This window comes from Peromyscus californicus, unplaced genomic scaffold (assembly GCF_007827085.1).
Source record: "Peromyscus californicus insignis strain IS unplaced genomic scaffold, ASM782708v3 Scaffold_23__1_contigs__length_62951481, whole genome shotgun sequence".
In the NCBI taxonomy this organism is placed as follows: Eukaryota; Metazoa; Chordata; class Mammalia; order Rodentia; family Cricetidae; genus Peromyscus; species Peromyscus californicus.
This window is the reverse complement of record NW_026294534.1, coordinates 61,383,296-61,519,246: the sequence shown is the minus strand read 5'-3', so window position 1 is coordinate 61,519,246 and position 135,951 is coordinate 61,383,296. Positions and strand designations below refer to the sequence as shown.

Below are 135,951 nucleotides of genomic sequence, written 5' to 3'. Positions count from 1 at the left end.
CAGGCTTGGGTCCCCCACACTTGACCACAGGTTCTGACCCCATTGCTGATGCTACCTGGGATTTAACTGATCTGCCTAGACTGGGTGTGCTTGAGGATGAGCAGATGTCAGAAGGGACCTCAGGCTGGGCCAGCGGGTGTGACTGGAGAGCTTCGAGGAGCCTGGGGGGGCTGAGGGATGAGGTGATGGACATGGCTTGACGGGCCTGAAGCCTGCCTTCGTCACAGTGAGGGTGTCTTTCTCCCCCATCTCTCTCTCTTTTTTTTTTTCAGTGCTGGGGACAGACCTGGGGGCCCACAGCGCTCAGCAAACGCTCTGTGGCTACGCTGTGCCCTGTGTTTTCTGCCTCTTGCTGGATTCATGTCTTTCCTTGTGACTTACAGAAGAAGCAATGGTAGATGGGAAAGGACTTCCCTCTCAGAGTGCAGGACGTGGGTCCTTCCACATCACAGAACCCCACTGAGGCTCCTGAGAGGGCATGAGACTTTCATGTGTACCCCATTTAAGGAGACCCACAGGTTTCAGAATAGCCTGGACTGTTCCCCGCCCCCCCCCCCCCCCCCCATGCAGACAGGGTCTTTAACTTGCAGCCTTGGGTGCCTGCCAGCAACCCTTCCCCCCAGGATGAGTTTTTTAACCAGTAGAGGCTCCCTGGGACCCAGTGACCTGTCACACACAGGCCCTCTCTCAGCACCTGGGCCTCAAATTCAAGGGAGGCGATTTCCCTGGCTCTGGTGTCTACGGCTCTGTCAGGCCTGGCGTGGCTTTGCTGTACCTAGCCTCACAGAACCCACACTTCTATCTCTTCAAGACAAGAGTTGTGTCGGGGCCTAACTGCCACGTGGGAGCCCAGGACCGGGGCCACAGGCTCAGCTAGAGGGCTGTGTGCATGGCAGCAGGGGAGGAGCTTGCCCCAAACGGCGAAGGAGATGGCCCTTTTCTCACACAGGGTTACCTAGCTGGGCCCAAGGGAGGGGTGAAGATGGTTCTGGGCAGTAGAGCTGGAGGTCCTGGATCAAGTGGTACCTGAAGCTAGCTAGTCTATCCTCCACTACTGTGTGGGCTCATAGACGTTCTCTGTATGTGCTTGCCAACTGGCCCAGAATACAGCCAGTGTTTATCGCCCAGGGATGGTTCTACCTACAAAAACATATGCCAACTCCAGCACTCCCCCCACCACCCCGTCCCTGGGCAAGACTCCTTGAGAATATTTGTTCTACTGATTCTTTCTCTAAATATTAGTCCACCACAGTCTGGTGACCTCACGGGACATGGGGGCCACCCGAGGCTGGGTTGCCTGGGTCCCTGACATACCTCTCTTCTGGTGTGCATCCTGGGACCCGCCTGTGAAGGATTCTGCCTGGGTGGGTGTCATTGTGCTCTGGTGCAGGGCGGAGTCAGAGTTGGTCCTGGGGACAGAGAGATGGTGACACTCAGGCTCAGCCTTGATCTATCCAAGTTAGATACAGCTTTAGTTCCTACAAGGGTCCAGGACCTGCCCATGGGCAGCCTGTGTGGGCCATTCCATCGCTAGCTGTGTGGTCCCAGGTTAGTGCTCTGACCTCTCTGTGATCAATTTTATTATGGATAAAATGGAATGAAAATAGCCTAGACTTTTCTACAGGGTCTCATGTAGCCCAGGCTGGCCTCAACTCACTGTATAGCGGAACTGGAACCTCTGATGGTTCTGTCTCTCCCTCCAGAGCGCTGTGATAACATGCACATGGTGTGACATGCATGTGGAAGTCAAAAGACAGTCTTGTGGAAGCTCTCCTTTTCTGCCTTCTGTGACACAGGGTCTTTCCTTGTTCACAGATGAGCATGCCAGGCTGCCCCACACCCTATCTCACTGCATTGTGTGCTAGGATTACAGATGTGTGCTGCTGTGTCTGACTCCATGTGGGTCACAGGATGTGAACTCAGGGCCGTGTGTTTGGCACAGTTTTCCAAAGAACCTGCCACTCAGCTTTCCATGCCTTTTTTTTCTTTCTAAAGAATTGTCATTTTTGTTTTTGTTTTTTGAGATAGGGTTTCTTTGTGTTGTTTTAGTGCCTGCCCTGGATCTCACTCTGTAGACCAGGCTGGCCTCGAACTCACAGAGATCTGCCTGGCTCTGCCTCCCAAGTGCTGGAATTAAAGGTGTGTGCCACCGCCACCCAGCAAGAATTGTGATATTTTTTAAGATTTATTTATTTATTTTTTGTGTATGGGTGTTCTGCCTGCATGTATGCCTGTGCACCACGTGAGTGCCTGGTGTCCATGGAGGACAGAAGAGGGTGTCAGATCCCCAGAAACTGTAGTTATAGATGGCTGTGAACCACCATGTAGGTGCTGGGAATCGACCTGGGCCCTCTGGAAGAACCTTCTGTGCTCTTACCTACGGAACCGTCTCTCCAGCGCAGTTTTACATGGAGCTGAGGATGGAACCCAGACTTTGTGCATGCTAAGTGAATACTCTACCAACTGAGCACCAAGCACTCACTCTACGGCCCTGTCCCAGCTTGGTTTGTTTTAACTGAGTGTTAGCCAGGGATGGTAATCCCTACGCGTGGTCCCAGCAACAGTGAGAACAGAAGGATTGCTTGAGCCCAGGAGTGTAGGCCTGCCTGAGGAGCACAGTGAGAAACCATGTTTGAAAAGACTGGGCCAGCGAGAAGAGAACGGAAGACAGAAGTGCTTGCTGCCGAGTCTGCTGTCCTAAGTGTCAGCCCTGGACCACGTGGTAGAGGAGAGCTGCACAAGGTGACCTCTGACCTCCACCTATGGCACACATCTCTCCCCCGCCAAGCCAGGTGTGATAGCGCACACCTTTAATTCTAGCACTCAGAGGCTGAGGCAGGAGGATCTCTGTGAGTTCCAGGCCAGTCTGGTCTACAGAGTGAGTTCCAGGACAGCCAGGGCTACACAGCGAGAATCTGTCTCAAAACAAAACAGAAAAGGACCTGGGCCATAATTCGGTGGCCGAGTGTTCCCCTGGTACCCATGAGGCCTTGGGTTTCATCCCTGGCACCACATACACCATGTGTGGTGACAAAGACCTGTCATTTCAGTGGCTGAGGCTGGAGGCAGGTGTTAAAGGTCAGTCCCAGCTACACTGCAAGTCTGGGGTTGGCCTGAGTCCATGAGATCCTGCCTCAGAGGAAGAAAGAGCAGCTGCAGAATATGTTATTAAGTATCACCATTATCTACAGACCGTGTCCTTCCTTGGGAATCCACAGGGCACGGAGGCTGGGTGACTCAAACCCAACAGGCACCCTCTGGTACAACGTGCAGTGTTGGCACAGAACCTTCACACTCCCCAGATGTCCGTCGCCTCCTGGTGACAGGGCACTGGATGCTCACACTGCATGCAGTTATTATATTGTTTTTTCCCAAGATTTATTTTATTTATATGCATGTGTGCGTGCATGTAGTTCCTTTTGAGGCCAGAAGAGGGTGTCAGATCCCCTGGAGCTGTAGTTACAGGTGCTTGTGAGCCAGCGTGTGGTGCTGGGACCCAAATCCGAGTCCGTGGAAGAGCAGCCGGTGTGCTCAGCTGCTGAGCTGTCTCTGCAGCCTCTAGTTCTGAGACAGGGTCTCAATGTGCAGTCCTGAATGGCCTGGGGCTCTGCCTGCCTCTGCCTTCTGTGGGACCACCACATCCAGCAAATACCGATAAGCAGCATTTCCCACAGCTTCCTTTTTGTGGTGCTGGGGATAGAAGCAGGGTCCTCACGCGCAGCCACAGATCTGCATCTCAGTTACCAAAGACCGTTGAGAAATGTGTCTGAAATGCCGCTTCCATGGAGCAGAATGCCAGGCTCGGTAGTGCACAGGAGGGCAAGGACCACTTGAACCCGGTAATTTGCAGCCAGTCTGGGCCACAGAGTGGGAGGCTGTCTCATTAAGAGAACAAAACAAAACGAAACAGGCAAGACACACCACTGAAGATTCAATTCTAAAAAGAAATAAGAAATGTGAACCAGGTTGTGGTGGTTCACTCCTTTAATCCCACAACTTGGGGAGGCGGAGGCAGGCAGATCTCCGAGTTTGAGACCAGTCTGGTCTACAGAGTGAGTTCCAGAACAGCCAGAGCTACACAGGGAGACACTGTCTCAAAAAAACCAACAAACAAAAAGAAATATGGAAAAAGAGAAAGAGAGGGAAGAAAGGAGGAGGGGAGAGGGACAGCAGGGAAGGAAACGAGGCTTGGGAGGCTCCTGAAGTCATGTTCTCCATATTTCAGAGACAGTTCACTTCTGGAACCCTTTAGAAGCACCTGGCTCACTTGGTCACTTTCCAGTGACTGTGCCCTGCATCTCCACACAACTGTAACAAACATCTACTGTGTCCTCCCAGAGGCAGGTGGCCCTGGCACTGACCTCCGCCAGCTGGTGTCCGCAGGAGGCGAGAGGTACACAGTGCTGTAGGGGCAGCTGTCGGCGTGCGCGGGTTAAGGGAATCTCGATGTCATGGCCACAGCACAGGAGGCCTATGCACAGGCTGTGGGGCCAGGCTGCTGGGAGCTGCTGGGAGTGGCCTGGGCTCCCTGCTTGTGGCTGGCCTGCAGACAGCTGGCCAGGAGGGCAAGGGGTGTTTCCTGTCTGGCTGGAAGCAGCTGCTGGTGCAGGGGCTCCCCAGGGGGCCAGACCCATTCACCTACAACTCAGCACCACCCTCCAAATCATTCCAAGAGGAGGCCTGGGCCTCACACTGGGGCCCAGATGCCTCAGGGAAGCCAAATTCAAGTGACCTCTTCCATTGAGGCGGCTCCCAGCACCAAAGGCTCAGAAGCAAGGAGCAGGGAGCAGACAGCTCCATCTTGCAGAGTTGGGGGTGGGGCCGAGAGTGACCTAAAACCACTCTGTGATGGGGATCTCACCGAGGCAGCCAAGTGAGGAGGAGGACCCTGGCATGTGTCCACCCTCCAAACAACAGTCCGACAGTGTGTGGGGTCACTGTTGTGTCCATCTGGGCCTGGCTGTGGCCTCACTAGAAGACTCTCTACTTCCTGCAGCCCTTGAAAGCCGCACTCCTGATCACTCCTTGCGGCCCTGTCCGCTGCGGTCTGGGGTCACTCTCCTTAACTCTTTTCTTTGTCCCACTGACCCCACCTCTGACTCCAGCACACTGGCTCTCTCCAGGCTGCCCCCCAGATTTCCCCGATTTGGCGTCCACAGGCAACAGTGTGGACCTGTTTCCCTGTTCCCTCCATATCCCCACACACATCCTCTGCAAAAAGGATATCTGTCGCCCATGCTTGTCAACTGACAAGGGTCGGCGGTGCGGGGAGCCAAGTCTACCCCGCTCACGATACACTCTGTCCACAAGCCCATGATGTCGTGTAGTCCGACTCGTGTCCAGGCCTGAGGACTGAAATGGTGTCTGGAGAGAAGGATGGGCCAGGAAAGGGAGTTCAGAAAGGGTAGGGAAGACACAAACCCAGGTTACTGGTTGAGGCCTGAGGTTCCCCGAGCTCTACCCTTGGGGACCCCTGATCTATGGACACACTCCACAGACTTCTCTGGCAGCCCAAGCTCCAGCTGAACCATGGGCTAGGGTGCAAAAGCTGGCCGGGTGTCCCAGGAAGGGCAGGAGGCATGCAGTGCAGGCTGCATGTTAGGGCCAGACAGGGCGGTACGAGCTCCGCCTGGGTGCCAAGGATAGCTCTCCCCAGCTGGCCAGGTGCAGACAGGCCTCCACCCTTTCTTCCAGGCCTGGCCGGCCTCCTGTCCCCACTACGTCATCTCTGGAGGGGCCTGCCAAGAGAGGCCCCCAGGGCTTCAAGCCCAGAGCTGCTGCGGGCCCACCTGGCCCAGCACTTGCTCCCAAGAGGATCGAGGCAGAGCCCAGAACTGCTCTGGATTGAGCAGTGGCCTCTCTCCTACCCCCTCTCCTGCTCCCACCCCCAGCATCTCAGCCAGGCGCCACTAGGAGCCAAGTACAGGCGCCTTCCGGGGCCGTGGCCTGGCTGGCTGGGGCTGCTTACCCACACCTGGGCTGGCACAAGACTCCAGGCAAGCCTCGGAGTCCCCAAGGCTGCCAGAAGCCTGTCACCATGTTAGGGTGAACTCAGATACCTGTGCCAGCCCAGGACATGTCTTGCCCCCATGTCTGCCTGGTTACCTGGGCCCTTCTATCCCCAGGCAGAAAGCAAAAGCCACTCTGATATTGAAACAGGCTTCCTGTCAGTGTGGCTGGAACGGACTGGCCACTTCTTTCTCCGTGTCTGCCTTCAGGGCTGGCTGGGCAGCCACTGCCAACTCTCTTTGTGACTCAGAAAAAGTCCTTGGTGGTTTGGGACTTTTCTATACCTTTCCCCATGGAAAGGCAGTGAGCCCCAAAGATGGCCATGAACCTCACCACCAGTGCCTGGGGAAAGAAGGGGCCAGTCATCTCTCTGAGACATCTACAAGCCCCGAGGGGAAACTGAGGCAGCTGGTGCCCATCTCTCTAGGCCAAGAATGCCCCCACACATCAGGCCCCTCCCAGCTCTCTGCCCCCTTTAGCAACCAAGACACACAGGCCACAGGCCACTAGCCCTCTAGACCCCACCCAGCCTTCCAATCCCCATCCACTTCTCCAGGCCCCTCCTGGCTCTACAGCCCCATTTGGGATCCAGCACTTGGGCATGTGCATGCTTTGGGGCTTGGACCATGCAGCTTGGGTCACATGCTTGGACTTTGCTGCAACAGAACCCAGGATATGTGCATGTGGCATCTGCCCAAGAAGGACCCAAGAGTCCTGGGAGACTTGAGCGGCACCCGTACACACTTCCCAAGATGGGGGCACTGAGCAGATTCACTTCGGGTAGGTGGACGGAGGGGGCACCTCCCTGAGAGCCACAGGGACAGTTGTGGGGCACCCAATGCCCACATATGGGTCAAGGTCTTTTTTTTTTTCTCTGAGACAGGGTTTCTCCATGCAGTTTTGGTGCCTGTCCTGGATCTCGCTCTGTAGACCAGGCTGGCCTCGAATTCACAGAGATCAGCCTGGCTCTGCCTCCCGAGTGCTGGGATTAAAGGTGTGTGTGCACCACTGCCGCCTGGCATGGGTCAAGGTCTTACAGACTGGTGCTGGGCAAGGAAATGCAAAGAATCAGCACCCTGGACTGTCCAGTGGGCATGTGCGCCTCAGGCCAATGTGGGTCCAGTAGGGCCCCTTGTGCCCTCGGCCTGAGAAGTCCGCGGTGGTGACCATGCAGGGTTAGGTGAAGGGGCTGGGTGGAGGGCGGAGGACCTGGAGGGAAGATAAACGGAGGTCACCGCCCCAGAGAGTGGTGACTTCAGTACACCTAGCCCCAGAACTCCACAGAGTGAGGTCCCTCAGGACACAGGCTGCCTACCCCAGCAGCCTCACTGCCACGCGGTAAGGGAGGAGCCTGCCAGCTCCTGGGGACTTGGTTGCTCTCAGACCCTTGGTAGCACTGTGTTTGCTGCCTGGAGGGCCCTGTCTGCACCCCCTCCTTGCACTTCTGAAGACTGGGGTCTGGGGAGAAGACGCTAGCCCTTATCTACATTATTCTGACAGCAGCCGTGGCCTGAGGGAGCCATGAGGGGTGTGCGACTCTGCCAAGAACTGTCTGCAGACAAGTGGGGTCAGGCGGCAGGGCTTCCTTCTGAGAACTGCAGATCAGTGAGGCGGCTGCAGCCAAGCCCCCAAGGCCCTGAGCTCTTCCCAAGGCCTCAAAGCCTGCTGGCAGGTGCAGCGGCTGCTGAGTGCTGTGAGCAGCCGTGTGGGGGTGGGGGGGGGGGGCTGCCTCCAGGAGTCTGTGGAGCTCAGGGAACCTGGCTAGGCCGCCCCACCTCCACCAAGCCCTGGGATATAAGAGAAGTGGGAGGAAAAGCGCTCAGCCTGTGGGCCGCTCAGCTGTCCCTGGAGTATGTGGCTGACGTGGGGCCCAGAATGGGACAAAGTTGAGACAGGAAGACTTGGAGTGTTACCTAGGGAGAGGAAGCGCCAGGAGGACGGGGGCTCACCTGGAAGGAGAGATCCATGCTGCCACTTCCAATCTGGTTCACGTTGGGCAGGGACCCGCCATAGTACTGGCCGCGGCTGGGGCCCAGCTGCAGGTACTGGGACTTCTGCAGTTGAAGCTGGAGAAGCAAGGCCACCAGCTGTCACCATGCAGGAGGGGACATGTTCTAAGAGAGCCCCTACAGAGTACCCAGACATCCACGGTGGGGTTGCGGGACTAAGATTCTGGAAGGGGCAGAGCCTGCCCTGCATGGCCCGCCGAGTGGGACAGCGCACCCTGCAGAAGCTCCTGACCACGAACTTATGGAGCTGGCTGCCTGGTTCACTCTGCCGGGAGACCTAGGGAAGCCTGGCCAGAAACCATAAATATGCTGCTGGCCCTTGAGAAGCCTCTTTCAGCAGTGGGAAACTGGTTACTGAGGTGTTCCAATTCCCACAGGACCGTGGGGCTGTCTGAGCACTGCGGATCCTGCCTAAGCCCCCCAGCTCCTCGGGGCCCTGAGGAGACAAGCACAACCACTCACCGAGTGGAATGGCTGCTGGTCTCCAGCCCTGCTTAGGAGTGGGAAGATGTTCTCTGGGATTGTAGGGGACAGTGGCAGATGTTTAACCGAGGGGGCATGGCCCACCTTCCTCAGTGACCAGGGTCCTCAGTGTCTGAACGCAGTGGCCAGGCACACAGGAAAGCACCATTAGCTCTGGCTGGGCCTGTGGTTGCTAGGGTCCCACACTGTGTACACAACAGGGGCCAGTTCTCAGTTCTCCCACAAAACGACTGGCGGCCCAACTTCCCGCCCCTCTCCCACGCCAGCCCTTGCTTCCTGGGGAGGCCTGGGCCATTGGAGGGGAAGCAGAACTCCAACCGGCTGCACGCCAATGGCCAAGCACCTCGCCCAGGTAAACAGCTGCTTCCTGTGGGCCTCAGTGGAGGCCAGAGGAGGATGAACGGGCCTGGTTCTTAGGTGCCTCTGCTGGGTCTGTACTGGGAGGTCCCTGTGTTCTCGGTGGATGCCAGCCGGTCCCACCCACAGCTCCCCACCGAGTCCCTCCCAGCAGCTATGCAATATGGAAAGGGGCAGGCAAGCTGGCTAGGCAAGAAAAGGTGTCTGCTGCTAAGCCTGACAACTTGAGTTCAATCCTCGAGTCCCGGGGAGAGCGGACTCCCACAAGTTGTCCTCTGACCTCCATCCACACAAGCAAGATTAATTAAAAATATGAAACAAGCCAGAATAGGTGTACTTCCTGGGGAGACACCAATGTAGCTCCTATCGCCCACCTTGTCCAGGGCTGTGTCTCTCCAGATCTCCTGGGTCACACTCCTTAGGTCCCATCTGTCTGAGCCTCAGTTTCCCACCTCCTAGTATGAATCCCACAGATGGGTCTGTGCTCAACCCGCCCCTGTGGTGACAGAAATGGTACTGCGCAGTACATGTGTGTCCACAGATGCTTCTCCAGGGCTGGACAGAGCCACTTCAGGACCACTGTGTTTACAGCTATGTCTGGGAACAAAGGAAGCCTGGCATTTGGGGATGAACCTCAGAACTGGGTCTGACCTGTAGGATACTCAGGGCTCCCGACCCACCCTCACAAGCCTTGCTCTCCTGTGATGCCGGAGTCCACCCACAGGCCTTGCAGCAGCTGCTCTATCTAGGCTGGTGTGGTGGGGACTTCACCACTCCTAGGGCAGTCACACACACACACACACACACACACACACACACACACACACACACACACACAAGCTGCACAGGAAACAGAGGTCTAGCCTGTGTCCCTTGTCCCCAGGTGACCTGGAGGCCTCCAGCACATTCTCCCTGACAGAGTACCACTGTGGCATGGTATAGGATACGTACCTGTTATTCCAGCACTCAGGAGGCTGGAAGGACAGGAGATCAAAAATTATGACCAAAAAGCAAGCTGGGGAGGAAAGGGTTTATTTGGCTTACACTTCCACAGCATTGTTCATCATGGAAGTCAGGACGGGAACTCACACAGGGCAGGCACCTCCAGGCAGGAGCTGATGCAGAGGCCATGGAGGGGTGCTGCTTACTGGCTGGCTCCCCATGGCTCGCTCAGCTGCTTTATATAGAACCCAGGACCACCAGCCCAGGGACGGCACCTCTCATCAATCACTAATTAAGAAAATGCCCCATAGGCTTACCTACAGCCCAATCTTATGGAGGCATTTTATCAACCGAAGTTCCCGCCTCTCAGATGACTCCAGCTTGTGTCCAGCTAACTAAAACCAGCCAGGACAGACAGTCTCAACTTCATGGGACCCTAACACGGTTATCTGAAGCAGAAAACTTGAAGGTGACTCAACAGAGCAGCGGGGCATTTCTTTGTTGGTTTAAACTCCATGGGGAAAGCCTGGAAGTGCGAATGTGAACAGCGGGTGAAGGCTGAGGCTTGTCCTTGGCAATGGGAAGCCCCCACAGCTCCCCTTCAGAGCACAGCCTGACAGCACTGTGCTGAGCTACCTAGGAGCTTGAGAATGACCACAAACGGGTCAGTCATGCAGCAAAGACCTCGAAACCCAGGAGTCATGGCAGAACGCAGATGACGCGCCCTCTGAGTCCTATCAGGATTGGATATCAACCGCTGTTCATCTAGTTCTACAACGACACTCATGATTGAGTCTCCGTCTGTGAGACAAGGATGCAAATGAGTGCACCCTACAGTTAGCCACACAAGCTCTGAATTCCCAGAATGCACTTCTGTTGGAAGGATTTGATGCTAGGTTTTTATGTTGAAGACAAGTACTCAAATATAGTCAGGAGGTGGATTGAGTTTCCATCAGCCACTGGCTAAGAAGACCTGTTTTAAAAAGCAAAAGAGAGGGGCTGAGCGGCCATGCCAGCAAGACGGCTTGGCAGGTACGGACGGCTCAGCACCAAGTCTGACCAAGTCTAACGACCTGAATTTGATCCCCACGATTCACATGGTGAAGGAAGGAGCCGACTCCACTAGTTGGCCTCTGACCACCACATGTATGCCATGGCATGCTCTCACACACAACAGATAGATAGATGGATGGACGGACAGACAGGGTTTTTTTTTTTGGGGGGGGGGGGGTTGAGACAGAGTTTCTCTGTATAGCCTTGGCTGTCCTGGAACTCGCTCTGTAGACCAGGCTGGCCGTGAACTCACAGAAATCTAGCTGCTTCTGCCTCCCGAGTGCTGGGATTAAAGGTGTGTAACACCACCGCCCTAAACAGCATCTAAGGAGTATCACCATGCACCTGGGCTTCAAGACTGCCTGTCATCAGCCTCACCAGCCAGACGCTGGACATTGAAGTCAGCCATGCTCGTGGCCACTCAGTCCGCAAGATTGACCTCCAAGAAGAGCCCAGATGCTCTGGCAGTACAGCTGTGCTGGCACACACTGGTGCAGGCAGGATGACCATGCCCATGGGCTATGGGGATGAGACAACTGAAAGGCCTGCTCCATGTCTCCTGGGCCGTCCACTCTGTACTTTCTGGTTTAAATCCTGTCCTTGGGCTAGAATAAGCTACAACTATAAGTCAGAGAGCTTCCAGAGAGTTCTGAGTCTTTTTAGTACACTGTCATGACAGAGCGTGTGGCCCGTAAGCCCCCTTCAACTGCTGCTGTAGCCTTTTCCTACAGCCAAACCACACACCCTATCCCGGCCACACTGCTTCCTGAGGACACAGAGCTTGTCTACAGAGCCATGCCAGCCTAGTATCTGCTGATGAGCCACAAACACAAGGATGATGAGCATGTGAATGAATGAATGAGTTCATGAATGAATGACCGTGAGTGAGTGAGTGGGCACACGGATGAATGAATGAGAATGAGGAATGAAAGGTGCACACATGAACAGAAGAATGACTGAATGAGTCCGCCGCTCTCCCTGGGGCTGCCCACACAGGACAGTCCATCTGCCCCTCTGAAGCCACACTGCATCTACATCAGTGGTTCTCAACCTGTGGGTCACATATCAGATATCCTGCGCGTCAGGTATTTACAGTACAGTTCGTAACAGCAGCAAAATTACAGTTATGAAGTAGCAACACACTACTTTTATGGCTGAGGGTCACTGTATTAAAGGGCTGTGGCATTAGGAAGGCTGAGACCCACCAATCTAAAGTTAGACCACTTGTCCCTGACCCCAGGCTAAGCTGGTCACCGTGACAAGCAGGTGCATGTGGACACTGGTCCTTGAGGGACCTCCCAGGAGATACAGTAACTCCCACTGCCCTGGGCAGAGCTCAGGGCTCAGGCCTGCCGGATGCCTCCCTTTCCCACCCTCACGGCTGCTGGCAGGGGTCGCACCACAGCATTCCTACTCAGGTCCCGTGGGTCAGGCCCAGGGCCTAAGTCTACAAACAGCCCTCCCCAAGATTCTGAGAGCCCACCTTGATGGAGGGTAGGCAGGCACCCACACATTCGCTTGAGCCTTCTGAGTGCTGACATCACAGGTGTGTGTACCACAGGAAAAACAGAAGACACAGTTGGAGGCCCAAGTGCCACTCTCCGCTGGGAACCATCCAAAGTGCAGAAAGGGCCTCGGCACTGGCCTGGTCACAGCCCCGCCTGCAGCCGCGTGGCCCGGCCACCCTCGGCCACGAGCTGGTCTGTTCTCCTGGATCTTGAACCTGCCACAGTGAGTTTCTGAGAACTGCTGGCTGCTGTATTCAGAACCAGACTGTGAACAGAGCCTGCAAGTGGAGTCTCACTTCCTGTCTGCTGGCTGCAGCCTGGGATCCTTCTAGAATGCCAGTCTCTGTTCATGCTGACCCTTCCAAGCAGTGCCTAACCATGGGAGTCAGGGTGGTAGGTGTCCTTACGATACCTTTTGCTGCGGTTCTGAGATTAAGGGGACAGGCTGGCCCCACACAGTTGACGGGTAGAGGAGCACCCTGTCTCACACGGCAGTCATGCTGGACGTGTCTCCACAGACATGGCATCTGGAGGGGTGAGAGCTAGATAGGGCACCTCTGGGTGTTCCCTAAGCCCCTCCACCCCAGGGCAAATCCCAGGCGAACATGATAAGGCTATGTTAGAATTCTAGAGCTGTCCACCTGCCACAAGCTGTGTGGCTGAAAGCCATGGGCATCCCTTGCCTCCCTTCCCCTGCCTCATCCATCTCCTACACATTCTAGGCAGCCTGGGACTTGGGCTCATAGCTCCAGTATCTACACATCCTTCTGTGGCATGCTGTGGCCTTCTATGTCCCAGCCTCAGGCCATGCCTGCCTCTCTTCCACTCACACAGCACAGCCCTCAGCATCTGTGGGTCTCACATTCAAAAGGCCCCAGACAAAAAGATCACTGCATCTTTCCCACAGACTCTTAGGATTCCCTAAATGCCACTGTGGCAATTCCCACAACTTGGTGGAGTCAGGTGTTCCAACTCCTGTGGAGAAGTTTCCAGAAAGATTAGCAGAGACTTCAACACTACCTCAGTGACCTGAGTACTCCTGGAATATCTGTGTCCATGGAGCCCCTGGCATCCCCACAGATACCAAGGAATGATTTGGATTTGACTCTCACCTTAAGGGTGAGCTCACCTCGAGACTCTTTTTAAAAACATGTATTTTGGGCTGGAGAGATGGCTCAGAGGTCCTGAGTTCAATTCCCAGCAACCACATGGTGGCTCACAACCATCTGTAATGAGGTCTGGCTCCTTCTGGCCTGAAGGGATACATGCAAGCAGAACACTGTATACATAATAAACAAATAAATCTTAAAAAAAAAAAAGATTACTGAATTAGGAGTACCCTGTTAACTACTATAAACACACACACACACACACACACACACACACACACACACACACACACACACACACACGTATTTTAGCTGGGTAGTGGTGTCGCACGCCTTTAATCCCAGCACTCGGGAGGCAGAGGCAGGCGGATCTCTGAGTTCGAGGTCAGCCTGGTCTACAGAGTGAGTTCCAGAACAACCGAGGGTGCCCAGAGAAACCCTGTTAACAAAACCAAAAACGAGTATTTTATTTTTAATTACATTCACTTGTGCACATGTTCAGATGTCAGAAGGGGACACTGGATCCCCTGGAGCCTGAAGGAACTCTAGTTCTCTGCAAGAACAGCACTCACACTCCTAACTCCTGAGCCATCTCTCTGGCCCCTCCGGACTTTATTTTCACAGCCCCTGGCTCCAGAGCATGAGTTGGGGAGACACACTGTCGGGACAGCTCTCTACTCCTCTGATGGACAAGTCAAGCCTGGGAGAAAGACAGGGCCTGCCTAGCTAGGAGGTGGCCAAGCAGGAGAGGGCTGTCCTGTAGACTGGGGTCCAGGCCCCTCCAGGAACCAGGGGCTGACATCCCTCCCACTGCAGATGGAGCATCTCCCCAGGTGGATGGCTCAATGGAGGTCCCCGCTGGTCTCTCCTGGGGTGGGCTGGCCAGGGCATCATAGAAAAGCCACACCTTGTGTGGAGCCGCTATGGGCACCTCCTGGGATGGGAAAGGACCTTGGCAGTTTCCCTGAAAGACCTGTGCAACCCCCACAACCACTAGCCCCTCCCAGCCTCACTGTTCAGAAGGAGCGGCCTTGGGCAGGACAGGACTGCCTGTAGTCACCATGGCAACAGGCTGGCCTTGTAAGGAGATTAAGGGGAACAGGTCACCTGACGCTGGGGCTCTGTTCTGTGCAGGCACTATGGTGCAAAGGAGCAGGGAGGGGGAGAAGGGGAGGGATGCATGCTCTGTGTATGCCTCAGTTTCCCCCCTCACTTGTCTGACCCTCTGCTCTCCCCAACCTCGTAGCCCCTCTACCAGACAAGCCAGTTCCAGCTGCCTCAGGGCCTTTGCACGGCCACCAGGGAGGGAACCAGCCGCTGCCGGAACTCCACGGGGTCCTTCCTCTCTTAGCTCGCCATCTGAACCGCCTCTACCAGGCTCTGTCTTCTGACATACTGCCACCTCCACGGTGACCAGGAGCAGAGCCTGGAAGAGAAGCAGGGCTTGGACATGCCACAAGCAGCTAGAAACATGCTTGCAGGACGGACCAGAAGGGCAGCTTCCCTCTACTCATGGCAGAAATGAGGAAAGAGGCTCAGAGACTAACCATGGCCTTCCCAGTGCTCAGGCAACAAGCACCCCAGTGGAGGCCGAGAGTGAGCACACAAAGGCCCAGGGTCCACACGTGGGCCCTGCAGCCTGGTAGCACAGTTACAGAAGGCCAAGGGCGGGGACCCTGGAAGAGGGCCACTGTCCCAGTGTTCTCTAAGAGGGAGAGCTGGCTTCCCTGGATTCTGCAAGCACCCCAGGAGCCAGCAAGCTCAGGAAAGGCCTCGAGGAGCTACCAAAGAGCAGGAAGGAAGAACAGGTTCAGAGGCCCCGGGCGGGGGCCTCGGAGAGCACCAGCCACCATGTCGGGAACAGAACCCACACAGTGCCACTCAGCACCGACAGAGCCTGGGGCTCCTCCCTACCACACAGGACACCTTGCTGCCTCCCCTGCCCACACTGCCCCAGCCCAGTCAACCACCCACAGCTCCAAGCTCTCCCTAGGAGGAGCCATCTGCTCCCTGCAGCTAAGTCCTCAGATTCTAAAGGGTAGACGGTTGTGCCATCATGGTCCCCCACAGAGATCCCAGCTCACCCCAGCCCTGATGGAGTAGAACCAGCCCCCAGGCAATGCGCTCAGGCGGAGGACTGGCTAGCTCCAAATAAACCTCTAGCAGTGGAAAGGGAGCACTCCAGGGCAAGAAGATGGGGACAAGAGCTGTAACCTTTCACCAACCCACTCCCCCAAATTCCCCTCCGAGTCCTGTCAGAAGGTGGAGAGAAGGTCTGTGCTCCCTAAGCTACAGAAACAAGAATTTGGAGTACCTCAGCCCCTAGCTCCCCCCTCTGTGCTGGGATGGGAGCCAGACCCCAAGCACGGCACTGAAGACAGGGGCCAACCTGTCATGCTCAGCCCCACATGTGCTGGGCAAGCGCTCTACCTCTGAGCTGCACCCCAGCCTCCCACAAGCTCTACTCCCTTGAGGGTCTAAAGGAAAGTATCCCAGACCCCAAGTACCAGTATGTATTTTTCTTACATGCCCCACACTCCTTGACAGACCCTCACCTTAGCACAGTCCAGGGATCTAGGTCTCTAGAGGCTTAACTGTGGCAGTGATGGAAGACTGGGAGGGAGTGCCACACCTGCAGGGGACAGCCTGGTGCAATTGGGGGACAATGTGTGAGGGACTCTGGGATGGCCGATCCTGGGTGGGGGCACTGTGTCTCAGCCCACCTGCACTGAGGCCAGTCCCTCCCCACCCTGGTATCCCCAACTCTGTTTCCCATCTCTCAAGATGTTCTGGACATTTCTCAGCCCCACAGCTATGCAAGATGTGGCCTTTCACGTCTGGCTTCTGTCATGTGCCGTCTGTCTGAGATCCATCTGGCCCACTGCATGCCCCTGGATGGGCACACCACATCGCTGTTTATTTATTCCTCAGATGATTGACACGCGGCATATTTTTCCATCTTTCGGTGGTTGGGAATAATCTGTGAACACAGTGTGCAAGTGTGCAATGGAGCCCTGGCCTTCAAATCCCGGTGCACACCTGGGGGGCGGTGGGCGTGGGGCTGCTGGCAGCTCTGGGCTTCACGGGCTGTGGTGTCTCCCCGACAGCTGCGAGTGTCACACCCCCACAAGCTCGAAGCTTCCAGCCTCACCTCCTCCCCAGCACTTGTTCCTTTTTGGGTCTCTTTGTTTTTGCAGTGCTGGGGGTGGAACCCAAGACCAGAAGCTCACTATGCAAGTGCTCTGCCCCTGACAGGATCTCAAACTCAGAGCAATCCTCCAGCTGCAGTCTTGAACACTGGGGTTACAAGGGTGCACCACCATGATCAACTTTAATTTTTATGATTTTTATTTTAAAAATTTTAAAAAATGTGTGGGTGTGGGTTTGTGCACATACATAGAGGAGCCCCCGGGGCAGAGGTTTCGGATCCCCTGAGACAGGGTCTCATGTAGCCCAGACTGGTTCTGAGGGCTGGAGTGACAGGAGCATCACTACCCAGCTGATGTGCATACTTCTGATTCTGAAGGAACCAAAGGTTCTAACTCTTTATTTGGGCTCTCTTTTTATGTTTTCTAAAATTATTTTATTTTTGAGACAGGGTCTCACTATGTAGCCCTGGCTGTCCTGGATCTCGCTCTGTAGACCAGGCTGGCCTTGAACTCACAGAGACCCGCCTGCCTCTGCCTCCCCAGTGCTGGGATTAAAGGTGTGCGCCACCATGCCCAGTACATTTGGGTTCATGTCTGTCCCCTGCTGTGATGCTGCCAGGGTCCTGCTGGGTCACCGAGCTGACCTGGTACACCGACAGCCTTCTGCCGACAGGAGGGAAGGATGCCCAGGTTGAGGGACTGGCTGGAGGAGGACACGGGCGTGTGTGGAGATTCCAGGCTGAGTCACCTTGGCCCCGGGTGGGCCTCCAGCCTCCCCATCCCCAGCCCACTGTAAACACAGACTCAGTACACAGCACGGTGGAGCCTCGGAATGCCTTTAATCAGGCTCCGAAGCCGCTGCCAAATTTCCAGACCCGGGAATGAGCGGGGCTGTGGCGGGCGGCGCCGGCTGTCTCTCCAGACGGTGGTGGAGGTCGGACACAGGCACTTGGGCCCAGAGCTGTGACGGGTCCCTTGGGGTCTGTGCAGCACAGCTGGTCCTGTGGCCCCCCTTCCACAGGGTACCCAGGCCTCCCCACTGGCCCAGCGCCCATTCCTGAGTGAGGCCTCACAAAGGAAGAGACACTGCTGAGTTCCCAGTTTGCAAGTGGGGAAACTGAGGCACCAAGAAGCCACAGGTTGACTGAGGTCAGAAAGGGGCCTCTGTTACAAGCCAGGCTGTCTCATGGGTCAATGGGGGTGTCAATGGGATAGAGCACTGTATCTCGGTGGATAGAGCGCTGTATCTCGGTGGATAGAGCGCTGTATCTCGGCGGATAGAGCGCTGTATCTCGGCGGGTAGCTTGCCAAGCATGCACAAAGTCCTGGGTTCTACTCCCAGCACCACATAAACCAGGTGTGGTGGAACAAGCTTGTAAGTCAGGAGATGGAGGCAGAAGGGCCAGAAGCTGAGGTCAGCCAGGGCTATGTGAGACGCTTTCTCACACAACAAAAAATTGGGAAGTCTGAATACCCACACTCCTCACGTCTGAGGATGCAGCACCCCGGCCTGTCTGGAGTACCCACACTCCTCACGTCTGAGGATGCAGCACCCCGGCCTGTCTGGAGTACCCACACTCCTCACGTCTGAGGATGCAGCACCCCGGCCTGTCTGGAGTATCCACACACCTCACGTCTGAGGATGCAGCACCCCGGCCTGCCAAGATCAGGTGGAGCCTTGAGGTGTATGGCTGACCAGCTGCCACCTCCTCCCCAGGTGGCTTGGCTGGGACATGCCAGGCTGGTAACTATGGAAGCTTTCTGGGTTTAGGTACCATGCTTGAGTCACACCCACCTACTGTGAGAGCCAGCAGGAGGCCTGCGGTGGGAGGGGGGTCACACAGGGTTTAGGTCTGGGCAGCCCACGGTGAGTGGCCTGCACTACACAAGAACTGTGCCCTGCCAACAAAATCAGCTGCATTAAAAACTAGATTCTCAGGCCGGGCGGTGGTGGCGCACGCCTTTAATCCCAGCACTCGGGAGGCAGAGCCAGGCGGATCTCTGTGAGTTCGAGGCCAGCCTGGTCTCCAAAGCGAGTTCCAGGAAAGGCGCAAAGCTACACAGAGAAACCCTGTCTCGAAAAACCAAAAAAAAAAAAAAAAACTAGATTCTCTGCAGAGTCGTTAAAGATCTGAAAAATGAGACCTTGACTCATTTTTTTGAGGACAGGGATGTGCCAGAAGCCAAGGGATGGCAGGATGGCCGGAGCCAAAGGAAGCCACAGCAAGTCCTGGCCTGCCCTCCCAAGTCCACACTCCTGTGACACTGAGCCTCTGATGTGGGGCTCAGCAGAGGCTCAGAGCACAGCCGGGGAGGCCGCCAGCACCCGGAGTCTGGGCCACAGGCAGCAGAGGACTCTCAAAGTGGCCTTTGGGAACGACAGGCGATCATGGCTATAGGGGATCACATGCCAAGCGCAGAGCTAAGTGAGAGGAGACCAAGCGAGGGAAGAGGCCGTCACAGGAGGACAGGGCACGGGGACCCTGGGGGACGCACTAGGAAGAGGGGAGGGCAGCAAGAGCAGAGCAGAGGGTGAGGCACCTGGAGGGAGGGGCGTTGGCCTAGCCAGGCCAGCTCCCATGGGTGGCCAGCACAGAGGGGCCGGGATCGTGGTGCTAGAGCCCAGACCACAACAGTACCAGGGGTGGCGAGGGCCTGAAGGCCAAACATAGCGGATCCCCCAGTCTGTGGACCAGGGAGCTGCAACACGCCAAACCTAGGGAGCCGAGGCTCCCCAACTACAGGCTTCACCCAGCTTTGGTTTCTCTCTCTCTCTCTCTCTCTCTCTCTCTCTCTCTCTCTCTCTGTATGTGTGTGTGTGTGTGGTGTATAGGTTAGAGGTCACCTTGAGTTTAATTCCTCAAGAGACATTCACCTTATTTTGGGAAAAGCATTTCTCACAGGCCTGGAATGGCCATGGAGGTGAGGCTGGCCAGCTGGTGACCCTGGAGAGCCTCAGGTCTCTGCTTCCCTGCCCTGGGACTACAAGCACGTACCACTACACCCAGGCTTTCTTTGGGGGATGTTTTCCTTTTTGTTTACTTGATGTATACACACACACTGAGCATGCCTCGGTGCACACGGGGTCAGGGGATAACTGGCAGGGACCAGTTGTTCCCTTGCCCACACAGTTCTCAGGGACTAAACTCAGGTCGCCAGGCTTTACCTGCCAGCCTCCTCACTGGCCTGCACCAGCTCGTCTCCTTGGTTCTAAGCATCAAACTCAGGTCCCCATGTTTGTGGGGCAAGCACTTCACTTAATGAGCTGCACCCCCCCCACACACACCCCGCATTTGAGGCAGGGTCTTATGTAGTCCAGGCTGGCCTGGAACCCTCTTAAATCTATATCCCATGTGCTGAGATCTGGCATTTGTCATGGTATCTGGCAAGGTAGCTGCTTTGGGAAGCAACTTGGTTCTAGGGCCTGAGACCGTGGATATTTTAAACCCTCAGGGACACTGTGGTGTCTCTGTACTGCAAGGCATGGCTGCTAACTGAGCTGTGGAAGAATCAGCTTTCAGATAAGATTGAAACAGTTCTCTGCCTCAGAGAATAGCAAGTGTAGGGCTCTAGGGTACCCATGCTAGTATCCCGCCCCCCCCCCAAAATGAAAAACTGCAGTCAGGCATGGTAAGGCACACCTGTCACCCCAGTACTCAGGAGGTGGAGGCAGGAGAATTAAGAGTTCAAGGTCAGTTTGGGCTACATGAGATCTTGTTTCAAAAATTACTAAATTACTGTCTCGTGTTAGACATGAACTTCTGGTAGACCTGGAACCTCCACACCAGTATCACATCCCAGGTCACCTGCAGCCCTTCTGTAACAATTGTCCCCAAGTGGCAACAGTCAAGATTCATACCACAGCCACACTGCCTGCCACCCAAGGGTCCCTGGTGGTAGCCACAACCCTCAGGTCTCAGTTTCCTGTCCCTCTGCCTCAGCACATGGGACGTGCTCTGGGTCCGCGGGAAGCCATCCTGGGAACTAGACCCACTGCAGGCTCACAAGGGGGCCTGCATCACCCCTGGGCACACCCGAAACTCAGGAACACAGAGGAGGTGGGTCAGAGGATGTGGCTGAGAGGAAGTGGGTGGGCAGCCAGCCACTCTGGAGATGCAGACTTTTCTAAAAGGTCTCTGTGGAGGTTGATGGACACGGAGGGTCTAGCTATGGCCAGGCTGAGCAGGAGGCAGCTGGGCATCAGCTGGGGATGGGACAACAGACTTGTTTGTGTCCAGGAAAATGGCAGCCACGTCTTCACGGCTGAGCCTCCTCCCTGATGGGCTTTGCCTCTAGAACCTGCTGCCAAGGGGACCAAGGACAGAGCTGCTGCTGACCCAAACAAGCCTTTCTGTGGACATGTGTGGACTCATGCTAGCACAGTGTGGGCACAGGTCTACATTATGTGTAGTTTCTTGTAGTAACTTATCCCCCGGGTCAGTTTTGAGCATGAGGCAGTGTCACAGGGTCACACATCTTCCTCTGTCCATTCTCACATTTTTATACATTATTTTTCATTTATTTATTTGTTTAATGGGGTGCATGTGCCAAGAACCATGTGGAGGCCACAGGAAAGCATGGAGGAGTCAGCTCTCTCCATGTGGGTCCTGGGGACCAAATTCAGGCTGCCGGTCTTGGTGGCAAGGTCCTTTCCTGGCGGAGCCATCTTGCTAACCCTCCTACCCTGTTTTGTGAGACAGGGCCTCTCACACCGGCCTGAGATTCCCTACTGAGACTAAGTGGGCTGGCCAGCAAGCTCCAGGGACCCTGTCGTCCCCACCTCCCCAGTGCTGGGATCACACACGTGTGCCATCTTGCTTGGCTCTGACCTGGTGCCATGGACAACAGCCAGGTCCTCACGCCTGCACTGTGAGCACTCTGCCAACAGAGCCATGTCCTGGCTCCCACCACGTACCTTTTTCTTCTTGAAACAGAGCCTCACTATGCAGCTCAGATGCCTTGGCCTCCTGAGTGCTGACAGGGCAGGCACACACATGTCCAGCCTCTCTGACAATCTGGGGCACATAATGTGAGGCTCCAATCCCAAACAAATGGTCAGTTGGTAGGAAATGCCTCACAGACGCCTGTCTCACCTTCCAGAGTTCCAGCCAAGACACGAAACTGCCCACAGGACCCAGAGACAGGCTGTATTGCACCCTCCAAGGTCCAGTGCCCTGGAGTTCTGGCACCCAGGGCCCTGTGCGTGTTTGCATGGGAATCATCAGGCTGGGCTGGGAGGATGTGTGCATGAAGGAGATGGGTGGTATGGGGGGCCAGGACTGAAGCCAGGGCTGCTGGGGCCTTGGCAGCATGCCTGTGGGTCAGTGTGTTCTAGAAATAGTATGTTCAAGTTGGGAGAGGTGGCACATCTGTCACCCCGTACTTGGGAGGTGGAGGAAAGGACCTGGAGTTTAAGTTCATATTCTTGGCTACAGGGTAAGTTCAAAGCCAGCCTGGGCTACATGAGACTGTCTCCAAAACAAACAATAAGGGGGAAAAAAAACAGAATACAAACAAGAGTTAAAACTGTGGGCACAGTTAGGTGTGGTGGCGCTCGCCTTTTATCTCAGCACTCAGGCAGAGGCAGGGGATCTTTGTGAGTTCCCAGCCAGTCTGGTCTACACAGTGAGAGCCTGTCTAACAAAACAAAAACCAAAACTCTGGCACCCTCACCTGCATGAGCAGAGTGTGATGAGGAGAGAGGGGGACCTTTGAACATGAGAAAGATGGAGGGCGGCAGGCAGTGCCACAGTGCAGACGGAGAGGAACGCAGCCCTGCCAGCCCAGGGCAAACAAGGCCACTGGCCCATGCTAAAGGACTTGTCCCGTGGGTCTCAGTCCCCAGGTTAGCTTCCAAAGCCTCAGGAGGACTGCAAGTCTATTTGAACACATGCATGTGAGTGTGAGTGTGTGTGAGTGTGTGTGTGTGTGCATCTGAATGTGTAGAAACATGTGCTTGCATGTGAGAGCACGCACACGTGGATGTGTATGAGTGTGCACACGTGTTATACTGAGTGAAGGCAGAACAAATGCCAACTGCACTGCTCTGTGCTGCAGTTCCTTGTGTCCCTGCGCCTCAGGGAGCCACACCCATTAGCAGTTCAACTTCAAATCCCACCTCAAAAGAACAGCATGAACCACCAATGGGGCAGGGGCTGCCTCAAGCTGGACCACCTCGGGCAGACCAGGCTGGTCTCAAACTCCTGCTTCTGCCTCCACAGGCTGGGATGAAGATGTGCACCACCACGCCCAGATGCAGGTGGAGAAGTGATGGCCGTCTCCAATCCTGGCAACACAAAGCACTGCTTTGGAAAGTGGTCCCCATGCTGCCATGCCACCTTGCTGGGGTCATGGCTAAAACTGGCCTGCTGCTCCCCAGGGCTTCCCTGAGGGGCAATGGGGCCACAGGGAGATAAAGCAAAGTTGAGGTGGCCTCATTACCATGGCCCAAAATAACTAGAATGTTCCACATTTCAGGATGCTTAGCCATTATGTAAGAACTCAGGGTTAGGGGCGGGGCTGCGACCCAGGCCCGCCCAGGCCCATCTAGCACCCCATAGGAACCTCACACTCAGACTTCCACAAGCCCTGGGCATCTGTGTGCTCCAGATCTCAGGACCTGACTGGGTGGGATCTCATTTGCCTTCCCTCAACAGCACACCCAAGCCAGCAGCCCTGGGCTGCTCAAAGGAGGAAGGTGGAACCAGCGTCCACACTGGGCAGAGGCAAGCAAAAGCGCCCACACCTGAGCCTACCCACACCCGAGCCTACCCACACCTGAGCTTTCTTTGAGCTCCCAAGGTGATTTAAGTATTTGGTCCTAGCCTGTGACATCTTTGCATCCAGCTGTCTACACAACCTTTTGCTAGGCCTGCCCTGGGCAGACCATCCTGTACTGTCCCCTCTGCAGCGGCCTGCTCCACCACTGCTGGGCACACCGCCCCACACCGTCCCCTCTGCAGCGGCCTGCTCCACTGCGTCGCACAGCTCAAACGTCCTTGCTCTTTTTTTTTTTTTTAACCACACCAGTAGGTTTCTGTTCTATTTAAAATAAAGTCAACTTGCTTAGAACTCCACATATAAAATACAAAACCACAGTATGACCCAGCACTCCATTCACAGGGACAGGCCCCAGTGAGAGGGAGAAGACATGCAAACACATATTCGTGGTAGCAAGGCAAACAGGGGCAAAGAGAAAAAACCCAGTTTCCAGCAGCAATGTGTGACTAGGAACAGACTGGGGTGTGGGAATATTGCTCAGTCCTGAAAAGGGATGAGGCTCTAACACACCACAAGGACTGACCTTGAAAACATGCCACTGCGTGTCAGAAGACAAAGAATAAGACCACATCATGTGTGAGCCCAAGGATGCAAAACATGGACTCAAACCCACAGAGCAGGGCAGCAGGCCAGGGGCTGCCATGGGCGGGAGGGGGACCGGGCTAATGGTGAAAAGCTCTCCTTTTAGAGGCATGGATGGTTCTAGAACTAGGTGTAAGTGAAGTTACACTGCAGGATAAATGCATTCAATGCCACAGAAACAGGCTAGGGAGGCTTTATCGAAATTAGGAAATAGGAAAGTGGGATTCAAACCCAGCCCTGCCCCGGGGCTGATGAAACCAAATGTCTACTACAATGAGAGCTGGAGGTACGACTCATATGGGCGGTGAGGGGCTGGGGGCGTGGTCAGGGTGGAGCCCCGCCTAGAATCCCCAGTGAGGGGCTGGGGGCGTGGCTCAGGGGTGGAGCCCCGCCTAGAATCCCCAGTGAGGGGCTGGGGGCGTGGCTCAGGGTGGAGCCCCGCCTAGAATCCCCAGTGAGGGGCTGGGGGCGTGGTCAGGGTGGAGCCCCGCCTAGAATCCCCAGTGAGGGGCTGGGGGCGTGGCTCAAGGTGGAGCCCCGCCTAGAATCCCCAGTGAGGGGCTGGGGGCGTGGTCAGGGTGGAGCCCCCCCCCCCCCCCCCCCCCCCCCCCCCGCCTAGAATCCCCAGTGAGGGCCTGGGGGCGTGGCTCAAGGTGGAGCCCCGCCTAGAATCCCCCAGTGAGGGGCTGGGGGCGTGGCTCAGGGGTGGAGCCCCCCCCAGGGTCCCCAGTGAGGGGCTGGGGGCGTGGCTCAGGGTGGAGCCCCGCCTAGAATCCCCAGTGAGGGGCTGGGGGCGTGGCTCAGGGTGGAGCCCCGCCTAGAATCCCCAGTGAGGGGCTGGGGGCGTGGCTCAGGGGTGGCGCCCCGCCTAGAATCCCCAGTGAGGGGCTGGGGGCGTGGTCAGGGGTGGAGCCCCGCCTAGAATCCCCAGTGAGGGGCTGGGGGCGTGGCTCAGGGGTGGAGCCCTGCCTAGAATCCCCAGTGAGGGGCTGGGGGCGTGGTCAGGGGTGGAGCCCCGCCTAGAATCCCCAGTGAGGGCCTGGGGGCGTGGCTCAGGGTGGAGCCCTGCCTAGAATCCCCCAGTGAGGGCCTGGGGGCGTGGCTCAGGGTGGAGCCCCGCCTAGAATCTCCCAGTGAGGGGCTGGGGGCGTGGCTCAGGGGTGGAGCCCCGCCTAGAATCCCCAGTGAGGGGCTGGGGGCGTGGCTCAGGGGTGGAGCCCCCCGCCTAGAATCCCCAGTGAAGGGCTGGGGGCGTGGCTCAGGGGTGGAGCCCCTGCCTAGAATCCCCAGTGAGGGGCTGGGGGCGTGGCTCAGGGGTGGAGCCACGCCTAGAATCCCCAGTGAGGGGCTGGGGGCGTGGCTCAGGGGTGGAGCCCCTGCCTAGAATCCCCCAGTGAGGGACTGGGGGCGTGGCTCAGGGGTGGAGCCCCGTCTAGAATCCCCAGTGAGGGGCTGGGGGCGTGGCTCAGGGGTGGAGCCCCGCCTAGAATCCCCAGTGAGGGGCTGGGGGCGTGGCTCAGGGGTGGAGCCACGCCTAGAATCCCCAGTGAGGGGCTGGGGGCGTGGCTCAGGGGTGGAGCCCCGCCTAGAATCCCCAGTGAGGGGCTGGGGGCGTGGTCAGGGTGGAGCCCCGCCTAGAATCCCCAGTGAGGGGCTGGGGGCGTGGCTCAGGGGTGGAGCCCCTGCCTAAAATGTCTGAGGCCCTCTTAAGTAGGTCCTGATGTTGTGAGGGTGACCAGGGGAGCCTGACTTGCCTACCCCAGCACCATTTAACTGGAAAGCCACCACAGTCCCATGTCTCACGGAAGAGGGCCATGTACTGGTGACAGGGTCACTTAGCCACCAAACGTTTCCTCCAGGTGATTGAGAATTTCTGGAATTTTCTAGCCCACTTCCAAAGAGTCATGATGGAAACATCCCCTTAGTCCAGGGTGTGATGGGCCCACCTAGGCACCGCAGTCTGCCAGGAGAAGCAAAGTGAGGGGTGCTCCCCAGATTTACAAACTGGGATCCCACTTGTTACATTTTTTAATATTTATTGATGTGTATGTGTGTGCTTGCATCCATGTGACATGGCATGTATGTGGTGGCCAGAGGACAACCCGTGGGTCACTTCTCTCCTCCACCATGTGGGTCCTGGGGATCAAACTCATGTCATGGTCTTCTGGGAATGGAAGCGATGGTCTCCCTGTGCCCTGGGCTGTCACAGCTGAGGTGACCCAGCAGTGGCAGGCTCAGATCAGCTCTAGCCAGAGCCAAGGCCCAGAGGGATACAACCCCCACCCAGAGACATCTCTAGCTCTGCCTCACGGGCTGGCCATTTGGGACAGGACGGCAAGAGTGAGGGCTAGCATGTGGGGCAGGGGTCACCCCAGCAGCAAGGGCCAAGGAGATGGCACCCGCAGAGGCTCTGGGGAGGGTCCAGGTCAGAGCCAGGCCTGACCAAGGGATTTTTCAGGAGCTGGGGATGCCTGCCACCAAACTGTCACCAATCTCTGGAACCAAAGGTAGAGAACTGACTCCACCTGACCACCACAGCACAGTGCCTCCTGCACGGACTGAAGTCAGCGTGGCAGGGCCGTGGGCCTGTCAGCGTGGCAGGGCCGTGGGCCTGTCTGGAGCCCCATGGAGGGAGCAGTTTGCATGTCCGGGGTCTCCTGTGCGCCCTGCAGCAGCCTCCTTCATTCTTCAGGCCAGTCAGGGAGTGGAGGAACACAGAGCCCCCAGCAGGGAACAGAGCAAGCTGCAACGGGCAGTGCAGGGCAGTGGGCAGTGCAGGGCAGTGGGCAGGGCAGGGCAGGGCAGCGGGCAGGGCAGGGCAGGGCAGCAGGCAGGGCAGGGCAGTGCAGGGCAGCAGGCAGTGCAGGGCAGCGGGCAGGGCAGGGCAGTGGGCAGGGCAGCGGGCAGGGCAGTGCAGGGCAGCAGGCAGTACAGGGCAGCGGGCAGGGCAGCGGGCAGTGCAGGGCAGCGGGCAGGGCAGGGCAGCAGGCAGTGCAGGGCAGTGGGCAGGGCAGCGGGCAGGGCAGTGCAGGGCAGCAGGCAGGGCAGCAGGCAGGGCAGGGCAGGGCAGAGGGCAGGGCAGGGCAGGGCAGGGCAGAGGGCAGGGCAGGGCAGCGGGCAGGGCAGCGGGCAGAGCAGCGGGCAGGGCAGGGCAGCAGGCAGTACAGGGCAGTGGGCAGGGCAGCGGGCAGTGCAGGGCAGCGGGCAGGGCAGGGCAGCGGGCAGTACAGGGCAGTGGGCAGGGCAGCGGGCAGGGCAGTGCAGGGCAGCGGGCAGGGCAGGGCAGCAGGCAGTGCAGGTGGAAGACTGCTCCTAAGGAGCTAAAGAGAGACACACAGGAAACAGCCTGAGCAAATGGCCTGGGGTCACAAGGCCAGTGTGCTGGTGGGGGGCCAGGCCACTGTGAGCAAGGAGGGGGTGGCAGTCTGTGCCGGACCTCCGAGCCATAGAGGCTCACCAGGAAGCCTTGGCCAGGCCTCGGCAGGGACAGAGTCGGTAAAATGTGGACAAATGCGAGGTTCCCAGGCACGAGGATGCCTGCCCAGGGTAGAAGGGTATGGGGACCCATCTTTCCCAGGGAAGCAGGCTCCATGTGCCCCAGTCCCTCTCAGTCCCTCTCACCCCACACAGGAAAACCTCCCTGTCCACACCCAGGCCCTAAGCTGGGCCCGAAGGCCCTGGACTACCCTGTTCTGCCCTGCCTGTTCTCTGCCCAGCAGACCGAACCTGTGACGCCTGGCCATCCCCACAGCCTGAGGAGTGAGTGTCAGCACGGCTGGTGGTACATCTCTTTATGTTTTAAGTGTCACAGACAACTGATTCCCACTTACCCTCGGAGCTCTACATGTGTGGCCTGACCCTGTTTGTAGAATATTATTCCAAGGTGTGTTACTTTGTTTATGTTCTGGAACATTTGTTTAATGATGCAAAGATGTGTTTGATGAAATAAAAGTCACCTGCGGTCAGGAGGCTGCGTCAGCATAGCTGACAGGAAGTGGTGGGGAGGAGCCAGGTGGAACGGGTTTTTAAGGAGGGGTGAGGAGAAGTTGGGGGGGGGGGGCGCGGTACACAGCCAGCTACATAGTAAGAGTAAGATTTACAAAAGTAAGAGAGCAGGAAAAGCCCACAGGCAAAAGGTAGACGGGATAAATTAAGTAAAGCTGGCTAGAAATAAGCCAAGCTAAGGCCAGGCGTTCATAATTAAGAATAAGCCTCCATATGCGATTTATTTGGGAGCTGGGGGTGGTCCCCCAAAAAGAACAGAAACAACATGACCCCAGCAAATAAACATTTAAAAAAAATTAAGGGCATGGTGGTGTGAATCTTTAATTCCAGTACTTGGGAGGCAGAGGCAGGCAGATCTGAGTTTGAGACCATATGGTCTACACAGACCAGCGGTTCTCAACCTTCCTGATGCTGTGACCCTTTAATACAGTTCCTCATGTTGTGGTGACCCCCAACCATAAAGTTATTTTTGTTGCTACTTCATAACTGTAATTTTGCTACTGTTACAAATCATAAATGTCTGTGTTCTGACAGTCTTAGGTGACCCCCTGTAAAAGGGTTGTTCGACCCCAAAGGGGTCACAACTCACATGTTGAGAACTACTGACGGGGTTCCAGGCCAGCCAAAGTTACACAGGGAGGCCACGTATTAAAAAAATAAAATAAAAACCAGTCAATGTTGAACCAACAGGATAGAATACTCCAGAAACCAGCCCTTGTGGGAACGGTCACATGACTACTGACACTGGTACCAAGACATTGGGTGGGAAAGTGCAGCCTCTGTACAAAGGGCTCTGGGAAAACCACATTTTCACAGAGACAGGAATCTGGACAGCTCAGAATCCACACTCAAAGACCCGAGGTAGAAGCCGGAACCAAGCCCAGCTCTGTCTCAGAAACCACAGACCTATGAGGCAGGCGGCCTGGAACGCAGGAGCCATGCAGGCTTGGCGGCCATTTCTTGGATACGACGCCAGGCCCAAGCAGAGGACGGGAACAAACAAAACAACAACCAAGAGCTAAAACATCCAGGCACCAACAGGCGCCGTGGACAGGTGAGAGGCATGCTCCTACAGAACCGCCTGCAGAGGTCCTCTGATTAGAATTAACCCACAGAGCCACGGGTGCCTTGGGCAAGCAGGGGGAGCAGGGAGGACCTGGGACCCTCTCAAACTCGTGGTGCGAGAGTGCCACAGCAGACCATCTCAGCACGGGATGTGCTGGAGCAGGCCAGTGACGTGGGCTGAAGCAAGAGGATTGTCCCAAGTTCCAGGCCAGCCTGGGCTACAGAGCTGAGACCCTGTCTCACGGAGCTGACTCCAGCAGCTAAGACACTCCGGGGTCTAAGGTCAGCATTGGCTACACAGACCCTGCCTCAAAACAAACAAAAACCGGACTGGAGAGGTTAAGAGCACTGGCTGCTCTTCCAGAGGTCCTGAGTTCAATTCCCAGCAACCACATGGTGGCTCACAACCATCTGTAATGAGATCTGGTGCCCTCTTCTGGCCTGCAGGGACACATGCAAACAGAACACTGTATACAGAAAATAAATAAATCTTAAAAAAAAAAAAAAAAAAAAAAAAAAAAAAACTGAACTGCGGGGTCTGCTCAGTGGACAGGGCCCTAACCTCTGCAAGAAGTGCAGCTTCTGTGTCCATTTCCAGCCCTTCACAGAGAGGAAACTGAGGCCCAGATGGGAATGAGACCTCCCCGTCCAGTGGGGCTGGAGGACTACTTAGTAGGCTATATGCCTGGGGTGGGGTGGTGGCAGAACTGAGTGTGCCCGTCAGGCCGTTCCACAGTATGCATCTATTTGCAAGGTTACCACTTGGCCTAGAAGTCATCCAAGTCACCACGGGCCACCTCTACTGCTTGTCACCACAGCCACCTACCACAACCCTGAGAACAGCTCAGGTGTCCCTGAGCTACAGACCTCCAACCATGGGTGACAGGACCTCTCTCACTAGAAAAGCCCGAATCTGTACCCAACAGGAAACACTCTTTCAGGGTTACCAGCAGCCCCTAGTGAATACACACTGCATATCCACTGCGCGCCTGCTGAATACACCACACACCTGCTGAATTTCGTCTGGATACCGTGCACCTGCTGAGTGTCCCCAGATGCCTGCCAGCAGCACAGTGTGTCGCAGCCAGCTGCTGAGATGCACTGGCACTGAACTCTTCTCCCCTCATGATGGTGGACAGAGGCCATGCAACCCAGTCTGACCTCTCCAAAGAGGGTGCAGAGCTGAACAGCGCAGAAGGCAGTCCACCAAGCCTACAGCTAATGCTGCACACACCCTCTTCCCAGGAGGACCAGGCTGGCCACACCTCATTTCCTCTTAGCAATCCTACTGTTGACTCTGCATCTGTGGCCCATAAGGCTCACAGTGGCTTCCTCATTTGTCCAGCAAGGGCCACAGGGCCACACCTGGCTGGCACCCATCCAGCAAGGGATACACAGTCAGAGCTGGCTGAGACAGGCACCTAAACAGGCTGCGCTAGATGGGCAGTACAAGAGGAGTGACCGGCAGCTGTCCCCAGCCACAGCTGTCCATAAGCTCCAGGACAGACCCCACACACAGAGCTGCCGGGAACCCACTGACCCATCACTGCCATGGCACCCTTTCCTGCTACTAGGGAACACCCGGGAAAGACATCCCCTGAGAAGTGTCCTAGAGAGCTTCACATCCAGCATGGATGGAGGCAGATGTGAGGATGTGTAGGTTCTAAACACCATGGCTCACAACAAATGAGTATGTGATGGGGGCAATGTCCTATGTTGGAAGGCCAGGAACACTAGCATGAGGCTCAGGTTAGAAGCCACACGACACCTCACCTGAGCAACACAGTTGTGTGCAGGGTTCCTCCCTGGGGGCTACCATCAACACAGGAGCACCTGAAACTCCACGCCAGCCACCCTCACACTGCCTTTTTTCTGCAGTCTTCCGTGGCTCCTGTTACCTAACCCCTGCCTACTTCCCCCCCAGTCACTCTCAGCAGTCCCTACTCCGAAAGCCATTTCCTCTGGACATGGGTTCTGGCACACTGGCCCACCTTGCTGCAGCCTGATGGCTGGCATGCTCCCAAACTGCATGATATGATAGAAATCACTTGGGCTACTGACTGGATCAGCCTGGCTTGCCCAACTCATGCTCTGCGACATGAGCTCTTGGGGTCTCATTCTCCCCTCTCGACTCGGGTGTTATCGGCAGCCCAGCACTGGCTGTGACATGCGTCTGGGTCTCATGTAGTCATAGCCTCTGCCCACCCTGTAGACACACACCCCAGACACTCAGGGCCAGACCTTCTCTCTCCAGTTGTGACTGCATAACACCTTTGAGGCAGGCTTAGCTTTGGGTGAGCTCTCCCTGGAATAGCCAGTGGGGGTCTGCCATGCTGCCAAGGCTAGCCTGGAACCCACAATCCCCCTGCCTCAGCCTCAATAATGAGTTGGGCAGGGGTGCACTGATGGTTGCTTGGTTAGTCTCAATATGTAACCAAAGCTGAGCTCAAAGTTGCATCAATCTTCTGGCCTCTACTTCCTGCATGCTGGGATTGCAGCTATGAATCACTACACTTGGTGCTGGGTTTGGTCTGTGTGCTGCATACATGTATGTTCATCGGCACATGGAGGCCACAGGTCGATGCCCAGTGTTTCCTCAATTGCTCCCATCTTGTTTCTCTTGAGATGAACTCCCAGTAAACCACAGCTCACTGGCTGGGCAGCACCAGGGATCCTCCCATCTCTGCCACCCTGTGCTGGGGTCACAGATGTTCGGCATGGACCCAGCTTCCTCTGCGGATTCTGTGATCAATCTTGGGTCTTTAATCTTACACGCTAGCACTTCACCAATGAAACCACCTCCCCAGCTCTCGGTCTCCCACAGTCTGGGCCGACTCAGACTTCATAAGGAGCCAGGATGGACGTCTTGATCTCCCTGCCTCCCCTTCCCAAGGGCAGGGATGGCAGTGTGCCCTCCGAGTGACTGGCGGCTGTGGCACTTCCTCAGCAGGCACCAGGTCTCTCTATCTCCCTGGCTGCACCCCACCTCTATGTCCACATGAGATCAAGCTGAAACCAGAAAGCCACTGGCACAGATAGTAACTCACCCAGCATAACCCGGTTAAGTCCAACGAGCCCCAGACAAGGGATCAGAGGGACCATGATTGGGAACCATGAGATGCCAAGGCAGGAGTCAAGGTATGTACTGCACCTTGACCCTGGGGAGTTAGGATAGGGAAAGACACTACCCCTGGCCCCCAGAGCTGACACAGAGAGTCCTTGCCTGGTGCATTGCAACTGTCCCAGGGCCACCAGCCAGTTGCTCCCCAGCAGAGGGTTCAACTCCCTTTTCCACTTGGGTGAGCCGGGCCCAGGTCTCGTGTCAGTGCCCACACCACTGCATGCCCCACCTCCAAACACCCACAGCTGGTCACAGCGCCCACACCACTGCATGCCCCACCTCCAAACACCCACAGCTGGTCACAGCGCCCACACCACTGCATGCCCCACCTCCAAACACCGACAGCTGGTCACAGCGCCCACACCACTGCATGCCCCACCTCCAAACACCCACAGCTGGTCACAGCGCCCACACCACTGCATGCCCCACCTCCAAACACCCACAGCTGGTCACAGCGCCCACACCACCACATGCCCCACAAAACAGAAACGCAGGGGTGGTGGTGTGGCTCCATTGCAGAGCCCTGCAGCACACAGGGGCCCCATGTTCCATCACCAGCACTGCCTGCAGGACCACCCAGTGTCACCTGCTGACTGCGGCATGAACCAGGGTCATGAACCCTGGACCAGGGTCAGCCCTCTGAGAGCCTCCTGCGCTGGGCCACCTGCTGGACTAACCCAGGCACACATTCTGTGCAACCAACAGAGGACATGGTCTGTGGAAATATGAGGTGCAGGCCAAGCTCCATGTCATGGTGTCATGGCCAGCACCAGAACTGAGACAAGGAATGAATGGCTGCAAACGCAGGCTCTGCCGCCTGGGACAGGAGCAACACAGACCTGGATTTGGAAACCAAGTCAACAGAAGAAATTGCCCTGCTGAACCACCCTTAGCCTCTCATTAGGGGATCCTAGGCAGGGCTCCACCCTGACCACGCCCCCAGCCCCTCACTGGGGATTCTAGGCAGAGGCTCCACCCCTGACCACGCCCCCAGCCCCTCACTGGGGATCCTAGGCAGGGCTCCACCCCTGACCACGCCCCCAGCCCCTCACTGGGGATTCTAGGCAGGGCTCCACCCATGAGCCACGCCCCCAGCCCCTCACTGGGGATTCTAGACAAGGGCTCCACCCCTGAGCCACGCCCCCAGCCCCTCACTGGGGATTCTAGGCGGGGCTCCACCCCTGAGCCACGCCCCCAGCCCCTCACTGGGGATTCTAGACAAGGGCTCCACCCCTGAGCCACGCCCCCAGCCCCTCACTGGGGATTCTAGGCGGGGCTCCACCCTGAGCCACGCCCCCAGCCCCTCACTGGGGATTCTAGGCGGGGCTCCACCCTGAGCCACGCCCCCAGCCCCTCACTGGGGATTCTAGGCGGGGCTCCACCCTGAGCCACGCCCCCAGCCCCTCACTGGGGATTCTAGGCGGGGCTCCACCCTGACCACGCCCCCAGCCCCTCACTGGGGACTCTGAGCCAAGCTACCTTTTGCTTGTTTGCTTTGACACATGGTCTGGCCACAGTCCATAACCAGCTTTACTTTTTTCTGTTTATTTCTTTGTGCTGTATGTTTGGGGAGGGGTGTGTGAATGCCATTGTGTGTGTGTGTGTGTGTGTGTGTGTGTGTGTGTGTGTGTGTGTAAGGGAAAGAAACAACTTGCAGGAGTTCGTGTTTTCTTTCTACCATGTGCTGGCTATAATTTCTATCAACCAACGGAAACCAGAGTCATTTTGGAAAAGGGAACCTCAACTGAGAAAATGACCCACTAGATTCAGCCTGTGGTGCGTTTTCTTGATTGATGATTGATGTGGCAGGGCCCAGCTCGCTGTGCACAGCGCCACCCCTGGGCAGGTGGTCCTGGGTGCTGTGTGAAAACAGGCTGAACAAGCCATGAACAAGCCAGTAAGCAGCACTCCCCCATGGCCTCTGCATCAGCTCCTGCCCCCAGGTTCCTGCCCCCTCTCCTTTAATGGGGGGGGTGAGTTTTAAAATGGAATAATTCCCTGCCTCCCCAAGTTGATTTTGGTTGTGGTGTCTTACTACAATAGAAACCCTAAGACATGAGCCAGAGAGAAGGCTCAGAGGTTAAGAGCACTGGCTGCTCTTCCAGAGGTCCTGAGTTCAATTCCCAGCAACCACATGGTGGCTCACAACCATCTGTAATGAGATCTGGTGCCCTCTTCTGGCCTGCAGGGACACATGCAGGCAGAACACTGTATACATAATAAACAAATAAATCTTTAAAAAGAAAGGAAGGAAGGAAGGAAGGAAGGAAGGAAGGAAGGAAGGAAGGAAGGAAGGAAACCCTAAGACACAACAGGTCGGTCGCAGTACCAAACTCAGGTCATCAGACTTGGCAGCACTTTCCCCACTGGAACATATCACATCACCACCCTCACATTGTCTTTAAATTCCGAGGTCTAGGGCTGGAGAGATGGCTCAGTGGTAAGAGCATTTGCTGTTCTTACAGCACCCACATGGAGGTTCACAACTATCCATAACTCAAGTTCCAAGTGATCTGATTCTGTCTTCTGTCCACTTGGGAGCTAAGCATTCACATGGCGCATATACACACGTAGGCAAACACTGATATACATAAAATTAAATAAATAATAAATAAGTATTTTTTAAGTGACCAAGGGGCCGGGTGTTGTGGCGCACACCTTTAATCCCAGTACTGGGGAGACAGAGGCAGGTGGATCTCTGATGAGTCTGAGGCCAGCCTGGACTACAGAGCGAGTTCTATGCCAGCCAGGGATACGTAGTGAGACCCTGTCTCAAAAACACAAAACACAAAACAAAAGTGAGCAAAGTAGCTTGGAAGATTGGTCAGCGGTAACAGCACTTGCTGAGCGAGCACGAGGCTGAGGTTCAATCCTTGGCCCTCACATAAAAAGCTGGGTACCCCAGCACTTGAGGCAGAGGCAGGCAGATCTCAGAGTTCAAGGCCAGCCTGGTCTACAGAGTGAGTTCCAGGACAGCCAGGGCTACACAGAGAAACCCTGTCTCAAAAAAAAAAAAAAAAAAAGACAAACCAAGCAAACACTGGTCGTACATTCCTGTAACCCCAGAACTTCAGGGAGGGTGGGTGGCTGGGGCTTGCTGCCCAACAGCCAAGTTCTAGGACCAACACCAACAAGAGAGCCAGAGTGAACGGAATGAGACCAAGTGGTGGAGCAGCACACGGATGCCCTGCTCCACCCTGTGCCCACACGCATACACGTACGTGCACACATACGCTATGAAATAATCTTTTTGTACACTGTTAAGATGTGTCTTTGCCAAGGTACCTTCCGATTGGTTTAATAAAAGGCCAATAACCAGGCAGAGGTTAGGTGGGAGGGCCAAACTGAGAGGATGCTGGGAAGAAGGGCGGAGTCACAAGGAGTCGCCAGGAGATTCAGGTTGAAAAAAATACCACCACGTAGTAGATCATAGATAAGAAATATGAATTAATTTAAGTTGTGAGAGCTAGTTAGTAACAAGCCTAAGTTATCAGCAGAGCATTTATAATTAATAATAAGTCTCTGTGTGGTTATTTGAGAGCTGGCTGACAGGACAGAAAAGTCAGCCTACACACACACACACACACACACACACACACACACACACCACCTGATGTCCTGCTCTAACCTGTACCCACATGTACAGGTGTGCACACACACATACACACAAACCCATGGAAGCCTGGACTGCAGCTGACGCTTACTGTCACAGGATTCTGAGGGCAGCCTGGCTATAGAGTGAGACTGTCTCAAAAACTGAAACAAAGGCCAGGTGGTGGCGGTGGTGGCGCACGCCTTTAATCCCAGCACTCGGGAGGAAGAGGCAGGCGGATCTCTGTGAGTTCAAGGCCAGCCTGGTCTACAGAGTGAGTTCCAGGACAGCCAAGGCTACACAGAGAAACTGTGTCTCAAAAAACAAAAACAAAAAAACAAAAAAACAAAAAACAAAACTAAGAAAGTAACAGAGCTGTAAATGACAGGGATGGCTGTCTTCCAGATCCTGGGGGACAAAAGTCTGCCACCACAGTGTCACAGAACCAGTGCCTGCTGGATGCTCCAGGCGGGCGTTCTCCAGGAGGCTGCTGACCACTGCCCTCTCCCTCCCCCTCTCCTCGTTTTCACAGGGCTGCATCTCCACAGCCTGTTTCCTGCAGAGTCTATCTTCTCTATTTTACTTAGACTTTTTGGAGACAGGGTCTCATGTATCTGAGGCTGGCCTTGAACTCCTGACCCTTCCACCTCGGCCTCCTGAGTGCTGGATGAGAAGTGCATGCGACCATACCCAGCCACCTCCTGTTTTTAGAAGGTGCCAGTGACCTCACCAATCCCATCCACAGAGCCCTTTCACCAAGAAAGGTCTCCCTGCCAGGTCCTGGAGCTGAGCAGAGACAGACAGATGGCTTTCACAGGCCACCATCCAGATGCTATGGGGGTGCACCCCACTCCCTGGAGGAGCTTCTAGAGAGGGGGGCAGTAATGAGGGAGTCACTCCTATCCTGACAGCAGTGGGGTATTTCCTCTGCAAAGGTCACAGATGGTAGCCCTGGTAGCTGGCAGCAAAGGAGAAAGTGCCAAAGGGCCAGCGAGATGGCTCAGCAGGTAGGAAGGTGATTGCTGCCAAGCCTGATGAACTAGGTTCAATCTCCAGGACTCACATGACAGAAGGCAAGAACCAATTCCAGCAAGCGGTCCACTGCTCTCTGATCTCCACACGTGTGCCGTGGCACACGCGCACACACACACACACACACACACACACACACACAGTGAATAACAAATGTTCCAGGCCCTATTCTCAGCAAAGCCACCCCTGTCACACATAAAGGCCAGGAAACCCCCACTCAGCCCAGGCAGGCCATCCCGTATTACTGTTTCTGTGGAGACGGGGCCTGGCTGTGCGGTCCAGCTGGCCTCAATACTGGTCTCTAGGCTCCTCATGATTCAGCCTCCACAGCATCTGGGACAACATACGCGTACCACCACACCTAGCTGACAAAGGACATTCTGTGGCCCATGGCCTGTGGCCTAAGATACTCAGTTACACCAGGAACCCAGTGTCCCAAGCCAATGGCTAGCAAGCGGCACCCCACCCCACCCGCCCTCGCCAGCTGCCCGCCTCCTTGCCCGGGCCACCAGCCCCTCTCTGCACGTTCCACACTGGCAGTCTGCAGTGCTCCGCCATCTTCCTAGGTCACAGAGATCAGGACGTGGCACGGATACCTGGGTCCAGGGTGCAGTCCCCAAGGGGCCGAGAGGTGAGGATCCCCACATGTCTAGGACAACAGACAGAGTACTCCAGCACCACCCCACAGAGCACGGGGTAGCAAAGGTGCAGGTACAAGCTGGTGGCCCCAGACGGACAGGAACTACTAAAGGAGCCGGTGAGGCAGGCCAGCAGGCGAAGGAGCTTGCCGCCAAGCCTAACGACCGACTGGGACCCTGGGACCCACGTGGTGGTGGAGAGAAGCAGCTCCCACAAGCTGTGGTCTGACCTCACAGCCATAACTCTCAAAATAAATCAAAATGCAGTTGGTTTTTTTTTTCAAACAATGTTAAATGGGTAAGTTCTGACTTTATGTCTTTTTTCGTGTGTGGATGTGGCTGTGTGTACACGTGTGTACAGACTACAGGCCAGCCTCAGGCAAACTGTTCATCTTTCTTTTTCCTTTTCTTTTTTTTTCAGAGCTGAGGACCGAACCCAGGGCCTTGCGCTTGCTAAGCGAGCGCTCTACCACTGAGCTAAATCCCCAACACCTCGTTTTTCAAGACAGGGTTTCTCTGTGTAGCCCTGGCTGTCCTGGAACTCTCTCGGTAGACCGGGCCGGCTGGTGGGCCCTGACATCGCCTAACTGCCTCCATAGGCTGCCAGTGTGGGCACATGCTTCTGACAGACTGCCGGGGGTCAAAATGCAGTCCTCACACTTCTCTAAGCCACATCCTTAGCACCTTTACCTTTCCTTTAAGATCTGTTCTGCTGTATAGCCTAGGCTGTCTTTGAAAGGTCTCAACGTCACGGCGATCCTCCTGCCTCAACCCCCAGACTGCGGAGAGACAGGCGTGTGCTATCACACCCCACCTGCTGGGTGTATTTTGAACTCGGGCCACTTACGGACATCGCACGCGTAGAGGTCAGAGGACAAGTCTGAGGTCGGTTCTCCCTCAGGCTTGGCGGAAAGCGCCTTTCCCCACCGTGTTAGCTCAAGGAGGGACGAAGCACGGTTCGTGCTGCGTGATGACTGTGAGAACTGGGCGTGGAGGCCAGACGTACAGGTGAAGGCATGTGCTGCCGGAACAAGCGTGACCACAGGGAGGCAAAGCGGCCGAGCTGCGGATGGGGCAGACGCCTGCGGCACGGTGAAACTGCTCGGCAAGATGGTGTGTGGCCGCAGGACTCAACCAGCAAACCATAAGCCAGGGAGTGCCGCAGGTCCCACCAACCACACTTCTCCACTCCACTCCAACCAAGCAAGCTCTTAAACCCTTTCCGGATAGGCATGGTGGCACACAGGGAGTGGAGGCAGGAGCATCAAGCCTTCATCCTCAGCAACTCAGTGAGTTCAGGGCTAGCCTTTGCTACAGAAGACCCTGCCTCAACAGTCTTTTCCATAATCATTCATTCCCAATTCCTGGAAGAAACCAGACTTCCATCGAAACGTCGGCCATGGAACGCTCTGTTCTGTTTACACTGCAAACATTTGACACCAACTGTATGCAGACACCTACTATATGCTGGGAACCAGAAGAGCCTCAGCTGCCCTGAACTGTGAGTGACACAGGGGTGACACACTTTTTATTGGTTCATTCATTCGCCAACCATGACTCTCTCTATGTGCTGAGGGAGAACATGAGTGCCCGCATCACACAGGGGACTGGGTCTTCTCAGAGTGAGAAAAGGGCACATCCCAACACACACTTATCTGTGAGGCCAGTCTCGCAGAAACGAGAAACTGGTTATAAAGTCACCAAAGGCTCCAGCTGACCTGTGTCCCTGGCAGGTCACCTGGGAAGCAGGAAGTGGGTCTCAGAAACCAGGAACATGGGCGTCTGCAACCTAGGCCCAAGAGTGCGCAGAACATGCCACACGGCGAGGTCCCTGCCGCCCACACTAAGCATCATCATGTCCTTGACCCTGGAGGACCGTCCAACACCACACACCTGACGTGGAAGGGTCAGGCACCAGGCCACTCCACTGTGGCCAGGAACCCAGCAGGACCAGCCACCTGAGGCAGTCACACCTTCCATCCTGTCTCAGGGCCAGCTGTTCCCTGTCATGAATGTTCCCCATCACCTGGTCCCCAGCACAGAGGCTGCACAGGAACCAAGCAGCTGCCTCCATGCTGATTCCAAACCTCTGGGGACCCCATGGAGGGCCACTTAGCTATCCAAGAGGAACAACCTCTGCCTCATGGCAGAAGTAGGAATACCCAAGGCGGCCGAGGTGACAAGTTACAGCACCCCCTCCTCAGGTAGCAATGATGAGGTGACCTATCCACTCAGGTAGCACAAAGGGTGACAACTACCTCCTCAGGTAGCAACAGTGGGACCCCTTACTCCCACAAGTAAGCATGAAGGGTAACAACTGTCCCCTCAGGCAGCAATGATGGGGCCACCTGTCCCCGCAGGTAGCAATAAAGGATGACACCTGACCCCTCAGGTAGCAACGATGAAGACGTACGTCCCCCGAGGTAGCAATGATGGAGTCCCTGTCCCATCAGGCAGCAATCAGGGGGGTGACACGTGTCCATTCTGGTAGCTATGAAGAGGCGCACGTCCCCTCAGGTAGCAATGATGGATGACACCTGTCCCCTCAGGTAGCTGCGACGGGACCACCTGTCCAGTCCAAAGAGCAATCTCGCGAGCAGCCGCTCGGCACCGGCTGGCGGCGTGGGGACACCTGCGGCGGCCGCAGCCCCGCCCCCGCGTCTCTCCCTCCTCCCCTCCCTCCTCCCCTCCCCTCCCCCGCGCTCTCACCCGTGCGGCCCGCGTCAGGCTCAGGTCCTTCATGACCTCCTCGAAGGCCGCCGTCTCCTCCGCTTGCTTCTGGTTGTGCAGTGCGATCTTCTCGCTAAATTTCCGCGGATTGTTCGAAGTCGCCATCTTCTCGCCGCCGCCTCCTCCTCCTCCTCCTCCTCCACCTCTTCACCCCCCCCCCACTCGCGGGCGCCACTGCGCAGGCGCCGGCCGGGCCCACGGCTTCAGAGCAATGCGCAGATGCAAACGCGGCCCGGAGCATGGCGCAGGCGCACTGGAGCGGCGCGCGGCGCGGGGGTGAGACGCATGCGCGCACCTAGGCAGCGCGTTGGGAAGCCGGGAGGGACGTGGCTACGCACGCGCACTGAGGCGCGCGCGGTCCGCTGGACGGTAGTCGCCTGGTTGTGGGTCCTGTTCCTCCCCCGAGTGACTTGAGCGGCGGAGGGAGCGGCACGGACACGGGCAGCACTGGTGCATGCATTCACTGGACTCCAGCTGCCACTGAGCAGTTATGGAGCTCCCGCTGTATACCAGGGCACCGGCGTGAACCCGCCGCCGTGGTCCCTGGGCTACTGGGGTACACGGCCGGGCACGGGAGCAGGAGGCCCGAGGTGCAGCTTCTGGGCATAGCCTGGCTCGGCACACAGAAGCCGGGGTCGGTCCCCAGCAACACACACACGCAATTATCATAATAAGGTTTCAGATCTAGAGAAATGTGCCGCACCTTCTAAGAACACCGACACTGCTGGGTGGGATGGCGCAGAATGCTGGAGCCAGGGGATCCGGAGTTCAAACCATCCTTAGCTGCAGAGTGAGTTCGGTCAGCCCGTGACACAGGAGACTCAGAGGTTAAGGGCACCTGCTGCCCTAGTGAAGAACCCGGCTTTGGATCCCAGCACACAGGTGGAGCAGCTCACAAGCCCTTGGTTGGAGAGGGTGGAATATTCCAGATGTCCTGTCCTGGTCTCTACATGCTCGTAAATAGATGCAAAACACTTGCATGGATGCAACACACACACACTCCGGTTCTAGAGCATCCAACGCCCTCTTCTGCCCTCGGCGAGCGCGCGCGCACGTGCACACACACACACACACACACACACACGATGCATAAGTAAAGTTTACTTTTTTTGTTTTGTTTTGTTTTTCGAGACAGGGTTTCTCTGTGTAGCTTTGCGCCTTTCCTGGAACTCACTTGGTAGCCCAGGCTGGCCTCGAACTCACAGAGATCCGCCTGGCTCTGCCTCCCGAGTGCTGGGATTAAAGGCGTGCGCCACCACCGCCCGGCTAAAGTTTACTTTTAACTTAGAAATATTAGAGCTATGCTCCTCTCTGAATGGAGGAGGTGTGGATGGGGGTGGGTAGACAAGAGGTGGGGGGAGGGAACAGGAGGAGAGGAGAGAGGGGATACTGTTCGGTATCTAAAATAAATGAAAAGTTTTAATAAAAAAAAAATTAGATCTAGGGAGATGGCTCCATGGGTACAAGCATGGGAACCTGAGTCTGAATCTCCAGCATACAAATAACAACCAGGCATGGCCATGTGACCTCGGTGTTAGGGAGGTGAACTCAAGTCATTGTAGCTGATAGATGAGATCCATGTTCAGTGGGAGACCCTGCCTCAAAGGAATAGGTAGAGGGGAATGGAGAAAGACATCCAACACCTTCCTCTGGCATATACACAGCAGTAAGTCATGGAAGCTGGGCATAGGGATACACATGTCATCAGAACACATAGGAGGCTGAGGCAGGAGGATCAGGAGTTCAAAGTCATCCTTGGCTACAATAGAGAATTCAAGGCCAGCCTGAGAGACTGTCTCGAAAGACAAAAGAAGTAAAAAGAAAAAGAGCAGGGCAGTGGTGCACGCCTTTAATCCCAGCACTCAGGAGGCAGAGGCAGGCAGATCTCTGTGAGTTCGAGGCCAGCCTGGTCTACAGAGTAAGTTCCAGGACAGGCTCCAAAGCTACACAGAGAAACCCTGTCTCGAAGAAGAAAAAAAAAAAAAGAGAGAAGAAAGAAAGGAAGAAAAGAAAAAGAGATCAATGATCAGACAGATCCAAAAGCAGTACTGTGGGGAAAGCTTGCTGCCTCCACCAGTGCTAGGGAGTTGCAGGCTTTTGTGAGGCTCACTCCATGCCCCAGAGCACGAACCCCCGGGTCATCTTTAGTGCCATTCCGTTCTCACTCCATATTGCAGGTCCCCTCATCCAGACACTTCATCGGGTGGCCTGGAGTCTGCAGCGCCTCTGACTCCTTGCTGTGTGTGTCCAGCCTAGTCTTGTCAAAGCTGTCTGCTTTTCCATGAATGCTCACAGGAGGGCCAGAAACCCAACCTTGGTCAGGAATAAAAGGGGGAACTGAGTCTCCCCAGTGGCAGAGGTGGCCAGGAAGCAGTCAAGCTGGGAGCAACAGCTAGCTGTCTCCAGTCACACAGAGGGGTCCTAGTCACCAATGTGGAGTTCACACCCCAGGGTTGGCAGCAAGATGGAATGGGGAAGCAGAAGGCTAGGACCTCCTCTTTGGCGAGAGTGACACTAGAGGACACACCCACATTTGTCAGACTTTCCAGAGGGGCAGCAAGTACCCACATAATATAACAGGTGGGTGGAGAGGACGGATGCACAGGAGGATGGTAGTTACAGGACAGGAAGGGAGAGGACAGACTGTGGGAGGCGTTCTGGTTTTTGAGACAGGGTATCGTGCAGCCCAGGCTGGCCTTGAATCTGTGGAAAATTTCCTGTGTATCTTCTTGAGTGCTTGGATGACAGCGCTAAACCACCACACCCAGTCTTTCTTCTCCCTGATAGGGTCTCATGTAGCCCAGGCTAGCCTCAAACTCCCTATATAGCTGAAAATGACTTTAAACTTCTGATCCTCCTGCCTCAGACTTTCAAGCCCATGGGTCACCACAGTTTTGAGCACTTTCTGAGGGGTGTGTGTGTGTGTGTGTGTGTGTGTGTGTGTGCGCGCACACGCTCAGACGCCCACGCATGGGAAGGAAGGCACATGCATCTATAGAGGTCTGAGATTCAATTCTGAAACTTAGTTACTGTAGGAAATGGAACACACACACTCCCATGAACTCAGGGTCTTCCTTGGTCACTCCCACCTTCATTTTTGTGTCACGGCCTCTCACTGGGCCCAGAGATTGCTGACTGGCCAGCAAGTCCCAAGAATCCTCCAGTCTCCACCTCCCTTGTGCTGGGATTACAGATGCTTCCTGCCATGACAGACATTTCCTGTGAATACTGGGGATTGGAACTCGGGTCAGGCTTGCAAGGCTGACCCTTCATGGGGTACCAGCACCGAGGAGCCTGAGGCATGATGACAGAAGCCAACCTGGGCTGCAGAGCAAGACCCTCCTCAAAAATGAAAATCAGGGGCTGGAGAGATGGCTCAGTGGTTAAGAGCACTGACTGCTCTTCCAGAGGACCTGGGTTCAATTCCCAGCACCCACATGGCAGCTCACAACCAGCTGTAACTCTAGTTCTAGGGGATCCAGACATACATGAAGGCAAACACCAATGCACATAAAATAAGTAAATTAATTATTTTTAAAAAATTAAAAACACCGTTTTAAAAAAATGAAAGTCAAGGGGGTGGAGGGAGGGCTATCTCCAGGGTTTGCTGGTCTTCCAAATGACTCCAGTTTTGTTCCCAGTACCCACAGGAGGCAGCCCACGACACCTGTCACTCCAGTCCCCAGAGGGATCAACTCCTCCTGAGGCACCTGCACTCTCATTCCCACACACAAACAGGGAGAGAGGAGGGGGACTTAGAGCGAAATCAAGATCACACACAGGTCTGCAGTGCAGAGGTGACTGTGAAAGAGACCGCACAGAGGATGGAACCTCGAGGTGCCAAGACTGGGGGGCCTATCCTGCATCCAGTGCTCAGGCTAGGGAACCAGGCCTTGCACACGAGGCCACTGTGCTCCCCCACACCTTTCCTTGGTCCATCTTTTCCATCTGGCACTGCCTGAGACCACAATTTCTGTCCAGCAGAGCAGAGTTGGGACACACTCCTGTCTGCCAGCTAGTTCTTGCCGTCATCTTGAGAGGTCAGAGGGCACAGACAGGGCCCTCAGCTGCCAGAAACAGATTAAACATGGGGCCACGGCTGGGACTGGGCCCCAACTACAGTCTCAGCTTCCTTCCCACATGGCTTTAGTGAACTTTAACGTGTGTTGGTTAAATACCAGCTGACTCTAAGCTCAGATCTCAAGGGAGCCCATGACAACCACAGGCAAATAGAGGAGAGGGCTGGAAGGATGCAAAGGTCTGCACACCCCATTCCCTCCACAGCCCCGCCTACAGCTGGATCTTTCCTGACTCCCAGGTGGTGGAAGTGCCAGCCTGCTTATTGGGCAGGGGCTTGACCATGACCTGAGCGTTCCTGATCCACTGACCAACCCCTCAGGCCTGATGGAGGTGATGTGGAGAGAATCAATAGAGGGGTCCCTCTTTCTTTTTTGCTCAAAGGAAACTGCAGGATGTGGTGGCACACACCCGTCACCCAGCACTGGGGACACTGAGGTGGGAGGACTGAGACTTCCGGGGCGGGGCCCAGAGGTGGCTCAGTAGATGGTGTGGTGGTTTGACTAAGAATGGCCCCAAAATGGCCGGGCGGTGGTGGCGCACGCCTTCAATCCCAGCACTTGGGAGGCAGAGCCAGGCGGATCTCTGTGAGTTCGAGGCCAGCCTGGTCTACAGAGCGAGTTCCAGGACAGGCTCCAAAACTACACAGACAAACCCTGCCTCAAAAAAAAGAAAAAAAAAAAAAAAGAATGGCCCCAAAGATGTGGTGTCGCACACCTTTAATCTTAGCACTCTAGAGGCAGAGGCAGGCAGAGCAAGTGTTCCAGGACAGCCAGGGCTACTCAGAGTAATCCCATCTAAAAAAAAAAAAAGCCCCACACGCTCCTATAGTCACATGCAAGTGTCACAATTTGATAGAGTAGAAGGGTTAGTTAGTTAGGAGGTGTGGCCTTGCTGGAGGAAGTGTGTCACTGTAGGGAAGGGCTTTGATCTCCTATGCTCAAGCTACGCCTAGTTCAGCTCACTTCCTGTTACCTGCAGATAAAAATGTAGAATTCGCAGCTCCTTCTCCAGCACCATGTCTGCCTGCACACCATGTCCCGGTGTGAGGATAATGGACTAAACCTGTGAACTGTAAATGTCTTCAGAGTAACAGAACAGCGACTAAGACATCAGGAAAAGCACAAGGCCCAGGTTCAATTCCCACACAGCCCCTCACAACAATCTGCAGCTCCAGTTCCAGAGGATCCAGCGCCTCCTTCTGGCCTCCTTGTGCATTGCACACAGTTCACCAAGGCATACAGAAATAATAAATTATAAATAACTATTCTTTAAATAAAAAAAACCAGGAGCTGGGGAACTGGCTTGGTGGGTAAGCATGCTTGCTGTACAAGCATTAGGACTGAGTCTGGATCCCACACACATGTAAAAAGCTGGGTGTGCTGTAACCCAACACTGGGGAGCAGAGACAGGTGGATTCTGGGAGTTCACTGGCCAGTCAGCCTGGCTAAATGGTGAAAGATTGTCTCAAGAGAATAAGGATGAGAGGGTGGAATATTCCAGATGTCCTGTCCTGGTCTCTACATGCTCGTAAATAGATGCAAAACACTTGCATGGATGCAACACACACACACATACACACACACTCACAGACATACACTCTCACACACAGACATACATGCTCACACACACACACACAGACTTCTCTGCTTACACTCATACACAGACTCACACACTCACACACACACATTCACACATACAACGCTCTCACTCACACACACATTCACACACACTCACATCATTGTCATCATCATTAATGTACTAGTGACAGCAAAGTAAGTTGACCTCGTGTTATAAAATCAAGGTAGATGGATGCTGTCATCAAATCTGAGTCACCCCCAGCCACAAGGCCTCAAGATCTCAGCCTGGCAGGGGACTTCTATCTGTGATCATCTCTGGATCTTTCTCTCCTTCAAGTTTTCAGCTCATACATGTCTGCTAGGTAATACAATACATGCTGCCTGTAGGCATGAAAACAGGTTTGCTGAGTGACTTTCTGCTTAGGGAACTCCTATTCATCCCCCAAAACCTACTGCAAAAGGCTCCCTCTTGCAGGCATCCTTTTCTTCTTTCTTTCTTTCTTTTTTTTTTTTTTTTTTTTTTTTTTTGGTTTTTTCGAGACAGGGTTTCTCTGTGTTGTTTTGGTGCCTGTCCTGAATCTCTCTCTGTAGACTGGCTGGCCTTGAACTCACAGAGATCCTCCTGGCTCTGCCTCCTGAGCGCTGGGACTAAAAGCATGTGCCACCACCACCTGGCTGCAGACATCCCTTTCTGATTCCCAAGCAGAAGTGAGCGTGCCTTGCCACACTGCCTGTCTCTGGGCCACTCTCCAGGAGGGAATGAACAGATGCTAAAGAACACTACCTGAGATGCAGTGCTCACCTGAGAAACCACTCACCCATGCTTCTTGGACCTAGCTGCTATGGGATGTTCTGTATGCTGTGAATATATGCTGCTCTGATGGGTTGATAAATAAAACACTGATTGGCCAGTAGCCAGGCAGGAAATATAGGCGGGATAAACAGACAAGGAGAATTCTGGGAATAGAAAGGCTGAGTCAGGAGATGCTGCCAGCCATCATCATGAGAAGCAAGATGTAAAGATACAGGTAAGCCACGAGCCATGTGGCAAAGTATAGATTTATAGAAATGGGTTAATTTAAGACGTAAGGTCTAGCCAGTGAGAAGCCTGAGCCAATAGGCCATGCAGTTTTAATTAATATAAACCTCTGTGTGTTTACTTGGGTCTGAATGGCTGTGGGACTGCGGGCCACTGGACAGAAACACAGAAAAGTTTCAGTTACACCTAGCTGTATGTGTGATGTGTGTGTATGTGTTTATATGTGTGTGTGTGTGTGTGTGTGTGTGTGTGTGTGTGTGTGTGTGTGTGTGTGTGAATGCAGCTGGGTAGCACCAGGTTTCCTCCCAGTGCTGCAAATAACCGAGAGGTGGACCTAGAGTCCATCTGGACGGCACAGTCAGGTGAGGTCCCAGGTCCCGTCTACCCATCCTGCACTTGAGTCAGGGACCAGCAAGAAGGCAGGCACAAAAAGGTTTGAAGCCTAGTGCAATCCTGAGTTCAGTCCCCAAGACCCACATGGTGGGACTGAGAGAACCGACTCCTGCAAGCTGTCTTCTGACCTCCACATGCGCACTCACATAATATATAAAGACGTTTACAGAAGCAAGGGACTGGGGAGAGGGCTGGGGAGAGAGAGTGGTTAAGAGTACCGGCTGCTCTTGCAGAGGACCCGGGTTCAATTTCTGGCACACACATGGCAGCTACACTGACCTGGCTTTTCCTGGCTGCCCAGCATCCAGGTCTCTGTTCCCATTTAGGAAGCTGGTCCACATGAAAAGAAGTCCCCATGTCGACATTTAGGAAGCTGGTCCACATGAAAAGAAGTCCCCATGTCGATGGTGGGGGTCCAACTATTGGTTCCCATTCTCCACCTGTTCCTGTACCCACAGCCTTGGCCTTGGGATACTTTGGTTCTTTCTTTTCAGGGAGAAATGTCCACTGGTCACGCTGGCCTTGGCTTTGTGCTGGGCACAGGGTAGACGGCTGCAGATACACAGCAGCCTCCTAGCTAGACCTCACCAGCTGAACACGGTTCCACGTGGCCCTGGACACCTGTGCTCCAGGAATGGGGTCTTGGCTTGCTGCTGGCCTCAGAAGTGTGCAAGACAAGAATACAGAGCGCTGCCAGTGAATAGCCTCACAGCCAGAAGTAGAGTGCAGCCTCATCAGCCTGGATGACACACTCAATGCCCACTCACCCACAGGAGAACCATGTGTTAACAACTTGTGCAGGGCTGTTTCTTAGGTCTTCTGTTTTGTTTTTTGAGACAAGGTCTCACTCTGTACCCCTAGTTGTCCTGGAATGCTCTCTTACTACTTTTTTGGGGAATGGGGGCTACTGAGACAGATTTCTCTATGTATCCCTGGCTGTCCTGAACTCACTCTGTAGACCAGGCTGGCCTCAAACTCAAAGATCTGTCTGCTGGGATTAAAGTCATGGGCCACCATGCCCAGCTGGGAATGCTCTCTTGAAGTCCAGGCTGGCCTTGAAATCAGGGATCTGCCTGCTTCTGTGGGTTGAAGGGGTGTGCCACCACACCTAGCTATGGGGTTGTTTCTTTTTTCTTTCTTTCTTTCTTTCTTTCTTTCTTTTTTTTTTTTTTGGTTTTTCAAGACAGGGTTTCTCTGTGTAGCTTTGGTGCCTGTCCTGGAACTCACTCTGTAGACCAGGTTGGCCTTGAACTCACAGAGACCCACTTGCCTCTGCCTCCCAAGTGCTGGGATTAAAGGGGTGCGCCACCACCGCCTGGCTGGGTCTTTTTCTTATGTAGCAGTAGCTGACTGATTCACAGATGTGCTGTCTCTCCTGTAAGCAGAAATATAGGCAGAGGATATAGACTGGGTATGGTGGTCTCAGTGAGAATGGCCACCAGTTGGTGGAATTGGGGAGGATGATGTGGTGTGACTTGTGGGAGGAGGCATGTCACTGGTTTGGCTGTGAGCTTTCAGAAGTCCACCATTCCCAGTGTGCTCTCTACCTGGTGGTTGTCGTCTCGGTGTGTAGCGTCTCAGCTGCTGCTCCAGCGCCATGCCTGCTGCCGTACTCCCTGCCATGATGCTCACGGACTCTTCCTTCTGAAGTTGCCTTGGCCATGGTGTCAGACACTTCATTACTGAGACCCTGGAGCACCAGTCGAGGGCTTTCCTACTCAACAATAGTGGAACAGGGCTGGCAAGATGGCTCCATGGACAAAGGAGCTTGCCACCAAGCATGATGACCTAAGTTCAGTCCCTGGGTCCCACCTAGTGAAAGAAGACAACCAGCTCCTGAGAGTTGTCCTCCAATGTGGTGTGCAGTGACAACCTAAGTGCCCTCGGCACCCAGGACTATGACACCCCCTCAGCTCAGCGTCTGGCACCTCATCCCTTCGCTTCTTCTCAGCCCTAACTCAGCCCCCTGGCCACTTCTGGAAGCTACTCACTTCTCCCTATGTAGCCCAGGGTGGGTTAGACTTGCAATCCTCACGTCTCAGCTCTAGGATGCTGGGATGATAAGTGTGTACCACCATGCCCAGTTTTGTGTGCAAGGGTGTTACCGCACAATTGAATGCTGGGCCTCACACGTGCTAGGGGAGCACTCTCATGGAGCTACATGCCTGGTCCGTCACATTCACATTATGTGTACGTGTACAAGTAGAGGCAGAAGAATGAGCGTCCTGCTCTATGATCCCTCGTGGACCCTGGAGCTGGGGTCTCCACCCGCCACAGCACTGGGGTTACAGACGCTCGTGACCACAGTTTTCTTTGTGGGTGCTGCGATCTGATCATGGCACTCTTAGCTGCTGTGCCATGTTCTGTTTGGTGTGCACGTGCTTGGCGTGTGTGCACGCCATGGAACACACACAGAGGTCAAAGGACAAGCTGCAGGTGTCAGTTCTGCCCCTCACCACGTGGGTCTGGGCGTGAATTCTCATCGTCACGTAGCCATCTTGCTGGCCCCTAATTTTGAATTGTTTGGTTTCAGCTATCCAAAAATCTGTCTGCTGCGTCTTAAGTAGCATTTTGAATAACAAGGAGTCTGAGGTCCAAGGTCCAGGATGGGATGATGAATTGTGACTTTAAGGGTTTAGGAGGCAGGGATGTCTCCATAATTCACTTACCTTGCTCATCACAGCCACAAGATGGCTGCAGAAGCTCCTGGCATCCTGTCCACAGAGGAAGCAGCAAGTGAGGGAGGGGGCAGCAAAGCCTCCCTCTTGTCCAAAGAAACTTCCGACCCCTTGGAGCTTGCTGGCCAGAGCTGGGAGCTGTGCCCGGATTGAAAACAACCGCATCCATCAGCAGTGCCAAGAACGGTGCGGACCGAATCTTAAATCAACCCCTGCGGCTGGGCACATGGCTGCTGGCAGCGTATCAGAGTTCAGCTGGTGAGGAGGGAGCTGTGGCTGCTGGGTCAGCCCCGGGGAACCCTGGAAGGCAAGCTTAGCAGGGGCCCTGCCCGCACGGGAGTGCCACAAACCTGGAGTTGGAATGCTGATTGGCACTCACCTCTCTTGTGTATGGGCATCTTCTGGCCAGGTCCCCCTGGGCTAGGTCCCAGGCTGCTGAGACTCCAGCCAGGTGCCGCCAGCACTGGGAGAGCGCAGGGGATCCGAGCCGTGAGAACTTTCAAGCTGGAGCTGACTTCTGGAAAGCAGAGCCAGGGGCGGGCTTCCAAGCTGGCCAGGTCCAGGCAGATTCCCACCTCACACGGCTCCCTGGAGGCCCCCTTGGCCTGACTCACTGCGAGGCCCTAGAAGTCACACTTGGCCTGTCTCTCGGGCCTGCAAACCGCCGTCCCCTGAGAGGGCAGTTTCCCACAGCCAGAGCCCAGGTGTGGAGGGAGGCGCCTGAGGACCTTGGCCAGGCCTCTAGAAGAAGCAGGAAGCAGCCCAGTGCCCCTAGGTTCCAGACGATTCAGATCCCTAAGACTTTACGATAAAAGGCAAAGAGGCCAGGGCAGGGCTGCTACCGACCAGCAAGAGGGCATCTGCCAGATGCTGGAGCTGGCTTCTGTGTATGGGACAGGCTAGAAACCGGGGCTCACACATACTAGGTCTGCCCTTTGCCACTGAGCCACGCCCCCAGTCCCTCACTGGGGATTCTAGGCGGGGGTGGGGGGTGGGGGGTGTTCCACCCCTGAGCCACGCCCCCAGCCCCTCACTGGGGATTCTAGGCGGGGCTCCACCCCTGAGCCACGCCCCCAGCCCCTCACTGGGGATTCTAGGCGGGGCTCCACCCTGAGCCACGCCCCCAGCCCCTCACTGGGGATTCTAGGCGGGGCTCCACCCTGACCACGCCCCCAGCCCCTCACTGGGGATTCTAGGCGGGGCTCCACCCCTGAGCCACGCCCCCAGCCCCTCACTGGGGGATTCTAGGCGGGGCTCCACCCCTGACCACGCCCCCAGCCCCTCACTGGGGGATTCTAGGCGGGGGGGGGGGGCTCCACCCTGACCACGCCCCCAGCCCTCACTGGGGATTCTAGGCGGGGCTCCACCCTGACCACGCCCCCAGCCCCTCACTGGGGGATTCTAGGCGGGGCTCCACCCCTGAGCCACGCCCCCAGCCCCTCACTGGGGATTCTAGGCAGGGCTCCACCCCTGACCACGCCCCCAGTCCCTCACTGGGGATTCTAGGCGGGGCTCCACCCCTGAGCCACGCCCCCAGCCCCTCACTGGGGATTCTAGGCGGGGCTCCACCCTGACCACGCCCCCAGCCCCTCACTGGGGGATTCTAGGCGGGGCTCCACCCCTGAGCCACGCCCCCAGCCCCTCACTGGGGATTCTAGGCAGGGCTCCACCCCTGACCACGCCCCCAGTCCCTCACTGGGGATTCTAGGCGGGGCTCCACCCCTGACCACGCCCCCAGCCCCTCACTGGGGATTCTAGGCGGGGCTCCACCCTGAGCCACGCCCCCAGCCCCTCACTGGGGATTCTAGACAAGGGCTCCACCCTGAGCCACGCCCCCAGCCCCTCACTGGGGATTCTAGGCGGGGCTCCACCCTGAGCCACGCCCCCAGCCCTGACCACGCCCCCAGCCCCTCACTGGGGGATTATAGACAGGGCTCCACCCCTGAGCCACGCCCCCAGCCCCTCACTGGGGATTCTAGGCGGGGCTCCACCCCTGAGCCACACCCCCAGCCCCTCACTGGAGGACTCTACTAGGCGGGGCTCCACCCCCGAGGCCTACCTCTGGCCTGGTGGGTTTGCCTTTAACCATCCGTGAGAGCATGTGTGTGTCTGAAGTGTTGCACAGACGGAAGCACAGGGGTGGACATGTCTGGCTTGATTGTGTGAGCTCATGAGTTGCTGTGTGTCCTTGCATTCAGTTGTGTGTGTGTTGTGTACATATGCAGTACAAAGGCGTGTTTCCCTTTCTTGGAAGGACACAGACATTCACTAACTGAACATGCAAGTCAGCTTCTGCTAATTAAAAACAGCTTTTTCATGTTTAAAGTTTACAATACGAAAAATAATTTTCCTTTCTTTAGGGAGGTGGAGTGGGCGCCAAGGAAGGGGCGGGCCCCCAAGAACATTCCATAAACTGGCTCAGATGGTTCTGCACAACCCCCCCACCCCCCCACCCCCGTTTAGATACAGCAGTGCCCACCCTGCCCCTGCAGGAGTCCCTGCCAGTTCATTGGGGACAAGATGTTGTGAGGTGTTATGTGATCTGGGGGACTGGTGGCTGGCAGACACTTCACCCTGCCCTCTGCAGGGCTGTGTGTCTCGATGGAGGTATTCTCTCTGGGGGAAAGCTCAGGTTGTGGGGAGCTAGAATGTCGTGGTGGGTTCCGTTTGGATGCCCCTGCGGCCTTGGCTCCTCCCTTCCACCCATCATCAGCTCTTGTTTTAGCAGCCACTGCCTGAGCCTTGCTGAAGACAATGGTCAGGGCAGTGGGGCGGAGACCTTGGGGTGAGGTGGAGGGTGACAGCAGACACCTGGGAGGGTGGGGACAGGCCCTGCCGACTCTGCCCTGTCACGGCCTCGGAGGCTTATCTGCAGTTGGGGTGTGCAGCTGAACAGTGAGAGAAGCTTCTGGGGGGCTGCAGCTACCTGGAGGCCCTCACTAACCCCCCCCCCCCCCCCCCCCCCGCACACCCTCTTCCAGACTGCTCAGCTCTGGCATCCTGCAGCTCCCTGTTCCTTGGGAGAAGGGGCCCCAAAGCCAGAGGCCAGGCAGGCGGGCTGCAGGTGCTCAGCACAGGTCGGCTACACCCTTCCACCGCAGTCTTTATTAAAGAAAAGGACTGATCAGCAGAGGCCCACAGCAAAGGAGAGGGTTCATTACTCATGCAGTGAGGGGGTCACACAAAGGCGACATCCCTCTGTCTGTGAGCAGCAAGAGACACTTTAAATCGCCAGAGAACAAATCTTGTTTGGAAGACAGTGGGGCTGGCTTCCTTCAGCAATAAAAGAGAAACAAAACACCAAGGTGAGACTTCAGTGTTTAAGCAACAAAACAAACATGGCTGACGCCCCAGCGGGAGGGCTGGAGCTCACGGCCACAGCATCCCCTCCCACCCCAGGGTCTAGGACCCACGGGTGGGTCAGACGTGGGAGTGTGGCCATTTGCAGGCAACATGGGAGATGGGCCATTCATTCTCCCCCAGCCTCAGGCTACACTTGGAGTCAGACTCGGCCACTCACCTGATAGAGTTGGCTTGTGTGTTTCCTCTGTTTTGGTGTTTGTGGGTTTTGTTCTGGGAGAGGATATCTCTGTCTCTGTCTCTGTCTCTGTCTCTCTGTGTGTGTGTGTGTGTGTGTGTGTGTGTGTGTGTGTGTGTGTGTGTGTGGCCCTGGCTGGCCTAGAACCTGCAATAATTCTCCCAGCTCAGCCTCCAGAGCACTGGAACAGGCCACTGCACTCACGTGGCTGTCTTCTTAGAAAGGTGGATGGACACAGAGAAAGCTGGCTTCCCAATTGGCCAGAGAGCCTCTTGGGGATGCTCCTGGAGTGCACATGTCAAGCAAGGCCTGGGAGCTTGGGAGTGAAGACATGTCTCTGTATCTGCCGCCTGTCAGGGTGCCTCTGGGGCACCCTCTGCCTCTTGCATCCTGAATGGTTGCCCAGGTACCAGGAGAGTTGATTTACACTCTTTTTTTTTTTTGCTTTTTCGAGACAGGGTTTCTCTGTGTAGCTTTGCGCCTTTCCTGGAACTCACTTGGTAGCCCAGGCTGGCCTCGAACTCACAGAGATCCGCCTGGCTCTGCCTCCCAAGTGCTGGGATTAAAGGCGTGCGCCACCGCCGCCCGGCCTGATTTACACTCTTTTGATTGTGTGCCCATGTGTGCCATGGTGCCACATGGAGATCAGAGAGCAATTTCAAGAAGTCAGTTTCTCTTTCTGCCTTGTGGGTCCCAAGACAGAACTCTGGATGTCAGGCTTGGGGCAGTGCCTTTACCCACTGGGCAGCTGGAATTTTAACCAGCCAGAAGACAGGGAGGGCGGTTTTCACTGGGACTTGGATATTTTGTGTCCACAAGCTTACTTCTGAGTGTCTGGTCAAGATTGAGGGAAATCGAGGCTGAGCCACCAGGACAGCACAGAGACGCACATTGGGCAGTAGCTGCCGTGGTGCCCGAACCTCTGGGACCAGATATCTCTGTTGGCTCGGGGGTGAGACGTGGGGACCCCCAGGGCTGGTGGGGGGTCTAACACTCATGCGGAACACAGCCAGGCCAGGATAAGAGCTACCTCCTGTGGCCAGCACGGGGCAGCAGGACAGCGGCACAGCCGATGCCCGCGAAGGACTCCGGGAAGTGCAGGTCTCTCTCCCACTCATCTGTCTCGGTGTTGTACACTTGCACAATGCCCGTGACATTGTTCAGCCTCCAGTTGTAACCACCAACGATGTAGATCTTCCTCTCCAGCAGGCAGCAGCCGGCCTCCGACTGGCCAGCGCGCATAGGGGCCACGCTGGTCCACTGATCCGCATCAGGCACGTAGTACTCCACCGCCAGCACATCGAAGCAGCGGTCCACATGGTCCATGCGGCCGCCTAGGGCATAGATGCGGCCAGCGGCGCCCAACATAGCGTGCAGCACGCGAGGCTCACGCATGGGCGCCCTGGGCTCCCAGCGGTCGGCTGCAGGATCGTAGCACTGCAGCGCCTTCTTGTCCTCGGCAGAGACACCATAGCCGCCTGAGATATAGAGGCGACCAGCTGCCGCGGCGCCCGCGTGGCCCCAGGTGCGGCGCTTGAGCGGGCAGGCGAAGTCCCAGCTGTCACGGCGCGGGCAGTAGCGCTCCACGGAAGCCAGGCTGCCTGCGCGATTGCGGCCACCGGTGGCGTACAGCAGCCCACCAAGTGCTGTGAGCTGGAACTGCACGCGGCTCTCATGCAGCGCCCTAAGCCGCAGCCAGCGATTGCGCTGCGGGTCATAACGGTAGCAGGCATCCACAGCGCCCTCGCCGCTGCGGTGCTGCAGGTGCTGGCCACCTGCCACGTACACGAAGTTATCCAGTACAGCCACGCCCGCGTGGCTGCAGCCCAGCTCCATCTCCGTGAGCTCACGGAAGTGGCGGGCCCCAGGCTCAGGCAGCTGGAACACCTTGCTGCTGACCGCTCGGTCACTGTCGGTATAGGGCGTGCCCCCGAAGGCCACCAGGGATGCTACATCCGAGCGCACAGCTGTGCGTGGCGACTGCATGTCATGCTGGCGACAGGGCAGCACGTGGTAGCTGAAGGCCTCCAGCAGATATTGGCGACACAGGGCGTCGTCCAGCATGACATCTAGTGTCTGCACACTGTCCACCAGCTCGGCAGGCTGCATGAGCGGGAAGCGCACGTGGCGCAGCACGAGGCTGGCACGGGCGCGACGGGTGGGGTCATGCTGCAGCCAGCGCACAGCAGCGCGGAACAGGTCAATCTCAGCGCAGCTCTGCAGTCGGTTGCTCTGCAGGAAGAAGACAAGGCGCTCAAGTGGCAGGCGCAGGAAGTCCTCCTCTGCCGCAATCTGCAGGAAGTGGCGGAATGTGAAGGCATCCACCGACTCACGCAGGGACGCCAGGCTGAAGGTGGTAGCCATCTGGCCAATGTGCAGGCATGTCTCCACGCTCATGGCGGCTTTCAGAAAGTCCTCACATAGCTCCACCACTGGCAGCATCTGCAGGAACACAGCAGCACCCAACACGTCCTGCACGCAGTCCAGGTCCAGCGTCACCTCAGCGCTGTAGGCAAAGTCAATGATGTGGCGCAGGCCTCGTGCAGACACACCCTGCAGCTGGATGACTGCCTGGCTGGCTTCGCGCATGCCGCCGGTGAACATGGCCCTGGAGGTGGCAACACACCCGTGAGCAGGTCTGTCAGTGTGCCCAAGCTGTGTTCTGCCCTCACCCCAGCCTCTCTGACCCTGTGCAGCTGCAGGGGGCCAGCCATTACTGCTGGCACACTGCATGGGGCCCTGCAGCCCTCAAGGCTGACCCGTGGGTCTCTTGAAGAGACACAGTTGCAGATGTGCAGGTCCTGCTGCCTTGAGCCCCAGAGACAGGACCAGCCTGCGCTTCCCACCACTAGCAGAATCCAGCACCCACTTCCCCAGGCTGCATCTGTGAAGAGACCAAAGGCCTGCCCTGTTCCCCGAGCCTGCTGCAAAGGTCCCAAGAGGTGCCTGCCATTACTGCTGTCTTCAGGGAGAAGTGCCTGAGATCTCACTCATGCCCACACATGGCCCAGAATCAGCTCAGTCCTCAGCCTGTGTGAGAACCCTGCGAGGCGTTTCTGGAGCCATGTGACAGCTGGTGAGGGGATGCAGACCCATACACGGGGCTCTGGGAAGACTTGGGGTTAAGTCTCAGCTTCCAGCAGGAAGAAGGAGAGGGCTGGCTTGTACTCAAAGGGTCTGTGGGATCCCTGGGTGACAGTCTTGACATTCCAGAGCAGCCCTCATAACTGTGGGCAGGCTTTCCTGACACTGCCAGAGAGGGAGGGACACCCCCCATCATCAAAGACGATGCCCACTCACAGTGGTACATGCTTCATGCAGCCTAGGCTCAGGTCACACCAGGAGGGAGGCCATGGGTGCCATGGAGGGGCTGCCACCTAATGGCATCGTTCTGTGGGTCAGTATCCAGGGCCTCCCTGGGGCCATGAGGAACAGCTCCCAGATCTGGCCCCTGCCTGTCCCTCAAGAGTCCCCACCACCCCTTGGACACTTCAGTGAGAAAAGAGGCCAGACCAGTTGACAGGATGGAGTTTTGCCTTTTAAGGCTTCATGGGCTACATTGCCAGAGCGGGGGTGCCTTTAAAAGGCATTGCTGGCTGGGCCACCCACCCGCCCCCAAATCCAGAGTAAAAATAGCATCGATGCCCCAGTTGGCTTGGCTGCAGCACCTCCCCAGAACGGCCTCACTGAGCCCCAGGGAGGGCAGCTGGGCCTAGAGGGACATGTGGCCCAATACACACACCTGGGTGGCAGTGGACCTGGAAGACCTGGTCCTCTTAGAACGGGGGTCACAGCTCGGGGAGAAGGAGACAGCATAGGTCTGTAAGGGCAACCATTGCTGCTCCCACCCTGCTGTGGGGGCACCCCGAACCAGCCAGCTCCATTGGGCCTTTAGTTCTGACTCCCATGTGTCGACGCGGGCCCGAGGCGTGGGAAACAGGAGAAGAGCTTGGTCTCTAAGAGCCCCACAGACACCGGGGCACACGGCTCCACCCCCTCCAGTCCCTCAGCTGTTTGCTTTGGTGACTTGGAGGAGCCATCACGGCAGCAAGGGGTCATTATTACTTTGTCCTTCCTGGGCACACATGGCCTGTCTGCACAATGCCTGCCATACAGCAGGTGCTGAATGAGGGGCTGAGGCTGAGGCTTGGCTGGTACAGTGCCTGCCTGGGCACAGGCGGAGGTGGAAGCAGAGGATAAGGAGTTCACAGACATCCTGGGCTACATTGTGAGTGTGAGGCTAGCCTGGGCTACATGAGATCTGTCTCAAGAGAGAAAAAGGGGTGAGGGGCAGGCAAGCCTGCAGGATGGCTCAGCGGTTAAGGCACTTGCTGGTAAACCTGACAACTGAGTTTGATCCCCAGGACCCACACAGTGACAGGAAAGACCTGGTGCCTACACGATGTCCTCCACGCTCACCAGGGCTCACGTGTGATTCACTCACCATTGCACACGCATATGCGCGCACACGCATATGCACAAACATATGAAAATGAATAAAAATTTAAAAACAGAGGGAGTGCTTACTCAGTACACACGAGGACTGAAAAATAAAAGAAACTTAGAAAGAAATCACAGGCCAGGTGTGCTGGCATGCCTGCCGCCTCAACGCCAGAAGATGGGGGCACTGGGGGCACTGTGCAGCTGAGGCTAATCCACGCCACATGGTAAAACACTGTCTCTAACACAAGGAGGTGGCAGAAGTGTGAACTCAAGTCCCCAGGGCCAGACTTACCTAAAGTAGTCACTGCAGGCCGCCAGGACCACCTTGTGCGCATGGAAGGCTTCGCTGTTGACAGTGAGGACCACGTCGAGCAGCTGGCCCTGTGCACGGAGGGCAGCCAGGCCCTGCAGGAGGCCAGTGCTGTGGCCAGCTGCAGAGAAGGTGCACTTGAGGGTCCCGTTCCTGTCGGCCAGGCTGCAGGGACAGCAGAGGAGACATGACTCAGAAACCTCCAAGTGGGGTCACACAGTGACATGGAGGACCCTTGGAACTGTAATCCTGAGTGACAGAACGCCACAACAGACAACTTCACCCAGAGGGGATGCAGGGCAGCCAGCACAGGAGGTAGAAGGAGAAGAGGGTCTCCTGTGGAGGGATGGAGAAGCCTGTGCCATACAGGAAACACTCCAAGACTGTCTACCTGAAAAAGGACTGCCCTGGGGCGAGGCTCAGGGGTGGAGCCCCGGCCTAGAACCCCAGTAAGGGCCTGTACACATTTCATCCCAGCACTCTGGAATGGAAATAGGTGGATCAGGACTAATCTATTTCATAAACACAAATAGGTGGAGTGTGATGGCCCACACCTTTAGTCCCAACATTGGGGAAGCAGAGGCAGATGGATCTCTGTGAGTTCAAGGCCAGCCTGGTGTACAGAGCAAGTTCAGGACAGCCAGGGCTACACAGTGAGACTGTCTAAAACAAAGCAAGGAAAGCCGAAAGATGAGCATACCCTCAAGCCCATCTATAATGCGAATCTTAAAAAGGTCTTTTAATAAAAACCCAGAGGCAGAAATTGGGGTAAACATTGAAAGATTAGAGAAACAAAGGAACAAGCCACCTCTAACCTCTACGACTCCTCAGTCGAGAGGCTTTAGATCCTGTTTCCTTACACCTTATGTACCTTTCTCCGCCCTGCCATATTACTTCCTGGGGTTAAAGGCATGTGTGCTTCCTGAGCAAATGCATGAGATCTCAAGTGCTGGGATTAAAGGTGTGTGCCACCACTGCCTGGCTCTGTTTCTCTCCTAGACTGAGTCAATCTCATGTGGTCCAGGGTGACTTTGAACTCACAGAAATCCAGACTGATCTCTGCCTCTCAAGCGCTAGGATTAACGGTGTGTGCCACCACTACCTGGCGTCTATGTTTAATCTAGTGGCTTGTTCTGTTCTCTGATCTTCAGGCAGATTTTATTAGGGTACACAATATATCACCACACTCATCAGTGGTCTGTCCTCATTTCCTTGACTCAATTTACCCCCTGTCCAGCCCCCAGCAGCAGTCCTGCTGTTCCCTTCAGATACCCCTTGCTGAAGCTCTGCACATAACACCTGCCCCCTGGAACACAGGAGGGGCAGTGCTGCTGAGGGCCTCCATCAAGCCTCCCTCTTCCCTCCCCCTGCTGAGTTCTTGTTCGTTCTCTCTCTCTCTCTCTCTCTCTCTCTCTCTCTCTCTCTCTCTCTCCATCAACCCTTGGGGACCTGCCCTTTCATTCTTGGGCCAGGAATGCAGGGCACTGGACTTTCCAAGAAATGAAGAGGAGGGAAGGTTCTGGGACCCCAACCCATCAGTCCCCAAATAAGGAGCTTTCAGAGTTGGATCCTGCTCCAGCTGCACAGAGCACCCTGACTCCCAAGTCCCCTGGCCAGTTGCCCAATTTGGTGGCCCTTAGAGACCCTCAGGCGGAGGATCAGAGGCACTTCAGGGCCAGGCACTGCCAATGTTGATAAGGTGGTGGTGCTCAGACCCAGCATAAGGGTCTGTGGTGTGGTGAGGTACAGGCTGCCCTGGATAGGAAGCCATGAGTCCTTAGGGTGGCAGGAAAGCCCAGGATCAGCGCTTAATGCCAAAGTCTTGGGGACTGGCCAACAATGTAGGGTGCCTGGCTGCTGAGGTTGGGGAGGGAAGGCGTCCAGGTAGACCCAAGACTCTGGCTTGTCATGCGGTCTCTCCTGGACCAGGTGGAGGGTGCCAATCTCAGCACCTACCTCTGTCTTCTTTGAGAACAATGGTACTCTGGCTAGGTTACTGTGGCAGTCTGAGCCCCTACTCTCTGATTCCCAAACCCCCAACAAACCTGGGACTCAGGGACTCTGGAAGATGCTCTGTGCTACATCACAGGCCAAGGGCCCAGGGCCACCCTCACCAGGCCAGTTCCAGGGGCAGAGTCCAGGGCTTTCTGTGGCTTGGTCTCCAGAGTCTTGGGATGCTTAGGCTCCTGACGACATCCCTCATGAGCCTACAAGGATCTGGGGAAACTGAGGCACTCAGTGGATATATAGTCTGTACAACAGGGCCAAAGATTGTCAAAGCACACAGGCCTAGCTTCCTGTCCCAGCTGCAGATGGGGCCATGGCATCGAGAGCTGAGGGACAGGAACTAACCTAGAGCTGTGTGGAGGCTGGAACTGGCACACCTGTTCCCGCCCCTCTGAGGGAAGCAATGAGGCTTCTGGGGCCGGAGTCTGTGTCCATGGAGGCCTGCAAGCTCCATGCTTGCCTGAGCCTATCTGGTCCAGTGCAGTGGAGGCCTGCGTCAGGGCAGAAGCCACAGACCAAACCACTGTGGGGAGGTGACAGCCTGTGTGACCCTGTGCACCCTCCTTCTCGGAAGATAGAGGTGCATCTCCCTCCTGGGGGAGGGGAACTGGTTAAAATACACACCTGTCTTCCAAGCTCACAGGGTTCTGAGACAGGAGGATTGCTGCAAGTTTAAGGCCATCCTGAGCTGAGTAAGAGCCTGTCTCACTGAAACAGAGTAAGAGGACAGCACGATGGTTCAATGGGGAAGTGCCAAGCCGACCCCTGAAAGCCGCAGACATGGAGGTCAGACTCGTGTGAGCTGTCCTCGGACCTCCACACAAGGGCACTCATTTCCCCAAATAAATACATGTAACAAATAATAAGCACCAGAGACTCACAGGCTGGCTACCCCTGGAGTAGCAGTGTCCCACTGCAGGGACCCTCCTCCACATCTTGAGGGCTGGTACACACACCCTCTTCCACTGGGGTCCCCAGAGTCAGCCACAGCTGCAGGCTAGCCTGAGCCAGGTTGACGCCCAACAGCTAGGAGATATAGCTTTGAGGGCCACCAACACCAGTGACCCCTGAGGCAGGGCAGTGTCTCAGCCCCGCCTGTGCCAGGGTGGACTGGGCCAGATCCAGGAGCCAGTGACCCCGGGTCCTCTTCTTACCCTGCACCATTCATTTAGTCCTCTACTCACACACGTGACCCTGCTTTGTGATGTCACAGGCTTTAGGAGGAGCAGGAGGACAGGGCACCTGTGTATACCCTAGATGAAAGGTCTGGGAGGGGCCACAGTGCAGCTGTTCATCCAGCTGGCAAGGAGCTAGCATCCATAAGGATAGGTGGGACAGGCAGTATGGCACAGTAGATAAAGGTGCTTGTGGCCAAGCCTGGCAATCTGAGTTCAGTCTCTGAGCCTCACATGGTGGAAAGAGAGAACTGACTCTCACAGTCACTGTGGCACGTGCCCCACCCTCAAACACAAATAAGTACAACAATAATAATTTCTTAAAAGACCAGTGGACATATAAAGTATATGGCAAGAGACCTCTCTGACACATTGAATCAGCTTTTCTCAGCTGTCAAGGGAGCAAGATCCTCTGGAGTCACCGTGCAGCTCCACAGCCCACAGATCCTCCTGGGAAGGGACAAAAAGGGAGAGGCAAAGACTTCCACAGTCACCTAGGGACTTTTCCTTAGTTCTAGGAGATTTGGGACAGGAGAAAGGTTTTGCACCAGGTGTAATGCACCAAGTGGAGCATGCGTCCTTTGGACACCGAGCTACTATGATTCTCCATATGTAAAAAGTATCATGAAATTAATAGAAAACCTGCATCCTGATGAATGGTGCTTGGGGCTGGAGCAATAGCTCAACGCTTAAGTACCTGCAAGTCTTGCAGACCCAAGTTCAGTTCTCGGCACCCACCCTAAGTGGTTCACAACTAACCACCTGTAACTCCAGCCCGAGGGGATCCTATACTTTCTTTTTGCCTCCACAGGTACCTCTATTCATGTGGCATACACTCACATAGATCCACACGTATATTATATACATAAATAAAAATTTAAAATGCAGGGGCTGGAGAGATGGTTCGGTGGCTAACAATGCTCACTGCTCTTGTAGAGGACACAGGTTCAGTTCCAGCATCCACATGGAGGCTCACAACCATGTTTAACTCAGTTCCAGGTGATCTTCTGGACTTCACAGGCGCTGCACACACGTGGTATACAGACTTTCAAACATGCGAAACACATATATCAATAAATAAACGAATAAGTAAATAAATAAAGGATGATGCAGAGGCTGGCGCTGAGGGTTAACAGGAAAGGAAGCAGAGCCCCTGAGACCTGAGAGGATGCTCGGCGCTAGCAGGAGCTCATGCCTTAGCGGCACCATGCTGACCCTTCCCCCTGGAAAGGGCTGTCACTTGGAACCTGTGAGGAATGGAACCTGCAACCCCATGGACAACAAAACCCACAGATACTTATGTTCCTACATCATGACGCACCTATATGGAGCCTGTCACCCTAACCCTAATCCACTTTCTGTCATCTCCAGATGACACTGCACCTAGTGAAATCTACGTGCAGTGTGTGTGACCGTCATCGTGCATTACGTGAGGAATAACAAGGAAGGGGAAGTCACTGCTGCCTGGCTTCCACAGTGCCCAAGGTGCCATGTAGTCACAGGGAACAAAGCCATCAACAGCCTCCTTCCCAGGGCTGGACCCTGCATTATACAGACCTGCCAGTGAGAAGCAAGTCAGTGAAGCACTGGCGGCTGCTGGTCCAGGGCTGGACAGCTGCTCTGACTGGACGTGTGGCTGGTCTACAGGAAGGTAACGAGGCAATTCCAGAGTCCGTCTGACAGTCAAAGGGGTTTATTCTGGGTTAACTCACAATAAGCAAAGGGAGTCGGTCGCAGGATCCAGGAGGGGTGGGGTGTGGCCCAGTGCGGTTCTCTGAACTCTGCCTTCCTCCACAGCACCAGCATCCAGTATCCAGGACCACGAGGTAGCCAAGAGAGCGAGCATGTGCGTATCCCAGGTCTTAGGGGTCTCCCTCGGCCACTGTCTGGGGAAGGGGCAGGTACCAAGCAGTTACCTGCTGCCTACTAGGGACGGTGCTTCCGGGGACGCACAGACAACCCGTCTGCATTAGGGCATCTTTGCTGGCATTTCACACCTAGCCAGAGGCGGATGCCCTGCGGGGCGGAGGGCCCTCCTATAGCGGTCCTGTCAAACAGACATGCTGTCAAGCTGCCTGCAGGACGATGCTTCTCTCTACACTCTGGGATTAGCACTGTTCAGTCACAGCCACCAAAGCTGGGCAGCAGTTAACGCAGAAGCTTGGTCAAAGAGCAGAGACTAAGTGACTGGGTGCTCGCCTGGAGAGGACATCTACCCCCACACTCTCTAGGCTCAGGAAACTGTGGAAGCCGAGCACAGGGGATGCGAGAGCTGGAGGACGGGGAAGACTGGGAAGCGCTGTCCCCTGCAAATGGCTACACAAGAGCAAGAGCAAGCCAACAGGCTCAGCCAGCATCCCAGCAGGCGGCAGCAGCTGCACGCGCGCACACACACGCACACGCACGCGCACGCACACGCGCACGCGCACGCACACACACGCACGCACACACGCACGCACGCACACGACACACGCGCACACGCACACACACGACACACACGCACACGAACACATACACGCACACACACACACACACACACACACACACACACGCACAACACAAAGCAGGTAGTGGGTGGAGAAGTTGGGGGCTGCATAGGATCACAAGCATGAATTTACCAAAGATTAAATAAAAGGGTTTTTAAAAAATGAAAGGCCTGTGTGTGCAGTGTGGACCTGTTTTCCTCCCAATACTGTCCACCTGTGGTTGCTTGCCTGAGGATATAAGCAGTAGAGCAGGGAGGGTGTTGGGGGTCCTTGTCACAGGTGGCCAGTGCCACATCCTCAGGTGGCAGGGAGGTGCTCAGGGCACAACTAGCATGAGCCAATCCACATTCTCACTGGTGAGGACAGCCCGAGAGTGCCAAGGAGCCAGACGGTACTGCCCAGGGAGGAAGAATGACCCAGCGCCTCTGTTTCCCAGAGTCCTCTGCTGTTACCTTCTTTGGGAAAAAAAAGGGGGGTGTGGGGGGACCCAGAGTTGAGATAGCTCGACAGGTGGAATCACTTGCCACCAACCCTGACAAGCTGACCATCCCCAGGACACACACAGGACAGAGATAACTGCCACAGGTTGTCCTCCGCCTTCTAAAAGCACCCAATGTCATGTGTGCACATGCACACATAGAGGCAGGATGAGAAAATAAATGTAATTAATTGTTTTAAATGGGGACCCAGAGAGGTGACCAGAGTTTAGGTCCCCCAAGGAAATGGGTGGCCTGGGCCTCGAAGGCAGAGGCAGCAGGCGTGACCGGTAGTGCCTCTGATCTTCTGGTCTCTGCAGCTGGTGGCCTGAGCTGAGCTCCTGTCCCCTAGACATTAGCAAGTCCCTCACATGGCCACTCTGTCCTGGTGAGCCGCCCTGCAGTGCTCCAAGCCCCCACAGTGCACACAGGCACAGCTCAGCCAGAGCAGGGATGGACACGAGGGCTGTCTTGCCTGGGCTGACTAAGGTCACCTCTGCCAGCACCAGGACCAGCACTGGGAGGAGGGAGGACCCATTACTCAGAACAATTCTAGACAGTGGGCGGCCACATGGTGGGCCCCCCTGAGCCCGTCTGAATCTCCAGACAGCTACTCTAGTCATGGTGGCCGGCCCATGAGTCATCAGAGCCAGTGCGTCAGCAACCCTGGACCGGACAGTCTCCAGAGGCCACTCACCACCCACCCTGGCTACACCTCAGCCTCACATTCCATCTCAGGCCTGGCCCAAGCCCAGCCACCCTGCCATCCTGCCGCCTCCACGTTCCCCAGTATTGCCCAAGGTACCCAGGCAGGGTCCGAGCCTGTGCTGGACACAGGCACAGACCCAGGCCATCCACGATGTTCGAAGGCCTGAGTTGGTGCACGAACCTGAGGAGACCACCTGTGGGGACCCAGGTGTGGAACACCCTGGCTTGAGTTCCCAGCCCCCACTCTCCAGGAGTTCTGGGAACATCATGTCAGAGCAGGCAGCTACAGAAAGAGCTGTGGAGGGCCACACTAGTGACTGAAGCCTTCAGGGGCACTGGGAGCTAGGAGCTGGCAAGGGACATGGGCCCCAGACCCTACCCAGCTGATGGCCTTGTCCTCGAGCCCAGCCTTCCAAACCCCAGAATCATTCTTCTCAGAATGTCCAAAACCAGGCAAGAACAAGAAGGAATTTCATGGAAACATTTCTTTGGGGTTTAGTAAAATCCGTTCCCACCCCCACGCGGAGTGCAGCCCGCCGCCTCACACACCCTGTTCTGACGCCGCTCCCTGCTCCCCCAGCCTGGCCACTTCTCTTTTCAAAGCAATTTCACTTTTATTGTCCATGTGGCTCGCTGGAGCAGACACGGCCGGCTGGCTCGGCCCCAGCCGCCCTGCCGCCCCAGCCGCCCTGCCGCCCCGGCCGCACTGCCGCCCCGGCCGCCCTGCCTCCCCGGCCGCCCTGCCGCCCCACCCTTGGTCCCCTGACATGCAAGTGGGGGACAGAGCTTCAGGAAACAGTGTAAAGCCAGGCTGGCCACCTCAGATCAGCAACAGGGCCCCGGAACATCTTCAAGACCATTCCCAGAGAGCCTGGATGGGCGGGGATGCGGCAGCAGACAATGGCCTGTCAATAGATAGGGTTGTCAGAGGCCTTGAATGAGGGGAGCTTGGGTTCAGGCTATGTGGGAGCATGGTGGCCTAGGGCTTCATCTCACTGGGTCCTCAGCTCACTGGGACCACCTCTCTGTCCTCTCCGACCATCCTCAGACCCTTGCACAGAGCAGGTACCAGGCTTCCCCAGGGCCCTGTGACTCCCCATGAGCTAGCAAATGTCCTTCCTTTAAAATAGGGAAACTGCCCGGGGGTGGGGGGTGTCGCACGCCTTTAATCCCAGCACTTGAGAGGCAGAGTTAGGCGGATCTCTGTGAGTTCAATGTCAGCCTGGTCTACAGAGCGAGATCCAGGACAGCCAAGGCTACACAGAGAAACCCAGTCTCGAAAAACAAAACTAATAATAATAAATAAAATAGGGAAACTGAGGTACAGGGACCTCCCCTAGCTTTGGGTACCTCATCTTCCTATCCACACAGCATTCTGTCCCCATCAACATCCCAGTGGCTCTGGCCCTGACTACCAAGGCAGAGAGTGTAGAGCTCCGGGGTCCAGCACACCCACCCTGTCCTGTTGCCATGGTTACCCAATGTTTCTCAGCTCTGGGCACAGCACTCCAGCTACAGGATCAACTCACTGTGCTCTGGCACTAGGCAGGCAAGCCAGCAGCCCCCACTCTCCCTCACGTCAGCAAGCCCTCCCCTGGGACTCTCCATGGCTCAGGGCCCACAGCCTGCCCCCCCTTCTGCAGTGGCAGTCCTCTTTCCTGGGGCTCACCTCTAATGGGAAGTGGGAGGCAAGGCACCTGCTGTAGGCTTGCTCCAGGCTGGCCTGTGAGAAAAGAAAGCCGAAACTTGGGAGGAGCAAGCAGAAGCCCCTAGAAGACCAGGCTGAACTCTCCCCACCACCAGGCTCCCCAAACACTCCTCCACAGAGGCACTGTGTCTGGGCTGCACCTGAAGACCTACCCTGAGGGGGGGGAGCTGGGGGGGTGAGAAAGGGCTGCCTGGGTCTGTCTCCCTGTGAAGACAGCCCGAGAAGCAGAGGCTGCCTGGGTCTCTCTGGACTTGGGGGGCACTTCCTTGAAGGAACCAGCACCAGATCCCCCAAGACTCCTGGGGAGTGAGGGTTGCTGTTCCTTAGTGCAGGTCAACGGTGAGCCCAGCAGCCTTGCCCAGCACCAGCATACAGTCCACCTGGTCAGGGTAAGCCAGAGCCCCTTGCTCCCTGGGAACTGGGGTAGGGTAGGGGACAGTTGGAGAGCACGGGCTTGTAAGGTGGGATTCCAGGGAAGGTGTGCTACAGGGGAAGGAGGCGGGAGAACAGGCTACTCTGCACGTCCATTTCTCGGAGGTCACGACCCACCCCCACCACCGGCCCCCAACCAGGTTGGAGCTCATCTGAGGCTCTGGCCATCAACTAGGAGCATAAGGCCTCACGGCTGACGCCAAGCCCCACACTGGCCCAACTGCCACTGCTTGTTGAGATCAGCAAGGAGGAGCCTCGCTCTAGAAAGAGGTCCCAGGAGGATATTAACATGACACCTTCCTGAGTAGTGCCACGTCCTCTGTCCACAGTTTATGTTATCTGGACTCACAGCTGGACCACAGTTCTATGTGTCACCATGAGAATGCCCTCCACACAGGGACACACACACCCTACAGGCTGTGAGTGGTACGTGCAGTCCTGACTCTGGCTCACTTGCTGCCTGGGAACTTTGGACATGAAACACTTTGTGGCACAAAGAGACCCACAGTTGCCCAAGACCACACAGCAAACACAGAACTCCTTACAGTTCAGGCCCTAGCGCCCCACAGCCCCAACAGACAGGTGAAGGACATCACTGAGAGGCAGCTAGGAGGTTTCAGGCTCCAGGGCTAGGCCCACTCCCCAAAGCCCAGCTGAGCTGAGGCACAGAGCTCAGGAGCCAGAGGGGGCAGAGCATCCAAGCTTCACCCCAGAGGGAGAATGCAATGGACCCCACTACGTACCCCCGTCGCCTCATGAGGAATGAAGGTCCCCTGCAGATGAGGGAAGAGCCTGCCAGCTGCCGTGGGAGACTCCAGGTCCCTGCCTGCCTGTTTGCCCTGCTCCCTGTTCCATCAGAATTTATCTATTTGCTCCTAGCCTGGCTCCCCATGCTAAAGTGGGAGCTCTGGGGGGCCCGCCAGAAGGAGTCTTTCTCCTGCTACATCCTGGTGTTCTCCCAGTGAAGGAGCTCAGCCATGTTAGCCCTGTGGACAGTGGGCAGCAGGGTAGATGGCTGCAGAGGTGAGTGGGTGGAGGGGTGGGTGAAGGGGTGGGCGGGTGAGAGGGTCAGTGAAGGAGTGCTTAGGTAGTGAGCACTCAAAAATGTGTGTCCCTGTTTCTAAGCACAGCCTCTATACCCTCACACATGTGCAAGTGGTCAGCTTCCCTACCATGACCCCCATTACCCTGCGCTCCCAGCTGTCTACAGTGAACCCCACTATCCTACCTCCACATGGAGTCTGTCTCTGGTCTTCCTCACAGCCCAGAGAGATGCCTGTGCCAAGGTCCAGCCAAAGGGCAGGTGAGGCCAGCCCTTGGAGCCCTCTCCCACTGACATGAGTGGCCTTAGCCCTCACAGTGTCCCACTTAGGGTGCCAGCTGTCCCTGGCAGCACCATGGGGCACATAGGTACATGCGAGGCCACCTTGGCCACTCCAGCCTGCAAAGTTCCAGAGCCTCAGGCCAGAATCATTCTGGCAGCTCAGCCCAGGACCCTGATTACAGTCCAGCAGCAAATCTCTCCACTTTGCAGATGTCTAAACCAGCTCTTTCCCATTCAACTTCCGCTCTTACACGTTTTCCTCTGGTGGGGACCCCAGTTCTCTGCCCATGCAGGGGGATCTGGTAGACCCACTCCTTGCTTGGCCAACCAGAGCCTCCTGGAGCCCTGGCCACCAAGATTGGTGAGAAGAGGAAAGACTGGCCCACCTGAGCCAGTCATAACCTTCCCCAGGACTGATGGGTCTCTTTCTTTCTCCCTTTTATTTATTTATTTATTTTTTTGTTGTTGTTGTTTCTGTTTTGTTTTGTGTTTTGAGACAGGGTTTCCCTGTGTAGCCCTGGATGTCCGGGAACTCGCTCTGTAGCCCAGGATGGCCTCAAATTCAGAGATCAGCCTGCCTCTGCCTCCCGAGTGCTGGGATTAAAGGCCCATGCCACCACCGGCTGGCATTCCCTGGGACTTCTTAGACACCTTCAGATGGAGGTTCTCTTTCCCCTGTGGAGTTACCAGGTTGGAGGGTGTGCAAGCCTAAGCCACCAGGTAGGCAGTGGCTGGGAGAGGGAACACAGATTGAGATTCTCCCAGTGTGTGCCTGTGTCTGTTCATATCCACATGCCATGGCATGCACGTGGAAGCCAGTCTCCCCTTCCACCACCAAGGTCCTAGGACATAACGGCAAGGGCCACTGGACCTACCCACTGACCAGGCTGGTTGTCCTGAGACAGGGTCTTATTATGTAGTCAAATCTGGCCTGGAACTCAGACATCAGGTACCCTGCTCCATCATTCTCCGCCAGACTCCTGAGACAGGGTCTCTTACTGAACCTAGAGGTAGACTGGCAATTAGCCAGCACCAGTGTCCTCTTGTCTATGCTGGGAGGCTAAGCTGATGGCAAGTGGGCAGCAACTATGCCAGGACATCTCGATCCACTCTGGCCACCGAGAAGCCTCAGAAAGCTCAACAAGCTGCCCACACCAACCACGCCTTCCCAGAGTGTTGAAGGCTGATGGGCAAGGGGTGGAACCCACGCAGTGGTTCTTGTGGATCAGGAACATGAGTGTGAGTGTGTGTCCCAGATCACTCTACCACCATTGGCACCTGATATGGACAGGAGACAGGGTGTGGCCAGCAGCTTTCCCCCAATGCAGCACACAGCAGATGCTGAAGTGGGTGGAGGGGCTGCTTGGAGGCCTCACTGGACACCTGTCACCTGGCAGCTACCCTACCCAGCCCACTTCTGACCATCCGGGTAGCGGAAGATTCCGGGAGATCCCTAGTCTCCGCTCTTGCATTCTGCTTTCAAGCCGGGCTCAAATTCTCCCGTCCCTTAGAGAACAGACTCCGGATATCCAGCCCAGACACCCCGCCCGGTTCCTGGCTTTGACCCCTGTGGAATTTCATGGCTGTGGTGTCAGAAAACATCCCCAGCCTCGATCCTTGAGTGAACCCCCCCCCCCACACACACACACTAGGCCCCTTAAAAGCTAGAAAGTCACACCCTGCAGGCTGAGAGAGCTCAATTCCAGAAGCACTCACCCTACAGAAGAAATTAAAGCTCCCGCTGCTCCTGGGCACAGTGGATAATCAGTCCCCAACAGGGGACTCACAGGGCTCAGGAAGCAGTGCTGGGAAGGGTAGCGTAGAAAGGGCCAGGCCGGGGTTAACAAGTGTTAAGAGAGCCAGTCCACACAGCTGCACGGCAGCTTCCAGAGCAGGGGGTCCGCCGTCTGGGGATCCCAAGGCCCCCACCTCCTCTGCAGGCAGCTGGACAGTTCGGCCGCCTTCACTTCCCGCTAAGGGAAGCCTGTGCAAGACTGCTCTTCCTGCTGATTCCTTGAACCCTGTTTCCAAATAGAGGGTGACGGCTCTTGACCCACTGGCATGGAGGGCCGTGTATCTGGCAGGCGGCCCTCAGCATCCATGCTGGCTGCTGAGGTCCTGGCCTCATGCCACATGCTCTAGATGTGACTGACCGGGCAGATTAGGGATACAGAGGCAGAGGTCCTGCTGTGAGAAGCTGGGAGGCTCAGCAGGTGTCAGGCAGGTGTGTAATCTTAGGAAGGTCTTCTGGTCCAAGCTGGAGACAATAATTCATAATCAGGCCAAGGGCTTGGGCAGGACAGCTGGTAAGTGAAGATTCACCAGCTGGGGCTCTGCCTGTGGTGGCTACTAACTTCTTTTGCATGGAATGACAGTCTTAGGGCTGGAAAAAGTCACCCTGGCCCCCAGGTCCACTGAGCAGAGAGAGCCCCAGGGACCTTTCTGGAAGAGACAAGATTGTGAGCCCAGGCCCCACGCCACCTCTGTCTATGAGACCCTTACAGACGGCACAGCTGCTCCAGCCCACAGCATCTCAGCCCCCCACACACCCACGGCACATCTTCATCCTCCAGTCCCCAGCCCTCAGTTGCGTGGAAACCCAAGAGCCTAGAGCCCCGACCCTGCTCTGTGCCCTATACCAGTGGCCCCCGAGCCCACTCTGCCCCAGGCCCAGAGGCCTTCAAACACAGCAGGGTCTGAGTGGACCCTGCTCTGATTCCCTTCTCCTCTGCCCACACCTGGTCTACAGGCACACAGCAGGCCAGGGTGGCCATTACAGGTCAGGTGTCAGCTGACTGAGAAGGCAGGTATGCTGAGAGTGGGGTTCCCAGTGTCACCCATCCCCAGCTCGGGGCCCACAGTCCCTGAACTGTCTCTCTCCATGGTCACCCTCCCTCCTCTTCTCAGGTGTGGAAAAAATGACCAGGGTAAGGAAGGGGGCAGCAAACTGCCAGGGCTTCCATGCCAACAGGGCACTGGCCTCACTAACAAAACCTTTCTCAGGCCAGGTATGGAGGCATATGCCTTTAATCCTGGCACTTAAGAGGCAGGCAGATCTCTGAGTTCAAGGCCAGTCTGGTCTCCTTAGAAGCCCTGGCCTTGGTAGGGACGATTGAGGGAACATTTAGACAAGCCTGGCTCACTGAGCCATGACAAGCCTTCTGGCTACCACCTCCCACGTCCCTGTCCTCCAAATGAGGCCAGAGGCCAAGTGGCAGGCCTCTCATGGCCATGTGACATCCCTATCTTTACAGCCCTGGTGGCTCAGACCTCAACTCCCTCAAGGAGGAGCTGGCCGAGGCTCAACCTGGGAGGAGGTCTCTCTAAACAAGTCCTCTTTGTTCCTGGGCCACCAACTTGGTGGCCGTGCTGTCCACTGCACTTCAACTCAGACATTATGACAAGCTCCGCTAGGCAACAGGGTTTGTTGCTCCCAAGAGACAAGGAAAGAGAAGCCAGACTCTCCTTCTCCTGTAGTCAAGAGCGAAGTCAGAACAAACAAGTTACATAATGGAGGGGGCAGTGTGGGTAGTGTGGTCTTGAGCTGTGTCAACATGACATGGAGGGGAACACAGATGTCACCCCCAACGTGGCCAGCTGACACCAGCCTTCCTGGGAAGATGAGGGCATGGCCTGACAGGCTGAGAACTGCTCCATAGATGGTGGCACAGTCAAGGCCAGTGTCCCTGCTCCTGGGGAGTTCAAAGTGTCTCCCCAGAAAGACCTGACTCCATGGAGGGACGTGGCCAGGCTGCAAGTTGGAGAAATGAGGTACATCACACTCTGACCCAGGCTCCTAAGACAGTGGCCCAGAGCAGACACTGGCCACTCACAAGGCCCTGGGAGAGAGGACAATCACCAAATCACATCAGGGAGCGACTAAGACAGTCACCGGTTACCACATGAACACTACCCACCACTTTGCACAGAGCCCCACTATTGTGCACAGGGCCCCCCATTATGCACACAGCCCTACTGGTCTACAACACCAATGACAGGCTCCAGTCCGCAAAAGACTAAACAGCCTGCAGCCACAGCTGGGCAGGACACGGACCGTCCCACCGAGACCAAAGTATTCTTCAATGGAGCTTCCGTGGCAGGCAGGGCTTCTGAGAAGGAATGCGTGTCGGGCAGAGCCTGGCATGGTGTCCCCACAGCTCTCCTGCCCTGACCTTGTGATGATGCTGTGGGCGGACACTGTGAGGCAGGCCCAGCAAGGGCAGAGCAGGTGGCGTCCCTAGCTCTCGCACAACAGAGCCAAACATCTTTGCTTATGAATTACGAGACTCAGGGTGTTAGCTTAGCGTAGTTCATTTCTAGTTTTGCTGCTTAGTATAAAACCCTCTAGCACCGAGCAGCGCCCCCCAGTCCATTTTCCTCCCTTCCCTTTTGTGTCTCACTCCGCAGCTCAGGAAGCCTGAGACTCACCATGGAGCACAGGCTGACCTCACACTTGAAGTGACCAATCTTCCTAACGCTAAAATTACAGGTGTCACAACAGTATCGCTCTCTGCTGAGAGATTGTTAGAAACAGTGACAACCACCACAAAAACGAGCAGACATCCACCAGGTGGCGACAATATGAATGAAACGGCGATCAGCCACACGTTGGAATATTATTTGATGATGAAAAGGGGAAGAAACTGTGATCTGTGCCACAATGTAAATGCGCCTGGAAACAGGAAGCCAGCTAAAATGAGCCAGACAGAGGAGATGACATTTTAAGATGGATGACGTTCCTAGGTATGGGGCACACACCTTTGATCTGAGCTACGGTGTGGGTTCTAGTACAGCCAGGACTACACAGGGAAACCCTGTCTCAAACAAAACAAGCCAGGCAGTGGTGGTGCACTCCTTTAATCTCAGCACTTGGGAGGCAGAGGAAGGTGGATCTCTGAGTTCGAGGCCAACCTGGTCTACAGAGCCAGTTCCAGGACAGCCGTGACTACACAGAGAAACCCTGTCTTGAAACAAACAAACAAACAAAAACAAAACAAAACAAAAAACCAAGACTGGAAACAGAAGCTAACAGATCATGGTTCTATGCCAGCCTGGGCTACATAAGCAATACCCTGTTAAGAGAGATGGAGGAGGAAGGGATGGAGGAAAGGAAAAAGAGGAAGGAGAGGAGAGGAGGGAAAGGGAGGGGAGAGGACAAGAGGGCAGGAATTTTGCACCTCGCACAATCCCATCGCTGTGTAACGTCCAGACCAGGTGACTCCACAGACAGGAAGCAGGGCTGCCAGCCTGGAGAGGGGACCAGTCGGGTAGACACACTTTCATGTCTCTGTGTGGAAATGCTACACATCACAGAATCGTCACTGATAAGGGAAGATTTTATGTTACACAAGTTTTACCTCAAAAGATAAAAACCTAGCCGGGTTTGGTGGCACACACCTGTCATCCCAAGACCGCAGAGATGGAGGCAGGGGAAGGAGTTTAAGTCCAGCTTCAGCTACACTTCAAGTGTGAGGGCAACCTGAGCTACATGACACTGTCTACAATGAAAAAGAAAGAAAGAAAGAAAGAAAGAAAGAAAGAAAGAAAGAAAGAAAGAAAGAAAGAAAGAAAGAAAACAAACACCAGGGGACCGTGAAGATAGATAGCTGGGTCGGAACAATGCCTGCCACACACGCACAAGTCTGCATGGCCAGTGCCCATACTGAAGAACAGACAAAGCCAGCCAGGCCTGGAGACGCATGCCTGGAACGACAGCATCGGGAGAGAAGACAGGCGGATCCCATTACCAAAACAGCAAGCCCAGGCTCAGTGACAGATCCCGTCCAGAACAACACAAAACCCTCTCCAGACAATTGCCAAAGTGGGGAGGGGACAGAGGAGGACACTTGACACTGACCTCTGACCTGGCATGCACACATATACTACACATTCACAAATAAACAAATAAATAAATAAATGCCATGGAGATGGTTCAGTAGGTAAAGGCACTTGCTGCCAAGCCTGATGACATGGGAGAATTGCCATCAACAGTTCTAGCTGTGACCCCATGTGCAAAGACCGCGGTACACACCCACTGGAGCAGCAGTGGTCTGACTGCTGTGGCATAACCAACCACTTTCTGTTTGACACACCTAACTGTCTGGAGAGGTCACAGATGTGGTGGGAAGCACGGCTCGTTTTGTTGAATGGACTGCCTGCTACAGGACCCCTGTTTGTGGCTGCAGACGAGGACTGCTGTCAACTCTGCCTAGAGGAGCCCCTCTCCAAGTGACTGCAGACTCATAACTTGCCAAAGCATTGAGAGGAAGAGATGCTGAGTTCTCAGCCCTAAATGGGACATCTATATCACCCTTCCAAGGCTTGGGGAACATCATGGACAAGGTGGAAGAATCTAAGAGCCGGAGCTGGAGAGACGGCTCAGTGACTAACAACCCTGGCTGCTCTTTCGGGGGATCTGACACCCTCTTATGATCTCTGAGGCACTTCCCACATGATGGGTGTAGCGCACAGACATGCATGCAGGCAAAGCACCCATCTGCAGTTCAGCGCTGCACACTCTTGAAATCACAGCAGCCGTCATCATCAGCACAAGACTGGCCTGTCAACTTCCAGGCTCATGGGAACCCACCCGTCCCTAAGGACTGATACCCAGGGAAGGTTCTGAGGGAGGAGGGAGTGACATTTTCATCAGTGGTATAGACACAAGCAAGGGGCCCATGCTCCTGTAAACAACCATGTGAAATGCAAGGATGGGAGGGGACAGGGTGGGAGAGCAGGTGAACGGGACACATTCCACACAGAATGAAAACACCAGAGTGAAGTCCGTGGCTCACAACTGACATGTACTAATTAAAACAGTTTTTTCAAATAGAAAAGGGGCAGAGAGCTGGCTCAAAGGGAGAAGGTGTTACCCTGCGGGCCTGACCGACCTGTGTTTGAGCCCTTGATAAACACATAAATAAAGGTTTAAGTTAACATAGGCGGTGGACGCACACCCTTTAGTCCCAGCTCTCGGGAGGCAGAGGCAGGCAGATCTCTGTGAGTTCAAGGCCAGCCTGGTCTACAAAGCGAGTTCCAGAACAGCCAGACTTTTACACAGAGAAACCCTGTCTCAAAAAACAAAAAACAAGCCGGGCGGTGGTGGCGCACGCCTTTAATCCCAGCACTCGGGAGGCAGAGCCAGGCGGATCTCTGTGAGTTCGAGGCCAGCCTGGGCTACCAAGTGAGTTCCAGGAAAGGCGCAAAGCTACACAGAGAAACCCTGTCTCGAAAAACCAAAAAAATAAAAAAATAAAAAAAAAAAAAACAAAAAACAATCGAAAATGATTTAAAGTTACTAAAAATAATAAACAAACATGGATTTGGGGGTTGGATGCATACATTAACAAACTAAAGTAAATAAACTGATCACTTTGAAAAATATAAACTGCTCATTTAAAAAGAGTAAAATAGGCTGGAGAGACGCTCAGTGAAGTACCGGCTGCTCGTGCAGAGGACCTGGGGTTGGTTCCCAGCCCCACATGGTGGCTCACAGCCATCCTTAACTCCAGTTACAGAGGGTCCAGCTCCCTCTTCTGGCCTCCAAGGACACCAGGCATGCGCATGGTGCACAGGCAAGACACTCACACATAAATAAATCTCGAAATCACAATTAATGAAAAATAACTGAAAGAAGTGAAGTAGGCTAGATGAGGTGTGCACACGTTATCCCAGTACTCTTGAAGGCAAGAGATCAGGAGTTCAAAGCCAGCCTTTGCTAAATAGCAAATGTCAGGCCAGTGAGGACTACAAAATGAAACCCTGACGCAAACAATAACAAAATAAAAGCCAAAGCTGGAGCCAGTTCAGGAGTTAAGATCACGCACTGTTCTTCTAAGGGACCCAAGCTCAGTTCCCAGCACCCACAATGGGTAGTTCACAACAACAGTTCCTCCTCAGGCTCCCTCTTCTGGCCTCCACAGGCACCACGCGCGCACACACACACACACACACACACACACACACACACACACACACACACACAGAGATACACATGAATGAATTATGAAAACACATCTTTAAAAAAACTTCACCCCGGGATCTTTTCTGGTCCCTAAACCCCCGCACTCATTCCCCAGTGTCCCCATGCTTCCCACGGCAGGTCTCCAGTCCCCACCAATCTCTCACTCCCCAGCGGCTGTCACTCTTCTGGTTGCAGATGTCCTCTGACCTCACACTGAAGCTTCCCGGTGCCGATCAGCGCCTCTGGGAACAGGCAGGGTCTACGCCTTCTCTTGGTGGCAGGGCTTCCCCAGCCAGCACTAATGCCCAACTCCTGTCCACAGGCCACCAGGCCTTTCCCTGCCCAGAGCCTCCGTGTGAGGACCAACTTTATCCATTGTCACACAGAGCAGTACTCTTGGTACCTTCTCACTCACAAGCTGGCGAGAGCCTGAGTTTCCTCCTTGGTCTCCCAAGGGTGGTGGCTGTCCTCAGGCAGGGTGAAAGTGTTAGGTGTGAGTCCTCCCTAAGAGTGTTCCCTACGTCAGGTGCTCTTCCCCTCAGACCCAGATCAAGTCACAAATGTGTAGAAACACCTGCCGTGTACTGCAGCAGAAGGTTTGCAAGTTCAAGGCCGGTGGGTGTTACAACAGTGAAACACTGTCTCAAAAAAATGGGCATGAGAGGGGGGACTTAGTGGCAGACCCCACTAGCATGCACCACACGACAGGGGTGTTGATGAGCACCTGTCATCCTGGTGAAGTCCTCACCTAGCATGCACTGACACTTTGGGGTGAGGCAGCATGGTCAGCAATTTGAGGTTATCCTCAGCTACACAGCAATTTTGAGACCAGCCTGGGCTACATGACTCCTTGTCTTGGAAAACCAAAATAAAGTAAATATTTAAAAACATCTGTCGCCAGGTGGTGGCGGCATACGCCTTTAATCCCAGCACTCGGGAGGCAGAGCCAGGCGGATCTCTGTGAGTTCGAGGCCAGCCTGGTCTAGATCCAGGACAGGCACAAGACTACACAGAGAAACCCTGTCTCGAAAAAAAAAAAAACAACAACAAATCTGTCATCTTTATGAAAATTCCCAGGTTCAAAGAACCCACCTCAGGAGCTGACCAGGGAAAAGGGTGACCCCATTTGACCAAAGGGGTAAATGTGGCCCCAGTATCTGAGGGCAAGACCTCCAATCCAATCCTTTAGCCTGAGGGAACGGGATCTAAAAAGAGTTTATGCCCTCAAGACCCTTTCACCTCCCTCACAGTGCTCAAAGTCCCCAAACACACCCCATCTCTCACAACCCTGGGACTCCCTGGCCATCAGGACAGGTGGCCTCACTGTCCCCTCCAGACATGCCCGAGCCCCTTATATACCTACCAGGCCCCTAGACAGTTTTCTGCTAATCAGGACCTGTTGAGGTCTCCTAGTGGCCTCAGTGTCTCCCCAGGCTTTCCCAGGCCCCAGGTGACTGGCCAATTGTCCCCCTCCAGACATGCCCAGGCCTCTTATCCCCTGACAGGCCCCTAGACAGCTTCCTGTCCATCAAGGCCTGTGGAGGTCGCCAAGTGGTTTCACTGTGCCCTCCAGGGAGGCCTTGGTCACCTGCCGGGCCCCGGCGTCCTCGCACAGCCTCCCACGTCACCTTCCCAGGCCCCCTTCAGCCTCCGGCTCCACATCTCCCAGGAAGCCCGGCCTCAGCCGCTTTCAGGCCCGCGCCTGCTCAGGACGGTGGCAGCCGGGGTCCTGGAACGCTCACGCCCCGGCAGTCCCAGGTCGGCGCCCCGCCCCGGCCGAGAGGTGCGCGCCCACGGAGGCGCGAGACTCACCTGCTCGGGCGCTCGGGACTCTGGCCAGAGCCACTGCCGCCGCCGGACTCCGCCATCTTCCGCCGCGCGCCCGAGCGACAGGGCCGCGCGCCGACCCAGAGACCGAGGCCGGGGCAGCGGGCGGGGCCTGCTGAGGACGAGGGAGGGACGGGGCGAGTGGGCGGGGATGGGGCGGAGCTTGAGGGTGGAGGGGCGGGGCCTGGGGAGTGGGGGAGGAGTCAGGGAGAGCAATGGGCAGGGTCTAAGGAAGATGTGGGGGGGAAGGGTATGAAGGGGCGGGGCCTGAAGAGAACGGGGGCGGGACCTGGGGTGGTGGGCGGGGATTGAGAGGCGGAGCCTGTGGAAGAGGTGGAGTTTAAGAACTGAGAAGGGTGCAGTAAGAGCCATGGGCAAGGCCTAAAGAGTGGGCCTGAAGAGGGAGGAGTCTGAGGGAGTGAGGACTGAAGAAGGAGTGGACTGAGGGTCCGTGAAGTCTGAGTAAGGTGGTTCAGGCAGGGCGTGACCCGAAGAGGGGCGGGCCTGGCGGGAAGAGGCCCGTAGAAGACAGGACCTGTGGGAGGAAGGGGTGGTGTCTTGGGGGCGGGGCCTGAGTTGGGCTGGGGCGGGGCTTGGCCTGGGGAAGGAAAGGTTGCATGGCCTATGCAGCAAATGGAGCCCTGTTACCTCCCAACAGAGCCAAGAAGGTGAGGGCGGCCTGAGGGGCGTGCCTGGGGAGGTATGCTGGACCAGGAGAGTGAAGGTTTGGCGCCGCCCCTGGAGGAGAGAAGGAGCCCAAGATGATGACAGGAAGGGTCTGGTCTGAGGAGGCCGTGGTCATCGGATGGGTGGGGCTTAGGTCGTGCCAGGCAGGGCAAAAGGAAAGGTGGGGTCTTTTTTTTTCTTTATTTCTTTATTTCTTTATTTTTGGTTTTCCGAGACAGGGTTTCTCTGTGTAGCCCTGGCTGTCCTGGATCTCGCTCTGTAGACCAGGCTGACCTCGAACTCACAGAGATCCGCCTGGCTCTGCCTCCCGAGTGCTGGGATTAAAAGGCGTGCGCCACCACCGCCCGATAAGATTGGGTCTTGTGATTAGAGCGGACACTGCTGAAGGGTGTGGCTGGCACGGGAAGAAGGCGGGGTCGACGATAAGAGGGATCGGGACTTGGTCGGGTTACAGGGGGCGTGGCTAATAATAATGAGGGGGAGGGTCTGGAGCTTTCAAGGAGGGGCGGGGTTGGGGAGGGGCTTTGGTGTGAGGGGCGGACCCTAGCCTAAGAGGTGTGTATCCAGGCATGAAGGGCGGGGCAAGCAAGGTGAGAGCAAGGCAATTCACAGATGTGGGCGTTGCTGAGGACTGGTAGGGGCATGTTGGTTCAGACTGCACACCCTGATGAGAGAGGGTACCAAAGTCCCTGAGTTTACAGAATCTTTCTCCAGCACCTTGCCCTGAGCCGTATCCCTTTTCCAGCCTGAACACATCCCTCTGACTTCCAATCCTATGAACTCTCTCAGCACATGGTATACTCAGAATCTCCACCCTCAGGCCCCAACATCACTCTCAAATCCCCATCCCTTCTCCTGTGTCTGCCGCATACCCCAGCTCCCACTGCCCCAAATCCCTGCCCACAGAGATGCGTTCCGGCCTGTGTCTCCCAGGCTGGCCTGCAACTGAACTCTCGGGTCTCACCCTGCTGAGTACTAGACTGACAGCTGTGCGTCACACCTGGCTGGCTTTCCTTTCTCCTTCCTGCTTCTCTCCCTTCCGTTTTCTGTTTCGGGCTCTGTGGAGCACGAAACTGTCTTAAAAAGACTGGACTACAAGACCAGACTGCCCTGGAAGGATATAGACTACCAGGACCCTCAAGCCTTTCGATCATTTATTCTTCAGTCTTCTGGTGACCCATTATGAAACCCCAAGCATAAGCCAGGCAGAGGCCTTTAATCACGGCACCAAGCAGGCAGGGGCACGGCCATCGTTATTTTGAAGCCAGCCTTGTCAACACAGTGAGTTCCAGGCCAGCCAGTCAGCGAGGAAGGGCAACTCGTTCAGGTAAAAGCAAACACTAGCAAATACGGGGCACACGCCTGCCACCCCAGCACTCAGGAGTTCAGGGTCAACCTACCTACACAGCAAATTCAAGGCCAGCCTGGGCTACCTACAAAACAAAGTATGATCAAACAGAATGGGACATGGTAGGTGCTCAGACATTGTGACTGACAGACACCAGCCATCGCTGTGAAAACAATGAGTGTGTGCACGTACCAGTCCCCATGCTCTGGGGATGCACCCTTGTCTACTGAACATCAGCTTTGAGAATTTTGCTTCTAGCTGTGCTGTGTGCGAGCTCAACCCCACTGGCAGAGAGGCCCATAGCTTGCACACCCTCCACACATGCTGCCCCAAACAGTGGTGTCCATATGTGCGTACACTTCACACTCATCCAGATTCGACCCACATGTCAGACACACAGCCACAGCCTAGAGGCAAGCAAGACAGCATGCCTCAGGACAGTGCCTGTGTCTCCCGCTCCCAGGGCAGTAGGCTCTGGATGCCTCAGTGGCTTCAGGGTCACAAGGTAGAGGACCAGCCAGTGCAAAGGTCACAGATGGATGTGAGCCACCATGTGGGTGCTGGGAACGAACCTGGATCCTCTGCAAGAGCAGCCAGCACTCTTGACTGCGGAGCACTGAGCCAGTGAAGCCTCTGCCCCTTCCTTTTCTTCCTTCCTTTTTGTTTTGTTTTACGGAAGCTCTGGGCTGCTTTGGTGGCGCACACCTACCATTCCAGCATTGGAGTCTGAGGCACAAGCTCAACTTCAAGGCCAGCCTGGGTTATGCAGCTTCTCTCCAAGAAAGATAAAAGGAGTGAGTGGGTCAGGTAGACGGCGCCGCCGCAGGCGAACGTGCCTGCTACCAAGCCCAACAACCCGAGTTTGATCTTTGGGACACACATGGTAGGAAAGGACTCCTGCAAATCGTCCTCTGCCCTCTACACACACTGTGGCATGTGCCCCCACTCCTCAACATGGATGGATGGAGGCAAAAAAGTGCACTTTGGGGGGTGGGCCCATCCTGGTCCACTTTGACATCATCTGGATCTGGATAATCACACTGACAAACCCACTTCCAAGTGAAGCCACACTCTGGGCTTCCACTGGGAAGGAAATCAAGGACACCACTCCACTCGTTCTAAGGAATTAGCTGGTGGCGGTCATAGTTTTATTTCTTTGTGTGTGTGCACGCAGGTATGGGTGCCTGCCACAGTGGACACATGTGGAAGCCAGCAAGCAGTCGTGGGAGTCAGCTCTCCTTTTCCACCACGTGGGCTCCACGGACCAGTCAGATTCAGGCTTGGTGACAAGTGCCTTTATCCACTGAGAAATCTTCGCAGGCCCTTAGGTGTTTTGTTTTTGTTTTTGTACCAAAAGATATAAATGCAAATAAACTGCCACAAATTGAAAACTTCTCAAAGGCCCATCAACAGATGGACTGGTAAGCACATAGTCACACAACAGCACCAGATGTGATGAAGTTCCAAAACACTGTGGAAGAGTCCAGAGTGTTCCGGTGGACATGGAACATGGACATGGAAGGGCACAGTTTGGTGTCAGGAAGGGCTCAAGGGATAGCAATGCAGCAAGGAAAAAAATGAAGAGAGCCCCGCTTCACCCATGCAGACCTCCAGGGATGCAGCCAGGTGCACGGGAATTTGAGGACAGGCTGTGTGTCTATCCGTGTGACACTGAAAACAGCCCTTTGCTCATCCGTGGAGACAGGCCAAGGAAGGGGCTGCCTGGGGGAGCTGGCGGGAGTTGAATTGCAAAGATCTCTAGGAATGTTCTGGGTGACATGGCAAGACTATTTACAAAAACTCATCTGCTGAGTACTGACCGTGGCTGCAAGGATGCAAATTCTGTCCCAGGAACTGACTCCTTTGCTGGGGTAGTTGTGTAAGCAACCCTGGCCTGACGTGCCCAAAGCCATCTCCTCAACACTGCAGAAAAGGGGAAGCAGGCCCGTCTACTTTGTATTGTTTTACTTCCTTCATTTATTGTGTGTGCTCATGGGGAATGTTCATGTGTGTGGATGGCAGGGATCAGTCTGTTGTCACTCCTCAGATGTCCACTGTTTGTTTTTAAGAAGGGGGCTACACTCCTGTTGAGAGTTTAAATACCCTCACATCTGACTTGAGTTCTGGAATATTTTTGAAATATATTATAATGGAAAATATAAACCCATGGCGTGCATACTGGTCAGTGACAAAGGCCACTCCAGATGGTAAGAACTGCACAAAGGCAGCAGGTGCTTTAGCTGGGTCAAGGACAGCCTAAAGAAACAACGCCATCCATGCTGTATCAAGAGTAGAAGACAAGATATTCTAGAATGTTCCAGAACATTCTAATATTTTGGGAACATTGTAGAAAAGCCCAGAATGTTCCAATAATTCCAGGTGGACATGATGTAGAAGGTCACAAGAGGTGCCAGAAAAAGCTCAGGGAAAGTGATGGGGCCACGGTGGCTCAGTGGGAAGTGGTGAGGCGGAGCAGACAGAGTGTCGACAAAGATGTATTGAGAGCGGCTTCCTCAGTGTGTGGGACGCAGCTGCGCCCGAGACGCCCAGTGTGTCGCATCTGGCAGAGGGACCATTTATTACACCAATCATCACACAGTGAACAAGCAACTGCTTAATTGTCAACATGATAAAAACTATAGTTGAGACATTTTGACACGGGTTTTGGGCCAGAGTTGGGAGGCTCGGGAGAGTCCTTCAGGCCAAAGAGCTGGTCAGGTGTGCACAGGGAACAGCCTTCAACGCACAAGGAACAGCCCTTGTGGGGGCCAAGAGGCAGCTTTAGTGGGAATCTGACCTTTGCCATGTGTTTTCTCCAGGAGGAGGCCATGAGTCCCCATCCTTCCCTTACAGTGTTCAGGGTGTCCATGTTGCAGGCCTGCTGTACAGCAAAGCTCTCTTCTTACCTAGCCCTGGCAACACAGCTACCCCACCTCACCCCACCCCGCTGCTCTGTCCCCAGGGAACTAGGATGCTGGTTCCCATGGCAACCCCCTGCGACCTGGACACATGGGTGTTCCTGCAGCTTGCCATGAGCCAGCCAGCCAGACACCTATTACCATTTGATCTGCATGCCACACCAGATGACAAAGAACAGAACCTTGGGGACAACTAGGGAAACTGAGGCTTCAAGGACTGCATCAAGGTTGGATGTCAGCCATGTAGTCAAATAGCCTTTTCTCTCCTGACATTCTGGTAGAAACCATGGCTAGACACCGGCAGGGGAGTCCTGAGTTCTTCATGGGGCGGAGCCCCTGCTTAGGATCCCCAGTGAGGGGCTGGGGGGCGTGGCTGGAGATTCCTCTAGTCTCCCTGCTCAACCCACTTCCCTAGGGCAGGCACAGACTGAAGCAGGCTCAGCCACTCTATCTTTTTTATTCACTTTATTTAAAGATTTACTCCTCCTCACCCCCTCCCAGCAGGGAGTCCCCATCCCTCCCTTTTGTAGGGCTGGGTCACCAGAGATAAAGGGAAAGAGCCTGAGCAGAGGGGAACCCGAGTCCTCAGACCCCAAGAGCGGACACAGAGAAAGAAAAAGGTGACAGACCGGGTTCATAGCCAGAGCATGTGAAAACGCCGAAAAGCCAGCCCCAGAGAAAGCAAGACAGTGGAGCTCAAGGGGGCTGAAAGACGCGCTGGCAAGCGAGGGAAGCAGGACTGGGGGTAGACAAGGCCAAGGCTGGTCCCCACCCTGACCTTGGACTTCAGGGTGCAGAGTGAACGAATATGGAGGGGCCCCCTGCAGGCCAAAGATTACAGCGTGGTCAAATCTAGCTTCAACTTGTAGGGCGGGGGGCTGTCCTCATAGGCAGGTGGCGGGGACGGGTACAAAGGCCAGGCTGACTCCATCAGGAGACCCTTATGCTGCTCTGCGGTCAGAGGCTGTAGAATCGGGGCAAAACCCTCATTTGGCTTACCAGGGCAAGCAGGAGTCCCCAGCCCTAGACTTCCTGCCCCACCCCAAGACCCTAGCCACCAGGTGCTACTCACTTGGAACCTGAGGTGCTGGCCCGGTGTGCTGACCAGGGTACAGCAACTCAGCCACAGCATGATCAGGACGGAGAGGAAGAGACAGCAGAACACCACCCACCGAGGCAACCCGGAACGCCTGTCTCAAGGGCAGGCAGGGCTCAGCTGCCTGCAGCCTCATCCAGCAGCACCTAGCCCAGCCCAGCCCACGGGCACCCACCGGGACATGCAGCTGAAGAAGTCATTCTCTTCTGGGTCCTCAGACTCCACCTTGGCCTTGCTGGGCTTCACTCGGGTCTTAGCTCTCCTCACTTTGTCCAAGGGGCCTAGGGGATCTGGAAGGTGGGGGGCAACTTAGTCGTCCCCCCCTGCCCCCCCCCCCCCGCCTCAGCTAAGAGAGCAACCTGGTAAGAAGTGGGAACAAAGGTCAGGAATTGGGCAGGAGGAGGTGTAGGGCCGGAGTGGAGGTGCAAGGGATCCTGGGAGATTAACTACAGAACGTGGAGATTGCCCACGAATCCTGGGAGACCGTGGAGCCCAGGACACTGGTTATGGAATTGTTGCAATCTTACCCATGTGTAATTCCAGGCCCTCAGGGTGGGACCCCCTCAGGGTCACCTCCACTCGCTGAAGACGACTCCCTTGGACGGCAAAGTTCTCTACCACAGGTTGGGTCTGAGCAGGGAATGAGATGTCACAGAAAGACCCAACTGGGCTAGAGTTCCTTGTTTGGGTGCCCAGGTAGCCCTAGGTCTCCTAGGGGTCAGGCAGGAAGAACAACGCCCCATAGACCTTAAGCCCTCTGATAACCCAGGAATAGGAAGACACCCAGGCCAAGGACACAATTACAGATTGGCTAAAATGGTCACGGACACAACTAGTGTGAACCCCTATTCAGGTAAAACCCCATATGGAGAGCAGGTAAGATGTCTCAGTGAAGAAGGGTGTTGGCTGCCAAGCCCATGACGGAGTTCTGTCACTGGGACCTACATGAACTGGTGAGAACAGGGTCCTAGATGTCACCTTGCCTGAAGCTTCTCACCAGGACTTCACATGCCACGAGGTGACCACTGGGTGGTTCACCCTTTCTCAGCTCTCACCTGGAAGACCACCACCTTCCGGTTGTCTGTCTGAAGGGAGTATGTCCAGGTGGAGGACACGAAGCCCTGGGCGGAACTCATGAGGCCGTTGCACATTGTGGAAAGTAAGCTCAGCAGAGACAGAGGCCCCCTGGGCAGCTCCAACGCGGTTTTCTGGGAAGGGGAGGCCCAACCCAGCAATATCAGTAAACTCATGCTGGGAAACTGGGCCGCGGGGAATTAGACTAACAGTCTAACAGAGACCCCGTCCTCCAGTGGGTTAGCTGGCGTTCTCTGAGCCCCTTCAGGGTTACCTTCTGCTCCGGCCGGGTCTCGGCTTCGGGGGTCTGGCCCCAGCATCCCTCACTGCAGGCCCGTTGCTCTGCTGCCTTCCCGTAGGCCTCAGTGCAGGCTGTGGGCCAAATGATGGAGTCACGGGGGCTGCTTCCCAGGGTACCGCTGCCACAGCCCCAGGTGCCCCAGCCCCGAGGACTCACCAGCTTCACATTCCGTCTCTGTGGCATTGGTCCCAGAGCTCCTGGCCACGAAGCGGCAGATGGAGAAAAGCCGACAGCCACGTTCACAAGCACTGGTGAGGACGGCCTTGTTCTTCAGGGAATCTGAGGGGCCCTCCTGCTCACGCTGGGAAGGGAGACAGGGACTCAGGCAAAGGGCCTCAGGGAAGAAGACTGAGGTCACCTAAAAGTCCAGGAGACTGAAGTGAAGTTGTGGGGAGGCAGGATCATCATGGGGAGGGCTTTCTAAGCAGACTGGACAGTGAAGGCCCTGGTAGAAGGAGCAGTGGACCCCAGAAATCCGCAAGGTGGAGGCTGGCAGGGAGAGCTTCTCAGAGAAAGGCAGAGAGCTTATCCTTTTGGGGATGGGTTGGAGCAGAGCTGGCTCAAAGGGGAAGGCAATGAGAGGGATGTGGATGGGGAGGTGCCCAGTAGTCCTCGCACAGCGGGGGTGGAGGGGTGGGGGGTGAGCTCCAAGGCTTCTTAGGAGCAGGTCTCAGCCTCCCTTGGGCATATTCCCCTACACACACACACACACACACACACACACACACACTGCGTTCATCCCAGGTGTCAATTCAGTCCTCCCTGGAAGGAAGGACAATTCTGAGACACCCCTCCCCCCTTCAAGTCACCCCCCATTGCAGGCACCCCAGCTCCTCCCCCTCCTGAAGAGCCTCCATCCACACTCCTCGCCACTTCTAGGGACTCTCGCGCCGATCCAAGGGTCCTGCATCCCTTCCCTACCTAAGGAACCCCCATCCCAGGTCTCCTAGCAAGGACCTCTCCCACAGCCGAGGTTCCCCCATCCAGACCCTTCCCCCTTCCGGGGACCCTACTCTCTGGCACTAGCAGACTGAGGCTTCGCATCCCCTCCCCCACCCGAGGGTCCGCCACTCAGGCCACTCCCCGTTCCCAGGAACCGGGTTCCCGGGCACCCGTCTCTTACCTGAACGGGCGGCGAGACAGAGTGGCTCTGGCGACAGCGCTGCTGGCACCTCTGCGTGTCCCCGAGCTGCGGGGCAAAGGGGTCGCGCGCCGGCGCTGGGGCGGCCTGCGACGCCAGCAGCAGCAGCAGCGGCAACGCGACCGCAGCCATGGCCGAGCGTGCGCAGCGCGGGCCGAGTGCGGGCGTCGGGATGCGGGACCCGGGGTTGACGTCACTGAGCGAGGCAGCCTGGGAAGGGGGGGGCTGCGGCGAGCGGGGCTGGCAGGTGAATCCCCACCCCGGCCCGGGACACCTTGATACTCAAGGCTGTGCACAGTCTCTGCCCGGACTTGGACCTGCCGACCATGGAGACCAGGGAGGGGCCTGGTCAGATGCGGTAACACTTAGGCCACTCAGGGATGGAGGCAGAGAACAGACAGGATCCTTAACCAAGGAATTAAAAAACAAAAAAAAGAGGAAGTAGAGCGAGGAGGAGGAAGGGGACCAGGAGGATGGATAGGCTGAAGGCCTAGGAAGATGATGGAGGAGGTAGAAGGTGGGGGAGGGGCAGAAGAGAAGGGGACGGGGACTGAAAGATGGGGGAGGGGAGGAACACAGTGAGGGAGGGGAGGGAGGGGTAGGACAAAGGCTCTGGAATGGAGGGAAAGGAGGCTGGAAGGAGAAGGGAGGCCAGGAGGGGCAAGAGGACGATAGGGCTGGAGCCAGAGTGGATTTGGAGCTTCAGAGGGCACGGAACCCCAACCCCCGACCACCAGCCACAGTCTGCTGCTTCTGGGACACTAAGATTCTTGGAGAGATACCTTCCCGGCAGCTGCCTCTTCCAGGAAGTCCTCGGGGACCTTCAAGGCGCAGCACTAGGGTGGCCTCCGTCCATTCCAGCGCAGAAAAAGGCCTGAGGGAACCCAGTGTCTCCCTGGGACTAGGAGACCCCCACCACCCTAGTGAGCAAGGCCGCTGGGCCGCTCACTTTTCCAATTTGATGGGAAAACTTGAGGCAAACAGGGATACTGTCCGCCTTGGGTTCGGAGGTCTCCCCAGCCTTCTCTCTCCAGGAGCCGAGGCCAGGGCTCTGAGCCCCACTGGCCTGCTTGGCACAGGTGCCAGCGTCCCGCGAGCCGCGTCGCTCCGCCCCAGCAGACAAGGAGGCCGCTTGAAGGGTCGTCGGGTCACAGGGAGCCGCAGGTTCCGGCCGGGAGGAGGGGCTGGCGCGCCCCGGTCCCCGCCGGCCGCTGGCTTTCATCTCGGCGGCCCCGGCCGGCCCCCACGTGGCTTAATCAGGCGCGGCTGTGCCTGGCGGACCTGAACATCTGGATCCCGGCGCGGCCCCTCCCCCGCCCCTCCCAGGCTGGGCCTCCCTCCCATCAGCGCACCCCTGGCAGTCCCTGCGCACTGGGACCCCAACTAGCTCTCTAAGTCAAACGCCTTGGCGCATGCCCATCATCCCAGCTCGAGGAAAGGTTGAGGCAGGAGGATCGCCGCGAGGTCAAGGCCAATCTGGGCTACGAAGTGAATTGTAGGTCAGCCTGGCCCACAGAGTGAGACCCTGGCTCAATAAACCAAACACAAAGCCTGCTTCCCCAATTTACAGGTGGGAAACCTGGCATCCGGACGCCTGGGCAGAGCCGGAATTCAAGTTCACACTTGTCATTTGCAGAGTCCCGGGCACTTAACCCTTCCGCAATCACGGCCCTTCATTCATTTCAGACAAACACTCCTTTCAACGAAGATTGTCGTGCCACGACTATTTTTTTTCCTTGCAAGAGCCCTATAGGGTAGGGCTGCCCCCCTTCCAAATTAGGTCATTGGAACTCGGAAAGGCACAGGGGATGGGCCTCGGTGACAGGATACAGGAGAGGAGAGGCTGCCAAGGTGGAGAGGATGGGGGCTCAAGAGAAGCCGGGCCTGAAAATTCCAACAAGGAAGGCTGAGGCAGGAGGATGGCCAAACATTTGAAGCCAGCTTGGGCTGCAGGAGGGGGAGGGGAGCGTCGATAAACGTGCAAAATAACATCCCGTACTTTTTGCGAAAGGAGAAACTGAGGCATGAGGGGTTGGGTCGCAGTCTGGAGCGCCCCAGCGCTGTTGGTTCCCGCTCCCTCCCCCTTTCCGCTCCTCGAGGCCGCAGGGGGAAGCGGAAGAGGACTTGACCCCGGCCCCCCAGGTGAGCCCGGGCGCCCCTCCCGGCGTTCCCGGGGGAGCTGGTCCAGGTGAGGGGCGGGCGGCCGGCGGGCGGCCGGGGTCGGATTTCAGGAAATCCGCCGACATTCCTTCGGGGCTTAAGAGGGAAAGTTGACTCGCCGCCGCCCCGCGTCTACCCCCCCACTTCCTACCCCCCGGGGCGGCGCGGCCGGGGGCGGGGGGCGCTGTCCGCGTGAATCAGCGTACTCCCAGCGTCCGGGAAGCAGCCACCCGGGTCAGGGCGGGCCGCAGACAAGCGCCCTTTGTCCCTGGCCGCCCTCAGCACGACCCTACTGACCCCCACCCCCAAGCCGAGCCCAGCCGGGCAAGGCTGGGTGGCGCCGCTCCTTGCTGACGTGGAGGAAGCCGTGAGAAGAGGGGCGCGATTCTCCCCCAAACAGCTGATCATCCTGGGACGCAGCACCAGTCTCTTGAGGGTGCAGAGAAACAAGGAGCCCGGGCTTGGTGGCCCCAGAGCACACAAGCCCAGGCTGGGACCTCCCCACATGCATCTCTAGTACTTCAGTTACGGCACACTATAAAATTGAGGTGTGGCATCTCCACTGTCCAGGCTGAGGCACCAGGGTGGGGAGAGGGCCTGGGGCACCCGCAGACCCCAAACCAGGCAATCAGACCTTCACTTCCCCATTACCCAGAGCACGACCAAGTACAGGCTGGAGGGGTGGTGACCCTGGAGGAATGGTCAGGTCACAGGGAAGGGCATGGGTCGGCTCTGTCCTCCTCAGACAGGCTTTGGTTTCCACTGGTCCTGTCGCTGTACCTCAGTCTCGAGTGGTTTTCATCTGGTAATCCAAGGCTGGTGGAATCTCCCTGATTTAAACCTGCCCTACTCCTCTACAGGAGACCCCTGGGTGAAGAGTTCAGGAGTAATGAAGAGCCCTTCCAGCCCCCCCTTCTCACATTCCCAGCCACATTCAATGACTTAGGTCAATATTTGTCAGAAGGTACACCAAAAGTACCCTCCTTTCCTGAGCAAAGAGAGGGCCGAACCGGGGAGGAAAGAGTTAATTCCATGGGAGCGTGAGGACAGGGAATGGGTGGTGCACCTTATGGTCAATTCCCTTGGCCCAAAGGGCAGAGGTCAAAGACCAGAAAGGGATGTCTGCCAGCTTGGGTCACACAGCAAGATGAGGTGTGTCTGGCCTACTCCGAAGCCCTGGGTCACATCACTTGCCGGGTCTGTTTTCTGGCTTCTTGGAGGGTCAGGATTCTTTCACGACTTTTTTCTTTTTGTGAGTATTTTTTGAACTTTTCAGGCCCTCACTGGCGCAGCATGGAGTCTAGAGCCCTCAGGTGTTCAGGACTTACACAGTTAGGTGCTGGGGAGCCAGCGCTTTGGTGGCCTGTGCTAAAAAGACAGGGAAGGACAGTGAAGGGGTCAGCAGGGGCTCGAAAGCCACTCACGGTAGAAGGCTTAAGAGGAGTCTTCCCAAAATCACAGCCAAAGGGCTAAGGCCCCTAAAAGCAACGAGCCAGGCATTTGCCCAAACAGCCAGCAGGCTGGACTGTGGGACGGTGGGCAGGGCAGAGCTGGGTCTCGCTTCTTTCAAAGCCCCTCGGCCTGTGGTTAAATCAAAGACAGCAGGGAGGCGGAATGAAGCCCGGAGGAGGCCCTCTCAGCATCTCGGGAGGACGAAAGGCCTGGACCAAGATTGGGGAGGGGGCTCAATCTCAGAATGGGGGTGTGTTTTGGAACCAGGGCCAACAGGATTGCTGATGGATTGTCCGTGTGGGAAGAGGGGAAAACACTCATTCACGCAACTCCCAGGTTGCTGCCTGCAGCACCTGGGTACATGGGGAAAGCTAGTCCTTTCCACCGGGGACTGGGGGAGGAGGAGCGTTCAGGAAAAAATGAAATAAAGATCTTTGCTGCAAAAGCCTCCCAGGAGCCGAGGTTCCCACCTCCCCTACCTACCTATGCAGAGGAACTGGAGTAGAGCAGGCGCTGTGGGGGAGGGGCCGCGATGATCCTGGAAACGTGGCCAAGACCGACTACCTCCACGTGACCCACTACCCCCACGTAGCCCTCTAGGCCACCTGGCCACATTTCTCAGAGAGGACCTGCAGGCCAGTGGGCCACTTCTGCACCTTCTAGTCTCACCAGAGTTAAGGCTGGTTGGTTGGTTGGTTGGTTGGTTTTGGACATTTCTTCTGTACTTGACTCTTCCCATGTAAATTTTATAATTGTCCCCAAATTATCCACTGTGTAAAAGAAGAAACTGGGGTACAGGAGGCCTGGTTTGCCACCAGCAAATGGCAGTGGCTTCTTTGGTTTGTATTTCCCGCCTTTGTCATTTGAGGCTGTCCGGGGGGCCTTTAAGAGAAAGGCAAGCCTCTAAGGCAATCGCCGCTGGGTGGGAAGAGTTGAGCCCTTCACTTTCGGGGAGCTGTGGCTGGGCGCTGTTACCCAGTCTGGGGGTGAGACCACCCGGGAACTCTATTTAAAGAGCCACCTCACCACAGAGACCTTGCAGGCCAGAGACCTCCTTTCCCTTCGTGGGCATCCGGATAGGGTGGAGACGAAGAGATCAAGGAGATGAGATGCCAGGGCTGGGCTGGCCCGGGAGGGTTCCCTAAAACCCCAAACAGTGGCCAACAAAAATAACCCAGAGAAAGAATTGGGCGCTCAATCGGAGATAGCTACGCGTCGCTGGAGGCTGCCCGCGTTACCTGAAGTTGGCGGGCGGCGCCTGTTACAGCGATTACTCACCGCGTGGCGCACCCCACCCGCGGGCCGCTGAGTGGATTTTTCCGTGGGGGGATGTGAAGAAGTCTAGGAAGAACTCCTTTGCACCGATGCCCTCCTGGGAACTAGGAATGCGGGGTTCAGTCCCGTTCCCCAAGGGACACACCTCTCCCGAGTGCCCACACATAGGGGTTCCCTACGCACGCTACCGGACATCCCCAAACCTAGCACACGCAGAGGACAGGCGAGGAGTGCGACGGGAGGCTGGGGACTTGGCGCCTTCTGACTTTTATTTTTTTTTCCTGCGCGGGCAGAGGCTGAGCACCGAGGATGGAAGAGAGAACGGAATGAAGACAGGGTGGGGACCGGTGGGACCCGCGCGCCCAGGGCGTGGGATTCAGGGACAACTTTCAAAGCCTGTGCGGAAGAAGAGGGACTGAAAGGGAGGATGGATGGGTTCAGGGACTGCTGGGTGTGTAGGGGACACACGAATCATAGAGGGTACAGAGGCCCCCGTAAGAGGGGCAGGGCGGGGAAGGCGGATAGGAAGGATTGGGGTAGACGGCGGGGGGGGGGGGGGGGGACACTGGAAAGGCACCAGGGCTGCGAGCTAGGGACCGATGCGGAGTTAGGGGCACAGAGTCCCAGCCTGGAACGGGCGGGGCCGGAGAGGGAGATCCCATGGGCGGGTGGGGAAGGAGTGGGGGGCTTCACACAGGAGGATGGGGTGCGCTAGGATGGTGGCGGGGCGGAGGCCGGCCGGGTGGGGCGCGCGGTGCCCGCGGGCGGTGGGAAGGACGGTGCGGGGCCCGCGATTCCCCCCCCCCCAGGGGCCGGGCCGGGGGCGGGGCCGGGCGGGGCGAGCGGCGCATTAGCGCCTTGTCAATTTCGGCTGCTCAGACTTGCTCCGGCCTTCGCAGTCCGCGCCCAGCGACCTGCGGACAGCCCCGAACCCTAATCTGCACCCCGCAGAGTCTCCCCTGCCCCATCCCGGGGTTGCAGTCACCGCCCGCTGCGCGCCACCCCCATGCCCGCCGGTCGCCCGGGCCCCGCCGCCCAATCTGCGCGGCGGCCGCCGAGGCCGCTGTCCTCGCTGTGGTCGCCTCTGTTGCTCTGTGTCCTCGGGGTGCCTCGGGGCGGATCGGGAGCCCGTGAGTACCGTGCGCCCTGCTTCCCACCTCCCCTGGGAAGCCAGGATCGGGCGCCCCGGGGGGCAGCCGCGGGGGAGGGAAGAGGGGGCGCGAGCGCCACCTGGACAGCCCGGGAACAAAGGAAGGCGGCCCTCGGGGCGCCCTCACCTGCGGGGCGCACGGTGCCACCACCCAGTGGCCCAAGAGTACCCGGTATGTGCCCGAGGCCTTCTTACCTGGGTCGCCTTTGCGAGGCCATCCGGCCAGGCTCGTTTGGAGGGACATCGTAGTGTCCCGGAACCCTCTTCAGGGTTCTGGGACGCCTCGGGGAGCACACGTCTGCGTCCTGGATCACAGAGCGTAAGGGACGCCTCACGGGCCGGGGGCGCACGCTTGGGTGCTTTGGGTTGGGTGTTGGCACGGAGTGGGGTCCCCTCCCCCATGAAATGAACCCCGCGGGGAGGGTGGGGCTGTATCGGGGCCCCCCTGCTCTGACCGCCTGGCGTGCGGCCCAGGGGGGTCCCCCGGGACGTGCCTCTCCGCGGGGCCGACGCCGCCCCCTCCCCCCCTGCCACAGACCCCACGCTTTGGGATCCTCGAAGTCCCCTCCACCGGTGGGGCTCACAACCAGCCTCATTCAGGCTGCGCTGGGTTGAAAGCCTCCAGCAACTGAAATCTCATCTCGATGAGAAGGAGCGAGAGCCAGCGTGTCGGGGCACCGCGGGCCCAGACTTCATTGTGTAAGGGGCACCCAATGGGGCTCAGCTGCCGAGAGAACCCCACTGTCCCTGGAGGAACTCCTGGCCTTGGGCCCCATCACCCAACGCTTACCCTACTCCCCGCTCCCCGCCAGGATACGGTCTCCACATCCAGACCCTCTCTGGGACACACCCAAAGACACACAAAAGAACCCCGCTGGCTTGTGTCCCGTCACCCTGCCCTCCGACGCGCGCTGCAGCCCAGATGCGTATTCGCACACCATCGCGGCGCTCGCATTCCATCCTCGACACATACACACACACACACACACTCACACACACACACACTCACACACGCACGCACGCACGCACTCCTGGTCCCACATTCATTCCACAGGGGAGGCAACACTGGGGCATGCCTTTGGCCGAGTGCGCTGGACGACTTCTTACTCTCTGTATCCCATCGGAGGACACAGGCCACCCCGCTGGGGCACCACGCTGCGCTGCTGCTCCGGGGCTAGTAGCCTGTGATGTTTGGCTGTGGACACCGCCCCCCCCCCCCCAATAACGGATCCACACTGTAGCTTGCCCAAGGCTTCTGGGCAGGTGATGGGGTGACAACCCTGGACCTTTCTAGGGAGCTGGTGTCTCTGCCAGGTCGTGGGTAGTCTTTGAATGCCACCAATAGCGCTAAGCTTTGTTTCTGGGCGGGCTGCAGAGCAACAGGCGAAGGTGGCCGGGTGGGGGTGGGGGTGGCGCGTGTTTTTTCCTTTAAGGGGGAGAGAAATTAAATAAGAACTTCTCACACCTCTGCAATCTGTTTGTACTTACGGTGTGCCTTAACACCTGACCGGCCGGCCGGTGGGTCGTAAAAGTGTGTGCAGGTACCAGCGGAACAGGACATGGAGACCCCTGGGGGACGGCTGGGATGGAGGCCACCTTCCCGCTGGCCTTTCAGGGAATCTCACACTTTTCCCTTTTAAAACACATGGTGTTCTTTTTAATAACGGCAGCAACTCCGCATTGGGAAAGGGGAAAGACGCTTGTTTAGGCCCCAGCTTTGTGAGGGAAAGGAGGGGAAGAGGGAAGGAAGGAGGGTGTCTCCCTCTCCAGGGTTAGGGGGCTGCAGCCGGCTGCTCCTCTGCCAAGCTTGGCATGTGTGCGCCCCAGTCCCCAGTGGCCTTGGCCCATTGTTCGTGGAAGCCAAGGAGTAGGCTGGAGTCCTCTTGCCCTAGTGCTCCAGGGTGCCAGGCCTATGCTTCGCCCCTGTTCTCAGACTGGAGACGTCTTCCCTGTTTTATGGAGGATCTGGGAAGGGGATGCCAGGTGTCCTGAGTACTGCTGGGGGGCTGCACCCAGTTGTCCTGAGGAGAAACTTGGGCTGTCCTGTCCAGGCTGGCTTGGCCTTGCTCCTCGCCCCCCCCCCCCCCCCAGCCCCGAAGGGCAGCTGCAGCTGCCGGCGAATCCAGGCCAGGCGGGTGTGGTAAAAGGGCAGTACCCCCGCCAGGACCCCCCAGAGAGTCCCCTTCCTGGCCAGACAAAGGCCAGGGAGGAACAGAGGGGTGTGAGCATCGCCCCGGAGTGCAGACCGTGGGGTCCCGGGTCGGGGCAGTGCCTCCCACCCTGCTGAGGGGGGCGCCCGGGCAGGAAGCGGTGGGTGGGCCAGGGTACAGACGCTGGCACGTCCCAGTTCATGCCGAAGGAATTCTGAATTAGCGGGCGGCTGGCTGCCTGGGACCTCCGGGGCGGCCCCCTGGCCCCCGCCTCCTCCGCGCTGGCCTGCTCCATCGGCTCCTTCGCACGGACGCCGAGACCTCCGCCGAGCCCTGGGCCAAGCCCCAAATGCAACTGTGATCACAAGCTCCAGCAAGACCCGCCTCCTCCCAAGGCCGAGTTTGCCCGGGAGAAATCCTGCAGAGCCGGGCCGTGTCACCTCACCCGTGTGGGGCATGAGGGACCGTCCAGGGCCTCAGTTTAGCTTACCAGGAGCCTGGGGGTGGTGGGGGTAGTGATGGTGATCAGTGCAGCCCGCTCCCAGCCACTTGGGGAACCCTTTGTAAAAACCCAAGTCTCATCCCCTCTGCCCCCCCACCCAACCCGGCAGTCAGTGTCCCTCCCTGAGTGTTGAGAGCCCTGCAGTCTTTGCTGACCTTTGCCCTCACTTCTGCCACAGGGCCTTTGCACACACAGGCCTCCTTGCCAAGTGTGGCTACTGACTCACCTGCCTTTGCCTCTTGCTTACTTAACTCTGGTCCCAGGGCCTCAAGCACACAAGGCTACAGTCCCAGCTGTACTTTTTCTTCTCTTCCTCCTTCCTCCCCTCTCTCTTTTCTATTTCTGTGACTTTATTGTTATTTTTTGGGGTCTTTCAAGACAAGGTTTCTCTGGGTAGCCCTGGCTGTCTCAGAACTCGCTCTGTAGAGCAGGCTGGCCTGGAACTCAGAGATCCGCCTGCCTCTGCCTCTCCAGTGTTGGGATTAAAGGTGTGCGCCACCACAGCCAGCGAGGAAAAGCATTTTGTTGTATTTTCATTCCCCTGGTGACCTCAGTACCTGGCCCACTGTAGGCTCTGAATGAGTGAATGAGTGAATGAGTGAATGAGTCTTCCTACCCTGGGTGAAGAAGTAGTCTCAGAGAAGTGAATGGAGCTAGGTTTCCAGACAAGCTGGGAACATTTGAAGCCCGGGACAGCCTGGCTTACCAGCCTTAGGGGGCTCCCTGTGAAACTTCCCTCACACCTCCAACCATCCTGTGTGGCCGATATCAGGATGGCCACTGGCCAGGAGGGGAAACTGAGTCAGAAGGGCTTGGAATATGTTCCCCTTCCCATCCCTGAGGCTTTGATGTCCCCCTGAAGTCCCAGCCTGTGAGTAGGACAGCTATGGGCCACCCTAAGGGAGGGCAGGCCAGCAGAGAGGCTGGTTGTCCCAGGGTTCGTCACAACAGGGCTGAGGTCACTTCCTTAGTGGCATCACAGTGGCCCTGGGGAGTCAGTCCTCTCTCTACCCCGTGGATTAGGAAGACGGGAAGATGGAGTCAGAGGGTGCTTGGGAGTGGGGTTGGGCCAGCTCTGGTGACAGCGAGTGTGGGACCCGAGTCAGGTACAGACATGTGCCAGGCCAGGGCTTTCCTATCTAGACGCGCCCACGTTCTCGTGGCACATACGTGAGAGTTGGGGTGTCAGAGAAAGGAGGAGGAGGAGGAGCAGGGAGCCAGGCCAAGTTGGGTGTTCATGTGTGATCCCAGAACTCTGGAGGCTGGGGCAGGGGGGTGAGGAGGGTGGCAAGTCTGAAGACAGCCTAGTGTGCCTAGTGAGACCTTGTCTCCAAAAGAAAGGAGGAAAAAAGTCTCATGGGCTGGTGAGATGGCTCAGAGGGTGAAGGCGTGTGCCTCCTGACGTGAGTTCCACCAGTGGGACCACATGGTGGGAGGAGAGGACCAACCCCAGCCAGCTGACGTCCACAGTGCATTATGGTACACACAGGGAGCTGTAATCAATTAACAGAAAAGACTTACTTAGATCTGAGTGGGCATTCATGACTAACTTTTTAAAAATTTATTTATTTTTGATGTTTTCATGTGGCATGGAGGTACTTTTTTTTTTTTGGTCTTTCAAGACAGGGTTTCTCTGTGTAGCCCTGGCTGTCCTGGAACTCATTCTGTAGACCAGGCTGGCCTCAGACTCAGAGATCTGTCCGCCTCTGCCTCCCAAGTGCTGGGATTAAAGGCGAGTGCCACCACCGCCCTGCAGAAGTGCACACTTTTAACCCTAGCTTTCAGGAAGCAGAGGCAGACAGATGGCCTGTGAGTTCGAGGCCAGCCTGCTCTACATAGTGAGTTCCAGTTTCAGGCCAGCCAAGGATACATAGTGAGACCCAGTTCTCCTCACCCTCCCTGCAAAAAATCCCAAAATGTATTTTGTGCTGGTGTATATATATGTATGTCACAGCATGTAAAAGCCAGAGGACAGCTTGTGGGAGTCGGTTCTCTTTCCTCTACAATATAAGTCCTAGGTTCAAACTCAGGTCCTCAGGCTTAGCAGCAATCACCTTTACCCACTGAGCCATTTCACTGGCCCCTGATTAATTCTTGGTTGATTCTTTTTTTTTGTTTGTTTGTTTGTTTTTGGTTTTTTGTTTGTTTTTGTTTTTCGAGACAGGGTTTCTCTGTGTAGCTTTGCGCCTTTCCTGGAACTCACTCTGTAGCCCAGGTTGGCCTCGAACTCACAGAGATCCACCTGGCTCTGCCTCCCGAGTGCTGGGATTAAAGGCGTGCACCACCACCGCCCGGCTCTTGGTTGATTCTTGAGATAGGGTGTCCTGTAGCTCTGGTGGGCACAAACTCACTGTGCACTTCTGACTCCCCTGCCCCCACCTCCAAGAGCTGCAGTGATGGGCAATCGGTGCTCTCCTGGCTGGGACTGGGACGGTGCTGGGCTGTGGTGTCTCAGCTGGCTTTGGCCTTGACTCCATTGCCTTGGCTGCAATGGGTACTTAAGCCTCATTGATTCTGTTTATCTGTAAAATGGATGACAATTAGCACCTCCTCAAGACTTCCAGATCCCTGGATGTTCAAGAGGATTAGGGGCTTGTGGTGGTTCCATCCCATGCCTGACAAGTGTCTCTCTTTGACCCTAGACACAGCTGTGATCAGTCCCCAGGACCCCACGCTTCTCATAGGCTCCTCTCTGCAAGCTACCTGCTCTCTATACGGAGACACACCTGGGACCACCGCCGAGGGTCTCTACTGGACCCTCAATGGGCGCCGCCTGCCCTCAGAGCTATCCCACTTACTCAACACCTCCACCCTGGCTCTGGCCCTGGCCAACCTCAATGGATCCAGGCAGCAGTCAGGGGACAATCTGGTGTGTCATGCCCGGGATGGCAGCATTCTGGCTGGCTCCTGCCTCTACGTTGGCCGTAAGTGGGGCCCCAGGACACCCAGGGCTAGGTCTTTGGGAGAAATGACAGGTTTGGAGAGTAGAATATGGGCCCTCTGTTATGGGGCGGAGCCATAGGCAGGCTGGGTTGGAAATGAGCTTGCATGCTGGCATGGTCACACCCAGGACAGGCACTGTAGCTCTGGGGACAGCTGTGACTCCACTCTTCCGTGTGTACCCAGCTGCTTCTGAAAAGCTCTGTCACCTTTTCCCTCACAGTTCCCCCTGAGAAGCCTTTCAACATCAGCTGCTGGTCCCGGAACATGAAGGATCTCACTTGCCGCTGGACACCGGGTGCACATGGGGAGACATTCTTACACACCAACTACTCCCTCAAGTACAAGCTGAGGTTGGTGCCCAGCCCAGCCTTGCTGTGTGACTTCAGGCAGATACTTGCCTTCTCTGATCAAATATGTTCCTGTTGAAACTCTGGGGCTGCAGAAACTGGGTCTAAGGACTAAAAGGGGACTCTCCTGCCTCCACAGGTGGTATGGTCAGGACAACACATGTGAGGAATACCACACTGTGGGTCCTCACTCCTGCCACATACCCAAAGACCTGGCCCTCTTCACTCCCTATGAGATCTGGGTGGAAGCCACAAATCGTCTGGGCTCAGCTCGATCTGATGTGCTCACATTGGATGTCCTGGACGTGGGTGAGCCCCCAGTGTCCACCCGGTTTCTGTCCCAGACGCAATAGGACCTTCCCCTGGAACTCGTAGGTTCTTCTAGGGATCTGCCCCCCAGCCATGGTAGTTGCAAGATGGCGGGTGTCCACAACTCAATGGAAAGACCTTCCCCCCAAGACAATCAAGATCCCCCCACTCTTCAGAAAACACCTGGCCTTATTGCTCTCCCCTCAGCAGCCCAGGTGTTCAGGAGGGAGTCCTGGGGGATCCAGGAGAGGGCGCCCAGGTCGGGAGGCGCCCCAGGAAGCCGAGGCCTGGAGCTGGGGGGTGAGGGTGGGAGGCAGGAAGTGGATGATCCCTGAGCAGAATTGGGCCTAATCTAATTAGGGTGTTCCCAGCCCAGAGCAGCCTGGGCCATTTAACCCTTTCAGTGCCTCACTGAGGACTCCGGGAGAGATCAGCTTGTACTCTCTTCACGGTCCCGCAGAAGGGTTCCTGGGTGCTCCTGGCTTGTTCCCACACCCCTAGTCCACTCTTCTCTTTTTGGCATCCTGAAGTGCCATCTGACCGTCAATTGTGCCCCGTGGCTGGCAGAGCTGCCCCATGGAAGCTCTTGGCAATGTGCAGGGCAGCAGAAGTGGACATGAGGTGGGGTACCTTTGGATGGAGCCAAACAGCAGCCTGGGGTGGGGTGAAATATGGTAATGCTTGTCATCCTGGTGCTCAGGAGGCCCAGGCAGGAAGATCACAATTGCCGAGGTCAGCCTGGGCTACATAGTGAGACCCTGGCTCAAAACACAGACAATAGCTTTAGCAGTCAGCTAGAGACTTGATACTTGGAGTGGGACTCAGGGCCTCACAGGTGCAGGGTGATGCTCACAGGTACAGGGTGATGCTCACAGGTGCAGGGTGATGATGCTCACAGGGGCAGGGTGATGCTCACAGGGGCAGGGTGATGCTCACAGGGGCAGGGTGATGCTCACAGGTACAGGGTGATGCTCACAGGTGCAGGGTGATGCTCACAGGTACAGGGTGATGCTCACAGGTACAGGGTGATGCTCACAGGGGCAGGGTGATGCTCACAGGGGCAGGGTGATGCTCACAGGGGCAGGGTGATGCTCACAGGGGCAGGGTGATGCTCACAGGTACAGGGTGATGCTCACAGGGGCAGGGTGATGCTCACAGGGGCAGGGTGATGCTCACAGGTACAGGGTGATGCTCACAGGTGCAGGGTGATGCTCACAGGTACAGGGTGATGCTCACAGGTACAGGGTGATGCTCACAGGGGCAGGGTGATGCTCACAGGGGCAGGGTGATGCTCACAGGTACAGGGTGATGCTCACAGGTGCAGGGTGATGATGCTCACAGGGGCAGGGTGATGCTCACAGGGGCAGGGTGATGCTCACAGGGGCAGGGTGATGCTCACAGGGGCAGGGTGATGCTCACAGGGGCAGGGTGATGCTCACAGGGGCAGGGCGATGCTCACAGGGACAGGGTGGTGATGCTCACAGGGACAGGGTGATGATGCTCACAGGGGCAGGGTGATGATGCTCACAGGGGCAGGGCGATGCTCATGGGTGCAGGGCGATGCTCATGGGTGCAGGGCGATGCTCATGGGTGCAGGGCGATGCGTACTCCTGTTTAGTGAGACCTCTGCCTCTAAGCTCCAGCCCCAGCTGGACAGGTTGCTGCTCTGTGCCCCTGAGGATAGGATTGTGTGTCTTCCATCAGAGACAGTAACGGTGTTATCAGCTCACTCTAACTGCTGCTGGCTGTTTCTGGAATATTAAGTGACAGTGGTCTACCAGGCCTGGGTGAATAGACAGCAGGTGTGTGTGGGGGCGGGGGGCGGTCTGGCAAATGTAGGCAGGCGTCCCAGGAGCCACTGCAGCCTGGATCACATCACTGGGAGGATCTGTCTCCAGACAATTCTCACCAAGCATTGTCCTCAGGGCTGGGCCCACTATTGCAAGCCTTTAATCCCAGTATTTGGGGAGGCAGAGGCAGAAGGATCTCTGTGAGTTCAAGGCCAGCCTGATCCGCATAGCCAGCTCCAGGCCAGCCAGGACTACACAGTGAGGCCTTTTCTCAAAAACAACAAAAGAGACATCTCCAGTGACCAGGCCTGCTCCACCCTCAGTGACCACGGACCCCCCACCCGACGTGCACGTGAGCCGTGTTGGGGGCCTGGAGGACCAGCTGAGCGTCCGCTGGGTCTCACCACCTGCTCTCAAGGACTTCCTCTTCCAAGCCAAGTACCAGATCCGCTACCGAGTGGAGGACAGCGTGGACTGGAAGGTGCCCGTCCCGCCCCGGACCCGCCCCTGACCCCGCCCCCCGCATCTGACTCCTCCCTCACCGTGCAGGTGGTGGATGACGTCAGCAACCAGACCTCCTGCCGCCTAGCGGGCCTGAAGCCCGGCACTGTATATTTTGTCCAAGTGCGTTGTAACCCATTCGGGATCTACGGATCAAAAAAGGCGGGAATCTGGAGCGAGTGGAGCCACCCCACCGCTGCCTCCACCCCTCGAAGTGGTGAGCACCTCTCCAGGGCTGGCTGGCCCCACGGGAACCCCATTCCAGCCTGTCTCTCTCTTTCTTTTTGAGACAGGATCTCAGGTAGCCCAGGCTGGCCTCGAACTCCTGATTCTCCTGTCTCAGCTTCCAGACAGAGTGCTGGGATGATAGGCAACCACCACCACACTCTTGAGACTGGCCATGTCACACTTGTGGCTCCGGACTCTATTTAGCCTGTCATTTAGCTTGGCGAGGGGTGGGAAGCAACAATGTGACCTATTGTAAGAAAACTGAAAACTACTACACCTTTTGTCCCACACTGAGACCACAGTGCCTTGTGTCTTCCACGTGGGGTCTCTACTGCTAGCCACCCCTCCCGCCCTTGATATAAGGTAGCCTTGGCTGCCTTAATGTTTGGAATCTCCTTGCCTCAGCTTCCTGAGTGCTCAGAAACCAGGCATGAGCCCCCACTTTTTTGAGTCCCTTTCTCAAGACGGGAGGGCTTGAGGTCCACTTGTTTGCCCTGCAGACTTTCTGAGCTCCTGGACATGCATTCCCTTCTATGAAACATGTTGCCTGAAATGTCTGACCACAGTTTCCCTATCTGTCCAAGGCTAGTGCCCCCCTTAGTATTTGCAGGCAGTTGAGGAGGCCCCCATTCCCTAGCCCCTTCCATCGGTCCCCCAAGAGGGAAAGAATGCTTTTTCCCTCATGAGGACACGGAAACTGAACTCACACAGACACATACGCTCAGTTTGGTGATGATGAGATAATGGGGAAACTGAGTCCCGGAGAGAGTCCTAGAGGAAGAGAGGGTCAGAACCAGCGCTTGCAAGCTCTCCAGCCCCCATCCGGGCCCCTCCAGGTTCTGGGCTGGGCGGGAGCGAAGGCAGTCGGGAGGGGCCGAGCCTGGAGCTTTGGCCCTCGCTCGTGCCCAGCACCTGCGATTCTTGCGCGGGAGCCAGGAGGCGGCTGCGTCCGCCCGGGAGACCCGGGAGGCCGGGGGTAGGGTGCGGGGGGAGGCAAGCAGGGGCTGCGGGGGCCGAGGCCGTGCCAGGGCCTGTCAGCGAGTCCCCAGCTTTATTTATGACGTGAAGCCGATGTCCTTATCCGCTGGCCTGCTGGGGGATGGCTGCGCCTGGGGGTTGGACCCGGGGCCGGCCTCCACCTGGCCCTCCCAGCCCACTCCGTGTCACACCCGATCATTTTCTCAGGCTTATCTTGGGGACCTGCCCCTTGAGCTGTGCTTGCTGTCTCCCTCAATTTCTGTCACCCATTTTCTCAGAGCCTTTTCTTTTTTTACACTCGTATAATTAAACAACTTTTAAGATCACTTGTTTTTGTCTGGTGTGTGTGCTTCGTGAGCCTGCGTGCCACGGCACACATGTGGAGGTCAGATGAGAACTGTGAGTAGGCTTCCCCCGCCGTGTGGGGCCAGGGCTGGTGGCCCAGGGCTGGTGGCAAGCACAATCGCCAGCCAGCCAGCCATCCAGCCAGCGCCCCCACCCTGCCCCCTCTGGCTCTCCCTCTCTCTGGAAAGTCGCAGGTAACCCAAACTGGCTTTGACCTCGCAGCGATCCTGCCTCAGATTGCCAGTGCTAGCATGACAAGCTTGTGCCACCATGCTCGGGGGAGGGACCCTCTCTCCCAGTGACTGGGGGCGCAGCCCAGGCTCTGCCTTCCCGTTCTTTGTCTGGTCTCACCTAGTTTCCATTGTTTTCCTTTCCGACCGAATACCCGGTTTTGCCCCCCACTAACTTGGTCCTCCTTGCCCGTCTCCATCGCCATCCCGCTGGGTGATGCCCGGGTCCACACCTGACACCCTTTCCAACTTGCCCGCCGCCGCAGGTCTGGTAGGGGAGGCCGCGGCTGCGCCCGCGTGCGCCCCCTACCGGCTGCGCCCCGACACTGCTCTCCACTCTCTTTAGAGCGCCCGGGCCCGGGCGGCGGGGTGTGCGAGCCGCGGGGCGGCGAGCCCAGCTCGGGCCCGGTGCGGCGCGAGCTCAAGCAGTTCCTCGGCTGGCTCAAGAAGCACGCGTACTGCTCGAACCTCAGCTTCCGCCTCTACGACCAGTGGCGTGCTTGGATGCAGAAGTCACACAAGACTCGAAACCAGGTAGGAAAGCGGGGGAGGTCCGCGCGGGGGCGCGGGAGTCGAGGACAGGCACCGGGTGTGCAGCCTCCACAACACTGCGCTCTTCTTTCCAAGCACAGGACGAGGGCATCCTGCCCTCGGGCAGACGGGGCACGGCGAGAGGTAAGAGGGTCCTGGTGGGTGTGGGCTGGGCAGTCTACAGAGCGCCTCCCGCCCTCAGGTTGCTCAAATCGGAGCTCTCCTCTCACCACTTACTTAGCATGTATGAGCACCTACTGCATACCAGCCTCAGGCCAAGCACTTTACTGCATGATCAACCAAGGCACAGAGAGGGATCCAGGCTTAGTGTGGTCTCTTTTCTGCTCTCAGGCCCTGCCGGATAAACTCTAAGAGCAAGCCATCCTCCTGCCTCTTGCAGACCCGCAGGCTCGCCCCAACTCCTCTGTACTCGCTTCAGGGGAACCGGAGAAACATCACTAGGGGCTGGGGCAAGCACAGTGAGCTTCCACAGCCACAGATCTGGTCCGCATGATGGTCAGCTTGGGTGTACCCCACTGTGGATACGGTTGGAGTAATGACTTTGGTGACCCAGGGTCCTCCAAGAGTCTCCTTAAATAAAAGTTGTTCAGGTCCTCTGATGGTGTGTTTGAGGCCTGTGTGGTCTGGGGGATCGGAACATCCTCCACCTCAAAAACCAGCCCTGTTTTCCAGGACACTAGACTACCTGTCCTCAACTCCTTAGGGGGATGCAAGTCCCCCACCTGCTCTCCCTGTTCCCCTGGGGAACGCCCCCCAGTTGCCGGACTCCACACCCCAAGATACAGAGCTGATGGGAACGCTGCAGAGGGAGAATTCTTTATTTTGTGAGGCGCGTTGGAGGGCAGCCCGGCGGGGCACGACCTCAGCCAGCTGGCGGTCAGGGCTGGGCTGGACGCCATGGGCCTCTTTTCCCATCTTCCTCTGGTCCCTTGGGAGCCGCCCTCACTCTGCAGATTCGGCATCAAACCTGAGTTCCTGCAGAACCTCGCTGATCGCCTCCATGGTTTTAATTACCCTACAAGAGCGGATGGAAACTATAAATAAAACCCAGATGGGGTGAATTAGCTGAGCCGTACAGCCAGCGGGGAGGGGGACTATGGCAAGCCCTGGGCCCTCCTGCCTGCCGCCAAACCTCAAGCCCGGCCTGGGAGCATGCCTGGGAGGCAGGGTGGCTTGGTGGGTCACAGTGGGCTCACGGGAAAGGCCGTGGTGGGGGGAGGGGTGCTTGCCACCAAGAGGTTGGGATGTGTGTGCTTGCCTGCCTTGGAGACCTGCGACAGAACTGCAGGGGCTCACACAGGGGAGCAAGCGTGACTTTGGCCATGTTCAAACTCCTGAAAGCATCGGAAACTGCAGGCGACATGATGATGCACATCCCGGGAAGCATGCATCGAGGAACGCCAGTGTGCAAATCAGAGCGCCCTCTTCCACTGGGCGGGTCAGCGCTGTGCTAACCATGGCCATGTGGTGCCAATCTGAGGTGTTGGGCTAAGGGGCCCACAGGGCTCACTTTATTTTCAGCTGGCGCAACTTTTCAGGGTCCTCCTGTTCTGACACTCCTGGTGTCCCCATCACCTGCAGCAGCGCCACCTGGAGGAGCAAATGGGAGTCACAAGGCAAAAGCCACATTGCCCTTTCTCAGCTGATCAAGACAGAGAAGGCAGACCAGGAGTAGAACCCCGGAGAGAGGAGCCTGAGTGTGTGAGTGTGTGTGTGTGTGTGTGGGGGGGTGATTTTAGGGTTCTCCTGTGGAAGGGCAGTACAGAATATGGACAGAGCTTGGAAAAGCCAGGGATGGAAGGCAGGTGTGGCCCCCAACCCAGAGTCAGGGCAGGGCGTTATAATTCCAGGATGGAAATAAATGTGGAACTCAAGGCAGGGTTTGGGGTTCTGTACTATGAATTCTAGACCAAAGAGCGATGTGGGCGTAGCTTCCAGTGGGCGAACCCTCCCCTACTAGGAGGCTGTAAGAAAAGGGCAGGTGGAGTCTGGGGATCTGGGTCAAGGGACCTAGGAAGTTGTGCGTCCGTTTCAGGGTGTGTGGCGGATGTAGTTTGTGGGTCCCAACAGTGATAACCCAGAGGCAGAGAGACAGCCACAGTGTAGAGGCCACGGGGTTCTTGGAAGAGCTTTCCAGAGGGACTGGAATAATTAAGCGGAATCTGGGAGGGAACTGTAGGCAGACAGCAGACAGCAGGAGAGGGCCCAAATGCACGGAGGTGTGTAGCAGAAAGTAGTGGTCGGGGTGGCCGGGAATGGGCTGTGGCCATGCCCCACCCTGAAGAAGAGAGGTGGTAGTCTTACTGTGGCCAGGCGCGTCTGTTCCAGCTCCTGCAGCCTGCGCACGTGGCGAGCGAGCATCAGCTGCGCGCGAGGCCCCGCTAGTTCCGCTTCCACCGCCAGAACCTCCCGCGAGGCGGCGGCGAAGACCTGGGTCACCTCATGCACGACACTCCGATAACGCGGGAAGTCGTGGTGCTGGCCACTGAGCAGGTACTGGCGGTGAGCTCTGCGGTGGGCGGGGAGGATGCTGAGCCCATGCCCCTGACTCAGACTACGCTCCCTGCTCCAGCCACCTGGAAGACCCACCCAACTTGAAAGCGCCGAACCCGAACCCTACAGACTGGAGACCAGGGCGGACCCATCTCTGCACTCCGAGAAGACAGGGCTCTGGCTGCGGGCACGCCCCCTCCGGGCCACACCCCCACTCCTCCGGGCCACAGCCCAGCTCCACCCAACCCCTCCAGGTGGACTGTTTCTTCCGCGTTTTCAGAACCACCACCCACGGCTCTGCCCCGCCCATCCTAGACCACGCCTCAGAGCACGCCCTGCTCTGGGCGGCGCCTGGCCGCTCCCCTGCATCCGGGACCAGATCTCCGGCCTCCCTGCTCCTCCAGCCACGCCCACAACCGGGTCCTTTTAGCCACGCCCCTAGGCCTGCCAGCTCCGTCCCCGCAGGTCCCGCCCCAGCGGCTGCCCCAGGTCCCACTCGGGCCAGTCTCCCAGGCCCCGCCCCGTCGCCCAGCCCGGCCGGCTCACTGGTCCAGGCGGCGGAAGGCCTGCGCGCGTTCGTTCTGCAGCTGCTGGATCCTCCGTACCAAGGTGGCGATCGGGGCGTCTCTCTGTGGGGCGTGGGGCCATGAAGCCGGGTCCCTGAGCCCATCCCGCCGCCCCACGCCCGTCCTGCCCACGCTAGGGCTCACCCAGGCCCACGGCGGCTCCGCAGATCCGGGGGCGTCCGCAGTAGTCGGCACCTCTGCCGTGGCGGTGAGCATGACTGCGCAATCCAGCGGCGCTTGGGAACGGCCGCAGCGCCTCCTGCCGGCCGGGAGGCCCACGACCGTCGCGCGCGCATCTGGCTGCCTTTGAACTCTTTACTATGGTTGGTTCCAGGACTCTGCATCTGCCGATCCTCGCGACACTCGTAGGTCAAATAGGGTCACAATCGTAGTATAAGGTCACAGGAGTTTCCCAGTGTATTTCGGCATGAGTGATGGTAACGAAGTATAGCTGGGGGCTAGACCGATGTCTCAGCGCCTAAGAGTACTGGTTGCTTTTGCAGGATGCGAAAGACCGAATGCCAGCACTCACACACGAATAACTAAAATCCCAGGAGATCCAGTGCCCTCTCGATTGCATGGGATATCAAGCAGTCACGCAGTGCACACGAAACATTCAGAAGAGCACCAATGCTGTGACTGACGGTGGAGGCACATGGTGAGTGACAGCAGGTTCTCCTGGCACACCACGTTCAAACCCGCACAACCTTTCTAAGGCCGAGTTGAACTGGATACCTGACTTAATCAAGATGTGCAAGATGAGGGCTGGAGAGATGGCTCAGAGGTTAAGAGCACCGACTGCTCTTCCAGAGGTCCTGAGTTCAATTCCCAGCACCTACATGGTGGCTCCCAACCATCTGTAATGAGATCTGGCGCCCTCTACTGTATACATAATAAATCTTAAAAAATGTGGAGCCGGGCGGTGGTGGTGGCGCGCACCTTTAATCCCAGCACTCGGGAGGCAGAGCCAGGCGGGTCTCTGTGAGTTCGAGGCCAGCCTGGGCTACCAAGTGAGTCCCAGGAAAGGCACCAAAACTACAGAGAAACCCTGTCTCGAAAAACAAAAAAAAAAAAAAAAAATGTGGAAGATGAAAACCCTTGCCCCCTTAAGACTACAAAGTCGGGCTGGAGAGATGGCTTAGAGGTTAAGAGCACTGACTGTCCTTCCAGAGGTCCTGAGTTCAATTCCCAGCCACCACGTGGTGGCTCAACCATCTGTAATGAGATCTGGTGCCCTCTTCTGGCCTGCAGGCACACATGCTGTATACTAAATAAATAAATCAGTCAGCTATGCTCACAGGTTCATGTGCAACTTCAGGACCATAACTATGGTGTGTACTGCAGCATGGGCCTGTGATCCCAAAGCCCGGGAGGGAAGTCCCAGGGCTGTGCCTGACATAAGGCTGATCTCCGGATCAGCAGCCTAACCTGCATTGGGTTGGGTGAGCTGCCCCGCCACACAAACCATCATCCCCACACACCGGACTTGTGTGAATGCAAGGTCACTTGGACATGATGAGGACAGAGTGGGGCAGAACAGAAGCTCCCTGCGGCAGTACTGTGGGCCCCACCTTCACAGGGGCTCAGATGACTGAAGTTTTAACCCACTGGTCCACCTTCCTTCCAGAAGCAGCCGTTCAGATGTGCAGATGGGAACCATGTGCTACCAGCTGTGGCTGGCAGGTTGCAGGGCAGCCTGGTCTACATAGTGAGATCCCTTCTCACTGGGAACACGCCTCCCAGCCCATCCCCGAACAGAAGAGCCACGTATGACACCAGTTACTGCTCCAGTCGATGGAAGGGGACTTTATTTGGTCCCGGGGTCACGGGCCAGGTACGGCCCCAGCTTTATTTGACCTTCTTCTTGGGGCGCAGGTTGTTGGTATGGCCGCACTTCTTCTTGCGGCAGTTGACTGCACGGGGGTGCAGGCGTGCATAGCACTTGCGGCAGATCATCTTGTCACAGTTGTACTTCTGGGCGAGCTGACGAAGGGACGGCTCGATGATGCCACCACGCAGGCGCAGCACCAGGTGCAAGGTGGACTCTGGGAGGAGGACAGAAGCTGAGCCCTGCCCCGGCAGCTCCGGGAAGACCTCAAGGAGAAACTCAAGAGGCTTCCCCACATTGCTGCCACAGGCCAGACTTCCCTTAAAGGACTGAAACCAAGTTCATCCACTTTTGTAATGTACTGAGGTCTTAAGAAGGAGCTAAACAACAACGCAGGCAGCTGGGAGCCACCGTGCAGTGCAGGGAGCATTCAGGTCCTGTGGGAACACAGGTCAAAAACAAAACAAAAAAACAAACAAGAAAGTGTCCAGATGTGGCCAGCCTGATACAGTGAGATCCTGCCCCACAGACAGAGCCCGAAAGGGGTCAAATGCTGTGACATCTCTGCAGCCCCACCAGCTCCTTTTCCTTCTAGGCTGCGTCTTGCTGACACACCCCAGAGCTAGGCAGGCAGAGGCTCAACAGGGACAAGGGAAAAAAGCTGCTATGTGACGGTGGCACAGGCCTCAACCCCAGCACCCAGGAGGCAGGGGATCTCTCGAGTTCAAGGCTGGGACTATACAGAGAAACCCTGTCTCAAACAAACAAATGGGGGGGGGGCACAATCTAAAAAGTGAACAGGCATTATGGCTCACACCTGCAACCCCAGCTCTTAGGGCAACACTGTGGGCCAGCCTGGGCTAAAGCTGAGACTTAGCTCAAAACAAAACAGGAGTAAAGGCTTGGCAAGTGAAGGCACACCACAGAGGGCCCGGAGACCTGGGTTCAATTCCTGAAGCCCACACACGGGTGGAAGGTAACTGACTTCTCACTTCCGCACACGGCTGCCACACACACCCGTGGCAAATGAAAAGGGACAAGACATGCCACTGCCAGGCGACTGGAGCACCACTTCCGGGGCCCACCCCTTACCTTTCTGGATGTTGTAGTCCGACAGGGTGCGGCCATCCTCCAGCTGCTTGCCGGCAAATATCAGCCTCTGCTGGTCTGGTGGGATGCCTGTGCACAGGAGAAACCAGGCTGGCGGCAGCTCCTTCCTGTAGGAGCTGGGACCACCCCAATCACTCAGAGGAAATCAAATACGGACTCTGACCGTTCCAGAGCCGGGTCAGCACTCCCATCAATACCACCCGGAGCAGCCCAGCCCACCTTCCTTATCTTGGATCTTGGCCTTGACATTCTCGATGGTGTCACTGGGCTCGACCTCAAGAGTGATGGTCTTGCCCGTCAGGGTCTTCACAAAGATCTGCATGTTGGCGTCTGCTAAGCAGAGGAAGGAGACCCACCAGTTACGTGTTGCTTGTGTGTGGGTCTCTGCCTGAGCGGGCCCGGGGAGGCTGGCTATTGCTTGCCTACCTGCCCGAACTGCCCTCCAAAAGACCCAACCCGACTGTGGACTTAAGCGCGGTACTCCCCCGCAGCCAGGCTCAACCTTCCCAGCCAGCGCCACCGGGTGGGACGGGAAGCCCACACAAGCGTCCCGCTCTATGAAGGGCCTCTCCCCTCCCTGCAACTCAAGGGCCCAACACCAAACACCGTCTTCTCGACGCGGCAGGCGGGACTCAGCGTAACCGACTGCCCCGCACCGCCACGCCGAACCCAGGCAGTCCTCGTGGTCCTCGGGGCCCCGAACCCCCACGGCCCCCCTGGAACCAAACCCCGATCATCTCTGGACAGGCCCAGGAGTCGGGCCGGAGCGCCTGTCCTTCCGCCGGGGCCGCGCGTGCCCGCCGCGCGCCCAGGTCCCCGGCCGAGCCCCGCCGGGCATGCGCGGGGCCAGAGCGGCGCCCACGAACCCCCACACTCCCCTCGCCGGTCCCCGCCGCGCCGCCGCCCCGGCGCAGCCGCCACCAGCCCGTCAGCGACGCGGCCACCACCAACCTGCTCCGCCGCCTCGTTGAAGAGAAAGAGGACGGCGGAACCGGAAACCCCCGAGTCTCCTCTCAGAGCGCCTGCGCACTGAGCACGCTGCGCGTCGACGTCACAATCCACGCCGCACGTCGTTCCCGCCCCAGGCTTCGTCCGGCGCCATGTTGGGTGCTGGCAAGGGAAGCCGAACAGCGGTCGGACTGTCAGGAGCCGCTTCCGGGTGGAGCTGCGCCACCAGGCGTGAGTGACGGGCGCCCCTGCGGGAGCTTCCAACGCCGCCTTCCCGCGTTCCTCAGCCAGTCGCGACACGCTTTTGTTTCTTTTAGGAGGTGTGGCTGGCATGGTGGCACTGGCCTTTAATTCTAGCAGATGGGAGTTCGAGGCCAGCCAGTGCTCCATAGTGAGAGTCAGTCTCAAAAACCAAACAAAAATAATGCAACCACTAGACCCTGGAAAGAGGGGACTTAAATTTCCCGTGAGCTTGGTGGTGTGGATCATCTTGTTTCTCGAATACTCCCCAGGGCATCAGGCTAAAAGCAAATGTAAGCGGAACTATCTGGGAAGATACGCCCCCCCCCCTTTTTTTTTTTTGAAAATATATCTTCCCCCATACAATATCTTCTGATCAGGACTTCGCCTCCCCCGGGTCCTCCCAGATTCTCCCCACCTCCCTAACCACACAAACCAACACCCTTCTTCACCTCTCTCAGAAAGCAGACATATAAAATAAAATAAAAACCAGAACAGGACAAAACAAACATTAAGAAATAAAACAGTCGAGGCAGCCTGGGCTACAGAGCAAATTCCAAGACAGGCTCCAAAGCTACACAGAGAAACCCTGTCTCAAAAAACCAAACCAAACAAACGAAATAAAAACAAAAAGCACAAGAAACACAGATACACACATTCATACACACAGAGATCCCATAAAAACAGAGTTGGAAACCATAATATACAACTAAAAGGCAAAAATTCCCAGACAAAATGTAAAGCAAAACCCTCCAAAATTACCATTGAGTTCACTTATGTGACCTGCCCTTACAGTATGGTTTGTATGCCTAGAAAGACTCCATTAAGAGAAGACAAATTTTTCACCTGTGAGTGGTTATCAATTGGAGGTAGCGTCTGGGTTAGGGATGGGGCGTGTGTCCACTCCCTGTCATCACTGGGACCCGGCCTGACTTAGCCCTGTGCAGGCCCCATGCACTGGGCCAGTCTCTGTGAGTCCATGTGCATTGGCCACGCTGTGTTTAGAGACCTTGTTTCCCTGGTGTCCTCCATCCCCTTAGATTTTTACACTCCTCCTGCCTCCTCTTCTGAAGGGTTCCCTGAGCTCTGAGGGGACGGATCTGATGGAGACTGCCCATTTGGGATTGAGAGTCCCAAGGTCTCTCACTTTGCGCTCTGTCCAGCTGTGGGTCTGTGTTTATTCCCATCTGCTGCAGGAGGAAGCGTCTCTGATGGTGGCTGAGCAGACACTGACCTGATTCCCAGTCTGGTAGAGTAGCTCCTGGGAAGAATTTTTTTTTTTTTTTTTTTCCAAGACGGTTTCTCTGTGTAGTTTTGGTTCCTGTCCTGGAACTCACTCTGTAGACCAGGCTGGCTCTGCCTCCCGAGTGTTGGGATTAAAGGCGTGCGCCACCAGCGCCCGGCTGGGAAGATATTTTTAATGACTCAAAAGGTATCTATGTTAATTTGGTTTTTCCTACTCGTTAGTGCACCCCGTGTGGAGTGCAGTGTCTGCAGGGGCCAGAAGAGGGCGCTGGAATCAACTGCCGTTCAGGGCATCCAGTCTGGCGTTTTCTTACTTTCACTGATTGTATCTTCAGTGCTGGAGCTGGCCCCTAACTGGGACCTAGTGCCTACTTGTCAGGGGCTCTGCAACCAGGGTATTATGTCCTGGAAGGCAATCATTTAAAAGTGCTCCAGGGAGCTGGGCGGTGGTGGCGCATACCTTTAATCCCAGCACTAGGGAGGCAGAGGCAGGTGGATCTCTTTGAGTTCGAGGTCAGCCTGTCTATAAAGGGAGTTCCAGGACAGCCAGGACACAGAGAAACCCTGTCTCGAAAAACAAAAACAAAGAACTGCATGGCATGTGGAGGCAGGTGTCTGCAATCCTAGCCATGTCAAAGTAGCCATCCATCAGAAACAGTTTTCCAGAGGCCGCCAGGCCCGCAGCTGTCCTTGCCAGGGACAGTGATGTCTCAGAGGTGGTCTCAGAAAGGCTTGGCGCTGCTTTGCCCTCCAACCTCACGGGGTGCCTGTGGCACAGCCCTGTTTTGGTAGTTCACAGGGTTTGGTGTTTGGGCAACCCCCTCCAGCAGGGCCCCCGGTGACATCCAGAATCTGCCCATGCTCTGGGGTGTGAGCCCCAAAACAGACGCAAGCCACGGCATGCAGTGTTCCCTTTTAATAAGACTTTACCGGTAACTTCCCAACAACATCTGTAAACATCGATACAAAAATATTCCATTCAGTTCCTGGAGACGCCTGCTGGGCCTGTGAGAAACAGCTCCCCACAGTCAAGGCTGCCTGTCTTGAACCTTCTACCTCTCCCAGAATTCAACACGACAGGAAAAAAAGTACTCCACAGAAGGCAGGGAGACCAGAGTTAAGTCAGCAGCTGCCAGCAAGTGGAGACAAGCTCAGCCCTGCAGGCACCTTCCTCCTCCAGGGGGCCCCACCATGGTGTGGGGGACATCTGGCTTTGGTCTGGGGACTTTTAGAAGTACTGTTCAAAGCTGGCCCAGGCTGAGCTCAAGGATACCTGTAGCCAGCCTCACTGCCCCAGCTGGGGTGCATGTCCTGGCATGGGGAAGTCCTGCTCTTAGGAGGAGGGGCAGGAATTAGGGGCCCTGCCTATGACAGACGGAGCAGCAAAGCTGACTGACCCCAGGAGGACCAATGCTGCCCTGAGCCTTTCTGGGATGGTGGGAAGGGGGCTATTCTCCATGTGTCTCTTCCTCGTCATCTGTCTGGCTGTGGCCATTGATGGCAGGGGAACCGGGTCGAATATGTGATAGGTCCTCAAAGCCAGGACTGAGAGATGGTGAGACAGTGTCAGGGCTGGTATCACAGGAGCCTGTGCTCTGCTCCGAGGTGGCGATGGTCGTGGTGATACTGGGTGGAATGGGGTCTTCATCTTCGTCCTCCAGGAATGAACCCTCCGGGATGTCTGGGGAAGGAACCCCCATGCTGGTCAAGTCACAGATCCAGGTTTTCCTGTAAGGGTGGCCCTGAAAACTCTTTCCCACCCATGGGGGCATGACTCAGCCCATTTTACAGAGGAGGAAACTGAGGCCTGGGCAGGTGAGTGAGGCTGACTCAGAATGAGCATGCCCATTTGTCGTTCAGTATGGGAGACTGAGGCAGGAGGAACACAAGGAATTTGAGGCCAGCCAGGACTACACAGTGAGAGCCTACCTGAAAACTTAAAAATTGAGACAAAAACAACAAATGCCCAAGTTAGGCTGGCACAGGTAGGAGGCTGGGTTTGGCTCCCTCTGCAGCAGCAAGGCATCCCCAGGCCAAGCACCACACCTGCCCTGCTTCGTCTTAGCGCTCTATGGTGGAGGAAGGAGGGTCAGTAGCTCAGGGTCATCTTCAGCTACATAAAGAATCTGAGGCCAGCTTGGGCTACATGAGACCATGTCTCAAAAACACAAAGCAAACAAAAGAAACCCCAGGAATCCACCTATCACTGGGGTGCAGACATGCCCACTCAGCAGATGAGGTGACCTCAGAGAACCCTTTGAATTGCTGGGGTCCCAGTGATGTTACAGCCATAGGCCTGAGAACTTGATTCTTCTAGGCCTTCTGGCGCCAGCTCACTCACACCCCAGATAGCATGGCTTCCCTCTGGTGCGAGTTTCCCCCTTGTGAAATGGGATGTTCAGTCCCCACCTCACCGGGGCTTAGGGGTGACAGCCTGGCTTACAGGGCCCCTGGGTTGAAGATGAAGGGGCTGTCACCATTTATTCCTCCCACTGCAGAGGCGTCTCCACCCACCACCCGTGGGACCCGGATGGGTGCTGGCAGCAGTGGGGGTGGGGGGCGGGGCCACACTTACGACTGAAGGCCTCTGGGTGCTGCCGGGCCAGCTTTCCCTTCAGTGTCCTGTGGGGAAGGGGACAGACAGGGATGAGCCACAGCAGGAACCCGGCTGGGCTCTGGGCACTTGTCTCCTGCCGCATCGTGCCCACGGTGCCTGCCTCTAGGCTTGGTTCTGGCACCATCCTGGGGGAGGTGGGGGGCTGGGATCACGACAGGAGGTGGCCACCACCTTGCTGCTTCCTGTACCTCATTCTTTCTCTTCTGGCTCCCAGGTGTTGGGGTCAGAGCTCTACACTGGGCCTCCAGTCCACCTTGTGTGTTCAGACAGGGCCTCCGTGGACGAGGAGCTGGGTATCAGCTGGGCTGCCCGGCCAGCAAGCCCCAGCCCTCACTGTCCCTGCCTCGCCAGCACAAGGGTGACAGTCATCAGCCACTGCGCTGACATTCCTTTACAACTCATTTTAACTCATGTGTGTGTGTGCGCGTGTGCATGTGTGCACACGTGTGTGTGTGCATGTGTGTGTGTGTGTGTGTGTGTGTGTGTGTGTGTGTGTGTGTGCACATGTGCAGATCCCCAAGGCTGACTCCAGTTCTCTGGAGCGACCTGACAGGGCAGGAGAACCAACCCCAGTCCTCTGCAGAACAACGCACTCTTCACCACTGCCAGCCCCCAGCCTCTGCGCCTGACTTTTTTCATGTGTTCTGAGGATTTGAACTCAGGTCCTCACAATTGCTCAGCAAGTACTTTACCCACTAATTCCTCTCCCTTTTTGTTTTTTAAGATAAAGTCTGGCTGTGTAGCTCAGGCTGGCCCTGAACTCACCAGTGTAGCTCAGGCTGGCCCTGAACTCACCATGCAGCCCAGGACCCTCCTGTCTCACCCTATGCGTGCCAGCGTGTGCCGTCACCCCAGCTGGCTTTATTACCTTATGAACTGGCTGCTGGTTGTTCTGCCCTGACGCCCTGCACTTCACAGGCAGCGGAGGGGCTTGAGCGCGCACAGCCTCCACCCTGACTGCAGTCAGCCTGCTGTCGTGGCAAGCACACAGCTGAGTCACGGCACATGACGCGCTGGACCTGTTTCCTTTCTGCCGAGCTAGAACACATGCTGGTGCCCAGCATCTCCAGGGGCTCACAGGGTTCTTGCCAACTCCCCAAACTACCTGCAGAGTCAGCCTGGCGTTGTGAGCCAGAAAGGTGTGCTTAGAGAAGAGCTTAGGAGCCAAGAGTGCCAGGGCAGCTCAGCACTAGGGAGGTGGGGAGGCTGGAGCATACGGAGTCCAGGGTCATCCTCATCTATGTGGCAAATGTGAAGTCAGCCTGAGCTACAAGAGGCCCTGTCTCAAACAATAGCAAGACTATAATAAAATAATAAAAAGAGGCCAGGCATGGTGGCGCACACCTTTAATCCCAGCACTTCGGAGGCAGAGGCAGGCAGATCTCTGTGAGTTCTAAGACAACCTGGTCTACAGAGTGAATTCCAGGACAGCCAGAGCTATCTAGTAAGACCTTGCCTCAAAAGCAAAAAACAATAATAAAGAATACTAATAAAAAGAATTAAAGCCAGGCATGGTGGCATATGCCTTTAATCCCAACACTTGAGAGGCAGAGGCAGGTGGATCTCTGAGTTCAAAGCTAGCCTGGTCTACAGAGGGAGTTTCAGAATTTGAAAATACTGATCTAGAACACCTAGATCTAGACTTTGAGGTAGAGCTTATTTTGTCCCCTTAGCTCCAACAAGGCTCCCCAGGCTTGAGCTGAAGGAAAGGTGCATCTATGGTCTAGATCCCCTGTGGCTCTAGCTGTCCTGGGTCTGGGCAGCTGGCTGTCACCACAGCAGGGATGGGTGAGACTGTGAGGTACGCCTGGAGACCTGAGAGTCAAGGACATGGATGTCATGATCCGGGAGCCTGCGCCATCGTGGGAAGAACCAAACTGACCCTGACTGGCCTCTCTCCAGGACAGACCCCAGGGCCTGGTGCTTTGCTGGCCGCTCAGCCTGCCTTCAGAACCGGAGGACCTGGCCTAACTACTCGACTGTCTTCCCTCCTGCCTCTTGTGTCAGGTCCCAGCTGTGTGGAGCAGACGCCAAATAAAAGGGAAATCCACTACTTCCAGTTCACTCCCTCAGAGGTTAGAACCGCCCTGTCAAACAACCGGAATAGCCAGGGCTGGAGAGGGCAGAGGGCAGGCTCCTGGAGGGGAGAAAGGGAAGAGGAGGGGACTCAGAAGGGCTGGGAGAGGAGGAGAGGGAAGGGAAGGGGCCTTGGAAAAGAGGGACCCAGACGCGGGCTTTGGAGAAGCGAGAACCCTGAAGGCAAGGGAGGGTTGCAGAAGGAGGGGCATTCGAGGGCCTGGGAGGGGTGGGAAGTGGGTCCAGAGGGCCTCAAGGGAAGAGTGTGGCTTCGGAAGGGACTGAGGGTGCAGAGGCCAGCTAAGTCCCCGGGACAGGGCGTCTCAAGAACTGGGTGACAGACAGGGAAGGGGCCAATACTGTAGGCTTGGGGATAAGGGTTTGGAGAAGATGTGCTGTAAGACAGGGCGTGGTCTCAGGATGGAGGAAGAAGGTGCTGGGGCAGCTGGCTGTGGGGCCACAGGGGAGCTCTGGGGGGTGGGGCCACCTGATCCTGCGGAAGATGCTGTCCAGGTCCCTTTTCATGTCCACCAAGGTGCGAGTGTGGTGCATGAAACGCTCGCTCATCTGTTGCAGCCGCACGCTGGACAGATTGTTGAAGTTCAGAAGCATCTCGTTGGTTTTCTCAAAGCGGTCCAGCCTAGGTGGGGAGAGGGTGAGGGCCCCTGCATGAGGCCTAGGAGCCTTAGCTGGAGCTGAGCCCTGTGAGGGTCACAGCCTCTGCATTCAGTTACCAAGATACAGCCTGAAGATTTCTGTCTGCTGTACTGGTCACCTAACTCCTACTCACCTCTGTTGCAGCCTGAATCCGGCATGAGTTTGTGTGTGTGCATGAGTTGCTTCTGACAGGTTCCTGCTACACACCCTTGACAGTGGCCCATTCTATGTCCCTGTGCTTGTTTTCTTTGTTTGTTTTTTCAAAACATGGTTTCTCTGTAGCCCTGGCTATCCTGGAACTCACTATATAGTTCAGGCTGGCCTCAAAAGATCTGCTGCCTACCTCCGAGTGCTGGGATCAAAGGCGTGTGCCACCACCGCCCGGCCCACTCCATGTTCTAAGCTGACCTCAAACTACCTCTACAGAAGTCTTGGGATTACAAGTGTGTGCCACTACATCCAGCTAAAAGACTGACATGTTTATGTTTATGTTTATGTTTATGATTATTATTATTATTTGCTGCCCTTTTCCTAAGTTTTGGGGTTTTCTCTTTGTTTTAGTTTTTGAGACAGAGTCTCACTAGGCAGCCTTGGCTGCCCTGGAACTGAGAGTGCAGGGGTTTAAAGGCGTGTGCCACACGCTAGGCCCAGACTTATTTTTTATTATATACACGGGTGTTTTGCTTTTGTGCATGTCTGTGCACCATGTGCAAATGTGCACACACACCTGTGGAGACCAGAAGCGTGCTCAGGCCCTGAACCTGAATCAGCTGCTGGGACAGAGCCTTGGCCCTCCTCCAGAGCGGCCAGTGCAGTCTGGCATGGTGGTGTACGTCTTTAATCCCAGCACTCGGGAGGGAGAGGCAGGAGGATCTCCGTGAGTCTGAGGCCAGCCTGGTCTACAGAGAGAGTTCCAGGACATATTGAGACCCTGTCTCAAAACATAAGTAAGCAAACAATAGGAGGTGGAGAGCCCCCGGGGACGACAGCAGCCGACAGCCTCTGGCCTCCGCTGGGAGGGCCGTCCTCTAGAATGGACCTAAGGCCTCTGGCCTCCGCTGGGAGGGCCGTCCTCTAGAATGGACCTAAGGCCTCTGGCCTCCGCTGGGAGGGCCGTCCTCTAGAATGGACCTAAGGCCTCTGCGTGATTGGCACCTCAGCCCTGTACCTGCCTTCCACCCCAAGCCTAGGTGAGACCAGGGTGAGCTGGTTCTAGCGAGGAAGAAAAGCGCCCTAGGCCAGGCACCCTGCACACCGGACTGGGCTCTAGGTCCTGATGCCAAGATGCTCCTTGGCCACTGCCAAGCCATGCAAAGCTACAGGACCCGACCCCTTTGCCAAGGCCTGGTTTTCAGGCCAGGAAGGAACTGGCTCTGGAGCCAGGAACTCATTTTCATTAATTTATCACAACTTGGGGGTGGGGGGTGTCCTTCCCATGCTGCCCACAGCCTGCTCACATGTTCTTCTGGGCCAGGATGATGGCGTTGACATCATCGGCGTTCACCATGCTGAGGAAGCGGCCACAGAAGACCCTCGAGGCCGAGTCCGGGGGGTCCATCTCTTTCTCCTCCCCCTCTGATGCCTGAAACGACCAGACCAGGACATGAAGTCAGCACTCGGCTTGGTGAGAATGTCAAGAGCAAATCATGGCCCAAAACAGGCACCGCCCCAGCCTCAGAATACTTAGGCTGGGAACTTGGAGTGTTTAGGGGCCTAACAGATCCATCCTTAGAAACACATAAGCCAGAAGAGCTGAGCATGGCAGCACACCTGTGATTCCAGCATTAGGAAGCTGAGGCAGGAGGATGGAGAGGAGTCACTCTACACCGTGCATAGCTCATGCTGGCCTAAGAACCTGAACTTGTCACATGCACAGGTTGGGCAACGCCATTTCCCCTTCACTGTCCTCGCTAGACTCCACAGGGCTGTCATCCCACCTCCTGTCAAGCTCTGCTCCTGTGTGGCTTTAGGTTAGGGTTTTGTATTTGGCTTCTGTGGGACACGCATGGGTGCCACAGCACTCATGTGACGATACGGGACGAACTGCAGATGCTGCTCCTCCCCGGACAGAGGCCAGAGGTGACGGATGCCCTGGAGCTGAGCTACAGGCAGCCACGGACATGGTCAGAACTCAGGTCCTCTTCAGTACAGCAAGCCTCTCCAGTCCCCGTTCTCCGTTGTTTGACAGGGTCTCTCACTGGCCTAGAACTTTACCACAGAGGCTAGGGCAGCAAGCTTACATGCTTCCAGGGATCTGCCCATACCTGATCCCATCTCACCATCACTGAGTCCCAGCTTTGTGTGTGGTTTCTGGGGACTGAACCTGGGTCCTTAAGTATATTATCACCTGTATTATTGCAGAGAGTGCACCACCTTCCTTGAAGACAGGGTCTCACTATGTAGCCTTGGGTGTCCTGGAACGCCCTACATAGACCAGGCTGTTCCTAAACTCACAGAAATCTGCTTGCCTCTGCCTCCTGAGTGCTGGATCAAGACTGTGTGCCACAAGCCCCGTCTCTTGGGTTTCTGAGGCAGTTTCTCACGTGGCTGTGGGGGCTTCTGACTTACTGAAGCACTGGAGACAACCTTCAATTCCTGTGTGCCAGGACAGCATCTCAAGGGCCAGCTGGTCTCCATGGTGAGGGACAACAAACGTGAAAAAGACCTATGAAGTCCTGAGGCTGACCTCTGCATGTGCACTGTGGGACATGCACACCCATACTCCAAACAAGTTTCCAAATTCAGCTCTAAACTTGGTTTGGGGGCCAGCAAGATGACTCAGGAGTAAGCACGATGCCTTGTTTAAACCCAGGGACCAACGGGTGGAAACAGAGAACTCCCAAGAGTTGCCCTCTGACCTCCACGTGCATGCTACAGCACACACGTGCTCATGCACACACAAGCTCATGAAATATACACAGAAATATGTATAAAAACCAGGCTCTCCCAGCACTCGGGAGGCAGAGCCAGGTAGATCTCTGTGAGTTCGAGGCCAGCCTGGGCTACCAAGTGAGTTCTAGGAAAGGCGCAAAGCTACACAGAGAAACCCTGTCTCGAAAAACCAAAAAAAAAAAAAAAAAGAAAAGAAAACCCACAGGCTGAGCAGGCACGGCAACAGAGCACACCTTTAACCCCAGCACTCGGGTCGGAGAGGCAGGTGGATCTCTGAGTTCAAGGACCGCTTGTCTACAGAGTGAGTTCCAGGACAGTCAGGGAAACTGTGGCTCAAACAAGCAAGTAAGCAAACACACACCGCACACACAGGCTTGGCGGCTTGCACTGGCCACCCCAGCACTCAGAAGACTGAGGCAGGATTACTTCAAGCTCTAGGCCATCCTAGGCAACAGCAAAGTGAGCTCCAAGCCAGCCTGGGCTACTCTGTGAGACCTGTCCTCAAAAATGAAACAAAATATTCAGCTCTGAAGCTAACTACACTTATTGTTTTCAGCAACTTAAAGCCAAGGACTCTAGGCATAGGCAGTCTGCCGGCCTGGCACCTGCATGGATTGTGGTTCTCAGCATCTGGCAGGCAGGTGATGGCCCCTGCTGTGTCCCAGTGAGCAGAGCTCCCCAGACCAGCTCAAAACAGGGGAATCACAGCACCAACCCGTCTCTGATGTTCAGGAAAAACCCAGGATCCTGACAAGACCTGGCTGAGAGAGGCCAACTCCGCACTGGGCAAGTTTCACACACGGGAGCTGGCCGGGCTCGGTGATGCAGGCAGGAGGATCAGGAATTCAAGGCCAATCCCAGATACCTGGATGAAGGCCGAGAAGGGCTACAGAGCAAGGCCCTGACCAAATACGTTCTGTGTGGTGGTGTCTTCTTTTCCAGTACAGAGTCTAGGGCAGGAGAACTGGCATGAATTTAGGGGAGCCTGGACTACACAGTGAGTTTCAGGTCAGCTCAGGCTACAGTGTGAGACCCTGTGTGTGTGTGGGGGGGGGAATGGTGGCAGCCGGGTGGTGGTGGCACACACCTTTAACCCCAGCACTCAGGAGGCAGATGCAAGTGGATCTCTGTGAGTTCAAGCCCAGCCTAGTCTACAGAGTGAGTTCAAGGACAGCCAAGACTACACTGAGAAACCCTGTCTTGAAAAACCAACCAACCAAACAAACAAAAATGGTGGGGGGCAGCCAGGGGCGGTGGTACACACCTTTAACTCCACACTTGGGAGACAGAGGCAGGGGAGAATGAAGGGTGGGGAGGAGGCTGGGTGTGTAAAGTGCTTGGATGGGAACTTGATGACCTGCCTTGGGGTCGCCAGAGCTCGAGTACAGCTAGCCGCAGTAGTAGTGCCTCCATTTGCAACCCCAGCACCTGTGCGGGGAGCCAGGAGGCAGAGACAAGAGCAGCTGGAGTCTCCAAGGCCAGCTAGCCTGGCCCACAGAAAGGTGAACAAGAGATGCTGTCTCAAACACAGTAAAAGGCAAGCAGGGAGTGGCGCCCAATGGTATTCCCTGACCTCCACACCCCACACAGGCACACCAAAAGACAAAACCATACATATTTAAGCCAGGCGTGGCAGCAGAGGGCAGCCTGATATATAGAGTTCCAGGACAGACGGCTACATATAGAAACCCTGTCTCAGGGGTTAAAAAAAAAAAAAAAAAAAAAAAAAAAACTAGCTATGGGCAGGGCACGGTCCCTTCCATCCGAGGATCACACAGTCCAGTCACCCAAGGTCATCAAGCATCACCTTGGGCAAAAGGCAGATACATGGTCGTAGACACCAGCACATGGGGAGTGGAGGAGTAAGGCAGGATTTAACGTTTAAGACCAGCCAGGACTTCACAGATCTTCCCAGGCACCCTAGGCAACATAGGAAGATCCTATTTTAGGAGAAAGATGGCCAGTGACATGGCTCAGTGTCTAAAAGGTGCTTGCCATCAAGCCAGACTCCAGTTCAAGCCTTGGGACACATGGTAGAAAGAAAACCAACTCCTGCAGGTTGTCCCCTGATCTCAAGACATGAAGGTGCATGCCCCATGCCCCCAAATCAATAAAATGTAAATATTTTTTAAGAAAAAAAAAAAAAAGACGTGGTTAAAGGGTGGAGTCAAACGGGTTAATGGCATCCCTCAGATGCAGACTTTTGACTCGAGATTTTGTTCTAGATCACATTATTAGTCTTGGACTGGGGCTGAAATGGTAGCACGCAGAGTGCCAGCTTGGGCCACCCTAAGATGCATGAAACCCTATCTTAAAACACAGGCCTGGCGCGACAGTTCAGGTTGTCATCCCCGACTCAGGCGGCTACAGGACTGCTGTAAACTCAAGGTTAATCTGGGCTACATCGTGAGTTCCAGGCCAGCCTGGGACAAATGAGACCCTGACTCAAAGCACAATACAGGCCAGGCGTGGCGGCTCTAAGCTTCTAAATCCAAGCGCGCTCCAAGGAGCTCAAGGCCAGCCTGTCTCAAAGATAAGTTGACTGACTTTCCTCTAGTACTGGGGCGGCTGAAGCAGGAGGATTACCAGGAATTGGAGGCTGATTTGGGCTACTATCTCAACCTCCCCCAGGGACGCAAGGCTGAGTGGAAGGGCTTTGCGCCTCAAGGACGCAAACCAGGAGCACAAGGCACCGTCGCGCCCGAGTCCCAACCGAACTCAACTCGACGACCCAAACTCCGAGGGGGAAAAACAAAGAAAAACCACACCGGATAAGGCGGGGCTCAAACGTGCACTGAGGCCCCGCCCCTTCTAGAGGGGAAACTGAGGCACGGGCGCACTCCGAGCCGCTCAGGACTCGGGCTGCGACCGACACACAACTCGGGTTCCCATCCGGGTCCGCCCGCGCCGCGCCGCGCAGTCCGGGAAACTGAGGCCGGCTCGGCCGCAGAGCCAGGCTGGGCCCTCCTTCCCCGCGGCGGCACAGCCCGCGGCCTCCCGCCACCCGCGACCCCGCCCCGGCCCAGCACCGGCGTCGCCGGCCTCGGCACCTGCACATCTGGAGGCCTGTCTCGCGCTTCCGGGATGGCGTCCGCGCCGCCTACGTCATCACGCAACATCCGTGCGTGACCTCGAAAGCAGGAAGGGGTCGGACCAATAGGTAAGAGGCACTTACGAGAACGTCAGAAGAGTGACCAATCACGGGGCGGTCGATGCGCATGCGCACTGTTCCAAACCTGGCTTCCTAAGCAACCTGGAAGTAGGCAGTTAAATGTCGTATTTTTATTAATCCTTTTAAAATTGTGCACGTGAATATAATGTATTTTGAGCTTATTTGCCCCCACTGTTCCCTTTAGCCCCAGGGCCACCCTCACCACTAGTTCTATTTTTAATTTTTTAGATTTATTTAATGTGTTTAAGTGTTCTGCCTGCAGATACGTATGTGCAGCATGTGATTGATTGGTGCCTATGACGTCCAGAAGAGGGAGTCGGTTTCCCTGGAACTGAATGGTTGTGCGTCTCCATGTGGGTGCTAGGACCCAGACCATGTTCTCTGCAAGAACAAGAAGCGCTCTTAACCACTGAGCCAACTTCCAGCACCATGCAGCCCAGGCTGGCTTCCAACTTTTCATGTGGCTGAGGTTGTCCTTAAACTCCTGGTCTCCCTGCCTCTACTTCCTGATATGACAGATGTATGGCCAGTACTGTGACTTTCAGGTTTTTGAGATAGCTCTAGCCCAGGCTGCCCTGGTGCTCACTATTGTGAGAAACAACCTCCACTCTAATAAAGAGACTAGCTAGTGAAAGAGAAGCAGTTTTGTTTTGTTTTGTTGTTTTTAGAGACAGGGTTTCTCTGTGTAGCCCTGGCTGTCCTGGAACTCACTCTGTAGATCAGGCTGGCCTCGAATTCACAGAGATCTGTCTTCCTCCCCCGCCAGTGCTGGGATTAAAGATGTGTGCCACCACCACCCGGCTAAAGTAGTAGTTTTTAAAGTCCTGATCATGAGAAACCTCTGGCTTCTTTTTCCCACAGAGTTACAGTCTTTGTATACTTTTAGCATAGCCCCTTTAAATTCCTCATTCTCTTCAGGGGACTCAAAATTTCATCAAATGAATGTTCTGGGGCTTGAGCCTGACTATCCCTTCCCTGATGGCGGGCATGGGTCATAAAGCATAGTACCTGCAACTTTCCAAACATCTTGAGTTCGGAGAGAAGTAGACAGGAGCTGCCAGCTTGGGGCAAGAGGGGCCTAGCACTTCATGTTCAGTTGGACTCTGGGATGGATTCTAAGCATACTTGACACTGAAAATGCACCAGAACAAATTCTCTCTTACACTATGGATAGAGAGCTGGCCTTGAGCTCATGGCCATCCTCCAGCCCCAGCCTCCCAGGTGCTGGGAGTGAAGGCTTGCAACACCGTATGTAGTTTCTGGATACTTCCAAAGTTCAAGTACTACAAGATGTCCCGTGAGGCGGGGGATACCTGAAGACTTAGCTTTCTCCAGCAACCTGATTTTGTTTTTATTTTTATTATTGAATAAAAATACTCCTATTATTGTATGTATTTGTTTTGCCTGCATATATGTGCCATATATGTGTCTGGTGCCTGTGGCAGTCCGAAGAGGTGAGATCCTTGGGAAATGTCACTTTCTCCTTAGCTCCAAGCAGCTTGATTCTTCTGTTTGCTGTTTAGAAAGAATCCTGATTTTCGCTGCTCTATTTGTATGGATGTGCACTAACCCTGAAGGTCTGCACTCCATCCTTAGGTGTCTGAAAGACCCATTCCAGAGTGATGAATACCAAATGTGAAAGCTGCTCAAGTTGTTTCTACAGGACGGCACATTTTCCTCGTTTTCATCAGCTCTAGCTGCCTTAGAGCTGGGTGTGGTAGCGCACACCTGGGATCCACTACTGGAGAGGCTAAGCAGGAGTACCACCACAGACTTAAGGCCAGCCTGGGCTCTACATGTAGTGAGAGTTTCCCATCTCAAAAAGAAAATAAGCTGGGTGGTGGTGGTAGCACAGACCTTTGATCCCAGCACTCAGTAGGCAGAGGAGGGTGGATCTCTGTGAGTTCAAGGAAAGAGGGAGAGGAAGGAGAAGTGGAGAGGGAGAGAGGGGGAGGGGAAATGAAATAATTAGTAAAATTAAGAAAAGTAAATACTTTTTAAGTTGCTGTTTCCCAGAGAGCTCCCAAACTGGCCGCTCATGAGCTGAGGTGTTTATTGCTTATGTCTAATTCATATGTGAGCAGGATGAAGCCGACCCGAGTTCGGAGTCACACCAGGACATGCCGCCACCCTCCCTACAGAGGTCCCGGCCAGAGTGCTCCCGTCTTCCACTGCCCATGACACCCCCCAGCCTTAGAGCCCCTTTAAGAACAGCTAGCCGAGCCTAGCAGGAAGGAGGCGGCATCTGGGTCGCGAGACGGATGTGCTCACAAGCCAATGGGCGCGGCGGCCGCGGCGCGAACGGCCAATGGGCGCGCCGGGGGCGGGGCGGCGCGTCTGAAGCTGCTTCCCGAGGCGCGGCGGCCGCGGCTGGGGGCGGGGAGGGGGCGCAGGACCCCAAGCGGGGTCCCCCGAGCCGCAGGCACGTGTGGCGGGGCGCAGCGCGGGAGCCGAGGCCGGGGCCGGGGCCGCTCGGGGCTGCAGGGGCCGGGGCCTCCCGGGGCGGTGGTGTCGGCCGGGCGCGGGGCGGCGTTGGGGTGCGGGGCGCGCGGGGCATTGTGGGGGCTCGGGGCGGGAGGGTCTCCGGTCGGGGCCGGATCCCGGAAGGAGCCCCACAGGTGAGGGTCGCAGGGCAGGGACGCGGGGCTCCGGGGCTTCCTGGGGCTTCGGGAGAAGGCCTGACTGGACGCGGGGTGCTGCGGCCGGGTTGGGGGGCTCCCTACAGGCCTGGGGCCGGGGAGACGCTGCGGGATTCCGTATTGGGGTCCGCACTTCTGTTTTGCTTCTATTTTTTCCGAGACAGTCCGATGTAGTCTACGCTAGTCTCCCAGGCGGCTGTGTAGCTCGGGCTGGCCTTGAACTCCAGGTCCTCTGCCCGTACCTCCCAAGAGCTGGGATGACAGGCGTGCACTGCCACACCAGGGTTATGGGGGTGCTGAGCCAACAGCGTGCCTGCTAGGAGAGCGCTCTACCAACTCTTACAACCCTAGCGTACGTTTTAGATTTCTTGAGATGGGGTTTCATGCAGTCCGTGAATTTCATGGCCTTGAGTTCCTGATCACCCTGCCTCCGCCTCCCAAGTACTGGGATGACAGACCTTTGCTGATGCCTGGCTTCTGTGGTGCCGGGGATAGAACCCCGGGTTTTGTACTTGGTAGGCCAAGTGCCCTATCGGCTGACCTGCCTCCCCAGTGCGTACATCAAGCTGGAAACAGGCTTGATGAGAGAGGCAGGTTGCAGCCAGGGTCCTTAATGTTGGGAGACCTCGGTATCTTCAGGGTACAGAGACATCCAGTGTCTGGCACTGATCCTTTCATGCGGGATTGGAGCCTTTAGTAGACAAGGTAGCCAGAGGCAAGAACTTATAAAAGATTCACCTCTCTCAAGTGACCTAGACACTATAAAAATGCTGTTCCAAGGCCTCAGGGACTATCCCCACTGCCCCAATAACCTTAGCAACTTTTTTCTTGTTAGTCCAATAACCTTACTTTTCAGTCTTGGCCCCACTGTAGGCTTGCTGTGTGACCTTGGCCAAGTGGCTTTGCCTTTCTGGGCCGGTTCAGTCTGTTTTTGTGTAAGCTAGGGTTTCCCTACTTTTGGGGTGTTTATAAAGATTACATAGTAATTAGTTTTAATAACAGCTAACCCAGCTGCAGCCTGTGGCTCAGAACTTGAGGTCTGTGTTTGTTCTTTCAACAAGCCAGGTTGGTAGGACGCCCAATGTATAGATGATGAATGCAAGCCTGCTGTTGCTGAGACACATGAGGGATCCCAGCTGTAGGGAATCGGAGCTGAGGGAATTAAAGGGGCTGCCTAGATGGGGTTGTCACCATAGTGCTTGGCCATCTGTCCCCTAGGGTTAGTTCCTGATCCCCCAGCAGCATGGCGTCCTGGGCCGAGCCCTCTGAGCCCGCTGCCCGGCCGCCTGCGGGGGTCCCACCACTGGAGGACTTTGAGGTGCTTGATGGGGTAGAAGATGCAGAGGGGGAGGAGGAGGAAGAAGAGGAAGAGGAGGAAGATGACCTAAGTGGGCTGCCACCACTGGAGGATATGGGGCAGCTGACAGTGGAGGAGGCTGAGCAGCCGGGAGCCCTGGCTCGGGAGTTCCTGGCAGCCACAGAACCTGAGCCAGCCCCAGCCCCAGCCCCTGAAGAGTGGCTGGACATCCTGGGTAAGTGTGAACAGAGCACAGGGTCGGGGGCCACCTTGACCCAGGGACTTCTGTCTCCTGAACTTCATTTCCCCTTCTCTGTGGGCTTGAAGTAACATTAGGACATCACTGGCTGATTTTTATTTATTTTGAAATGACCTTACTGTGAAGCCCAGGCTGGCCTTGATCTTTGGACCCTCCTGTCTCACTGTCTTGGCCTCTTCAGTGCTGGTCTCACAGGCCTGTGCTATGTGGCTGGCTTCCCAGACTGCTTGAGACAGGCGTGCTTCTGAACTCTGTTCATTGGCTCACACTTTGGCATGCACACACAATTCGTAACAGGTTGCCTTTTACCTCCACTGCTGGTAAGAGCGGCTCAGAGGGGCTGAGTCACCTTCCTGGAGCCACACAGCCTTTGCACTGGGTGCCAGCAGCTCCAAGCCAGCTCCCACTGCATCCTTCCTAAGCACTTGTCTAGACGTGTGACAGGTTCTGAAAGCTGTGCCACTGCTCGGCAGAGTTGTCTGGTTCTGTTCCACCTTCACTTGCTTCAGAGTGTTTGTTTTTCTCTCCTAAAATGCCGTCTGAGGAGAGTGCCATCAGTAATTATGTTTTGAGGAGGACCTTTTTTTTTTTTTAACTGTATGAGTGGTGCAAGGGAATGGAACCCAAAGCCCCCTGCATGCCCGGCAAAGACTCTGCCACTGGGGTTTACCCCCGGCCCCTCGAGGATTCAAGGAAGGGGTTCTTAAAATGCAGACCAGCAGGAGCTAGAGAGATGATTCAGTGATGAAGAGCACTGGCCTCTCTTCTGGAGGACCCTAGGTCAGTTCCCAGCACCCACATGGCTGTTAAGTGATTAACTCCAATTTTGGGGATCTGACACCCCTCACCTGAACTCTGCCAGCACTGTGCTCATGTAGTGCAGAAACGTAAATGCAGACAAAATGCCCGTACACATGAAATTAACAAAACAAAACAAGTCTTAAAAATCCTGAACAGCCATGTTGGCCAGACATCCCTAATGCTGTCCTGTTAGGGCACAGCCTAGTGATAGAGCTCTGGTATAAATTGTACAAGGTCTTGATTCTACCCCCCTGTCACTAAAACAGCAGCAGCATGGGAGGTGGCTGCTCCTGAAGGGTGGCTTGATAGAGCAGAGACCCATGTCTGGCCACCAGATCACAGGCTCACATCCCGGCCCCTGCAGGGAATGGATTGCTGCGGAAGAAGACGCTGGTCCCTGGCCCACCAGGCTCTAGCCGCCCACTCAAGGGCCAGGTGGTGACCGTGCACCTGCACATGTCCCTGGAAAATGGCACCCGAGTACAGGAAGAGCCTGAGCTGGCCTTCACGCTGGGAGACTGCGATGTTATCCAGGTGGGAGCTGGGTGGGCAGGTGGGCAGCACCTCACAGGACCTGGGTTCGTGTTGACACTGACCTGTCCTCTAGGCCCTGGACCTCAGTGTCCCGCTCATGGATGTGGGCGAGACAGCCATGGTCACTGCTGACTCCAAGTACTGCTACGGTCCCCAAGGCAGGTGAGAGATGGACTGCACATTCAACCGTCCCTACCATCCTTCCCATTTCATAGAAAGGGAAACTGAGGTTTGGGCTGGCCAAGTCACAAGTGTATTGTATCAGATTGCTGTGGGTAATTGACATGGGGCACCCCAGGGACCTGAGTCCTGGCCTTCCTGCCAGGGAGGGTGCGGTGGTGGGTGCAGCCTGGTTGCCAGGTCTGAGTGTCTCCCATTGGTCACCTCCCCAGCAGGAGCCCATACATCCCCCCCCACGCAGCCCTGTGCCTGGAAGTCACCCTGAAGAAGGCAGAGGATGGACCTGACCTGGAGATGCTGAGTGGGCAGGAGCGTGTGGCTCTGGCCAACCGCAAGCGGGAGTGTGGCAATGCCCACTACCAGCGTGCTGACTTTGTGCTGGCTGCCAACTCCTATGACCTGGCCATCAAGGCCATCACCTCCAGCGCCAAAGGTGACTAGTCAGCTGGGATGTGTGTGTGTGTGTGTGTGTGTGTGTGTGTGTGTGTGTGTGTGTGTAAGTCAGGATAACTTGAGGGAGGCAGCTGTGTCCTCCCACCATGTGGTAGGGACTCAAACTCTGTTCCTTAAGCTTTGCAGCAGGCACTTTTACCAGCTGGGCCTTCTGGCCAGCCCATAGGGTGGCCAGACTTCTGCACTGTCATTGGGGCCACAGAACATTCTAGAATATTCCAGAACATAGACAGATCCCCTGTCATCCATAGCCTTCAGGTCAATGGCTCCTTTCAGGCTTGTGGTGACCAGACACAGTGGTGGTACACATGATCAGAAGCTAAGGCAGGAGGATGACAATTTGTATACTACATAGCAGGACCCTGCCTTTGGTGTGTGTGTGTGTGTGTGTGTGTGTGTGTGTGTGTGTGTGTGTGTTCGTTCGTGTGTTCACTTACAGTTCAGGTCAGAGGTGGACACCTGGGGTTTTCCCTGCCCCTGCTCACCTTTTCTGACATAGTCTGTCATTGAACATGGACCGCGGTGAGAGAGGTGGTCATCCTGCCTCTGCTCCTGCTGAGATTACAGACATGCATATTCACTTGGCTCATAAGTAAGCCCTGGGGCGGTACCTTCATGCTTGCACACAGCCTCAGTGGCATGTCCCGTCAGCTCAGCGTCAGGTGGATGCCAGAGTGAGTTGGAAGCCATCCTGAACCACTTGAGACCCTATCTATGATGTAAGGACTCGGGTGGCCTGCTTAGGGTTCTGGTGGTGTACACCCCGGGGAGGAGGGTGGGGCTCCTTCAGCGTGACCACTCCCCTACAGTGGACATGACCTGTGAGGAAGAGGAGCAGTTGCTGCAGCTGAAGGTCAAGTGTCTGAACAATCTTGCGGCATCGCAGCTGAAGCTGGACCACTACCGTGCAGCGCTGCGCTCCTGCAGCCAGGTGCTGGAGCACCAGCCTGACAACATCAAGGCACTGTTCCGCAAAGGCAAGGTGTGCTGCAGCCCTGTGCCGGCCCCCAACCTTGGGTGCCCACAGTTTGTGTTTGATGCTCTGTGACGACCGTGTCCCCCCCCCCCCCCAAGACTTCAGCTTCCTCGTGGCCTTGGAGCCCTGAGCCTTGAGGCTCTCCCCTTGAGCTGTTTCTCCTGTCCAGACACCACAGGTGGCACTGTAGACAGGGTGGCCAGTGTGGTTCTTCACTCCAGGCCGGGCTGGAGACACTGGGGACACTCAGCCTCTCCTCCCCCCTAATTTCTAGGCCAGCTCCTCAGCACAGGCTGTCCCCTCTGCCTGGGTTGTCTGGGTCCAGTGCAGTTGGTTCTGTGCTGTGATGGTGTTGAGGATACAATCCTAGGGCCTCCCACAGGGAAGGTGAGGCAGAGACACATTGGGTGTCTGAGAAACTCGCCAGCTGCTGTTTATGAAGCACTAACTGTGTGCAGGGAAACCAGCTGTTGTAACAGTTCTAGGAGCCTGAGTGTAGAAACCAGGCCCCGTGGACCTGGGGGCCAGAGAGAACCCCACCGACAGCCAAAGCCTAAGGAAGGATTGCAGCCAGGCACAGCAGCAAAGGCCAGTAGTCCCAACACTCAGGAGACTGAGGCAGGAGGATTGTCACAAGATCATCTAGACTACAGCAGAAATCCAGAAAGATGGCTAGTTATTGGAACTGCTCCATCGGGGAGCTGCCTTCAGATCCAGTGGGGTTCACAGGGCCGTGCGGTACCGAGTCTGACCTGAGGCCCCTGCACTCTGAGGGTGCCTGTCCCCAAGTCCCCTGCCCCAGCCCAGCGGCGAGGCCAGTGCCAAGTTGTTCCTCGCCTTGAGCAGCCGCCGCACCCTCCGCACCAGACCAGGCTTGGGAGAGCGGAGTTCCGGGTGGACACAGAGTAGGTGTCCCTCTCCTATAGGTGCTGGCTCAGCAAGGCGAATATAGCGAGGCCATCCCCATCCTGAGGGCTGCCCTGAAGCTGGAACCTTCCAACAAGGTAAGCAGAACTCTGGTGGGCTTGTCTGGTAAGTCCCCCTAGTTGTCTGCCTCTAGTTGTTATTACCATTCTGTCTTCTGGCTTGCGTAGGGGTGGGGCAGCAGCTCCCGTTTTGTTAGAGCTGATGGGGCAGGTAGAACTCCCAAGTCCCGGGGCCCACACCTGACAAACCTGGGAACCAGAAGAAGGGGACAGGAGTGATGACAGGCAGGTCTGCTGCCTCCTGCACGTGTTCACCCACTCCACCCACCTTCCACAGACGATCCACGCGGAGCTCTCAAAGCTGGTAAAGAAGCGTGCTGCACAGAGGAGCACAGAGACTGCCCTGTACCGAAAGATGCTGGGCAACCCCAGCCGGCTGCCTGCCAAGTGTCCGGGCAAGGGGGCCTGGGTGAGCCTGGGTGTGGCTGGGCTGGGGGCAGTGCTGGGGACACAGGCTTCTGGGGGCAGAAGTGGGGGCTCATGGTGAGGTCGGAGGCTCTGAGGAAGGAAATACACTGGAGGAGTGGGTGTTTGGTTGGGCTTTGGGTGTGTGTGCAGGAGTATCTTAGACATGGTAAAACCCTGGCTAGGAGGCCTGTATGGATGGGTCATGGTGGACGCTTCGGTATGCAGCCAGCTTTACCCTTCCCTTTATCCACAGTCCATCCCATGGAAGTGGCTGTTTGGGGCGACTGCTGTGGCCTTGGGGGGCGTGGCTCTCTCTGTGGTCATTGCTGCCAGGAACTGACTGCCCCCTGCGCACCTGGACCCTGACCTGTGCTCCCCAACTCCCCCAGGCTCCCTGTCCACTGCCCTCCCTGGCCAAACCGCCTCCTCTGGGTTGGGGGGGCAAGGATTGAGGGTCACGCACCCCAACAAGCAGGAAGGACTAAGGCCCTGAAGGGGGGTGTGGGGTGCAGCCCAGAGGGAGGGGCCCTGTTCCTCCAAACCCAGTTGTCTCTGTTCCACACCCCTGCCCTGGGGGGGAGGTCAGGCCTCGGTTTCTCCCTCTTAGTAGGCCTGGGGGCGGCCCTTACTACTAGTCCTGCCCACCTGCCCTCCTGTCCAGGCCCCACCCCCTCACAGTGAATGAAATAAAGCCTCACCCCGCACCCCACTGCTTCCGGAGCCTCCTTCTGCTGAGGCTGGACCAGAGAAAGCCTGCGTCACAACTGAGCCAGCCCCGGCACGGCCGCCCTAAGGAGGGCTACGGACTCCAGGCCGCGCACAGCGGCACTCCCGAGGACTTGTGCCCAGCCCTACTTTGTGCTTTAATTTTGTAGTGATTTTCTGCCTGAAATTGGGTCCTTTTGGGGTTGTGTGGATTCTGGGGTCACTTATTTGGTGGGTGTTGGTCTTGATTGTATGAGGTGTTGCTTCTACAAGGAAGAGGTGGGGGACCTTGGCAGTCCTGGTCTTGGGGGAGGTCGGGTGGGCCGGCAGATGCTGAGGTTTGACCCAAGCAGGGGTTATGGTCACCTGAGCAGGGTCCCTGTGTCTGGGGATAAGGAAGACTGGTCCAAGGCAGTACTGTGCTTCACAACAGCAGTGACTGCCAGCTCTGCACAGTTTCGGCCTGCCTCTGGGAATAAGGCCACCATTTAGACCGCCCCGTCCCAAACCTGTGACCTCACACACCTGCCATGGCCAGAAGCGAGTAATAATCCATGTAAGTGCCTGGCTGTTGGGGGATTTGTATTTTGAGGTAGGGTCTCATGAGCTGAGGCTGACCTTCTACTGTTCATCCTCCTGCATCCACCTCAAGTGTTGGGATGGCAGGTGTATCAGGGATATGACATACCTGGAACTTACAGTGTTTTAGTTTTCATTTAAAAAATGTTTAGAGGTGCTGGGGATGAAACTAAAGACCTGTTTCCCAAAACTTCTCAAGAATTCAAAGAGGAAGAGTGCTTTTCCCTGGGTTCCACAGCCGCTGTCCTGAAGCTCTCCAGAGCCCCAGCTCCCCTTGCCCTTCCTTTCCCAACCCTCTGGCCAACTCCAGTATTCGCCTGCCCAGCCTTGGGGATGAGTGTCTGGGCAGCCTTGTGCCTGCCACCCAGAGCTGTTCTGACCTCAGCTAGAGTGTTGGGTGTGGGTTTATGCAGGTCCATGGAAAGAAGACACAGAGGCGCCCTAAGGATGACTTTTAGCCTTTCCAGCTGCAGGGGGATCAGTCTCTGGTGGACTGACTCACCGTTGATTGCGGAGTCCTCCCCCAACCAAGTTCTGCATAGGCTTTGCACCCTTAGGAAACTCTCAGACAAGATTGACATGTTTCAAACAGAAGGTGCCAGAGACAAAAGGTAGCAGTCACAAAAGCAGATTAAAGCTAGGTGCTAATACTCCCAAATCAAACCCGCTGCAGCTCTGCAGGAGCTCTCCCTACACTCCTGCCTCCTGAAGTACAGCCAGGGAGGGTGCAGTGGTGCTAAGATCTTTCAGTCACACCCACACCCCTCCTGGGGCATCTGCTCACCAGAACCTGCCCTGGTCTGGCCTCCCCTACGCCCCTAGGTGCTTTAGTCCCACATTCCTCCTATAAAATGCACCCACACATCCTTCTGTATGCTCCCGCCCCCTTCCCAGAGACAGGGTTTCTCTGTGCAACAGTCCTGGCTGTCCTGGAACTCGCTCTGTAGACCAGGCTGGCCTTGAACTCACAGAGATGATCCTCCTGCCTCTGCCTCCCAAGTGCTGGGATTAAAGGCATGTGCCACCACCGCTTGGCCTTTGCATGCTTTTTTTAACCTTAGAGACAGGGTCTAGGCTGACCTTGGTACTGACTGCTGGGCTCTGGTGAGCCTCCTGCCTCAGTCTCCTGGGTAGCTGGGACCACAGACTTGCTGTCATGTCTGGCTTACTTAGCAGCTCTGGGAACCCAGGGTTCATTACATTGTATTACACTGTGGGTTGGGGTTGGGGTGTGCAGTGGTACATATCACCTCCTCCTATGGGTCCTAGGGACTGAACTCAGGTCATCCAGCTTGGTGGCAAGTGGCTTTGCCCACTGAGCCATCCTGCCAATTCAGTCTTCCAGGGATGGATGGACCATGCCCCCAGCCCCTCACCGGGGCATCCTGGGCTGTGCCAGTCATCCCAAGTCAGAGTCTGAGACCAGAGGATTCTGAGTTCAAAGTTACCCTCAGCTCCGTGGTAAGTGGCAGTCCAGCCTGGATCTTTATACTTCAAAACAAGCAGCTGGAACATCGGCTTAGTGGCATGGGGGTTCACAACCACCTGTAACTCTAGTTCCAGGTCTGATACCCTCTTGTGGTCTGGAGAGCATCAGGCTCGTACATGGTGCACAGACGCAAACACTCATACTCAGAAAAATGACTAAGAAGTGGGCGGTGACTCACCTACCATCTCAGTGCGGGAAGACCAAGGCCATCTCAAACAAAGCATTTCCTGAAAATTTCCAGGAAAATAGCCAGACATCTCCTGGAGTCTGTGAAGCAGGTCAGACAGGCACCAGCTAGGACCCCTCCCCCATAATAATATGTATAAAAATCTTACACTGGGTGTGGTGGCACAAGAGTTTCATCCTGGCAGTTCAGAGGCAGAGGCAAGCAAAGCTCTGAGTTTGAAGCCAGCTTGCTGTACATGGTGAGTTCCAGGCCGGTCAGGGCTAGAGGGTAAGAACCCGTTTTAAGGGTTTTATATGTGTGTGTGTGTATAATGTGTGTGTGTGTGTATATATATATATATATATATATATATATATATATATATATATATATATATATATATATATATATATATATATATATATATAGTTGGTTTTTTGCAAGACAGGGTTTCTCTGTGTAGCTCTAGCTGTCCTGGAACTCACTCTGTGGAACTCACAGAGATCCTCCTGCTTCTGCCCCTGGAAATCTGTTGGGATTAAAGGCATGCACCCTCACCCCCGGCAAAATATTTTAGTCAATGTGTAGGAGTTTAACACATCCCAGCAATTCACAGTCTATTAAAAACTGCCCACAGGTGAGCAGTGAGCAGACACAGTGGACACAGGTCATCAGATGGACAAGCAACAGCTGTTGATTACAGGCACCAGAATATTGTGCAGTCCTCAGAGGCCTCTGGATGTGTGACCGCACTATGAAAGGCCCACAAGGACACGCAGATCAGAGATGCCAGTGACAGGGAAGGATCAGGAAAACCGCAGATGGGGACC

At 56.1% G+C, this 135,951-nt stretch overlaps 8 protein-coding genes and 2 long non-coding RNA genes across 21 annotated transcripts in view; 4 read left to right on the top strand and 6 right to left on the bottom strand.

The window, feature by feature from the left end:
• The window catches only part of Crtc1 (CREB regulated transcription coactivator 1), a 60,260-nt gene extending 19,964 nt beyond the window's left edge, over positions 1-40,296 (bottom strand). For 2 of the 3 annotated variants that reach the window (XM_052752648.1, XM_052752649.1), the window contains exons 1-5: positions 40,144-40,296; positions 7,959-8,075; positions 5,227-5,364; positions 4,362-4,423; positions 1,315-1,409 (exon numbers count right to left, since the gene is read on the bottom strand). In XM_052752648.1, the coding sequence (XP_052608608.1) occupies positions 1,315-1,409; positions 4,362-4,423; positions 5,227-5,364; positions 7,959-8,075; positions 40,144-40,269 (538 nt within the window). In that variant the 5' untranslated portion in view covers positions 40,270-40,296. The remainder of the gene's footprint in view (positions 1-1,314; positions 1,410-4,361; positions 4,424-5,226; positions 5,365-7,958; positions 8,076-40,143) is intronic. The other variant, XM_052752651.1, reaches the window with a different exon arrangement.
• Positions 40,297-53,014: 12,718 nt separating this feature from the next.
• Positions 53,015-78,447, bottom strand: Klhl26 (kelch like family member 26). 4 transcript variants are annotated; one of them, XM_052752643.1, is made up of 5 exons: positions 78,314-78,432; positions 66,744-66,797; positions 65,894-65,979; positions 58,205-58,387; positions 53,015-56,077 (listed from the first exon to the last, which is right to left on the bottom strand). In XM_052752643.1, exons 3-5 carry the CDS (start codon positions 65,932-65,934, stop codon positions 54,496-54,498), a joined length of 1,806 nt encoding a protein of 601 aa, XP_052608603.1. In that variant the 5' UTR covers positions 65,935-65,979; positions 66,744-66,797; positions 78,314-78,432; the 3' UTR covers positions 53,015-54,495. The 4 variants fall into 4 exon arrangements, with proteins under 4 accessions (XP_052608603.1, XP_052608604.1, XP_052608605.1 ...); XM_052752644.1 differs by lacking the exon at positions 78,314-78,432 and adding an exon at positions 78,090-78,210; XM_052752645.1 differs by lacking the exon at positions 65,894-65,979.
• A 157-nt stretch (positions 78,448-78,604) lies between these two features.
• LOC128119277 (uncharacterized) lies at positions 78,605-83,890 on the top strand. Its single transcript, XR_008221499.1, has 2 exons — positions 78,605-78,996; positions 81,538-83,890. It is a non-coding gene; the product is annotated as an uncharacterized LOC128119277 (long non-coding RNA).
• On the bottom strand, positions 83,730-87,071 carry Tmem59l (transmembrane protein 59 like). Its single transcript, XM_052752646.1, has 8 exons — positions 86,876-87,071; positions 85,909-86,053; positions 85,726-85,823; positions 85,433-85,585; positions 84,905-85,007; positions 84,553-84,667; positions 84,354-84,471; positions 83,730-84,245 (listed from the first exon to the last, which is right to left on the bottom strand). The coding sequence occupies exons 1-8, from the start codon at positions 87,023-87,025 to the stop codon at positions 84,117-84,119; spliced, it is 1,011 nt and encodes a 336-aa protein (XP_052608606.1). The 5' UTR covers positions 87,026-87,071; the 3' UTR covers positions 83,730-84,116.
• A 5,523-nt stretch (positions 87,072-92,594) lies between these two features.
• Positions 92,595-104,404, top strand: Crlf1 (cytokine receptor like factor 1). Of its 2 annotated transcripts, none has more exons than XM_052752630.1 (9): positions 92,595-92,910; positions 98,225-98,506; positions 98,746-98,875; positions 99,012-99,181; positions 101,295-101,452; positions 101,521-101,689; positions 103,600-103,787; positions 103,886-103,928; positions 104,136-104,404. In XM_052752630.1, the coding sequence occupies exons 1-9, from the start codon at positions 92,787-92,789 to the stop codon at positions 104,147-104,149; spliced, it is 1,278 nt and encodes a 425-aa protein (XP_052608590.1). In that variant the 5' UTR covers positions 92,595-92,786; the 3' UTR covers positions 104,150-104,404. The 2 variants fall into 2 exon arrangements, with proteins under 2 accessions (XP_052608590.1, XP_052608589.1); XM_052752629.1 differs by having other exon boundaries at positions 103,881-103,928.
• Positions 104,405-104,605: 201 nt separating this feature from the next.
• On the bottom strand, positions 104,606-107,370 carry Rex1bd (required for excision 1-B domain containing). Of its 2 annotated transcripts, XM_052752638.1 has the most exons (5): positions 107,009-107,203; positions 106,845-106,927; positions 106,110-106,314; positions 105,316-105,395; positions 104,606-104,820 (listed from the first exon to the last, which is right to left on the bottom strand). In XM_052752638.1, exons 1-5 carry the CDS (start codon positions 107,078-107,080, stop codon positions 104,748-104,750), a joined length of 513 nt encoding a protein of 170 aa, XP_052608598.1. In that variant the 5' UTR covers positions 107,081-107,203; the 3' UTR covers positions 104,606-104,747. The 2 variants fall into 2 exon arrangements, with proteins under 2 accessions (XP_052608598.1, XP_052608597.1); XM_052752637.1 differs by lacking the exon at positions 106,845-106,927 and having other exon boundaries at positions 107,009-107,370.
• LOC128119274 (uncharacterized) lies at positions 107,114-107,778 on the top strand. Its single transcript, XR_008221498.1, has 2 exons — positions 107,114-107,229; positions 107,368-107,778. It is a non-coding gene; the product is annotated as an uncharacterized LOC128119274 (long non-coding RNA).
• Positions 107,779-108,643: 865 nt separating this feature from the next.
• Positions 108,644-110,870, bottom strand: Uba52 (ubiquitin A-52 residue ribosomal protein fusion product 1). 2 transcript variants are annotated; one of them, XM_052752639.1, is made up of 4 exons: positions 110,754-110,870; positions 110,022-110,135; positions 109,785-109,871; positions 108,644-108,909 (listed from the first exon to the last, which is right to left on the bottom strand). In XM_052752639.1, the coding sequence occupies exons 2-4, from the start codon at positions 110,122-110,124 to the stop codon at positions 108,713-108,715; spliced, it is 387 nt and encodes a 128-aa protein (XP_052608599.1). In that variant the 5' UTR covers positions 110,125-110,135; positions 110,754-110,870; the 3' UTR covers positions 108,644-108,712. The 2 variants fall into 2 exon arrangements, with proteins under 2 accessions (XP_052608599.1, XP_052608600.1); XM_052752640.1 differs by having other exon boundaries at positions 110,022-110,132; positions 110,754-110,864.
• Positions 110,871-113,136: 2,266 nt separating this feature from the next.
• On the bottom strand, positions 113,137-123,631 carry Kxd1 (KxDL motif containing 1). Its single transcript, XM_052752636.1, has 5 exons — positions 123,528-123,631; positions 119,043-119,167; positions 117,416-117,568; positions 114,811-114,857; positions 113,137-113,916 (listed from the first exon to the last, which is right to left on the bottom strand). The coding sequence occupies exons 1-5, from the start codon at positions 123,594-123,596 to the stop codon at positions 113,684-113,686; spliced, it is 627 nt and encodes a 208-aa protein (XP_052608596.1). The 5' UTR covers positions 123,597-123,631; the 3' UTR covers positions 113,137-113,683.
• A 2,328-nt stretch (positions 123,632-125,959) lies between these two features.
• Fkbp8 (FKBP prolyl isomerase 8) lies at positions 125,960-132,886 on the top strand. 4 transcript variants are annotated; one of them, XM_052752635.1, is made up of 9 exons: positions 125,960-126,071; positions 127,507-127,820; positions 129,010-129,179; positions 129,253-129,341; positions 129,575-129,792; positions 130,622-130,794; positions 131,715-131,792; positions 132,052-132,183; positions 132,436-132,886. In XM_052752635.1, the coding sequence occupies exons 2-9, from the start codon at positions 127,532-127,534 to the stop codon at positions 132,520-132,522; spliced, it is 1,236 nt and encodes a 411-aa protein (XP_052608595.1). In that variant the 5' UTR covers positions 125,960-126,071; positions 127,507-127,531; the 3' UTR covers positions 132,523-132,886. The 4 variants fall into 4 exon arrangements, with proteins under 4 accessions (XP_052608595.1, XP_052608591.1, XP_052608594.1 ...); XM_052752631.1 differs by having other exon boundaries at positions 129,572-129,792; XM_052752634.1 differs by lacking the exon at positions 125,960-126,071 and adding an exon at positions 126,162-126,267 and having other exon boundaries at positions 129,572-129,792.
• Positions 132,887-135,951: the final 3,065 nt, after the last annotated feature.

What these genes read in the sequence shown, in the direction of transcription:
- Crlf1 (XM_052752629.1), top strand. Translation starts at nt 92,787, where the DNA reads ATGCCCGCCGGTCGCCCGGGCCCCGCCGCCCAATCTGCGCGGCGGCCG. An exon ending in ATTGGATGTCCTGGACGTGG is followed by an intron (nt 99,182 to 101,294) that starts GTGAGCCCCCAG and finishes CTCCACCCTCAG; the next exon opens with TGACCACGGACCCCCCACCC. An exon ending in CAGACGGGGCACGGCGAGAG is followed by an intron (nt 103,929 to 104,135) that starts GTAAGAGGGTCC and finishes TTCTGCTCTCAG; the next exon opens with GCCCTGCCGGATAAACTCTA.
- Kxd1 (XM_052752636.1), bottom strand. Translation starts at nt 123,596, where the DNA reads ATGTTGCGTGATGACGTAGGCGGCGCGGACGCCATCCCGGAAGCGCGA. An exon ending in ACAGGCCTCCAGATGTGCAG is followed by an intron (nt 119,168 to 123,527) that starts GTGCCGAGGCCG and finishes TGGTCGTTTCAG; the next exon opens with GCATCAGAGGGGGAGGAGAA. An exon ending in GCACCCAGAGGCCTTCAGTC is followed by an intron (nt 113,917 to 114,810) that starts GTAAGTGTGGCC and finishes TTCCTTCCCCAG; the next exon opens with ACATCCCGGAGGGTTCATTC.
- Rex1bd (XM_052752637.1), bottom strand. Translation starts at nt 107,208, where the DNA reads ATGCAGAGTCCTGGAACCAACCATAGTAAAGAGTTCAAAGGCAGCCAG. An exon ending in AACAGACGCGCCTGGCCACA is followed by an intron (nt 105,396 to 106,109) that starts GTAAGACTACCA and finishes TTGCTCCTCCAG; the next exon opens with GTGGCGCTGCTGCAGGTGAT. An exon ending in TTGCGCCAGCTGAAAATAAA is followed by an intron (nt 104,821 to 105,315) that starts GTGAGCCCTGTG and finishes CCGCTCTTGTAG; the next exon opens with GGTAATTAAAACCATGGAGG.
- Uba52 (XM_052752639.1), bottom strand. Translation starts at nt 110,124, where the DNA reads ATGCAGATCTTTGTGAAGACCCTGACGGGCAAGACCATCACTCTTGAG. An exon ending in CAAGATCCAAGATAAGGAAG is followed by an intron (nt 109,872 to 110,021) that starts GTGGGCTGGGCT and finishes TCCTGTGCACAG; the next exon opens with GCATCCCACCAGACCAGCAG. An exon ending in GGACTACAACATCCAGAAAG is followed by an intron (nt 108,910 to 109,784) that starts GTAAGGGGTGGG and finishes TCCTCCTCCCAG; the next exon opens with AGTCCACCTTGCACCTGGTG.
- Tmem59l (XM_052752646.1), bottom strand. Translation starts at nt 87,025, where the DNA reads ATGGCTGCGGTCGCGTTGCCGCTGCTGCTGCTGCTGGCGTCGCAGGCC. An exon ending in AGACCCGGCCGGAGCAGAAG is followed by an intron (nt 85,586 to 85,725) that starts GTAACCCTGAAG and finishes TCCCCTTCCCAG; the next exon opens with AAAACCGCGTTGGAGCTGCC. An exon ending in TTCTTCAGCTGCATGTCCCG is followed by an intron (nt 84,472 to 84,552) that starts GTGGGTGCCCGT and finishes CCCTTGAGACAG; the next exon opens with GCGTTCCGGGTTGCCTCGGT.
- Klhl26 (XM_052752642.1), bottom strand. Translation starts at nt 78,369, where the DNA reads ATGGCGGAGTCCGGCGGCGGCAGTGGCTCTGGCCAGAGTCCCGAGCGC. An exon ending in AGTCCCGAGCGCCCGAGCAG is followed by an intron (nt 58,388 to 78,313) that starts GTGAGTCTCGCG and finishes CTGTCCCTGCAG; the next exon opens with CCTGGCCGACAGGAACGGGA. An exon ending in GCCTGCAGTGACTACTTTAG is followed by an intron (nt 56,078 to 58,204) that starts GTAAGTCTGGCC and finishes TGCCACCTCCAG; the next exon opens with GGCCATGTTCACCGGCGGCA.
- Fkbp8 (XM_052752631.1), top strand. Translation starts at nt 127,532, where the DNA reads ATGGCGTCCTGGGCCGAGCCCTCTGAGCCCGCTGCCCGGCCGCCTGCG. An exon ending in GAGACTGCGATGTTATCCAG is followed by an intron (nt 129,180 to 129,252) that starts GTGGGAGCTGGG and finishes CCTGTCCTCTAG; the next exon opens with GCCCTGGACCTCAGTGTCCC. An exon ending in AGCTGGAACCTTCCAACAAG is followed by an intron (nt 131,793 to 132,051) that starts GTAAGCAGAACT and finishes CACCTTCCACAG; the next exon opens with ACGATCCACGCGGAGCTCTC.